Source organism: Vipera berus (assembly GCF_964194415.1).
Source record: "Vipera berus genome assembly, chromosome: 11".
NCBI lineage: Eukaryota > Metazoa > Chordata > Lepidosauria > Squamata > Viperidae > Vipera > Vipera berus.
The window spans coordinates 18,964,215-19,106,143 of NC_138214.1; the positions used below are offsets into that span (position 1 = coordinate 18,964,215).

The window sequence follows — 141,929 nt, forward strand, 5'->3', positions numbered from 1 at the left end:
AAGTCGGTTGTGGTCTACTTTATCAAATGCCTTACTGAAATCTAAATATACTATGTCCACAGCATTTCACTGGTCTACTAGTTTAGTTATTTTATCGAAGAATGAAATAAGATTGGTTTGGCATGATCTGTTTTTAAGAAACCCGTGCTGGCTACTAGTTATGACTTTGTTTGCTTCTAGTTGTTCGCAGATCTATTTTTTGATTATCTTTTCTAGGATTTTCACAGGTATTGATATTAAACTGATTGGTCTGTAATTTCCTGGGTCTGTTTTTTTTTCCTTTCTTGAAGATGGGAACCATATCAGCCCTTTTTCAATCCTCAAGTACTTCCCCGGTGCTCCAGGATTTATGAAAGATGTGGTGCAATGGTTCTGAGATAACACCTGCCAGCTTCTTCAGAACTCTGGGATGTAATCTATCGGGTCCTGGTGATTTATATTTGTCAAGGTTGGATAGGTGTTCTCTTACCATTTTCTTGCTTATTTTAATTTTTGTTTCTAGTATGTCTTTTGCAGTGGTTTTTTGGGTATGTTGGGCTATACTGTAGTTTCTTTTTGTGTGAAGACTGTTGCAAAGTATGCGTTAAGCAGCTCTGCTTTCTCCCTGTTGCCTGTTATTTCCTTGCCATCTTCTCTCTTTAGTGGACCTACAGTTTCATTGACTTTTTTCTTGTGGTTAATATGTTGGAAGACACTTTTTTATTATCCTAGAAACTTTTTTTATTATTAACAAATACAAAATGAAAATAAAAATCAAATTTAGTTTCTATAGATTGAATCACTTTAGTGGTAAATCCTTCAAACGTATCTCTGAACATTTCCATTTCGTTTGATCCTTGAAGGAATGGTCTTTTCACAGCCAAGTTCAATTACACACTATTACATACAAATGCTCAAGAATTGGCACAAGCAAGTCAATAGCAGCCTCTAGTGTCTGCAAACATGAATTGCAGCTGGCAATTCCACTTAAAAAAGGGGGAAAAAATAACAGGGAACTCCTTCAATTATTTCAGCAAAAAGGCTGGTTCCCATCAAGCATCATCCAGGAATTCCAAACTCCAAGTCCACAGCAGCAGATTCGCCAAAAAGTGAATTTCAGTCTATCCACAAAAAAGCTTTCTTGTTTCTTAAAAAAACAGCCAGTAATCCGGCTTTCAGCCCTTTTTGCTAAATGTGCAATTCACAATAGTCACATCCAATTTTTATAACATACTCAAATACCCTTAAACTCCAAAGTGAGTGGAGGTCCCCATGTCTTCACATTTCAATTTGGACACCCCTGCTTGAGCAGAAGTGGCTGGGCCAGAAGACCAGCGAGGTCCCTTCCAACTCTGTCCTTCTATGTCTAGTCCAGTGATGACGAACCTTTTAGAGACCGAGTGCCCAAACTGCAACCCAAAACCCACTTATCTATTGCTGGGTGCCATGTGGGCGTGGCCCACTGGGTGGGCGTGGCTGTGGTGGTCATGGCAGACTGGGTGAATGTGGCCAAGGTGGGCGTGGTCACCTCGATGCTGCTCATGGGGAGGGATGCCTGTGGGGGCCGGGCAGGTTTGGGGGAGATCCAGGAGGTCTCTGGCAGGAGGGGCGGTGTGCTGGTCCTGTGGGGTGAGGCGAGCCTCCTGCACACCGCCCCTCCTGCCAGATAAACAGCTACAGGAACTGGGCATGGCTAGTCCAGTGAAGAGAAGGACCAGGGGAGACATAATAGCAGTGTTCCAGTATTTGAGGGGCTGTCACAGAGAGGAGGGGGTCAACCTATTTTCCAAAGCACCTGAAGGCCAGACAAGGAATAAAATGGATGGAAACTGATCAAGGAGAGATTCAACCTAGAAATAAAGAGAATTTTTCTCACAGTGAGAACACTCAACCAATGGAACAGATCGCCTTCAGAAGTTGTGGGAGCTTCATCACTGGAAGCTTTCAAGAAGAGACTGGACTGCCATTTGTCAGAAATGGTATGTCAGGGTCTCCTGTTTGGATGGAGGGTTGGACTAGATGACCTCCAAGGTCCCTTCCAATTTTGTTATTCTAATCTAATGCTGGTGTGATCAAAACTGAATGAAAAAGTCCGTCCCTCTCAGGAGAAGGGGAAACCTACCTAAATATGGAAATGCAGATCAAATAAAGGAGCCCAATTTTCTAGCTGTTGCAAAGTAGCTCTAATTTGTGTGCTTGCAAATGTCTAACAGAAGAATGTGGACTCTGAGAAGATCCCATGCAAAGGACAGGCACAGAGCAGCCTTCCTCAAAATATGGTCCCAGGATGCCTTGGGGGCCACAAGACATTCTTGGGAGGTCCGTGAAATCAAAATCATTTCTATTTAAAGGTTTAAGTTGTTAGATTTTGTTTCAGTAAATATCAGTAACTATAACCCGTACAAAGAAAAGATCTTTTGGGGTTCTCCATAATTTTTAAAAGTGGTGTTGTGTAGTGAGTTAGTTGTGCAGGAATGAAGACGAAGTGAGTGAGTTCAGCAATGGTCATGTTTATTTGCTTGTAGGATCTGAACTGAGGAACTGAGCTGCAGCCTGAAGCAATTTATAGCCTGGCCCCTAGGCGGCAGCCAATAGGTTTAAAGCAACCCATTGCCGCCTAGAGGCAGCCAATAGCAGCACTGGAGACGGGGTGTCTGAGTTGCTGGGAGCCTAGCTCCAGCTTACCACACTTAAGCCCAATACCTAACACCCCTCCCCTCTTAGAACGAACAACATCATAGCAACAATAAGCATAACAATACAACTTACAAGATTTAACACCAGTATGAATGTGCTCCCATTATCAGTACAATAAGACAATTAACAACATTATAGCTCCATCATTGTTCCAGTACAGTATCAAAGTCATCAATTTAACACAAGTACATACAACATTATAGTTCTTTATTTTACTATGTAATCTGCTAAATAAGCAGGAGGCTTGCGTGCCCTTCTAGAACGCCTCAGGGGTTCAGTCACTTTCTGGTCTACCAGCTTACCCATCGGGCCGGGCAGACCAGTGTCCTTTGATGCACTTGAGCCAGAAGGATTTGGTGCTCTCTGGCTGGCCTCTCCAGGTTGGCCCACCCCAGAGTCAACTTGTTCAGCAGAGTTAGCACAGCAGCTGTGGAAATCAGGTTGGCTTGCTCCGTCAGGGGATCCATGTTGCACTTCCGGACCCCCCTCCTCTATGGCCAACTTCTCATTGCTTGTGCTGTGATAGTCTTCTGAGTCTTTGCAAGGGCCGGCTTGGTTGCCAGTTTGGGGACCTTGGGAGGGACTTATGAAGCAGTCTTGCTTAGTGGCCGTTCTTATTTATTTTATTTTTATTTTAATTCCATTTATATCCCGCCCTTCTCCGAAGACTCAGGGCGGAAATCACTTTCTAAGTTGATCAATGTGGCATCTGACAACTCGCCCACCCTCCAGCCCCACTTCATAACAGAGGGGACCACATGATTTAGTTATTTTTCCAGGAAACCACAGATTCCCATGACCATAGTTCCTAGCCCACACCCCATCACCCACTTGCAGCCCCCTTGGGGGTTTTGGTCAAGAGGCTTCTGCTGCCACTCTACCTGGATGCTGTTGTGACTCAGGGCCAGCCGGTGGGTCCGACAGCCGGGTCCGATGTATCGGAGGACTCAGATGTGGGGGAGGAGGGAAACGAACCGGCTGATGATGATTTGGAGGCTTTGCAGAGTCCTCAGCCGGGGACCTCTTCTCAGCTGTGTGAGCCCGAGAGTGCGGAGGATGATGACCCACAGCTGGCCCTGTTCAAGGACGCCCGACGTAGGAGGCAGACGAGCAGGGACAAACAAAGAAAGACTATGGGACTCCTCGGGAGGAGGCACAGGGAGACCACGCCCTGAGCTCTCTATAAAAGAAGTGTTTGGGGAGGGGCTAGTTGCTGAAAGCAACTTTTTCGTTTGAGAAGACAAGCTCTTGTGTTTTGTTATCTGTGTAATTAAACCTTGGCAGAAGCCTTTTAGCCTTGGACGCTTTCCAGACTCGTCTCTTAATTAGGGGTTGGGAGAAGAGGGCTGGTTCAGAACAGTTTGCTTTCAGCCACCCACCCCTTAATACTACGATGGAGCAGCTTCTTGCCGAGAATGCCCAGCTCAACCAGCAACTCACCTTGCTGGCCACTCAGGTGGCACAACTGCAGGCTCAGGTACATGCTGCCCCCCCACCCAGGAGGAAATGTCAGTTAGCTATGCCGGATAAGTTTGCTGGTAAACCAGAACTGTTTCCTGCCTTCCTGGGACAATGCCAGCTTTATATCAGCGTGAGAGCAGCTGATTTCCCCACTGACCGTGATAAGGTGGGATTCGTGTTGAGCCTTCTGTCGGGAGATGCAGCTCGTTGGGGCACGCCTCTGTTGGCACAGCCTAGCCCTTTGTTGGATAACTTTGGGGGGTTTTGTGACCATATGCGCCTCATGTACGAGGACCCGATTAAGGCGCAGACCGCCACCCGACGTCTGAAAGCTTTGAGGCAGGGTCAGCGCCCCCTACAGGCCTATATCAGCGATTTCCGGCTGCTTAGCCAGGATTCCACCTGGAATGAGGCTGCGCTCGTGGATGCCTTTCAGGATGGCTTGTCAGAGGAGATGTTGGATGAGCTGGCCCGCGTGGACATTCCCTCAGATCTGAATGGGCTGATCCATCTTTGTCTGCGGATCGATGCCCGGCTGCAGCAGCGTAAGAGTCGCCGTGCCACCCCACAGACCCCTGCCGCCCCTGTTGTGCGTGAGCCCCCAGTTCAGAGGGAGGAGCCAATGGAGCTGGGTGCCGCCAGGTCCCGTCTATCGGTGACGGAAATGGACAGACGACGATCGGAGGGGTTGTGTTTTTACTGTGGGGACCCTGGACATTTGGCTGCTTCTTGCCCAAAGAAGCGTCAGCGGGCGTCAGTGACCAAGCCAGCTCCGAGAAAGTCCCCTGCTTTGCTATCGGGAATACGGTCCGAGCCCGATCTAGACGGTGTGAAAGATCGGGCGACCCACAACGATCACGCCGAGCGACGCCGTTCCGACGGTGCCTGTGAACCTCCACGGCATTTGATTTTGGAGGCACGACTGATCCTTCCTGGCAAGCCAGAGGGGATTCCGGTCCATGCCTTAATTGACTCTGGGGCTACCACTAACTTTATGGATTCGGCCTTTGTGGCCAAATGGGCTGTTCCCCAGTGTCCGGTGGATCCGCCCATGCTTGTGGAGACCATCGATGGTCGAGTGCTCCTGTCCGGGCCTATCACGGCCGCCACGCAACCCGTGTGTATGGCCATCAGTACCCATGTGGAGGCCATTCAGTTTTACGTCACTTCGGATCTGCACTTCCCCGTGGTCTTGGGACTGGCGTGGCTCCGGGCGCATGATCCACAGATCTATTGGTCTCAGAACTTGGTCACCTTCCCAAGTTTGCAGTGCGTGGACCACACCCGCCATATCTGTGCCGGCCAGGTGGAGGGTTCCTCAGGGGTTTCCTTGCCTCCCGTACTGTCCGACTTTGCTGACGTGTTCAGCGAGTCAGAGGCGGACCAATTACCCCCGCACAGGCCCTACGACTGCTCCATTGACCTAGTCCCTGATGCGCCTCTCCCAGTGGGGCGTTTGTACTCCATGTCGGAGCCCGAGTTGGCCGCATTGCGGGACTTCCTGACAAAGAACTTGGCTCGTGGATTCATCCGGCCCTCGTCCTCGCCAGTGTCTGCGCCCGTGCTCTTCGTCAAAAAGAAGTCGGGCGAGTTACGGCTTTGCTGTGACTACCGGAAACTCAACGCTATCACGGTGCGTAACCGCTACCCGCTGCCCCTCATCCCCGAGCTCTTGGACCGACTCCGGGAGGCTAAGATCTTCACGAAACTGGACCTGCGTGGAGCTTACAACCTCGTCAGGGTTCGGCCGGGTGATGAGTGGAAGACAGCGTTTGGTACTCGCTATGGACATTTCGAGTACACGGTGATGCCGTTTGGCCTGACCAACGCCCCCGCTGTGTTTCAGCATTTTATGAACGACATCTTTCGGGATCTGTTGGACCAGTTTGTTGTGATTTACCTGGACGACATCCTGATTTACTCCCCGTCGCGTGAAGCGCATCATCAGCATCTCCGTCAGGTCCTGCAGCGCCTCCGGAAACATCGGCTGTTTGCCAAGTTGGAGAAGTGCCAGTTCTACCAGGTGACCATTGATTTCTTGGGCCACCGCATTTCTCCCGAGGGCATCGCCATGGATCCAAGTAAAGTTGAGTCGTTGCAGAGTTGGCAACCCCCGCGTCGCGTGAAGGATGTTCAGCGACTTCTTGGATTTGCCAACTACTATCGGACATTCATCCCTGGCTTTGCTGCCTTGACAGCCCCCCTCACCCGGCTCCTGCAGAAGAAGACTCGGTTCCAGTGGAACGCCCCCGAACAACAGGCGTTCCAAGCTTTGAAGGACGCCTTCATGAAGGAGCCCATTTTGAAGCATCCTGACCCGCAACGGCCGTTTGTCGTGGAGGCGGACGCCTCCGACATTGCCATTGGGGCCGTGTTACTCCAGGCAGCGACGCCCAACGGTACCCTTTTCCCTTGCGCGTATCACTCTCGGAAATTGAATCCCTCGGAGCGCAACTATACCATCTGGGAGAAGGAGCTGCTGGCCATCAAGGCGGCGTTCGAGGCTTGGAGGCATCATCTGGAGGGGGCGCGGCATCAAATCGAGGTCCGGACGGACCACAAGAATCTGGAAAGTCTGCAGACCGCTCGAAATTTGAACCAACGCCAGATCCGGTGGTCCCTCTTCTTTGCGAGGTTTGACTTTCGGGTGCGGTATATACCAAGCGGGCACAACCAGAGAGCGGATGCTCTGTCCAGGAAGCCCGAGTACACCCGAGTGGAAGACAAGCTTCCGCCCAGGACAGTGATCCCCGTCGAGTCTTTTGCTGCAGTACGGGAGCCGGTGGATATACGGGCTCGGATCCGGGAGGCGCAGCAGCAGGAGGCGTGGGTGGCTCAGCGGAAGGAAGAGGTGGGGCCAGATTCGCCTTGGTCGGTCACGGATGGACTCCTGTATTATCGTGACCGGCTCTATGTTCCAGGAGGGCCACTCAGGGGACTCGTCCTCAGCCAATGTCATGATAACCCGGCTGCGGGGCATTTTGGCCTGTTCAAGACTCTGAACCTGGTCTCCCGTACTTTCTGGTGGCCCCGAGTCCGACACGATGTCCAGTCTTATCTCACCTCCTGCGTCCCATGCAGGCAGGCCAAGTCAGCGACAGGGGCCCCGCCTGGTTTACTGCAGCCTTTGCCAACGCCCAAGAGACCCTGGGGGGCTGTGTCCATGGACTTTCTGACGGATCTACCCCCATCCTCCGGCTTCACGACAGTGTTTGTGGTGGTGGACATGTTGACCAAGATGGCGCACTTCATCCCCTGTCACGGCTTACCGTCAGCTCGCGCCACTAGTCGCATGTTCATCCAACAGGTGTTCCGGCTGCACGGCCTTCCCGACAGGGTCGTCTCCGATAGGGGGGCCCAGTTTACAGCCCGCTTCTGGCAGGAGTTGATGCGGGCGTTGGACATTAAGGTTTGCCTCTCGTCCGCGCATCATCCTCAGACCGACGGGGGTACCGAGAAGGTCATCGGCATCTTAGAGCAGTATCTGCGCTGCTATGTTAACCTGCAGCAGGACAACTGGGTGGACTATTTGGCCATAGCCGAGTTTGCCTTTAATAACTCGCAACACACCTCCACGCAGATGACACCGTTCTTGGCCAACGTGGGTTATCACCCCAGGTTCTTCCCTCTTTCTCCCGTGGACTCACCGGAGCCGGCAGCGAACGAATTCATGGCGGAGTTACAGGCGATCCATCGGTTGGTGCGACGGCAGCTGGAGAAGGCCAAGGCCGACTACAAGAGGTTCGCCGATCGGTCGAGAAGGGATACGCCTCCACTATCGGTGGGGGATCGGGTCTGGCTGTCCACCAGGAACCTACCATCCACTCGGCCGGCGAGGAAGCTGGACCACCGTTACCTTGGACCGTTCCCAGTCGAGGCCGTCATCAACCCGGTCGCCTATCGTTTAACTCTGCCACGTTCCCTGCGCGTGCACCCCGTCTTCCATCGGTCCTTGTTGGTCCCTGAACAACCGGCCTGTCCACTTCGCCAAGCGGAACCTCCCCCATCAGGAACTCGTGATGGAGGCAGCACCCCCGAGTACGAGGTCGCCAGCATCAGGGATTCCCGCTGGCTGAAAGGTCGCTTCCAGTACCTGATCGAGTGGAAAGGGTACGGGCCGGAGGACTTCACATGGGAAGACGCGACCGCCGTTCATGCCCCTGCGTTGGTGACTGCTTTTCACGAACAGTTCCCATCCCGACCGCATCCGGATCGGCAGACCCGAGGGAAGGGCCCTGCGGTGCGGGATAGTGTTGTGACTCAGGGCCAGCCGGTGGGTCCGACAGCCGGGTCCGATGTATCGGAGGACTCAGATGTGGGGGAGGAGGGAAACGAACCGGCTGATGATGATTTGGAGGCTTTGCAGAGTCCTCAGCCGGGGACCTCTTCTCAGCTGTGTGAGCCCGAGAGTGCGGAGGATGATGACCCACAGCTGGCCCTGTTCAAGGACGCCCGACGTAGGAGGCAGACGAGCAGGGACAAACAAAGAAAGACTATGGGACTCCTCGGGAGGAGGCACAGGGAGACCACGCCCTGAGCTCTCTATAAAAGAAGTGTTTGGGGAGGGGCTAGTTGCTGAAAGCAACTTTTTCGTTTGAGAAGACAAGCTCTTGTGTTTTGTTATCTGTGTAATTAAACCTTGGCAGAAGCCTTTTAGCCTTGGACGCTTTCCAGACTCGTCTCTTAATTAGGGGTTGGGAGAAGAGGGCTGGTTCAGAACAGATGCAATCTGTCCAGTTTCGTGATCAGGCGTCTCCCCCAATGTAGTTCTGCAGGGCTGTTCCCAGTGGCAGTGCAGGGCGTAGAATGCTGACAAAGTAAAAAATCTGCCAGTATGTGATGCCAGTCTCCAGTTACTATGCATTTAAGTGACTCCTTTGTGGTCCTTACCATACGTTCAGCTTGACCGTTACTGGACGGATGAAAGGGGGCAGACATTGCGTGTCTGATGAGGTTTGCCCTTAGGAAAACCTGAAATTCAGCAGCTGTGAATTGAGCCCCATTGTCTGAAACTAGGACATCTGGCAGCCCATGTGTGGCAAAGCGTTTTCTCAGCACCTGGATGGTCCTAGCAGTAGTCATGTTTGCAACCGGGATTACTTCAAGCCATTTAGAATGGCTGTCTACCACTATGAGGAAGAGCTGTCCCTGAAAGGGCCCAGCGAAAACTATGTGAATTCTAGACCAGGGAGTGTGCGTTTCCTCCCACCTGTGAACTGGAGCATGTGGCATTTCAGGCCTCAATTGCTGGCATGTATAACATCCATGCACCTGTACCTCGATGGCCTTGTCTAGGCCAGGCCACCATAGGTAGCTTCTTGCTAAAGCTTTCATTCGGACAATACCTGGATGGCCTTCATGTAGTGAAATGGGACATATGACCCTGTTCCCCCATAAGATGTAACCCTTGTGAGCTGATAGCTCATGTCTTCTAACAAAGTAACTCTGGAAATCAGAGCCTGGGCTTTTATCTAACCACCCTGTGTGCACCCATGGAAGCACTCTATTAAGTGTTTTATCAGTAGCTGTTTCTGCAGCTATGTCCCCTGCGTGGAGGGGAAATTCTGGCAAATCCTAAATGGACAGGATTCTGGCCGCTGGGGCTGGATCTGGTTCAATTAGTGTCAGTGCGAGTCTGCTCAGGCCATCAGCATGGCCCATTTATTTGCTGGGTTTGTGAACCAGTTTAAAAGTGTAGGCTGATAGAAAAATAGACCATCTCAACATTCTTGGGGAAAATATGTGGGGTGTTTGTTTGTCTGTTGTAAAGAGTCCCAGTAGTGGTTTTTGGTCTGTGAAGACCATGAAGTCCCTGCCGTATAAATAGTCATGGAATTTTTTAATTCCTGCTACAATGGCTAAGGCCTCTTTGTCAATTTAAGCGTAGTTACGCTCAGCAAAGTACAGTGTCCTTGAATAAAATGCAATAGGAACTTGTGTTCCATTCTTCTCTAAATGACTCAAGACTGCCCCCACCCCATAAGGGGATGAATCACATGCTAAACAGACTGGTTTAGACTCCCTAAAATGAGTGACAGTAATTTAACTGACAAAAGTGCCTTTAGGTCTTGGAAACTTTTCTCATGAATGCTGGTCCATTTCCATGAAGCTTTTTTATCTAAGAGCCTGTGAAGTGGCTCTGCCAATGCGGCCTTGTTAGGCAGAAACACATGGTAGAAGTTGAGGAGGCCCAAGAATGCTTGTAGCTCTCCTTTTGATTTAGGGATAGGTGCCAAATGAATGGCCTTCACTTTGGACTCAGCTGGGTGAATGCCATTAGCATCAATGCGAAATCCCAAAAATTCAGTTGAAGAAACGCCAATACTACATTTACTCTTTTTTAATTTGAGGCCTGCTTCACGCAGCCTCTGTAGGACAGCTCTGAGCCTGCTGGCTAACACATCTGTGGATTCCCCTGCAATAAGCACATCATCAAAATAAGGGCAAACACCCTGAATGCCTTTAAGCATGCGTTCCATGATTCCCTGAAAAATGCCTGGTGCAACACTAACCCCAAATTATAAATGCTTCACTTTAAAAGCCCCCGTGAGTCACGATCATCTGAGCAGCGGCTGTGGCCTCATCAACCAGCAGTTGCTGATAGGCCTGTGGCAAATCTAACTGCGAAAATGGTGCCCCCTTGCAAAGATGCCAAGATGTGGTTCACCACTGGGACAGGGTATGCGTGTTGCTTAAGGGCTTTGTTAATTGTGCATTTGTAGTCTGCACATATTCTAATTTCTCCGTTGGCCTTAAGTGGTGTTACTATAGGAGTTTCCCACTCCCCACCATCAACTGGTTGCAAAACGCCCTGTTCTACAAGCTTGTCTATTTCTGTGTCAATTTTATGTTTGAGGGCAAAGGGAACTCTTCAAGGCTTAATCATAATGGGGACCACGTTGGGGTCTAGCTTGAATGATATAGGCGGGCCTGTGTATGTTCCTAGGGTTGGATCAAATATGTCTGCAAAGTCCTTGCAAACTGACGTTAGATTTGCGGCTTGTGTCTGGTTGATACCAATTACTTGGATGCCTAATGCATCAAACCAATCGAGTCCAATTAGACTCGTTCTCTGGCCCCCTACTACTACGACATCCAGGTGCCCAAAAAATCCCTTAAATTTAATGGCCAATGTAGCTTCACCCTTAACTGTGACTTTAGCGTTTTGAAAATCTGTTAAAATTATGTTGGAGGGCCTTAGTGTGGCCCATTTTCTACTGCAACTGAACACGAAATTAAATGTGTCCTCATGGTGGACGGCTTCTTCGTGATGTGTGGTTTTGGCGGGCTGGATTGTTCGGACAGCACCCCCAGCAGCTTCGTCTGCCATGACTTCATCCTGGGCTTCAGCGAACGACAGGTTTGCTCTAGCAAAAAGTTTTTGCTGCAGCTCTCGATTTTGTAGGCCGCAGATGAGCCGGTCTCGAAGTCGCTCTTCAACATTTGAAAATTTACACAGGCGTGCGGCCTGCCTCAAGGCCGCGATGTACTCCGATGTGGTCTCAGCGGGCTGCTGTGTTCGTTGTTCGAAGGCATAGCACCAAGCAGTCACTGACATCTTCAGTTGGAAGTGTTCTCCGAGCTTCTTCTTTAGATCAGCATAGGAGACCGATTCCAGTGGCGTTGGCGCAAACAGGCTTTCAGCCAGATCAAATGTTGCTGGGCCACACACACAGAGCAGCTTGGTGGCCTTCAGTCCATCCTCTGAAACCTGGTTTGCCTGGAGGTAGTTTTTGACCTGGGACAGGTACGATGGCCATCCTTCTGGTCACTTGATGTCAAACTCTCACAGCTGTCCAGCCTTGGGCATTCTTCTGGTCTTCTCGGCTAGTTCCTGCGTCTTCTGATTCTGCTTCTCCGATGCCCAGGGACTGATCCACTGAGCGTGTGGTCACTAGCATGTCTGGCTAGCCGACCGTAGGTGGCGGGGGGAAATGCCTTTCCCACCAGGCGTGCGCTGCCTCTCCCCTAGTGACTTTCAGCTCCTTTGGAGAAGCAGGATCCCACCTTCATTGGCAGTGTTGTGTAGTGAGTTTGTTGCACAGGAATGAAGACGAAGTGAGTGAGTTCAGCAATGGTCATGTTTATTTGCTTGTAGGATCTGAACTGAGGAACTGAGCTGCAGCCTGCAGCAATTTATAGCCTGGCCCCTAGGTGGCAGCCAATAGGTTTAAAGCAACCCATTGCCACCTAGGGGCAGCCAATAGCAGCACCGGAGACGGGGTTTCTGAGTTGCTGGGAGCCGTTAGCTAGCTCCAGCTTACCACATGGTGTTACACTTAAGCCCAGTACATAACAAGTGGGAAGCGGTCCTGAGGGGGGGGAAAGTTAAAGAAACACTGGTGCAGATTTTGTGTTGGATCCTCTGTGTCCTTAGGAGGTTCTTGCAGAACCTAAAGAAGATAAAGAGAAGCTCTGAAACTATTTCCAAGTTGTGTTTTCTCTTTTTCTTGCTGTTGTCTGTGATTATGGGGGAGGATATTAGTCTTCTTTTAAGGGATGGGTTTGATTAGGTATTTAAGGGATTGGAGGTGGCTTATTTTCACTTGGGGGGAGGTTGAAATGCCCTGAGGATGTTTTATTTTATTGTGGAAGGGAAAGAGTAATTTTAGGAGACGGAAGATCAGCCCTGCATCTTTTGTCTCTTAATAAGAAAGTACTTCAGCAACCTCTCTTCTTTTCCCCTCTTGAAACCCAGGTCAGTGGCAAATAAGACTCACCACATGCATGTTCCTTAGTAAAGTATAAATGATCATTTTTGTCATGCTGAGAGCTGGTGAATTCCTTCTGGCCTTAGCCAAGAAATAGCACAAATTAATACCCAGGACTTTGGTAGAGTTTTAAAGGCTTGAATACCAGGTAAAGGTAAAGGTAAAGGTTCCCCCGCACATGCGTGCTAGTTGTTTCCAACTCTAGGGGCCGGTGCTCATCTCCGTTTTAAAGCCGAAGAGCCAGCGCTTGTCCGAGGACGTCTCTGTGGTCATGTGGCCGACATGAATAGACGCCAAAGGCGCACGGAACGCTGTTACCTTCCCATATTTTTCTACTTGCATTTTTACGTGCTTTTGAACTGCTAGGTTGGCAGAAGCTGGGATGAGTAACAGGCGCTCACTCTGTTACGCGGCACTCGGGATTCAACCCGCCAAACTGCTGACCTTCTGATCGACAAGCTCAGCGTCCTAACCCACTAAGCCACCGCGTTACCATGAATACCAGAAGTCACCTTAATTCATCAGGTAATCTGATGCTTTGGCTGTTTTAGGCCAAGGCTTGGGCAATATACCGTATTTTAAAGTGTAAGTGCCATTGTGTTTGGCTATTTGTCTTGTGTAGCATTTTAATATCCCGAGTTGCTTCATAATTGGTTGGATTAACCCAAGTATGGCAGAAATGCCAGTTGTGTGTTTGGGCAATTTATGTCCTTTGAAAATAGAATGGGTCACTGGAGTGTTCCTACACAACAGTGAAACCAAATGCAATAGTGTGCAATCCACTGCCAGTCAGTAATTAGAGCACAGGGCAGAGAGGAGATCCCTTCCCTCCGCGGAGTCTGCAAAGAGGAAATCCAACCATTTCATTTTACAACCTGGCATTTTCAATCACCCTCTGCTTGGGCTGAAGAAGAATTCTGCTCTCCCGACGTGTCCCGCCACCGGTTTGCAGCATAAAAAGATTGTAAAAGAAGCAACAGAAGCAAAACTAAAACAGAAGCCAAGGTTAAGTTCACAAACATTTTTTAAAAAAAACAAAATCCTTCAGGCACGAATAGAACGTAGAATAATAGAATTGGAAGGGACTTTGGAGATCTTCTAGCACCCCCTGCTTGAGCAGGAAACCCTATGGAGATACTTTGGACTACAGATCCCATTAGCCAGCCTTGGAGATGGGGGTGTGTGATGGGGATTGCCTCTCTTGCAACAGATTGCCCTTCTGGTTGGTGGTTGAGAAAAAAAATCCAGGACTGGTTTGTTTTGCTTTGTTTTCTAGGGATTCTGCTAAAATGTTATAGTAGAGTTTCTGGGACATAGTGTCTTGCTCAGTGAAAGAAATTGACTCAAATCTGAAACTATTTCTTCCTTTTTCTATTATTGGAACTCTTTCCTACCCACAGTTAAATGTTTTCAAAAGAGGTCCGATAGATTTATATCCCCATCGTAAGGATTTTAATAACTTTTAATGAGACCCCTCTCAACATTTTCCACCAAGTTGCGCCCTCCAGATAGGGTAGGACAACAACCTGCAGAATTAACCAACCGGCTTTGTTTTTCTTTATTCAGAAAAATATTCCAGCAGTGTTCAACAATCACTGTTAAGAGACAAATACCTTCTTGTTAAGCCATTTTATTTGGATGGGTAGAAGAACATTTTGCTAGTAATTGCAGAGACCACCACATCAAAATATTCTCACAAATTCTGGGTCTTGGCATGAAGGCAACACTTTCTGAATTGGTTCTGACAAGTTCTTGTAGATGATTGGGTGGGCGTGGCTGCGGTGGTAAGAGCAGACTGGGTGGGACTAAAAAGTTCAATCAATCAATTCCAACTCTGCGAGATGTCCCCCCCCCCAGAAGTTGAAATTGATTGATTGAACCTTTTTTTTCCACACAGTGGCGGAGGCCTAAAGCGAAAAGGTTTTATAAAACCTAGCTGAAGGCCATAGGTTCACCACCACAGGATTAGATGAAACCTGGCTTTATAGTATTAACTGCAAGAGGGATTTGGGAATCTAAGTGGACAGTCACTTAAATATGACCCAATGATGTGCAGCAGCAGCCAAAAAACCCAATACAGTCCTAGGTTGCATTAACAGAGGGACAGAATCAAGATCACGTGAACACAGCATCAAGTGCTAGTACTGCTTTATAAAGCATTGAATTTCTACATCACATTGTCTTTTCCCCAATGTTGCCACAACTTCAACCCCCTCTATCACTTCTGCTCTGTTAGTAAGAATTAAGTCCGGTACAGCTGACCCTCTAATTCAGAGGTCCCCAACCTTTTGGGCACCAGGGACCAGTTCCGTGGAGAAAGGTTTTTCTGTGGACTGGAGAGTGTGTGGTTTTGTGTACTTCCTGGTATCCCACGGATGGGGCTATGCTTGTTTGTGCGGACCAGTTGCTGGCATGCCATGGCCTGGTACCGATCCACGGAGGTTGGGGACCCCTGCTCTAGTTCAGAGGTCTCCAAACTTTCTCAGTTGACAGACCAGAGGAAAAGGTAGGGGAAAGCATTTTTTGTGCACGTGGACACACAGACACAAACGGGGCCAAGAGCACGTGTGACGCAAATAGGGCAGTGCTAGAGCCCACGTGACACTCACTAGTGCCACCCCGTTTTTACCACGCAGCACCCCATTTTTGCCTCATGGCATGGGGATGAGTGCGTGCATGTGTGCGCACACTGGCCAGCCTGTTCCACGGTGGCCTGGTAGTGGGCCGTGGCCCACAGGTTGGGGACCCCTGCTCTAGTTCCCTCTTCTATCCTTTGGATGACAAAGTTGTCAGCCAGGCTTGTCAGGAACCTGTTTGATCTCCAACTTGCTCCAGAGTTTGTCTCCCAGTTGATGTCAGGGTAGTCAAAGTCCCCCATTACTGTTGCGGTGTGCTTCCTACATACCGTAGTTAACTGATTAGCAAAAAGTTCAATTTCCTCTGCTTAGTTTGTTAATTAACACTAACTTTCCAAGTGACTTTTTGGGACTAACTTGTTTCTTGCCTATTTCTTGCACAAAGATAACCACACAACAGTTTATTCCCTCCTTTGCAAAGTGGGTCACGGGGAATGAAAAGTTCCAAATTTGTACTTGTATAATGTGTAGCTCTTGGAGGCCTGAGTGCTGGTGCTGGAGGCGATCTGTCTCTCCTTTGCATCAGTCTGAGGGATGGACCGGCTTGAAGTGGGAATTGGAAAACTTGAAATGACTGAAGGTTTCCTTCTGCTGAGGAAGGATGTGCATCAAACAAAACTTTTGCAGTTTGTGGCTCACGGTTTTAAAATTTGGTTTCCTGAACTTTCCTCATGCTTTTCTTGCATTTTAATTATGGTAATTAAGTTTGAGAAATCTAGGCCACTACCAGAGATGAAAAATGCCCCAAATTATGAAAATAGCACAGGGATGTATTCAACAATACAATAAGAACATCCCAAATAAATACATACACAGCACCCAAGATGCTTGGCCAAGTTAGCAATACAGCTGGGGTGTCTGAGTGGTCCCTACTTCCAGTGGTGGGATTCAGATAGGCGAACAACCGGTTCTCTGTGTGGATGCCACTTCCGCAAGTCCATTCCGGGCCTGGGCAACAAAAAACGAGCTACTGCTTCTGCCGAAGGGTTGCGAACCGGCTGTATCCTACCACAGCCTCCTTCTCTCTTTTCAAGAGAGACTGGAGTGACCGTACGGGGAAGTTCGACGCCGAATTGGGAAGAAAATTGGCTGCAATTTCAAGGTTTTGCTTTGTGTCCTCTTGCTAGGCGGTATCCAAGGTAAAGGGCGGTGCAAGCGAGCGCTTTGCTCAGGATGCGGTCGAGCCCGCTTTGCTCTTCGATCCTTTTTGCCGAGTCTTGCGCGGGGAGGCCCCGAGGGGGAGGCGGGGGTCGGCCGGGCGCGGGATTCGCCTCCCTTCTGGGAGACGCGCCTGGCCCCGCCGCCTTCCATCGGGGACGCCGAGAAGGTTTGCCCGGGAATTGTGCAGCTGAGCCGGAGGGAGAGCTTCGGCCGGGGCTGGAAGGGCTCGTCTGCCTGCCGCGAACGCTCAGAGCAGAGGCGGCCGGAGCTATGCCCGCCTGCGCTCGGCCACCGGCCGGGACCGGGCAGGCGGAGCCGGTCGAGCCTGCGGCGAAGAGGCGCTCCCCCTCCGGCCGACCCTCTGCCCTGCGGAGCCTCCCGACGGCTGTCCCGGACCCTCGCGCCCCTCGCCCCCGCTCCGCTGACCCCACAGCCTCGGGCTTCCCCGGCGCCCTCCGCCTCCCCCGAGGGAGCCGTGCGAGCCGGCCGGCCCTCCCTCGCCCCCTGCCGGCCGGGCCGGGCGAGCGGCGGCGGCGGCGGGCAAGTCCGAACACGTCCCGGGCTCGGCGCGGGCGACGGGGCTGCTGGCGCTGGCTGGGCGAGAAGCGGAGCCGAGGCCGCGCGTCGCCTCCCGGCCAGATCCGGCGAAGTCGGCGGGGCTGGGCCGGTGAGTGGCCGTGGGCGGGCGGGGAAAGCGGCGCTGCCGGCTGTCTGGCGGGCACCCCGGACGGGCGCGCGGCTGCCGAGCCGAGCCGGAGCGGGTGCCGGGTCCGTGCAAGGTGCCCCGGGCAGCCCCGGCCCCGATTAGGGTAACGTACACTTTTTCCTCGGGTCGGTCAGGCTTGCTCACTTGGCTTTCGGGGCTCAGTCGGCCGGAGCCGCGTCCTTGTGACGGACGTCGAGGTGCCTTTCTTCAACAGGCTCCAAAGCCCCCCTCCGCGGGGGCGGCTGCATGCCGGCGCTTTTCGGGGGGGCGAGAAAAGGGTGAGCGGGTTTTCCCTCCGCTTCCACCCGGGCGGAAGAGGCAAAGGGGGATTTTGCAGCGCGCCTCCCGCAGTCCCGGAGCCGCTGCGAGCGGCGCGTCCCCGCCTCGATCCGGAGCTGGTAATTGGGAAGGGGAAGCGCGCCTGGGCTCCGCTTGTGGAGAGCCGGCCTCCTCCGCGATGCCCAGGGGGTCTTTCTGCATTTTTCCTGGCTTGATATTTTCTTATTAGTTTATCCAAAAACGAAATATAAAGAAACATGGAAATGGGAAAATAGGGGAGGGAAAAAAAGTGTAAGGTAAAGAGAAAAAGAAGAAGAAAGTATTGACTTCGGATTCCTTTTGGAATCCTTATCTTATCCTTTTAGAATAAGATAATAACAACCTCAACTTTTTAATTTTACATGATACTGTCCTATATATTAGCCTTTTCTATTCCAACAAGCCCATCTAATCGGCAAAACCCAAAAACAAGAGTTTCATTTTTTTCCGCTTCATGCACAAAGTCCAAAAGTGATTTCCAAGTAAAACCAAAATTATTTGTCTTCTTTACTTTAATTAAAACAGACATTTTAGCCATCTCTGCTAACTCCATCAACTTTTCCAGCCATTGATCCGTTGTGGGAATCAAAAAGCATCCTTCCATTTTTGTGCATATTCTTGCTGCTGCCAGCATATATTATCATTAAAATTCTAAAAGAATTTCCAGTTCTTTCTCCATTAAGTCCAAAAGAAAACTCTCTGGGTTTAGCTTTAATTACACTTTCAGAATCTTCTGTATTAAGATGTGAATCCTACTCCAATTATTTCTTTGCTTTATCACATGTCCACCATAAACGGTAAAAAGTTCCTTCTTTATACATTTACATTTCCAACATTCACTAGAAGTACTTTTATACATTCTTGACAATTGGTCCACAGTTAAGATACCAATGGTACATTATCTTATAAAAATTTCTTTTAATTATAATTTAATTTAAATTTTAAATATTTCATCCACATGTTTTCCTATTGTTCAAGCATTATATTTGGCCATGCTTTATATCAGGCATGTCAAACTGCCACAGAAACCGTGCCCACCCCATTGCCAGCAATGGGGGAAAAGTCCCGATACACCATGTGACGTTGCGAGTTTGACATGCCTGCTTTACATGCTCATTCTCCAAGTTCAATTTCAATAGCCATGTATAAACTTTAGCAATAGAATTTCCAATTCATTTCTTACAAAATCAAATTCATAGCTTTTTATCTATTTGAAATCTTTCTTTCAGTTGGTAAACGTGTATTCCAATGACAAACACATCCTTCTAATTCCAACTGCTCTTTAGATTTGAGGATAGGGTCACCATAAATGAAAAATATTATTTGACCATAAGTCCACCTGTCTGGCCTCGCCACTGTTCCTTTTCTTAAAAAAGGTTCCTGGGTTGACACCCAAAGGAGCATCTTTGCAGAGAACCTTACTTTATATTTATTCCAATTCAATAAAAAAGTGGTTGTTGAAATCAACATTTACTTGAACCTTATCGTACAATAAATAGGCATGCCATCTGAATGTTAATTCTTAATCTGAATCTTAAGTAACGTCTTATTTTGGAGAGTCATCCACTCTTAGCCAGACCAAACGACAAGTATCAAAGTGTAATTTCAAATCTGGTGAACCCAAACCTCCCTTTCCTTAGCATCTTGCAATAATTTGTATCTAATTCTTGGGATTTTCCATTGCCATATAAATTTAGAGATGTCCATCTGCCGTTATTTAAATGGGATATTGGTTATAAGTACTGGTAGAGTCTGAAACTGGTAGAGTCTGAAAAAGCATCTTTGGTAAAACATTCATCTTAATTAACTGGCTGGGGAATTCTGGGAGTTAAAGTCCACAAGTTGCCAAGTTTGGAGACCTCTGCTGTAATCTAGTGCAGTATTTCTTAAACTTTTTTTTTCAAAGATCCCTTTCCACTTTTAAAAATTATAGAGGACTCACAAAAGCTTTTGTTTATATGAGATATTTAGCAATATTTTCCATATTAAAAATTACATTTGACCCATTTGTAGAACATTTATTGAAATGTAAAAATAACAATATTAACCTAGTGGATATTAATATAAAAATTCATTAAAAACTATTTTTAACAATAAGAAGATTAGGAAGAGTGACATTTTTGCAAATATTTTCAATATCTAGCATAATAGAAGACAGTTGGATTTAATCTACTGAGAAATGTAGTTTTTGTTGAACTATATAAAGAAAATGCAGCTTCACTCATATATATGTACTTGGAAAAGGGACAAGTACTGTATATGTCGACAGCCTTCTCAGATAATTGTGGATATTCTTCTTTGATACTACACCAAAACTCGACAAGTGGTAGTTTCTCAAGATTAGCTGCAAGTCAATGAACTTTTCCTATTTTGTTTACATTAAAACTTAGTGGTTACACTTTAAATGGATCTTTGCCAGCATGCTTTGATTATTTGGAAAATATTGAGTTTCATGGAGTTTCACTGTAGATCTTCCAAATATTGGCTTATCTTGCAGGAAGCACTGCCACAAAACAGTCTAAAACCCACAAAACCCTTGCCATTCCCAGCCTTCCCTTCAGGCGATCAGGCACCCTGACCAACTCAAAGCAGTCTTGCCAAGTCCCGGGTGCCACAAAGAGGGAAGCAGGGATGAGCAAGGTGGCTGCTGAACCACGGCCATCTCCCTGCCCCCGCCTGCTCCTGCTGCTGCCATCCCCCAAGTCCTCCCTTCAGCCATGGCCGGGTCCCCCACAGATGGATGGCCCAGCCAGCCACCGTCCTGTTTCCAGAGTGGCCGAGTGCCAGCTGGCCACCGGCTGCCTCCCCAGGGACTGGCCAGGCGCTGCCCTGACACCAAAGCCAGCCAGTCTGTGGTCCACCATTCACTGTGCCGTCCCTCCAGGCCCTGCCCAATCAGCCCCGCGTGCTCAGATGGGGCCGGGCAGGCCTCGCGGTTCCTCTGCTGCCGCCCGAGTGTTTGGTGGGATTTTAATGGTGTATTATTTTCAACATAGGCTGGCAAATAATTTCAATTTTATGGACTCCTGAGAGGTCTTGTCTGAAGATCCTCAAATCACACATGGAGAAACAGTGATCTGGTATAATAGACACAATCTCATTAAAATAATATTTAGATTTAGCAGATGTCAGTAGGACACATTCTGCTTGAATGAGCTTAATGCAGATAATCCTGAATTTACAGCCATTCATTTAGTGATGGTTCAAAGTTACAACGGCACTGAAAAAAGAGACTTATACTGTAACTTGGTCCTCGCACTTAAAAGCATCACACCATTTCCCCAGTCACAACATTTGGGCGCTTGACAACCGGTGTGCCTTTACAACGGTTGCCGCTTCCCAGGGTCCCGTGACTGCCATTTGAAACCTTCCGGGGGGCTTCAGACAAGCAAAGTCAGTCACTCAACAGCTGCGTGATTCACTGAACAACTGTAGTGATTTGCTTAACAACCATGGCAAAAAAGTCACAAAATTGAGCATGGCTCACTTAATACCTGCCTTCCTCAGTCAGGTAAATTCTGGTCTCAGTTGTTGTAAGTCAAGGACTACCTGTAACTCAATCCTGAGCAAGGATTATTAACATAATCTCTCTTTGTATCTAAGTTTTGTTTTTAAGCCTCCCACCTTTTTATTAAATATTTGTTTGTTAAATTTATCCGCCACCCATCTCGCTGTCCTATGACCCTGGGCGGATTACTGTCTCCTTTTGCCATCCAGCTGGCTTCGGTATTCACGGGGAAGGTCTCCTCTGAGTCTTTCCTGGGCTGTGTGGCCAAAGAGCTTTGCTGTTGCTGCTGCCTCCTGCCCATTTCAGGTCAGCCTGAAGCCCGAGGATTTCTCCTGTTCCCCCGCAATTCCTCAGCAGGGCTCAGGGGCGTCTGTGACTCTTTCCGGGGAAATGAAACACTGTCTTGAAACTGAAGAGATTTATCCTGTGTGGGAGGAGAAGAAATGGGGCTTTGGGGAGATACCCATGTTTTTATTTCTGTGTAGCTTGTATTCCAGATAGCGACAAACGGAGCAGTTCAACATGGAGAAGGGAGCCGTGCTGCGTCTTACGTTGATCATCATGGCCGAGGTAAGAGTCAGCCTGTGGATAAGACAAGTCACCAACTGAAGCTGCGGAAAAATGGGATCTAGGGCAAACCAAAATGGTGATGCTCCCAGCAACGTTATGCTGCAAATGCCACTGTTGGGACTTGTGTCCCTCTGTCTGATGCAGGCAAGGAAGCCGCAGTCTTTGCGTGTTGATGTGTTACATCCAGGTTGCCCTTGACTTGCCCACAGCGACCTGGGTAAGGGTTGGGGACTGCCTCTGCGTCTAGGTAAAGGTTCCCCTGCACATACGTGCTACTCGTTTCCGACTCTAGGGGCCGGTGCTCATCTCCGTTTCAAAGCCGAAGAGCCAGCGCTTGTCTGAGGACATCTCCGTGGTCATGTGGCCGGCATGACTAGACGCCAAAGGCGCATGGAACGCTGTTACCTTCCCACCGCAGTGGTCCCTATTTTTCTACTTGCATTTTTACGTGCTTTCGAACTGTTAGGTTGGCAGAAGCTGGGACGAGTAACAGGCGCTCACTCTGCTACGCGGCACTCGGGATTCGACCTGCCAAACTGCCGATCTTCTGATCGACAAACTCAGTGTCCTAACCCACTGAGCCACCGCATCCCTTGCCCCTGCGTCTACCTTGCCCCAGTTCAGCACTGCAATGGTGGTGAAACCTCCCTGTTCTGTTCAACTTCAGAGAGACTTGATGCAAATCCTGTTCCTCTTGAAAAGCGCACAATTGTTTGTCAGCAAGCAGAAGTGGGGCTTGAGGGCTGTCTGGATTTTCCTGAGGAAATCATTGCACCAAAATGGTGGCTGTGCTAAGTGATCCTTCGGGTTCAGGTGCCAAGGACTCTCTGTTCTCTGCCCAGGTCTCCTGTGTTGATTTAGACTCTGAGTTCTCCTTCCACCCCCAGGGACCATCTTGTACTTAAAACTGTTTTTAGGGGCAACTACATTTTTTTCCAGAGGGTAGAATTATCTTACTTACGTTGTTCCCTATGATTACCTGAAAGGACCTATCACTCAGAATATTAATTAGTCGATAGAGATTTTTGCAGGGGATAATATGGCGTATTTTGTATAACTGTATAACCTGTCTTTCCAAACTGTCATATGCTGCAATTCGGTCTATGAATGCGGCCGTGGTTTTGAGGCCTTGTTGGAATCGTACTTTCATGTAGCCTGTTAGGCTTAACACATCATCCACACCACTCCGGTCTTGTCGGAAGCCGGCTTATTCCAGGGGCAGATGTTCATCTATTATGGGACCTATCCTGTTTATAATTAATCTTTCCAGGAGTTTAAGTTCCTCTGCCTCTTTGAAATCCTGTCTGTACTTCTGGTAGTTCTTGATCCACATACTGGTGGAGTCTAGCATGTAGGATTTTAAGCATAACTTTACTAGCATGAGAAATGAGTGCAATGGTGCGATAGTTTGAACATTCTTTGACACTGCCTTTCTTTGGAATTGGAATGTAAACTGATCTTTTCCAATCCTGTGGCCACTGTTGAGTTTTCCAACAGTGGAAAAGAGATCAAATTGCCAACATACGCTGGATCATGGAGAAAGCTAGAGAGTTCCAGAAAAACATCTACTTCTGCTTCATTGACTATGCTAAAGCCTTTGATTGTGTGGATCATAACAAACTGTGGCAAGTTCTTAAAGAGATGGGAGTACCAGACCATCTTATTTGTCTCTTGAGAAACCTATATTCCTAGTTATCTGGCTCTGAAGGTGTGTTTCCCACCAGGCTCTGGCGTCCCAGTCCATGGCAGACCCCATGGAATGCCGAGAGAGCGAATACCTGGACAATCACGGCAAATGCAGCCCCTGCAAGGAGTGTGGCCCAGGATTCGAACTCTCCAAGGTAATGTGAAGATGGACTTATTGTGCCTTCTCAGACATTTGCATAGGAAACTCTTTGAGTCTCCCACAGCAGTTTATGTCTGTAGTTTATTTCAAATTAAATCAGCCAGGCATTTCAAAAATTAAACTGTTGCTCCACTTTGTTCTTTTTTCCAAATTGCCATGCACTTTAGAATCAAACGTGTTTTTTCCTGACATTTTTAGTCTGTGGGATAAGCCCCAGTCCTGTCTTTCCATAATCTCTTCCTCCAAAAATATACGTATTGTATTTACCTGAAAAAAGACCATTTCCTCCCACCCCCAAATTCTTTAGCTTTAAAGCTGGCTTAGATGTTGTGTTTGCTGAGAATACAGTAAAAGTGGCAGATGGTCCAGGTGGGCTTCTTTTAGCCAGGTGAAAAGACAGCTGTGAGGAGCGTGCTAGACAGATTGTAATCATGAACATATCTTGTGAGAATGTTGGTGCTAAATTACCCTTATAGGAACAGGTGGAAGTTTGTCACCTCTGAAAGGTGGTTCGTGGCATTTCCTCTATAAAAGCTCCTTCATAGCAATCTGCTCTCTGCCGTGACTTTTCTGTATGCGTAGCCAGAACAACAGCCTCGGGATGCGTCTCTCTTGCAGGAGTGTGGCTATGGGGAAGGAAGAGGGGCCGAGTGCAGTCCATGCCAGCCCAGGAGGTTCAAGGACAGCTGGGGACCACACGGCTGCAAGTCCTGCCTCTCCTGCGCACTGATCAACCGGGCCCAGAAGTCCAACTGCAGCGCAACCTCCGATGCCACCTGTGGAGGCTGCTTCTCCGGGTAAGGCTGTCCAGCTCCACAGCACAGGGGCCTTTGATCAGAACAAGAGCTCAAACGGTAAATGCAGAATTGGGCAGCTATTGAAAGTCCATTTTTGGTTGTGACAGGATGCTTGAGTAAGTTACCCTATAAAATTACTTTTTTAAGAGCATCACTAAGAAAATAAAATCCTATGAGGGAAAGATGGTCTGGGTTCTTTGAGATCTCCCAGCTTATTATACCCCTTGTGTTTAGTGTGATCATGATTGCTGTTCACAATGGTGTCGAATTGCTCCCATTTGTACACAATCTGCCTGGCAGTTGACCGAGAGAGTCCAGACTTTGGAAATCCCTTGGTTAACTTTTTTTAGCTTGATGAGCAGCCAGCAACCAGATTTCCCAGAGGCTTCAATTTAATAATAATGTGAACATGATCATTACTCCAAATTTTCAGTAGTATGTTGAGTACCATCTGATACGAGGGGCCTGACACAATATTGTCAATCACTTTATATTATTTAACCACATGATTTTCTTGGCAAACTTTCCTTGGAGTGGTTTCTCATTGTCTTCTCCCTTGCACTTGAAAATGGGTGCTTGGCAATTGTCAGGTTTGCCTCCAGTGTCTTGCCAGCCCAGTTTCAATCGTCTTCACAACTTGTTGGGAATGGATAGTCATGGCCAGGGGTAGGCAACCTTGGCTCTTTTATGACTGGTGGACTTCAACTCCCAGAATTCCTGAGCCAGCATGGCTCAGCGTGGAAACCTCTCCCTTTCCCCTCAGCATGGCTGGCTCAGGAATTCTGGGAGCTGAAGTCCACCAGTCATAAAAGAGCCAAGGTTGCCTACCCCTGGTCTTGGCTCTCCTGTTGGTGTTCCTCCCTTGTCCCTCACAGGAACCTCCCCTGCCCTGCAGAGCTTGAGGAGTTCATAAATGTAGCACTATAACTACCGTATATACTTGAGTATAAGCCGACTCGAGTATAAGCCGAGACCCCCAATTTCACCCCCAAAAACTGGAAAAAGTTATTGACTCGAGTATAAGCCGATCCGCCGTTCTGCAAGCCTCTGCCGCCAGCAGAGGCTCGATCCGCCATTTTGCAAGCCTGAATACACAGGAATACCCTGTGTGGCCGCGGCTCGTCGGCAGGTCTCCGTTCCTCCTGCCGACCTTTGGGGAGGTTTGGGCGCCTCCCCAAACCTCCCCAAACCTCGGCAGGTCTCCGTTCCTCCTGCCGACCTTTGGGGAGGTTTGGACGCCTCCCCAAACCTCCCCAAACCTCGGCAGGTCTCCGTTCCTCCTGCCGACCTTTGGGGAGGTTTGGGCGCCTCCCCAAACCTCGGCAGGTCTCCGTTCCTCCTGCCGACCTTTGGGGAGGTTTGGGCGCCTCCCCAAACCTCTGCAGGTCTCCGTTCCTCCGCGCAGACCTGCCGACCTTTGGGGAGGTTTGGGCGCCTCCCCAAACCTCGGCAGGTCTCCGTTCCTCCTGCCGACCTTTGGGGAGGTTTGGGCGCCTCCCCAAACCTCCCCAAACCTCGGCAGGTCTCCGTTCCTCCTGCCGACCTTTGGGGAGGTTTGGGCGCCTCCCCAAACCTCCCCAAACCTCGGCAGGTCTCCGTTCCTCCTGCCGACCTTTGGGGAGGTTTGGGCGCCTCCCCAAACCTCCCCAAACCTCGGCAGGTCTCCGTTCCTCCGCGCAGACCTGCCGACCTTTGGGGAGGTTTGGGCGCCTCCCCAAACCTCGGCAGGTCTCCGTTCCTCCTGCCGACCTTTGGGGAGGTTTGGGCGCCTCCCCAAACCTCCCCAAACCTCGGCAGGTCTCCGTTCCTCCTGCCGACCTTTGGGGAGGTTTGGGCGCCTCCCCAAACCTCCCCAAACCTCTGCAGGTCTCCGTTCCTCCGCGCAGACCTGCCGACCTTTGGGGAGGTTTGGGCGCCTCCCCAAACCTCCCCAAACCTCGGCAGGTCTCCGTTCCTCCTGCCGACCTTTGGGGAGGTTTGGGCGCCTCCCCAAACCTCCCCAAACCTCGGCAGGTCTCCGTTCCTCCTGCCGACCTTTGGGGAGGTTTGGGCGCCTCCCCAAACCTCGGCAGGTCTCCGTTCCTCCTGCCGACCTTTGGGGAGGTTTGGGCGCCTCCCCAAACCTCCCCAAACCTCGGCAGGTCTCCGTTCTTCCTGCCGACCTTTGGGGAGGTTTGGGCGCCTCCCCAAACCTCGGCAGGTCTCCGTTCCTCCGCGCAGACCTGCCGACCTTTGGGGAGGTTTGGGCGCCTCCCCAAACCTCCCCAAACCTCGGCAGGTCTCCGTTCCTGTTTGGGGAGGTTTGGGCGCCTCCCCAAACCTCCCCAAACCTCGGCAGGTCTCCGTTCCTCCGCGCAGACCTGCCGAGGTTTGGGGAGGTTTGGGGAGGCGCCCAAACCTCCCCAAAGGTCGGCAGGTCTGCGCGGAGGAACGGAGACCTGCCGAGGTTTGGGGAGGTTTGGGGAGGCGCCCAAACCTCCCCAAACAGGAACGGAGACCTGCCGAGGTTTGGGGAGGTTTGGGGAGGCGCCCAAACCTCCCCAAAGGTCGGCAGGAGGAACGGAGACCTGCCGAGGTTTGGGGAGGCGCCCAAACCTCCCCAAACGTCGGCAGGTCTGCGCGGAGGAACGGAGACCTGCCGAGGTTTGGGGAGGCGCCCAAACCTCCCCAAACGTCGGCAAGTCTCCGTTCCTCCGCGCCCTGCCTGCCTGCTTCTTTCCGCTGCGGAAAGAAGCAGGCAGGCAAGGCGCGGAGTTTGGGGAGGTGCGCGCGCACCTCCCCAAACCTCCCCAAACTTCGGCAGGTCTCGGACGGCGGTGGCTTGGGAGAGGTGCGGGCGATCCCGGAAGCACCAAAGCCTCGGCCGCGCACAAGTCCTCGGTAAGTTTTTTTTGTTGACTGGAGTATAAGCCGAAGTGGAATTTTTCAGCCCAAAAAGTGGGCTGAAAAATTCGGCTTATACTCAAGTATATACGGTATTTTTAATTTTTAAGAGACTAGACTGACTCAGGAGAGACTTAGTTTCGAGTTCAGCCTCAGCCACAGAAACCTCCTGATTGACTTTTCAGTCATTCTCAGCCCAGACAGAAGCAGAACTTGTTTTTTTGTGGGGGGCAAACAAGAGGAAAGGAATATTGCATCCTGAAAGAAAGGTGGGATGTAGATTTGAAGAATGAATAAATACAATCATCACATTTGTGGGGCAGCAGTATCAAATCAGGGAATCCATTCTATGTTCAGAAAGTGGTTAGTTCACTCTGTGGGCTGCTCATAATCCTGCTTTTCCACATGCCTAAGATCCTTGTACCAAGGAGCAACATTTGCGTGCTGAGGACTGGTTGAGCTCAGGAAAAGCTGATGGACATGGGAGCAGGGTTAAAGCCAATTATTCACTTATTTCCTCTGCACCTTGATCTTGGCACCTCCCTGTTAATTCAGTTCACTTTGGGCTGCTCTTTGGTATATTAAATATGAACTGGCTTTATTTAATTGAATTTGTTATGGATTATGAGCTGCTTTCATGATTAGATAGTCAGTGCACTGGAAATGATTTTGGTGTATGAACCAAGTCCTCAGTGCAGCAGGGGAGCAAGGTCCCGGACGTGGCTGTAGTTAACTAAGAGTAATGGGCTTTGCCGACTTTGGGAAGCCTTTGGTGCCCTCTGCCCATGTTCAATTGTTAAATAGCCTTCCACAGCTCTTCCGTATTAAATAATGGCCCGTTTTTCTTCCTCTTTATAGCTTTTACAGTAAAACTCAGATTGGTGGATTCCAGGACCTTGAATGTGTACCCTGCACAAAGCAGACCCCATCCTCTGAACAACAGTGTACGTACTAAGTAGGCTTCTAGGAGCTACTTGTCCGCATTTTGCTTCAGGCCTCATCCTCCTCACGGAGTTCTACACCAGGGTCCCCAAACGTGGCAACTTTAAGACTTGTGGACTTCAACTCCCAGAATTCCATGGCTGGCTGAGGAATTCTGGGAGTTGAAATCCACAAGTCTTATAAGTTGTCAAGTTTGGAGACACCTGTTCTACACTGCAGGAAGATTGAGGCTTTCTGAATATTTGGGCTCCCTGCCTACATGTAGGTCAAGGTCAAGGTTTCCCCTGTCCAGTCTCCATTTCTTAGCCAAGGGAGCCAGCATTGTCCGAAGACACTTCTGTGGTCATGTGGCCAGCATGACTATACGCCGAGGCACACAAAACACTGTTACCTTCCCACCGATAGTAGTACCTATTTATCTACTCGCATTCGCATGCTTTCGAACTGCTAGATGGGCAGGAGCTGGGGCAAGTAACGGGAACTCAACCCCGTCACGTGGCACGTGGGTCTCAAACCTGGACTGTCCGCTTTCAAGCTGACAAGCTCAGCATCTGTAAATGCTGAGCCATCGTGCCCCCAGCCTCCATATATGAAATTGCCTATCTGGGGAGTTTGATTCTGCAAATGATGCATTGGCATCGGGGTAGAGAGCAAATCAATACCACTGGCGTTTATTAGGAGTGCTGCTGGATGCTCAAAGGGCAAATTCTGCTTTATTTTCAATAATACCCTGCTCCTGTCAGCGTTGTGAAATATGTGGAAACCCTGAACCAGTGCTGACTCCTGATCGATAGGAAGAACACCCAACCAAAGCTGCCTGACTTCATTGCCTATACATTTGAGACCCGGTGGCATTTTGAGATGTTCCGGTCAAGAGGGCTAGAAACATCTATTCCTTTGTTTGCAATGGTGATTTCAGGTTCCAAGCACACATTTTCTGTCTGAACGGAATCAGCATTGCCCTGGCAAAATGCTTTCATTTAGTTTTAATTTCCAATATATTCCAGTTCAATTGCAAGGCATGCTAACACTCGCTTTACACAGTCCTCTAATTAGGAAGACTCGAAGTAGTAGTAGCTATGCACTCACAAGAGCAGAGCAGGCCTGCCTGGTCGGCAAGTTAGGAAGTGGTGCAGCAAGGGAACTTCTGCAGTTGGTAATTGCTGCAAAATTGGAACATCCAGTTGGGCTTGTAGCAAAGCTCATTTTGCACTTGGGAGATGGAAATGTCCCATTCTGCATTACGGAGCACACGTCCTGTCCAGCCCAAGACAGGCTCCTAACTGGGATTTGTTGGCCACCAAATAGAAGACAGGAGCTTGTTCCTTCCTGCTTTGAATGGTGTTTTTGATCTTGGTAGGCCTCTCTAGAATTGGCTTAGAAGAAAGTTCCACGGATCCCGTCCAAGACCCGGCTCTGGTGGTGCTCATGAGCAGTGCCCTGGTGCTCCTGGTGCTGGTCCTCCTGACGGTCGCCATTCTCTACTGCCAACAGTTCTGGAAGAGCCAGTGCCAGCATGGTGAGTGGGCCCTGTCTGCCCCTCCTTTCCCTAATCTTGAACTTCACTGGCTTTAAGGGTAACCACAACCACCTTGAACTGCACCTGAAAGCACATTGGAAGCCGCATGTGCCAAAACCCAGTGGCATTAACTGCCTGTACCACCAAATTCTGTACCAGCTGAATCTTCCGGGTGTGTTCAAGGGCAGCCGCATGTAGAGGTCACAAGTTCTCACTATCAGGAAATTTCTCCTTAGTTCCAGGTTGCTTCTCTCCTTGGTCGGTTTCCATCCATTGTTTCTTGTCCTGCCCTCATCTTTGTGGCGGCCCCTCAAATATTGTAACACTGCTATCATGTCACCACTAGTCAGGTCATCCAGTCTAGGTTGAAGCCGTGAAGTTCCAGTGCGATCACCATCTCTACAGTTTTCCTAAAAAGGGATGGTTGGAAGTTGTCCAGAAGAGTGGAGTCTAGCAATGGCCCCTTGACAGAGGGTCTGCTCTTTGAAAGAAGAATTAATCCTAACCCTAACCCAAGCACAAGTCCCTTCCCAGATAGCCCTGAACATCCAGGAAGGAGATGGATCTGATACAGAGATGGTCGAGCTAACAGCGCAAGAATCCTGTCCATTTCCCTCAAGCCAAACGGGATCAAATTCTTCCCAGATAACTGAGCCAGATCTGGTCCCAGCAGCCCTCCAGACCTAGCCAGATTTTGGTATACATCTTTGATGAAGGCAGCCTTGTTATAGACTGACTTGGCATTCTCCAGCAACAGTTAAAAACATTGAAGATCTGGCAATGGTGCCAGAATGTGCCACTGAGGCCATATATCTATGGGGTGTTCCCCAAGAGCAGCTCACCCCGTTTGCTGGCATATCTCTTACGTGGCCTATCCCTGCAGCCCTGAGACTTTCCCCCCGATCCCTCAATCCTGGCCCGTGCACAAATCCTTATGAAAGTGTATCCAACATCATCTACATATAGGCATTCAGTGGACAGATTAAAACAACGAGCATGTTTACAAAACGTGATTCAATTATGAACAATCCCAAAAAGCTGTACAGAATTTTTTGCAAGGTGTGTAAACTCACGTTTCTTCTTCTCTGTGTATGTTTTAAAGTGTTTTTGAGAAGTCAGACCGTCTCTGGTCAGAGAGCAACATTTCGGACGTCTGCTGGGCTGACTGGTTTCCATGAACTGCCGCCGGATGCTTGCTCCTTGGACATCAAGAACTGCAGATCTCCCTACAGACCCACAGAAGGTGACTTTCTCTGGTGGTTTTCGTAGAGTAACAAGATGGAGTCTGTGTCCATTCAGAGCCTCTTTCTTGTGGCTTACCGTGCTGTGAGCTGGAGATGTACCAAATAGCCCAGTGAACCTTGAGGAGATGTTCTGTGAGACTCAACAATGAGTCCTCAAGTGCTTTGCATAGAAGCCCGATGCTCCTTCGCTGGTTGGAAGAGGCGCACGCACATCTTCAGAAGGCGCTTCCCATGTTTGGAATTCAAATGTCAATTCCATAAACGGGGGCGGGAGGGAGGGGAGATAATGCTTTGGTCTGCAGAAGTGGTTCAAAACTGTCATCTGCCCAGACTTACTAGGACATCTGCAGACATGCTGGGATGGAAGACAAGACAAGCATGTTCACATCTTGTGTGCAGAATGTTTTGTATTTTACGATTCAGCTTAATTAGGTGTAAACATAATTCAGTCCTCTTATACATCACAGGGAGTCCTCGACTTACAACAGTTCATTTAGTGACTGTTCAAAGTTACAACGGCACTGAAAAAAGTAATTTATGACCATTTTTCACACTCATGACTGTTGTGGCATCCCCATGGTCAAGGGATCATGATTTGGGCGCTTGGCTACTGACACCTACTTATGACGTTTGTCGTGTCCCGGGGTCCTGTGATCCCCCTTTTGTGACCTTTTGACAATCAAAGTCAATGGGGAAGCCGAATTCACTTAACAACCAGATTACTAACTTATCAACTGCAGTCATTCATTGAACTGTGGAAAGAAAGGTCGTAAAATGGAGCAAAACTTAGTTAACAAATGTCTCACTTAACAACAGAAATGTTGGGCTCAGTTGTGATCGTAAGTCAAGGACCTCCTGTATTACTTGTTAAGGAGGAACAGAGAGTTCAACACTGGTGAGGAACGATGGGCCTCCCGAGGGCTCTCAAGCCTCCTCAGATATTTGGAGGTTTTGCCCCGTTGCAGGTCTGCCTTTGGCTCCCTCTGGCCTTCTGGAAGCCTCTTGGGTGGAATTGGGTCCTTCTGGCCCCGAGAGAAGGAGGGGTCCAGCAGGAGCTGTTCCGGTGGTCTTCTGGCCTGATGAAGTTTTAGTCTGAGGAAAAGGGGGCTTTCCTCCTCCTCTGGGGTGTTTGTTTATTTAATAGGAAAATTATTTGCCACCCATCTCGTATCCAATGGCACTGGGCAGCCTACAACAGGGGGTATTGTGATATCAACAATGAAGGTTATGGAATAAAAAGGAAGAACTTGTTGATTTCAAGCTGCTTTATAATTGCCTGCCCATTGCATTTGTGGTCTTTATTTTCCGTAATGCTTTGTTCTAGGTATCATATCTTTTGATCAATTTCAATTTTCAATTGAAACTGATCATTTTCATTTTTTTGCAAGGCTTAGGGAGTGCAGCACTTTGAACCTGAAGGCAAAAGAGATGCTTGGGGGGGGGGGGGGGGCAGCTGCACCAACCCAGGACAGATGTGGTTTCTTTTTTGTGTTCAAATCTGTCTTTTGTGGCTGTGACCTTCCTTTTCCACGAGTTGAGCAAGCAGCTGTAGGACTTTCCATCTTCATTTGAATGGATTGAAGAAACTGGCAATCTTAACTGCATTTTCCTGATTTCAGGCCCTGTCAGAGCTCTTCAGCTGATCCCAGGAATGGACGTTTCTGGATCTCACCTCCCCCATCCACAGCCTGATACAGATTCGTCCAAACTGATGATAGTCACTTCTAGGAACCCCCCAGCCAGGAGCCCCTTGAAGACGCAGCCCCTAATCGGGGCTTCTGGACTCCAAGGCTACTCCTCCCCTGGGGGCTCTTCCGAGTGCAGAGAGGCCCGCAGCAGAGGCCCTGGGGGCCCAGCCCAGCCCTCTTCCTGCGCCAGGGAATCGCAGCATTGCTGGCCTCACACCCCGGTGGAATGCACTGAGCTGGATCTGCAGGCCTTCTCTGCCTGGGCCGGGAAGGGGACGGCCAAGACAGAAATCCCAGGCGAGCAGACGCCACCACCTGAAGTGCTTCCATCATCTGCCTGTCCAGCAGCCCAGCCTGGGCTCCCTCTGGAAGCAGCTTTGGTCCCGTGTTCCTCCTTCCAAAACCCGGCACCAGAAAGTTGAGAACTCCTGTGAAGTTCCTCTAGCAATGTTTCTCTGGAGGAGCCACCATGTTGAATATTTACAGTTTCACTCTCTCCTCTCTTTCGTACACTTCTGCCCTTGCTCTTCTTCACATCGATGTTGTGGCACTGGCAACACTGGTCAAGCTAAAGAGGCTCCACCTTCCATGTGGATTTTGTGGCTTTGCCAGGCTGTCTTCTCTTTAATGCCATCCAGCCGCACCCCGAACTGAAGAGGTTGGCCCATCTCCGCTGACTGATGCACTGAGCCAGACGTCAAGGTTACGAAAGCTTATCGACTTCCAGGCCAGTTTTGGAAGAACGTCTTCCTGCTGTCTTCTCAGCATAAAGCTCTGCAGAAGATTTAGCATTTTGATGCTTTTTGGCTTTGTGACTAATTTATTGGCACTTCAGCCCATAATGTCCGACTCTGGAATGTTTCTACTCATCCGTGAGAAGACTCGTAACGGCCCATCCAAGTCTGCTGGGAGCCGAGTGGCTTCAGCTGAGCAAGACACTACCCTGTCTCTTGGAGTAAAATCTTAAACGGAGAGCAAAAAGAGTTTACTTATGGATTGGGGTGGGGGGGAATCCAAGGAGAGACCTGGGCTATCATGTGCCTGCTTGATTTCTCCATGAAATTCACCTTCTGATCAGCTTTGCAAGAAGGTTGCAGATCAGAGGAGAGCTCCCATTGGTTATCATTTGGCTGCTTGAACTGCATGGCTGTACTTGAAAACCGTGGAACTTAAGTGGGTTTCTTTGTTCATTGTTTAAAAAGTGGTTTATTTCCAGGGCATGGAGGGAAGTTACAATACTCTAGTAATCCCTGAAAAAATTATCTTACATTGCTGTGGATTTGAGGTGTTCTTTTTCCTCTGGACATTTATAATAATTTCAAGATGGCTGTTTTCAAAGTCTGCCTTGATCATTCTGAGCTTCTGAGCTCTTCAGCAAATGTAAAATACTGCTCCTTCCATCTTTAAGGGACACTTTCAGGAAAGGGTTCTGACCACGCTTCTTTATTTCCCCTTTGAGTAGAATTGTAGCAGAAAAGGTACTGTAGGAAATTGTTGTTGTTTTTTAAATCACAAAACTGGTAGCAAAGGAAGGCCTTGGCAGATTAGGCCCATTTTTAAAAAATCCAGAAGCTCTTGAGTGTTATGTATTTTTCTCTCCACTAGTAGTGAGGCAGTTCATTCAGTGTTCTTTCCTTGCCTTTTTGCATGGTAAAAAGTCCATCTGAAATGCCTGCCTTCCTTCTCAGATATGGCTTTGTTATCTCAGGGATGTATCTGACAATCCATCTTTATGTTGTCAATTCCAGTTCCCTGTATAAACAAAGATAGTCCTCACTTAATAACCCTAATTGGGACTGACAGGTCTGCTGCTAAGCAAAGCAGTTGCTAAATGGAAAATCACACGACCAGGACTGTGCTTTCAGGCTGGGAAGAGACAAAACTACTCAAGTTTCACAGCTTTGGCTTTTGTATGCCTCCTAAACACTCTCTTCTCCTCCCCCCTCCCCCCAGCCGTTGTCATCACCTTTGGAACACTCACAAGTTCCTGCTTTCCGTCTTGTGCACATTGAAAGCAAAGCCATTGCGTTGCAGGGGTGTGTGTGTGTCCTGGGAGCCATGAGGACTACCTGTAGTTAGGAAAACAACTGAAGGAAGGCAGGCCAAGATTGCCTTATTGAGTCAGCCTTAACCAGGCTTCATTGGATCTGGACATTTTTTCCCCTACATGGTTAGTATTTAATTAACTGAGCCTGGAGGCATCCTAGTAGCTCACCATCCTGACTTGGTAATGACATCTCTGTCAAGAATATAAAGATGTATCTGGGGATCTCCTGCCAATCAGAAATGGAAAGGTGTGTTTCTTGTATAATATGCTGAAAGGACTAGTAAGTGTTTTGTGTGGTCATTGTAGGAGGGATCAGGACGGGCTTTGAATTGCCAATTGGGGTAATTGTATTTTGGACCTCACTATTAAGACAATAAGTACTGGGCCAAATGTGTGGCTTTTCTTTCAGCTAATACTGCTGTGACTGTTGCTGGTTGTTGACTTGAACTGCCACAGGGACTTCTTCTGATGAATGCAATTTTACTCTGTAACATTTCAGAGAGTCTCTGGTACAGACCTTTTTTGTAATAGAGCTTCAATAACTCATCTCATTTAATAGATTATAATGACTTTGGGTTAGTTAAATTGCTCTTTCTTACACCATCATTGCCACATTTGCCTGAAATGCAGACACAATTGGTGAATTGGTTGACTGGGTTCTCATAGATTATATGAGACTGCAGTTGGTAACTAAAAATTCAGGCTTCTCTGCAGCCATTAAGCAGATATGTAGCAGATTGTCAAAATTCAGCTGTCCTTATCATTGCATTTGTGTGATCAAGTGTCATGGGAATCTTTGAATAAACACAAATATAAGCCCACCATTTAGGGGTCCTTACAGTGATTTACTTCACTGATCTTACAAAATGTACAAGTTATTTTTAATGATTATTGAATAGGAATTTTCCTTGGCAAATTTTGTTGTGATTATTTTGTGAATGACATTCTGTTGGCTAAAGCAAGTTTAGAAAAGATACATCCTCTATTTTAACCAGAATAACCCTGGTGTGTATCTCTAATTAATTGCTCTTAAAGTCTCACATTTGTATTTTGTATATCATCCTAAGTTTAGGAACCATATCACATGTTCAGGGGTGAGGCCATTCCTTTTAGGAGTTATAGCAGGCATGTCAAACTCACGATGTCATGTGATGTTGTGTGACGTATCGTGACTTTTTCCCCATTGCCGGCAATGGGGTGGGTGCGGTTTTGGCATGACACATCCAGCCCATGGGCCAGCAGTTTGACAAGCCTGAGTTATAGAGACCCCTCAAAGCATTAGATAGTCACTTGGTAGGTTGATTTATATAAGATCTAACCAGAGGCTGAGGCTGCAGAGTGGCCTACAAGCACCATGTAAAATAGGTAATTCCTCCAAACTAGGCTGGGTACTCTTTGTGAGTCAAGAAGACTGATGTGAGGAAGTTGCCATCAGATACCATCTGAAGCCTCTACAAATGATTCCCCTACCCTAAGACTTTTGTCATAAACAGAAATGGATCCCTCAGACCCATGTACAAAAGGAATCTTATTGCTGCACTATTATTACCAGCCCTTGGGTTTCTACTTGGCGTCAGTGTCCTGCAATGTACAAATTTGTGAAGATCTTACCTGTTAGCTGCCCTGCCTGAATAATGTGAAAAACAAGAATAGCATTTCAAAACTACTTTCTGTACTTTTGTTTTATATTGGGTATACTGTAAATGATTAATGTGTAGAAGACTACTGTAGTGATAAATACAGACTCTCTTAAGAAGTGAATGTTTTTTTAAGCAATGAGAATTTGTTTTGCAATTCTACAGTGGAAGAATCACTGCTGAATGTAATCTGTTTTTTCCTGTTTTCAAAATCTCCTGTAAAAGAGGCCACCATTTTTTATCTCATCCTCAATGCTTGTTCTTAACAAAGTAAAATATTGTTGATTTATAGCCTTGGAATAAATAATTTTTGAAAATTCAGTCACAAAACAGCTTAAAAATTTGTGCCTTGTTTGCTTTTCCCAGCCAACAGCACTGGAGAACTGTAGGCAGGCAAAGGATATCAGAGCTCAGGTTTAAAAAGGGTTGTATTTATTTTCACACTATCAAAAATATTCTTACCAGGCTGGAAATAGAAGCATTTTAAAGTATTGGGATTTATTTGTTCTTAGCTTTAGTTTTCATTTTTAATAAACCTCAACTGATGATGGAAACTTATTTTTAAAAGGAAGTTGTTTCCAAAACAGGAAAAAGGTAGGGACATCTTTGGGAAGTCAGAGTTCTTGCTTTTTTGCATTTACCTATTTTGAGGGGAAAGTATTTTTTTTTTGGATGTGAAGTTTCGCATTGATTTTCCTGTCATTTTAAATGCCACTATTTTAATAGTGATTTGGAGAGTCTTTATTTTGAATTTAAACAAGTATCCATGTGAAACATTTTGTAGTTGCGGTGAAAAGAAATAAAAGTATGTCTCCTGTAAACACTTTCCCTGCTGTGTCTCAGTATCACATTAACTACCTTACAGGTAGCTCTCGATTTAAAATCCTTCAGCGACTTAGTCTCTCAGCATTCCCCTGATCAGCTGTGATTCCCAGCTGATCAAGTCAATGGAAGTAGCTGGATTCGCTTAATGGCAGTGTGATTCATTTAACGTGGCGAAAAGGTCGTAAAGTGGGGCAAATCTCAGTATCTGCCTTGCTTAGCAATGAAAATGTTGGCATCGATCGTGGTCGTAAATCGAGGACTACCTGCCCTAGCGAAGCGGGGGAGGGGGGGCTTTCTAGCCTCGTCCTGGGCAGCCGGGATGGCGCCGGACCCTGAGCGGCTGCCCGATTCGCAGCTGGGCCTCCGGGCTGCGCCGCTGTTGCCAGGCCGACTGGGGAGGCCTTTCCGGCGCCCAAACGCGGGGAGTCCCCGGATTCCCCTCGGTTTTGCATGACGTCACGCCCCGCCCCCGGGGCCGCCTCCTGGCCTCGCGTCGTGCGTTTGGAGGAACCCCGCCCATTGACGTCATCTCGGCGACGTCGCGCGGCGACGACGCCGTCTCCACGTCGGCGGTCCACAACCGCGGTTCGAGATGGCGACGGCGGCGGCGGCGGCGGCGGCTGACGGAGACACGGCGGCGGCCGACGGAGCCACGAAGCCGCTGGTAGGAGAAGGGGCGGCGGGGCCCGCGAAGCTGCCGGCCGTTCCGAGCGTGGTCCCGAGCGGCCAGGCGGAGAGCCGGGCCTTGCGGCGCCGTCGCTCCAGGCAGCGCCTGCCGTGCAGCCCCGTCCGAGGCGGCGTCGCCCGAGCCTCCGGAGGCAGCCCCGCTGATTGGGGCTGGAAGCGGCTGGTTGGGAGGCTGAGTTTCCGCCTTCTCTCCCCTCCGCCGTTTTAGGTTCTGTGTGAATAGGGTTGAAAAGGCGGCTTCCTCCTATCTTGGAAATTAGTTGGAGAACAGACTAGCAGCGCACAGAACCTTCTGAATAAAAGACGTTGAGATTCAACGCGTCTTTAATTCTGAGATACTGTAATTCATCTCCCCAAAATCTTCTTTGACCTGTTCATATCCCTCTCTGTAATATGCGGGTGGGAGTGAATATCTGAATTCAGATATGAAAGTAAGAAGTGCATAAAATCATATAGAAATCAAAGCATTCTGATACCACAGTGGCTGTAACGACTCTTGCCATCAGGATTTAGACTTGTTTTAGATCCATTCCAACTGAAATAAAGTCACTTCAGGTCACTTCATGTTTGGGATGCTTAAATGTCAAGATATTCTGCATGCTTCTGGTTATATTTCCCATTATCTGGGATTGATCAGGTACAAAATATTTCCAAATGCAAATACTCCTGTGCTGTTTATTAATTGCTTGGTAGATATAGTTGAGTAAATGTTTTTAAACCTTGTATAAACAGTTTGCAGGTCTTGCAGATGTGTCAATATCAGAAGATATCCCTGTAGAAGGAGAAATTACTGTTCCAGTGGGATCTAATACCCCAGACGAAGACTATTCCACATTAGATGAACCAGTAAAAGAGACAGTCGTAAGTGTCTTGGTGAAGGGAAGAGATTTCCATCAGATTTATCTTGGTGTACTTGGCAATAAAGTGCAAAAATAAGTCATCCAAGGATATAAACATTGGATGATTTTGATAAATCAGTTTATTGTGGTAATATTAATGAAGCCATTAAAAAGAGCTTCAGTTGCTTTGTGCCAGATTACAGTTATCCTGTTTACAGTTATTTTTTTGTACAATTTTTCTCCTACCTGCATTAATTTGCTCTCATAAGCAATATTTTAAGTAGTACAAAAATCATTTTCAAACTCAGTACAATATTCCAAGAAATCTCAAGCTTTCAGAGCTGGGATTAGAATATTGTGTTGAGTTTGAAGATGTATTTGCATATTGTTAATTACTGTAGTTTAAAAGTAATTCATTTGAGGTATCAATCGTACTTTTAATTAATCAGTTAGCAGGATTGAATAAGAAGCTGGGGGAGTGAAATCCCCAGATTTGGGGAAATTGGAATCTCTATGTTTAAATTATTTTTTTTACCAGTACTAGAAGCAAGAAAAGAGAAATTCACTTCAGTCATGGCAATTAGCATTGCTATAATTTATGTAAATGTATCTTATCTAAATTTGTTTTTGACTGAACTTTCATTGAATTTTTCAGATGCGAGATTTAAAAGCAGTTGGAAAGAAATTTGTCCATGTCATGTATCCCAAAAAAAGCAGCGCCCTCCTCAGAGACTGTAGGTGCCAGAATTAATGTTGAAAAGCTTAAACTGTGCTAAATTCTGTGAACGCATATTTGCCTCAAAATAGAGTATAACACAAGAGGGAGGGAGGAACTTTAAAAATAACCATTTGGGGTTATAAATTCTGCATTCCCTTGTAGAAATTATCTGTATGATTTATTTATTTACAGGGGATCTTTGGGGTCCATTAATCCTATGTGTTTTACTTGCACTGTAAGTACTTATATTATTTCCCCTTCCCCCAACTTAATGCTCTAAAATTGTGTTGTTCACTGGCAAAATATAAATGCAATGCAGTAATTTATATTACAAATTCCGAGGGAGCGCCATTCCAAGAACCAAATGTATGGGCTTGATTTAATAAATATGCATATGAATATTGAAATCTCTACATTGCATAAGAGCCTGCACTTCATTCTTCCTGTGCTGAACATTTTAATTACAGATCTTATAACCCATTTTTCTTTTATAAACCCACCAATTTTTAAGCTTCTATGCTAATGGCCTTAGTCCAGGGGATGGGACAATCAAGTGGAGCAGGCTTCTACCACAGTTTTTATTAAATACTTCTGTCCCATATTTTTTGTCTGAGAAGGATACTCAGACTACCATGAAGAGAAATAAAACGTGGCACAATAGTAAATAAAGATTATGCTATTGTCCGACCAGATTGCTAAAACATTCTTAGGTGTCTAGATAACGTATGCCAGGATAATTCAGTTTAGCTGCAGTAGGTTGTCCCAATCCTACCCTATAGGTACTGACACATTTGTAATGGGAAAGAGAAACCCTAATAAATCAGAAAAGAGGTATCTGCTGTTTTGTCCTAATCCATTTCTCTTCTTTAGAATGCTTCAGGGAGGAGCAGCAGATAGTACAGAAGACAGAGGCCCTCAGTTTGCAGAAGTCTTTGTTATCATCTGGTTTGGAGCAGTTGTCATAACACTAAATTCCAAGCTCCTTGGAGGAACCATGTAAGAGACCTGTGGAGCTGTCTTCTGGGGTGGGGGAAGAGTTGGACTACCTTGGTGATTCACCAGATGACCTGTTGCTTTATAATTGAGGGGCAGAAAATTTGTGCTTTAGGATGATAAAATGGCATACCTGACGGGCAATTTCTGGTCTTGGGAAGAAGACTTTTTTTATTCAGAATTTTTGAATTCACTATTTTATTTAAAAGAACAACAATAGATCAGTAGCATGCTCTTGAGAGCAGGGGCTCTGGAGCCCCAAAAGATATAAGTTGGGGCATGCATGTAGCCTAAGGATCCTGCCCTTTTAACCAGGCCCTTTTAAACAGCCTACATCAGTGATGGTGAACCTTTAGCGACCGAGTGCCCAAACTGCAACCCAAAACCCACTTATGTATCATCAGCTGCCAGGTGGGCAGGGCCAATTGGGTGGGTGTTGACCCATTGAGTGGGCGTGGCTGCGGTGGTAACAGCAGACTGGGTGGGACTAAAAAGTTCAATCAATTCCAACTGCGAGATTTTTTTTCCCATGAGAAGTTAGAATTGATTGATTGAACCTTTTTTTTTTGCACATGGCAGCGGCGGCCTAAAGCAAAAAGATTTATAAAACCCAGCTGAAGGCCTAGGACTGGGGCGACGGTACGCATGCCCACAGAGAGGGCTCTGTGTGCCACTTGTGGCACGCATCCCATTGGTTCGCTACCGCAGACTTAGGATTACGTCACCATGAACTCAGAGACCAAATTGGACATTGCCAACAAATTCGGAGTGCTTGGGTATGGTTAGGAGGACACTTACTTTTCTAGGCTGCCCTATCTATGTTTCCTGGTAAAATATATGGGAAAATCCCATTCAAGGAAAATTCTACTTATGTTTAGGGTTAGGTCACCATGAACTCAGTGAGCAAAATGGACATCGCCAACAAATTCGGAATGCTTGGATATGGTTAGGAGGGCACTTAGTTTTCTAGGCTGCCCTATCATCTTTCCTGGTAAAATACATGGGAAAATCCCATTGGAAGAAAGTTCCACTTAGGGTTAAGGTTAGGTCACCATGAACTCATAGAGCAAAATGGACATCGCCAACAAATTCGGAGTGCTTGGGTATGGTTAGGAAGCTGACTTTTCTAGGCTGCCCTATCTATGTTTCCTGGTAAAATATATGGGAAAATCCCATTCAAGGAAAATTCTACTTATGTTTAGGGTTAGGTCACCATGAACTTGGTGAGCAAAATCAACATCGCCAACAAATTTGGAGTGCTTGGGTATGGTTAGGAAGGCACTGACTTTTCTAGCCTGCTGTATCTTATCTTTTCTGGTAAATTACATGGGAAAATCCCATTCAAGCAAAATTCCACTTACATGTTAATTTAAACATCTTAATTTTTAAAACAGCCTTTAAACATTTTAATTTTTAAAATGTTATTTTCCTGCTACTAGCTTGCTCATCAAGGAGAAAGCTAAAACAATTGATTTTGTGAAGCTTTCTAAAATCTTTTAATGACGGGCAGGTGGATAGCAGACAGCTTAGGGCCCATTTTGTCTGGCTGTAGTTGTGTAGTTCTCTACCCCTTTTTCTCTCCCATCTCTGCACATTATCATTTATCAAGACTTCTCTCTTTTTTGTCCAGATCTTTCTTTCAGAGCCTTTGTGTCCTGGGCTACTGCATCCTGCCACTCACCGTGGCTCTTTTAGTGTGCAGGCTTGTACTAATAGCAAACAGTGGGACTGCTGGCTTCATTGTGCGTCTTTTAGTCGTAGTAACAATGTTTGGCTGGTCAACTTTAGGTAAGTTGGAAATGGAAAGCAGCCAGAACTATCTACATACATGAGAACGAGCACCACTGGGTCCTCCCTGAGTTCATATGCATACCATAATCCCAGCACTTGTGTTGATCAGAATTTTGTGGGTTGCATTACACATTTTGTTTAAAAAAAACAGGAGTAGCAGAAAATGAGTTCACTAACTGTAGCATATGCAGTGTAGGAGGAGCGCCGTGTTAGTTTATAATAGCTAGAAATTGGAAAGAACACCTTTCCTGGCTAACGTTATTAAAACGCATAAACTTTTGAGAGCTATAATTCACTTCATAAAATGCATGAAGTAGATGACTAAGATTGGGGTGTGGTAGACATGCAGAAGGGACGTGGCTCAGTGGGTTAGGACGCTGAGCTTGTCGATCAGAAGGTTGGCAGTTTGGTGGGTTGAATCCCGAGTGCCACGTAACAGAGTGAGCGCCTGTTACTCGTCCCAGCTTCTGCCAATCTAGCAGTTCGAAAGCACGTAAAAATGCAAGTAGAAAAATAGGGACCACTATGGTGGGAAGGTAACAGCGTTCCGTGCGCCTTTGGCGTCTAGTCATGCCGGCCACATGACCACGGAGACGTCCTCGGACAAGATCTGGCTCTTTAGCTTTGAAACAGAGATGAGCACCGGCCCCTAGAGTCAGAAACGACTAGCACACATGTGCGGGGGAACCTTTACCTTTAGACATGCAGAACTGAGGGGAAGGTGGTTGGTTATGCAGATTACAGACAAGCAGTGAGGAAGGAAACAATCACAGAACACCAAGAAAGAAACCAGATCCCCACAAAAACTGCCAGGGCAAGCTACTTTATATACTGAGGCAGAGAATCCCACATTTACTTAGTTGAAAAATAAAATGTCTACAAGGAAACGGCCAAGCTCAGAGAATACCAAGAACTCCAGGACAAACTTGGCATAAAAGAATTAATGAACAAAAGTTTGACACGAGGACTCAGGATAAGGATAAAGTAATACCAGAGCATTTGTACCTCCCAAGATAGACTTGAAGTTCTCAGAGCATCCTTTTGGGGGAGGGGGGAAAGATGGTACCAGACACCTGATTTTGAACACTATTGCCCTTGAGGCTTTCTTTCCAAAAAAGATCCTTGTCCTGGGAAGAATTGTTTGCTGGGATCAAGAATTCTATGGACTTTGGGGTTTATTTATATTTCCTGATACGAGCAAATACGTTAATGTTAATTGAATAATAAAAGGAATGAAATGTATACCCTTCTTGCTTTCTATTATTATCAATTAGGTTATCCGGATTATGATTTTGCATACATATTTCCATCCCGTTTGACTTGTTTAATTGTAGAAGCACAATTCCCTTTTTCAGTCTAAAAGAGAGGGGGTGCTACAGATCAGGGACGAACTGCTTTTTCGCTTGAGGTCTGCCTGGATGGCCGAGCTGGGCTGGAGGAGGCACAGAGCCTCTTCTGCATTTCCACTTTGCCTGCTTCATTAGCAGACCCGGTTTTTCTCTTTGCTCTCAGTTTTCAAGCAGGATTGTAAGGAGGAAAGGAGCTGAGTTCAGGCTTTTTCCCAACAACCCCTTGCAGATTGCTGCTTCCAACTGCAATTGGAATAAGTGAACCTGATTTTTTTAAAGTAGAAGTTGAGATTTTTAGTTTAATGAACTGGTAGCTCATTGGTATAAGAACAATCCATATTGTTTTACATATCTTATTCTAAAAACATTTTGTTGTTTTTGCTTTGGGAAGCTTTCCTTAGTTGTTAAACTTCTGAAGGAAACAAAGGTATTTACTGTATATATAATCCTGCCAATTCGGTATGAGTTCAGGGTGGCTTCTACAGGAACCTCGTTTTATTCCTGTAGCCACTCTTGCGAGGCAGGCTGGGCCAAGAGAGGGACTGGCCTAGGTCTCCCTTCGGCTTTCTAAGGCTGAGGGGGCACCTCAATCTGGATCTACTCGGTACTAATCCACCTTTAATCAGTACATCACACTGTTTTTCAAAATTAATTAAAATTACACAAGCATTAATATTCCATTGAAATGCTGAACGGCTATCCAGCTTAATTTACAGCCTTGATATTTGGTTTTTGTAATGATAATGCCAGTTGGTCTCGTGCAGGGCTGGGCATCCTTGGCTCTTTTATGACTCGTGGACTTCAACTCCCAGAATTTCTGATCCAACCCTGCTGGCTCGGGAATTCTGGGAGTTGATCCACAAGTCATAAAAGAGCCAAGGTTGCCCACCCCTGGTCTAGTGGTTAAGGCGCCCGCTAGAGGCGGGAGACTGTGAATTCAGGTCCGGCTGGGTGACCTTGGGCCAGTCCCTCTCTCTCTCAGCCCAAGCCACCTCACAGGGTTGATGTGGGGAAAAGAGGAGGGGGAAGATGTATTAGGTATGTTCGCTGCCTTGATTTATTTATAAAAATAATAAAGGCGGGATGCAAATAAATAACAAAATAAATGATTATTGTTTCCCACATTGGCTCTTGCTAATTCCATGAGGTAGACAGCCTTAGATTTTGGGAAGTCAGGAATCCTCCCAGCCTTTCATCCTTGCTCCCGGGGCTTGTGGAGGGGATGCCTTTCTGCTTGCCCCCTACCCCCCCTCCCCCAGCCAATCTGGGCAAGCTGCGCAAAAAGGCCGGGCAGGCCTCTCCTGGCACAGATCCACCCCACAAAAAGCAAGCATGGTAGTTTGTACTCTCCCTCGGGGAGGGAGGAGGCGAGGGCTGGCAAGGAGACCTGGTTTGGGTGGGTATGGATGTGAGGCTGATTTTATTTGATCTGTTGTATTCCCGGTGCCTGTTTTGCCAACATGAGCTCTTTGTTGTTTCTTTTCCCAGCCTCTACCGCCTTCCTGGCCGACAGCCAACCCCCCAACCGCAAAGCTCTCGTCGTCTACCCCATTTTCCTTTTCTACTTTGTCATCAGTTGGATGATCCTCACCTTTACGCCGTAGCGAAGGTGCTCTCAGCAAAGACGGCAAAACCGAACGAAGGCGTTTTTGTTGCTTTTCAATGAAAACCTTTCTCTGTGGTTGGCCGGCCTGCCTCTTGCTCTGTTTCTGCCAATATTTATAATGGATGTTGTGAAAAGGCTGGCAGGATCCATGTCGGAAACCACAAGCTTCTCTTACTCCTGTTTCTTTGAAGAGCGCTACTGATAGCTCCTTGCTGAGTTTTGTTTTCTGCTGATTCTGTGTCAGGAGAATGGCTGAATGTAACCCTATCTTGGCCATCAAGATTGTTGACGAAAGGAAACACTGACTATCTAGAGTTAACTGATTGATCAGAAGGCCACCCTTCTTTAGCAGAATACTATGTTACAGTTTCAAAACATTTGCTTTCTTGGGAAACGCTATCCAATTTCACTTATTGTCCAAAAACTAAAAGGGAACAAGTGCAGAAAGTCTTTTTCAGTGTTTTCATCCGTTTTTAGTTGTTCAAATCAGTGCCGTCTCTTCACTCCCTGCCCATTGGTTCAAAAGGTCTTGTGGAAGAAGACGAGAAAAAAGCCATTTGGCCCAGATCACCCACAAGAGATCTGGGATCTCTCTCTAATGCAGGAGAAAAAAATAAGTTGCCCCAGACTAGTCAGCAGTTACGTGTAGAGATGCAGAGTGGTTCTGGCACGGGAGGCTTTGATTCTGGAAACATGGAACACGCCGTTCAACGTCTGACCTCCGAGTGGAGCCTGGTCAGCTGCGTCAGATCTGGCACCCCGCCCCGTGTCTCTTATAGAATGACTTCTGAAAAGGGCCGTGGGTTTTCTCTGTGAGTTCTGGCTTTTTGATTGTGAAATGAGGAAACTATTTGTTTAGCAAGCTGAGCTTTTGGGGTTCTGCACGTCCATTGTGAAGGTTCTGGAAGAAGCTCTCGAAATGAAATTCTTTGTTCTTGTCTAGCCAGATGTAGGCGGTAGTTGACAGCTTATACGTGATTTAATTCTCATGGTGTAATTAGTACCTTATTTTGTATTATTACCTATTAAATTAATTTTATTTTGTTGCATACTTGTGGTTTTGAAGAGTAAAAACTGTTCTATCTATGTGTGTTTCTTACTGAACGTATCTGCTGTTTTTTCTTAACTATGAGTTTTACAGGCCCCTTTTTATTTTCTCCTAAAATTCCAGCTATTGGACTTTTGATTCTCTCAGTTAAATAAAGTCTGGGATAAATTGCTTTGTACTCCTTGCTCTGTTTGCCATCAAATGTAAAAAAGGGCAAGTTGATGTGGAATATTATTTCTATGCAAATGTAAAGGTATCTGCAGGGAGACTTAAAAGAACCTCTTTAAGGTTATTTCTGCTTATAACAAACTGAATTTAAATAATCTCTGTGTAAGGAAAGTTCTTTTTAAAATACTTGCTGTTTTTTCCAGAGGAATTTAAGAAAAGGGGCCCTACATATCCATTAAAATTAATTTTCCATGTGAAATTTTATTTCATATATCATTCTAATTGGACACAAATGTCAGCTTTATCCTTCTCTTGACTAATATAATATTGTTCCAGGTTTGGCCTGGAAATAAAACTTTACATGGTAATTTAGAGGTGAGATGGGCAGCATATACATTTAATAGTTTTCATTTGAGTCGGACTTAATTCCATCATTATGTCTGGGTGCTTACAAGGTAATTAAGTAGGTTTGTTGAAAAGGAAATCTCTTGGTCAAAACCAGGGGTAAGGATCCTACTTTCTTTTGACAACAGCAGCTTAAGCCAGTTTGGTTGCTTGAAAATATCTCCGCTCTTCCACATTAGGACAACTGGTATTGGAAAGGGACGCTGCTGTTGGTCTTCTGACTTGAATCTAGCATTCAAATGGCAATCACCCTTAAACTTATATGGCCCTCTCCAAGCAGTCAGCATATTGTCCAGAAAAATCTGGGTCCTCACTTGGCCGACCTCGGAAGGACGGAAGGCTGAGTCAACCTTGAGCCTCCTCAGGATTGGACTCCTAGCCTGCAATCCTGCATTCTAAGCACTGCGCCACCACGGCTCATTTGGAGTTTCATGGCAGAAGAATATCGCTTTGTAACCTCTGGTTGAGTTATGTCTTTAGGTTATTCTATTGAGACAATATGCTGTCTGTAAAAGTAGTCGATTAACCTGGAACAAAATAAGTTATTTGATGTAGTTAGTCCCACCCCTTTTGATAACATGATACATGACATGTAATATGGTGTAACCTTTTACATGCTTGTCACATCCAGTTGTGCTTTTTTCTTATTTTTTTCTAATGTTTCACTAAGAAATTTGCGATGTTGCGTTAACTAATCCTTATTTGCAATATGTTTCAGTTACTGTGGTGAGACCTACAGAGGTTTTTATTTATTTACCTTTTGCTGGTTACATAGCAGCCTGTCTTTTCCCCACTAATGCTTGTTTACAAATAGTAAATTCTCTGCTCTGGTGACTGACTTTGTAATAAGTTTTTTTCCCCTTAATATTGAGATTCAAAAAAATAATAGTTAAGATTATTCTTTTTTTCTCTCTCTTTTGTGACCAACCAAGAAACTGGGGTTGGAAAGTGTCAGTAAATGATCTGATGCTATTCCAGTGAAGCATCTGCAGCTGGCCAAGGCAGACCGAGGCGAAGTCCATAAACACAACATCTAATATGCAGAATGCTGCTGTCATCATCAACATCATTGAAATTTGTAAGACCGCTTAACACCGATGACACAGGGCAGTGTGAAGTAAAAACAATCATACAGTGCAATTTTACAAAATTATAGAATGTGGTTGATTGGTTTGGAGGTGATTGATACAGAAAGGGCAACGTTACGGGGTTCCATACATTTTAGTGATGTTCTTAACCGTCTGCCATGTCTACATATTGTTCATCCTGTGCTGCAGCCAAAGAGGCCAACTGACAATATTGGTGGTGTACACAATATAATTGCTAGTGTTTGTATTGGGGCAGGGCATAATATGTGTAAATTCTTTAATTGTTTTGTAAATGAATATTGACAGGCATATGCAGTATAAATCTATGTAGCTCACAAAGTCTTTCAACTGTCACTTCCAATCCTTAAAATACTACATTTTAAAATGCTATATAAGTAACTAAAACTATGGTATGAGTAGGAACTTTGACTGACTCACAGATTAGAATTGAAAAGTTGCTGGCATTTGAGACTACTTTTTAATAAACTACGAATAGGAATGATGCATTTCTAAGAAATTTTGAAATTGCAGGATGCTATATTTTAGCAGGGAGAGATGCAAGGACAGGTTTTGGATGAAATATATATTTAATAAAGTGTCAATCCTAACATTCTTTCATCATCTTAATATAAAAGGCATCATTTTACATGTTTCTGTATTAGAACTAAAAGAACTAAAACATATCAAGGAAACCCTCAAAAAGTGTGGCTGTCCCAAGTGGACCTTCATCAAATCCCAAAAAAGACCCAGCAGGAGCCCCTCCATAACAGAGGAGAACAATAAACAAAGCAATGTTGTCATTCGATACGTTGCAGGAATATCTGAAAAGCTGAGGAGGATCTTCAGACAACATAACACGTGCACACTTCAAATACACTAAGGCAGAAGCTTGTCCACCCCAAGGATAAAACACCCAGACACAAACTGAGCAACCTGGTATATGTAATACAATGCAGTGAGCCATGTGCAGGTCTGTACATTGGAGAAACAAAACAACCACTTCACAAACGCCTGGCACAACATAGCGGAACAAACCCATCAGGACAAGATTCAGCCGTCCATCTGCATTTAAAAGAGAAAGGCCACTCTTGAAGACAGCAAAGTCCACATTTTGGACAGAGGATACCGCTGGTTTGAAAGGGGCCAAAGAGGCCATCTATGTCAAAACTGAACAGTTCTCCCTCAACAGAGGGGGAGGGATACAACATCACCTATCCCCAGTCTACAACACAGTCCTTTCAGCAGTTCCAAAGAGGCTCCACACCAGAGGTCTTCAAACTCGGCCCTTGAGGAATTCTGGGAGTTGAAGTCCACAAGTCATAAAAGGGCCAGTTTGAAGACTCCTGCTCCACACCCACTTGCACTATTCGGGTGATCCTGAGGACACTAAAAGAATGCAAATGACCAGCTGTCTACAAGGAGTATAAATCCTTCCATTTCCCCCCCCCCCGCCCCCCCATTCAGTCAGAGCTGAAAAAGCTGCTTGGATGAGAAGCGAAACATCTTCAAAGAAAAACAAGTCCAGTTGCATCTTGAAAAAGCACATTTGGGATAACTGTGACCTGGATGACTGAGAATATAGACTTCAAAAGTTCTTGTTTTTTGTTTTGTTTTCTTTTTGACATTTTTTTTAGATAATATCCCTTTGAGAGCCAGCTTGGTGGAGTTTTAAGGCAACAGGTGGAAACTGGGAGAGTGTGTTCTAGTGGCACCTTAGTCACAAAGCCAGCTGGGTGACCTCGGGCCAGTCACTGTCTGCCCTAGGAAGAAGGCAACGGCAAGCCACTTCTGGAAAACTTGACAAGGAAACTGCGGAGACCTAGAATCAAAAACTGTCTCAAGACCCTCCTCCCACCTGGTTGGAGGCTCCTTCCAGGGTTTCTTTCAAAGCTCTGCTATCTGGCATTTTCAGGATGAGCCTTGTTTGTTCACCCAGGAATGCCGCTTATCCTGAAGTAGAAGGGCTTCCAGACAGGAGGCCATTTTGCTTCTGTTCTCCTGTCTGTGAAGAAAGATGAAAAAACAAAAAACCCGTGGGAGGTTATAAATGGAAGCTGATGTCATTTGAGACAGGTCTAGTTTTATGAAATCGGGAGAACCAGATAAAGCATTTTCTTTCTTTGGCAGCTAATAGAAAACATGAAAAGAAGGCTACTTCCTGTGCAAATGCATCTCCTCTTTTCAGTTCTAGTTTTGCACTAGGGAATTTGCCCAGTCACTTCAGTCAAGGCTCCACCACCTGGGATGCAGGAGAAGGCCTCACTTGAGCGGCGCCAGGGAAGGGAAGGGAACTACTGTATATTTGGGGAAATGGCAAAAACATGTCTTTCATTTAGCTTTTAAATGTTGATTTACTGCATTGTAAACAGGAGATAGGCGATATTTACAACACAGTCCTTTCAGCAATCCCGAGAAGATTCTACACAGGCTTGTGCTCTGATTCAGGTGACTTTGAGGATACAGTTAAACTCCCAACTCCTCAACAACTGTCACAGGGCTAATGACCGGCTGACTGCGAAGAAAATCAATCCTTCCATTCCCCACCAGCCAGTTAGAACTGAAGAAGCTTCCTGGATGAGAAGTCAAACATTTTCAAAAGAGAGAAACCAAGAAAGTCCAGTTGTCTTTTTTGGGGGGAAAAGCACCTGTGGGACAACCATGACCTGGATGATTGAGAATCTCCCTAGCCATATCTGTGGGAAGGCTAATTTCTCCCTCATTTGGGGAAATCCCCTCCTTTTAGCTCTTTGTTTCCATGCTTCTGTGAAAAGCTGCATTGGCCAATACTTTCTAGCCAACACCCCACAACCCCCAGCAGAGCCTGGAAACATTTGGACAGTAGTCATCCTTAGTTCATATTTCACTTTTATCATGTGATCACACATGCATATATGTGCACATGTACACGTGCACATACTTGGGGGAGTTGCCCAGGCTGCAAACTCTGTCCCCCATGTGGGGCTCTCCTAATACTGCCTGTTCACCAGGCTGGCTGACTGGCCAGAGCAGGCAGCTTTCTTCTGCCTGGATTCTCATCCCGCACAGCAGCTTTGTGTAAGAGAAGCGTGGCTGACAGCCGGATGTGACCCACTTGGTGCCAGTCAGTTTGTGCCTGGGAAACATTCCTTTCTGGTCCTGGTTTGCTTCCCGCATGGGGAAATGGTTTTTCCAAGTGGGTATTTTTCAAATGGAATTTCTCTGCCTGTCACACAGAGAAAAACAAATGACATGTCTGTGTTGTTTGGAAGACATTTGAACACCAACACTGGGCATCGTTTTATACCCGAATTCTTAAAAAATAGCTGAGTTTGAATCAGTTTATTACAGCCTTAAGGCCAGATGCAATAACACTCATATAAATCTTTCTTTTAAAAATGATTTGAAATTGTCCTTCAGCCATCTTCCTTCAAAGAGAAGTCCAGAAAATGGCATTCAAACACTGCCTCGTCCCATGAGGGCAGCAATTCCCAAAGGATTCCCACCAACCCACTCACATTCTTTCTGCCTCCCCTTCCTAATTTTCAGCGTATTATGCCTTTTGCAAAAAATTATACTGTATGTTTAAATATAAAACTGATCATTTGCTTAGAGGGGACCTATTCAAAGGCAAAAGCATCATTTCTCATTTTGTTTAAAATGTGATGCAATGTCGGCATTTTGGTATTGGACCTTTTTCACAATAGTTCTAATCACCAGCCAGATTTTTGCCTTCATGATCCTTCTCTCCTTTGGGCTATAATTAACAGGATGTTGCTTGCCTGCTTGTTGTTTTTGAGATGATTATGTTGAAGTGGAAATCCCCAGAAGATACATTCTTAATCAAGGTTCTTGAGGTAGAGTCCATAGTAAGACTTTGACCTCAGGAACTAGGAGGCAGAGTGAGGCCAGTTTCCACTAGTGCAGAAACAAGGCCACTTGCAAGTTGAATCTTGCCAAATAAAACCCAGATGAGTGAATGGACCACAAGGGTCCAGAACCATTTTTAAACTGTAATGGAGTCCGACATGTGAGAACAACAGTTAAGACAAGAGCACCACCTCGGTTTTCTACTCTGCCATGAGACTCCAGTTCCTGTGACTGAGAGGCAGCTTTCTCAGGAGTTGTGGATGCCTGTCATTGTGAGGGATCGATTCTTACATTTTGCCCCTCACACAAGAAGGGATTGACATCTACAGGAAGTGCTTGCAGAGTAGCAGGTAGTCCATTAAACTGGTAGCATTACTGACCAGCTTCAGGATAAAACTAATCCTATGTGCAAAGCCCACTATTGATGTTCTAATTCAGCTGGATTTTGTTAACAGAAAATAAGGACGGGAAAGGATTCCCCAATGAAAATGTGCAGTCAAAAGTGATCTGATCCAAGTCAGACTTTTTGCACAGTCAACATCAGAATGCCCCGATGTTCTCTCTTCTCTTCTCCAGAAAAAGCGGAGCAAATAAGGTCCGAAACGGAGATCAGACTGAAAGATGTGCGTCTCCAAGACTGGTGTGTTTGTGCAAACAGGTTGTACACAGACCCATTTGCTGCCCCCTTTCCCTTCCATCTAGCTGCAGCCATCTTCTTGTAGCTGAGTGGGAAGACCAGTTTCTCAGTGCTGAGTGGGAAGACCAGTTTCTGGCAGGAGATCCTACTCCAAGGAATATTCCCTGTTCCTTCCTATTTGGTGGTGGAAAGTGAGGCACCCCATTGATCATTTGGTGCAAAGAGAAAGCAGGACGAGGGGGCAGTCCCACAGGTGCTTTCCTGTTCACTCTTCCAGGAACGGGGCACAGGGAGTAGGGAAGGAGACGGACTCTCTAGGGGAATTCCTGCAAGACTTTGCCGCCCCCTCCCTCCCAACTTCTGCTCTGGGCAAGAACTACATTTTTTCTATGTTTAAACAGCCACATATGTGTGATTCAAAAACTTATCACCACTCATCTGGATTGCTGCTGTCTGCTGTGGGAGAAGTTGCCTTTGAAGTCTACTTGGAAGTTGTAACCGGTGCAGAATTATCACGGTTTGTGTATTCAAGATCAGGGGAATATTTAATTGTCTTCTGAGTGAAGTTCAGAGCGCTGGTTTTCTCATATAAAGCTTTACATGGCTTCGCAGGGCGTTCTTGGCACAGAAGCCACCTGCTGAATTGGTCATGTGTCCATGTTGCCAACACCTTTTAATGGCTCCCAGGCCATTAGGGTGAAGGGATGGGGGGCTTCCACACAAGTTTTTCAGCTGCAGCTTCCTTGAAATGGGACAACCTTCTTCTGGAAATTGGTCTAGAGCAGGGGTAGGCAACCTTGGCTCTTTTATGACTTGTGGACTTCAACTCCCAGAATTCCTGGGAGTTGAAGTCCACGAGTCATAAAAGAGCCAAGGTTGCCCACCCCTGGTCTAGAGATTCCAAAAGCTTCTAAAATCTGAGTTGTTCTGGGAGCACTTCAAGGAATAAATTGTGTGTGTTGTATTATTTTAGAATGACTTTTTAAGCTTTATTCCATCTTTATAACGTTTTGTTTTTATGATGTAAACTTCTGGGAGTTATTTTGGATGTCATCAGTTGACATCAGTTGACATCAATTCGTCCAACGACCGTTCAAAGTTATGCAGCGCTGGAAAAGTGGACGTGCAACGGTCTTCAAAGTTCTGACTATTCCAGCTCCGCATGATGTTGACCATGCCCTGAGTGCCCAGTGCCCGGCTCACAACTGCAATATTGAAGGGGAACTGCAGCCCTGGCAAAGCCATTTGCCACCTTCCCCAATAGCTTCCCACAAGGAAATCGATGGGGGAGCTGGCAGGGAAGGCCACAAGTCCCTCTTGTAAATCTCTCCCACTTTCTCTCCCACCCAGCAGCACCTCCAGCCTGCACTGCCCCTTCCAGTCCCCCATACTTGCGTGTGACCCCATGCTCCTTCCCCGAGAGTCCCCCAATTCCCATTAACCTGTTACAACGGCAATCAGGACTGCCAGTTTGTCATTGTGAAGTGATGCAGTCAGGTGATGTCATGCTTTATAACTGCATCACTTAACGATGGCAGTCCCAATCTCAACTGCCATCATAACCCAGGCACTACATGTACAACAATGCATAAAGGAAGAACTATGTGAGTTGTGGCAGGCCCTGTTTGGAAGAGGGGGGAGATGAGATGCATTGTCTAATATAGTGCATATTTAAACTTTCTAAAATACTTGGCTTTGTTATTCATCAGACCACCTTTTTCAGGGCATGTTTGGGTACCATAAGCCATACTTTCAGTTGGGATGTTCAGCTCCATTCCCTTACAGGTTTACTCAGTTCAATGGGACTTACTCCCAGGTAAATCATAGAAGGCTGGATCCAGTGGTGGGATTCAAATAGGTAAACCACCAGTTCTCTGTGTGGATGCCACTTCCAGAAGTCCATTCTGGGCCTGGGCAACAAAAAATTAGCTATTGGTTCTACCAAACTGGTGTGAACCGGCTGAATCCCACCACTGGCTGGATCTTTAAACATGGCTAAATGTTGGTAGGCAAATAGGATTCTTATCATTTCAGTGTGCGGCTTTTGATTTTATTGGTTGTCATAGGTGCTTTTGGTTTAGAACAGAGGCTTTGGACTTCTCCCAAGCAAGACTCTGTGGAGATGCCTTCCTAGAGTAGGAATACTAAAGTGAAGAAAACCAGGGCCTCTCAGTCCAGGACAGGGGTCCCCAACCTCCATTTGGAAGCAGACTGTGCAAGCGGTGGGCAAGCCACTCACACAAATGGAGCCGTGCACATCTAAGTACTCGCCTGCCACTCACACAGAACCATCCCCTCTCCTTCCCCGCGCCAGGCCATCAAGCCAGAAAGGTTGGGGACCGCTGGTCCAGGAGATAATACAGGTTTCAATAAAGGAGAATATTTGTAACTCACCGAGTTGAAATGAGTGGTCCTTGGTGCTCTCTGAGCGTGGCTGTTTTATTGCAGACATTTCATTACCCAAACTAGGTAACATCATCAGTGCTAGATGTTGTTGTTACCTTGTTTGGATAATTAAACATCTGCAAGAAAACAGCCCTGCTCAGAGAGCACCAAGGAACCCCTCATAGTACCAGTTTTTATAGGGGGTGCCTGCATAGGTGGCTACAACACAACTTCAGAAGTGTATTTTTTTAAACTTGATGAATACTATCCAGTATGTATGTCAAAAGGCAAAGCAACTGCATTGACCACAAGGGGGACTACTCCAAATTCCTTTTTGAGGACAGCTCAAGTTTTCAGAATAATTTATTTGCATCTTGGAGCAAAAAAAGGGGAAAGCAAACATGCCTAGTTAAATCTCGCGTGGGATCCTGCAGAGATGGATTTGGTCAAGTATGGAAGCAGTCTTAGCACCAAGCGTCTTCCTACAGTTTTAGGGACAGAAGAAATAAATAGTTGGTAGTCTAGCTTGTTTCAGAAATGAGAAATCAGATCTGCTTTCCTCCTTTGTAAGATGCAGGGAACCCTGGGTGAGAAAGGGGCATGAATAAGAGGAGACTAATCAACTGGGCACTCTTTCTAAGCGGCTGCCTTGAAAGGCAGGACATAAATTTGATAAATAAAGAAGAAGGGGGGAATAATGGGGGGGAGGGAGGGGGACTAAGGTTATCTTAAGGCAGGATCCTCTTGGCATCCCGTGTGTCAGTTTAGAAGGAAGCCAGCTGGCACATGGGCCCTTCTTGCACCCATGACATAGATCCCTCCTGGCAAACCTTTTTTTCTGCCGTGTCCATCTGAGACTGGCCTCATCACCTCCCAACCTGCACCTGAGTCAAGTTAAAGTCATTCTTGGCTGATCTGGGGTTAAAGAAGTATCTCTTCCTTAGGATGGGGCTGGGGGGAGGCAGGATCCACCAAATCCTTCTTGGCTGTCTTGGCATGGGAGGCCTTTCATCAGGGCTCTCCCTTAACTGCCTGGTTTCTGGAAAAGAGAAGCCCCCGCCGGGTGTGGAAGCCCAGCTAGCAGGAAGAGGGTTACATGGTGCAGCAGCAGAAGGGAGCCGAGTTGGGCAATGCCCCCTGGGCCTTCTTCTCTTCCAGCTGGTCAGGATCTGCCTGGAACCTGATAGGCAGAGGCCACCTCTCTCCTTTCACCTTCCGGCTGTAGTTCTGCAGGTTCAGACCTCTCTCAAAGGGTTGCCAACCAGAGCAGCAGCACTTGGGTTGGGAAGCCCATCTTCCCCTGCCCGGTGGCAGCAGAAACTTTGGGACAGTAGCCTTTCGGACCTGCAGCTGTGCACTCAGGTTAACCGAGTAGCCGGATTTGCAGGCTATCTAGTGGGTACGTTGGAGAAAACTAAAATGATGAATGATATAATTGGGCAGTGCCTGTTGATAGTAGTTAATTTTATGGGGCATGATGGCCTAGCAGTCAGGAACCTGGGTGTTGACTGAAAGGTTGACAGTGACAGGGTGAGCTCCCATTTCTGCCTCAGCTCCTCCTCACCTAGAAGTCTGAAATCATGCAAGATGAAAGTAGATAAATAGGCACCATTTTGGTGGGAAGCTAACCGTGTTCAGTGGCTTGGCGTATAGTGATGCTGGCCACACGATCAAAGAACATGTCTTCGGACAACACTGGCTCTCTTGGCTAAGAAATGGACAGGGGAAACCTTCACCTTTTGGGCAGAAGTGCAAAGAGTTATACATAAATCCCACTTCTTAATTTTCCTGTAACAACCACCTAATATGTTAGGCTGAGCTGAAAGTAAGTGGGATAGGGGGACACAAAGTCAATTTGCCAGAATTGAGAATGGGTGTCAAGGCACAAACTCTGGCCTGAGACCCCTTTATGTGGACACACACAACATCCCAGGCGCAACCCTTCAGAATGTGGAATTCTTGTCTCTCTCCAGAGGTTGTGGCTGCTCCATCACTGGAGGCCCTTCAGAAGGGACTGGACAGCCACTTGTCAGAAATGATACAGGGTCTCCTGCCGGAGCAGGGGGTTGGACTAGAAGACCTCCACGGTCCCTTCCAGCTCTGTTAACCGGGGCAGAGTTGCACAATTGGGACGCTCCTTGCCCCGGGGGACCCGGCCCTCCAGTCCTCTTCCAACCTCTCCACCGCAGCCAAGGCGGAAGGCCCCTTCGGCGCTCAGGAAAGCGGACCGGGGCGCGGGGCGGAGGCGGCCCAGGGAAGAGCCGGTTGGGGCGGGCCGGAGTCGGGCGCCGCGTCCGCCCGCCCTGCGCCTCGCAAGCTCCGCGCGGCTCTCAGCCCGGCCGAGCGCGCAGGGTCGCTGTGGAGGAAGCCGTCGGGCTGCGGGCGGGGCGGGAGGCGGCCTCATCCGGCCGGCCACCTGCGCGCAGAGCCGCTCACTCGCTCGCTCGCTCGGACCAGGGCCGGGAGCGGCACCCGCGGCTGCTCTCGCTGGCTCGCCGGAAAGTGCCCCGCGGCGGGCGGCCCATGCCGGGACGGGGCGGCTGGCAGCGCGCCGGCCTGCTCGGGGGACGACGGCGAGAGCGGGACGCGCCGGGCGAGGAGCTCCGGGGGCCCCACGCGGCCTCGGGGTAAGAGGCGGCGGCGGCGTTTCTCGGCTCCCGCGCGGGGTGGGCGGCTGGGCGCGGGGCCCTCCTCCCCTTCGGGGCAGCCGCGCCTCGGACGCCCTGTCGATGCCCGCTTCCCGGAGGGAGGCCGGCTCTTCCCGGGGCCGGGCGTCGGGGTCCCGGCAGCGGCTGCCGCGGGAGGGTCCGTCCGAGGCGTCGGCTGCAGCTGCTCCCGCGCGGGGCCAAAGCTCGGCCGGCCCCGGGGACGTTTTCCTGCCCTGGGACTCTCGCGGCTCCCTCAGGCCCGCCGGGCGGAGGATCCCGCGCAGCCCCGCTCGGACGCCCCGGCTCTCCCGTTGCCTCGGGCGGGGAGGCGGCCGGCGGAGCGCAGCCCGCCCGGGCAGCTGCAGCCTTGGCGGGTCCCTGGGCGTCCGGAGCTGCCCCAGGGAAGGAGCGGCCGCACCGGAGAGGAGCCCGGTTGCCCAGCCGTCTCAAGCTGAGGTCCGGCTGGGTGAAGCGGCCGCTCTTCCGTCGAGGAGGCCCTTGCACTGCCGCGAACGCCCAGGCTCTCCAGGGGGCTCTTGTGGCCTGGAGTGCCGCAGGCTCTCTGCCCTCAGCCCGGGGCCTCGAGGGGGCCTCGGTCTGCGAGTCTCTCGCCCGGCCTTAGGCCCAGAGGCTCCGCACGGCCCGCTGGAAAGTTTGTGTGCTGCCCGGCTGGTGTGGCTGAGGAGCCGGCCGGGCTCTTTGGTGTCCTGACTGAAAGGCCCCCAAAACGGGAAGGCAAATGAGGGGAGTTCAGGGAAGCCCGTTGCTGCTTGTTGCTGCCTTCCTGAGTGTTGGATCAAGTCTCAATGGCATATTTGGAGAGCGAGCAAGTCTCCCACTCTTAGCTTTATTTAAGCTGTAACTTCCTCAAAGGGAAGATTATCTGTGCGGCTCATCCTTTCTGGTACTTACTTTCAAGGGGAAGATCACCGTTTATTACCTAATGTTGGGCTGCTGCGTGACTAATTTCTCCTTTAATATTAAACCCTTTGATTTGCTGGTGTATCTACGTGGTTAAGGCTGTGCGTGCTACGATGAGTGCACGGGAGAATGTAAGGGCTGTTTTAGAGAGATAAGAATAGGAGAAGTTCTTGGGTGGGCCGTGTCTTGCCGGGTTCCTAAAACAGACGGGTGGCACTCGGGGCTTTTCATTCTCCCAATAGAGCTTGAAGGGAGACTGAGTCGCCCCCGAATGGTCCTTCAGAAGTGCAGCTCACGCTTGGCCGAGCAGCCTGTGCGAAAGCGAAGTAGAAAGAAAGTGAAGTGAAATCCTTGTGGACTCTGGCAACCCTCAGAGCCGGCACTGGCAGATGGGCAGCTGAGACGCTCCTGCACGGACTGCTGGGGGGGGCTCAGTGGCAGAGGCCTGGTGGGGCTGAGCTCAAGCCTCGGTTCCCACTGAGCTGCTTCTCCCCACTGCCAGCTGCCAAGAGACCCACCTGTTGGCACAGCCTCAGCCGTCCCTGGGGGGAACGGCTTTTGTCATAAGCTCTAACAATAGTGAAAGTGTTCTTTATATATTAACCATAAATGTATGCATCAAGGGAATATTACACATCCTTGTCTTACTATGTGCTTGAATCGTATGCTAAGTAATCCATTGATGAATGAAGACAAATCTACGTGTCCCAGGATAATGTTGTAAGATCCAATCTGGGTCGGTCACTGGGACCAGAGGTTTACTCTTCCTAACTCTGCCCAGCCGTGATTTTGTCTGTCTTCTCCTTCCCAATTCTGTCCTACATTTGTTTTCGTATTTGACCCTCACTGCTTTTGCATGTCCCAAGTACCTCAATATGCGTCTTTCAATGCTGTATTTGGTTCATTACTTGTTCAATTCCATTCATACTGGATCCTGTCTCTTTTAGTTTCACCACTCATCTTTCTTAACTCGCCCATTCCCTCTCATTGTACCCAATTTATTTTCCTGCTGCTCTTAATGTGAACCTTATTTCCTTATAACCCAGAGTGCAGAAGGACCCTTTTACAAATAGCCATTTTACAGTTTATAACAAGCATTGATTCCTTGCAACGGATTATATGGTAGCTGCTAGCTTTGTATTATCTTCTTAGCATTTCTCCATGTATTTCCTCATCTTTAGTAAATATTCGTTGAAGATACGCCAATTTATCTACCTGCTTCAGTCTGTCACTATTTATGTATAACTTGTAGTTATTACTTAGAATTAGAATTAGAATAATAGAGTTGGAAGTGACCTTGTAGATCATGTAGTTCAAACCCCTCCCCCACCCCTGCCCAAGCATGAGAGCTCACATCATTTTCCCTGTCAAGTAACCTCTTTTTTATCATTATTGTTTTATTATTCTTTCATTAGCTAACTACAAAAACCAAAGGGGAAAAAATAAACAACATTTCTAAAAGAAGAAAAAAAAGCTTAAAAAAGAAACATAAACATATATATAGCATATACTATATACTCCCAGACATACAAATATAAAGTGGTAGAGTGAATGGAAGGCTTAATTCATTCTCATCCATAAGTAATCTATATTGATAAGTTATTGATTTGTCAATTGTCAGTGTCATGAATTCTACTGACCACTGAATAGTTGGGGCCATATGTTTGTCTTTACAATACTGAACAATAGATCTTATAGCTGGAAGTAAGGTACATAAAATATGCTTTCTTTTTTCATGTAATAGGAATTTACTTGTATGTTTATTGTAGTACCAAGATTGATTATTGCCCCACTTGGCATACATCTTAATACATTGTGATACTTTTCATTTATTTTTTCTGGGATCATACCTAATAAAAATATTTGATTTTAATTTTAATTTGAGTTTCAGAACTTTTTGAATGTTTTGGTGTATTTCTACCACTTCAGAATCTTTTTACATAACCACCAGATAGGTTAAAAGGTTTCTTCTCTGGATGGTATTTCCAACTTTTAGCTTTTCAACCAACAACACAGCATCTTTCTATACAAAAATATGTGTATTTTTATGTCACCAACTAAGACCTCTAACAATAGTGAAAGTGTTCTTTATATATTAACCATAAATGTATGCATCAAGGGAATATTACACATCCTTGTCTTACTATGTGCTTGAATCGTATGCTAAGTAATCCATTGATTTTCACACGTGCTTTATTTTCATCATAAATCCCTCTTACTGCATTCAGCCACCAACTTTCACCCTCTCAGTTATATCAAACATTTGGTGATCCAAGTGCATTTGCTTTATCATTTGGCTTGTGTAAATCAACAGATGTAAACTTTCTTATATCCTCACATTTCTCAGGGACCTTCTAAAGAGGAAACGTAGCCCAGGTTGCTCCAATGTTGCCTGTTTCCCTTCCTCTTTCACCTTCAGGTGGAATTCTTCCAGTGGCCCCTAGGCACAATTCACAGACTCACCTCCCTTCGGCTTTGCATTCACTTTCACTTTGCACAGGGGAACAATCATCCCGCACCAGCGCAATCCTCACACCCTTTTGGCAAATTGCACAGTTATTCCCCAAACAAATCACAAGCATATTTTAGTATATAATTGTCTATACCATCAATACCTGCGGCCTGCCATTTTTCAAAATTCTCAAGTATTTATGATTTTCTTTCTATCACGTTTTCTTGAACGCTAACATTTATAATGTTTGCTTCGTATATCTGCACTTTAATTTTCAATTCAGTCTTCCATGTTGGAGTATTCTTGTTCAGCCCTCTTCACATTTTCAAAACATATTTTAATTTCCATCAATAACTAAGACCATCTGTTGACCTCTCCCTAAGCTTTTCCAGATTTTGTTGGAGCCGGGATGGCTTTCACATTTGCTGTTGGAATTAGGTCGGCTTGTTCCCACTCATTTTGGATTATCTGTTTTATGGGGAGGGGGACCATTTTTTTCGAACTTGCCTTTGTCTTCTTGCCTGGCCAGTTATTGGGAACAGCAGTGATGTTTCAAGGATAGAAAAAGCTGGTCCTTTTCTCCTTCCAGGCTGTGGTCTTTCGTGCCGACTCTGGGAGCCGCTGATCCATGGAAGATGTGGTTTTCCAAAGGCTCCTGGCATTGCAGGAGGAGGAATGGGAGGAGGAAACAATTACTTAATAATCCTCGACCAAGAGTCTGGCCCCAACGCCTGGGGGAAGAGTCGATTCTTCCTACTCTTGGAAATGACCAGTAGGGTTGACGCATGTCTCTGGGGAGGGCGTTCCATAGGGCAGAGGCGGCCTGCTTTCTGGGCCCTCCGCCACACAGGACATCTGCCCACTCTGCCAGATCTAGTGAGATGAACAGAAGCCCCCAGGGAGAGGCAATCCTGTGAGTTACCCAGCCTTGGCATGAAGGGTTTAAAGGTGACAACCAGCACCTTGAATTGTGCTTGGAGCCTCCTGGGAGCCAGCGTGGCTCATGAAGTCTTATGTGGGTATACCAACTAAACCTATTCTCAGTCTTTCCTGATAAAAGCATTGCAGAAGGAATGGCCAGCCAGCATCCCCTTTGCAGCTCTGAAACTAACTGGGGACAAAATTCAGTTTGTATGAGAGGAGGAAGCAAGGAGCCAAGTGGAAGGTTCATGCATCCCTTAAGATGTCCACTGATTCCTTAAAAGCGGAGAAGGGAGAGAGGCTACAGCTGGAGGGGGCCAGTTGCTTCCAGGGATCCTGCCCAGCCCAGGAAGAAGCCCCTGCTTGGGCAGCCCCACCCTCGGGAAGTGGGCCAGGCTCCTTCCTAGGCTGAGCTCCATCCGAATCCCAGCCAGGCTTTGGAGTGCTTTGAGCTGCAGTTATTATTATTATTATTATTTATTTGATTTCTATACCGCCCTTCTCCCCAAGGGACTCAGGGCGGTTCACAGGGCATATATAAATAGCAGTACAAAAATTAAAAGAAAATTAAACCAATGCCCAATTAAAATACAACAATGATAGTTGGCCGTACACTGGTGATCATTTGGTGCTTGAGTGGAATTTTTCTGGTAGGACGTGTGATTTCAAGTTTTATTTAGTCTGCAAATCCTTTATGAATGATCATGCGGAGTGTTGCATTAATTTAAGAGCAATTGTACAAGGATTAGTGGGTGTTGCATTCTAATAGAAACTCCTCTGGTTATACTGACATTAGCCAAGAAATAAAAACAGTCCAAGAAATGAAACATTAAAAGGAAGAAATATTAAAAAGTCTTTCTAGTGTTCTCTTCCCCCCCAAAAAAAAACTTCTTTCTATTAACTTTCTATTAACACCAGCTGCCTGCAATTAGTGAAGGTTCGAGTCCCACCAGGCTCAAGGTTGAATCAGCCTTCCATCCTTCCGAGGTAGGTAAAATGAGGACCCAGATTGTTGGGGGCAATAAGCTGACTTTGTAATAATGCCGCTTGGGGGGGGGGGGCGAAAGCCCTAATAAGCAGGCATATACATAGAATGAAGGCTATTGCTAAGCACATTGATTTGTACTTAAATTGTAAGCCGCCCTGAGTCTTCGGAGAAGGGCGGGATGTAAATGGGATTTTTTAAAAAAACTGCATAAACTTCCCTGCCAAAGTTGAACTGAAGGAAGAGAACCAATCACTCTCTCCATTTCCCAGGGTGTAACTCAAAGATGAGTATAGTTCAGGCTTTGAAGACGGAGGGGAGGGTCCCAATATGTGGCATTAAACCCTGAGAAATGAAACCCAAATTTGCTTTTCCATGGGCTCCTTGGGGGCAGAATCTTTACATGCCTTCTTCCCTTGTCGGTGAGTAGCTCTACAAGTCCTCATACATTTGAGAACAGGTCCCAGGCTGCCCTTTTCTCATATGCTTGGGGGTATTTAATTCTTTTTTAACTTTTGTATTTTTGTATTTTTATATACTTGCCCTGTTCACCGCCCTGAGTCCTTCGGGAGAAGGGCGGTATATAAATAAAATTATTATTATTATTATTATTATTATTATTATTATTATTATTATTATTATTATTATTATTATTATTATTATTATTATTATTATTATTATTATTATTATTATTATTATTATTATTATTTCTTTTGGAGAAGCTCTACACCCCTGGCTCTTTAAGCCTGTTTCCTCCTGCCCGGAGGAAGTGCAAACAGAGGCTGGTGAGCAGGATTTAACCTTCCAGAGAGCAAGGACCTCTTTGGGAATGACTGCTGGAGGACCAAGGCTAGCTCAGAGAAGGAATGCATTAACCTTTGTGCCCGGTCTCGCTGCCTTCTGCAGCAGCTGAATGAAGCCTCGCTACGGAGTTAGACCACATTCCGATCAAGTCAAGGGTCTTCCCTCCCCCAGCCCAGTTAATAATTGAGCCACAATGACCCTCCTTGTGCTGCATCTCCGTCAAAGTCACGGCACATAATTATATTAACTTCTGCAGGCATTTGGGACTCAGAGCTTTAAAGAGACAGGTCCCTTTTAATTTTGGGCAGAGAATATTTCTTCTAAAGTTATCTTGGTTCTGGGTGTTAGAAATCAGAGGCATGTTTCAAAACCTTCCCGTGATACTCATAAAAGCTTTCCAGTGTTTCATTATGCAGAATAGCTGGAAGCAGCTGGAGTTCGGATAGAGCAAGGAACAGCAGGCTGAAATGAAAGAAATGTAGATTTTAGGTTAGCCACGGTGGGAATTCAGCCATGTAATCAACTGTATACTGGAGTTGGGGAATTCCAATCTTGAATGTTCAAGAAAATGATTCAGGATTTCCAGATGATGTAGGGCACCGGAGTAATGCCATGGGAACCTTGCCTTCTTCCTAGAAGTCTTTTTTCTAAAAATATCTGTTTTGATGCTTTCCCTGTTGCCTGCCTCGCCAAGGGGTGCAATAGCAACTGTCCAGAGTGGCTCTCGGCCTGGGGCGTCTGCAGGGCCTTGGCCACGTTTCATAGCCAGTGTTTTTTTTGCCTTTGGCGTTCTCTTCGGGTCACACCATCTACCCTTTTTAAAACTGCTCATTTATTTGATTGTTTATATAGCAATAGTACTTGTATACCCACTCCATAGTGCGTTAAAGCCCTCTCTGAGCGGTTTGCAGATGTCTGCGTATTGCCAACAATCTGGGTCCTCATTTTACTGACCACGGAAGGATGGAAGGCTGAGTCAACCTTGAGCTGGTCAGGATCGAACTCCTGACTTGTGGGCAGAGTTAGCCTGCAATGCTACATTCTAACCACTGCGCTACCACCGCTCATACTTTTATCCCTTCTTTATAATTTTTACAACTAAGTTAGGGCAGTGAATATACTCAACCCATCTTCCTCCTCCTATTTTCCCCACAACAACAATCCTGTGAGGTGGGTTGGGCTGAGAAAGTAGGACTGGCCCAAAGGCATCTAGCGGCTTTTTGTGGTTAAGGTGAAACTTGAACTCAGTTCTCTCCCCCCCTTCTAGCCTGGTGTCTTAACTGCTAAACCAAACTGGCTCCCTTCTTCTTCTTCTTTTTCTTCAGTTGCCTGCTTCTCAGAAGCCAAGTTTTTCTTCCTCTGTAGCTGGGTCAATAAAATCTGCCCCTTTTGATCCTCCTCCTTCCCAGACTGTAAGATTAAAATCTGAAGCAATTGACCTGCAACATTCTCACCAGCTGCCATCAGCCTCTTTGGAACAACTCCAGGGACGATCAGTATGAAAATGGCTGGGCCAATTCCAGAGCTCTTTGGGGCTTAGAACAAGGAGGATGTTTGTCCTGGCTCATGGTTTGTATAGTGGGCATCAGCCACACAAGCCTTAGCATAAACGTCCACTAATCCTGTCACCCTTGTTTTGACATTTCTGTCCCTGGGCTTGGAAAAAATGGCACAGAGTGGGGCTGCAGCCACAAGGAGAAAGCTGTCAAGGGGCTGGAGATTCCCCCCCCCGTCCTCCTAGTCATCTCCCTGTCACTTTGCTGGACTTAACGTGGCAGCTGCTGTGGCAGCTTCTGGTTGGTTGGCACAGAGTGAGGCAGTCCGCCTCTTTGTTTTCCTTGGATGGCAAATCTGTATTTCCTGTTGGTTGCAGGAGCTCAGGAGGAATCGGGACGTTATCCCAAGATATGAATGAAGGAGTTCTGAGCTGGATTGGGGGAAGATTGTGCACCAGGCAGCTCAGAATTTCACCCCATCCACTGCTGCTTTTGGCACGACTGGCAGAGTTTTATCTTCGCTGCCACTCAATAATGATGCATTATTCTCCCAGGCGGCGTGGGGACATTTCCTGGCACTGATTATCCATTTTATCAGCTGCTTATCGGGCCCTGTGCTTGGCATCTGAATAAAGGGAGAGGCAACAGGACCAGCCAAGGCTGGAGGCTGCTTTGGTTAAGCCAACAACGGCTGGTCTGACCTTTTCGAATCCATCATCAGATAGAGCTTCCCGAGGTGTGCATGTTTCACACCTTCTGTTCTCCAGCTTTGTGCCAGTTGAAGCGGCAGAGAAAAGAGCCCAGTTTTTCCTGAGGACTAGTTGGTTGAATAGGTTTGCTGTAAAATAGCTAAGAATGGCACCTCCACGGCCAGAGGCAGTGTATCTCTTTTTTAATGTTTTAAATGAAGATGAAAGTTTAGGTTTAAAACCTTGTATGCAGGCATTCACAGGTTGTGCTGAGGAAAACAGCCAACCAGCCTTGGAACATTCTGCCAAAAGAAACTTGCATCCGACAGCCGGCCCAGCATTCCCAGAGGGCTGACAGCAGCCTCTGCTTCTTACGCAAAACCGGTTTCCTTCTGCTGCTTACTGACATGGCCGTTTCAGAGTCCTTGATGGGGGGGCGGCAGCAAAGAAGCCACCAGGAAGGCCCATCCAGTCCGAACAGCTTCAACGTTTGTTCTCTCCAGAAGTGATGTGAGCAGTGGGGATCCTGACGCAAGGGAGCTGGGACATCTGCCCTGCCCTTCCCCTGAATCGGCCCAGATGCTCAGCCTCTGCTTTCTGGTCAACTGCTTCCTCGGAAAAGGGGCTCTTGCTGCCATCAGTTCTCAGGGCTCTCCTCTCTTCACCTGGAAGCGTGTCCTCGGGACAACGCCGGTCTTCCAGCAACAGGAGCCTCCTGGAAGTGCCGAGGGTTGCAGGGCCTGACTTCAGCATGCACAGAGGGCAGCTGCCGCTTTTCCACAGCGTTGCTCACCTCTCTTGTGCCTTCCAGGTTCTTGCTTCACCTGCTTTCCTTGTGTGGGGGAGAGACTAAATTTTGCAATAGCTAGACGTACACACCAAACATGCAGTTAGACAATCTTAGCGCAGAGACCAAGAATGTGTGTGGAGCAGCGAAACGTCTTCAAAGAAAAAACAAAGTCCAGTTGCCTCCTGAAAAAGCAGCTTTGGGACAACCGTGACCTGGATGACTGAGAATCTCCATAGATAGTTTCAGTCATGTGTTTTGGCACAGACAAAAATACCCGTTTTGGGCTGTGCCAGTCTTCAGTTGCTGTGGATTCCCCTTCTCTGCATCAAGCACTTTGGCTGACACGTCTTCTTCAGAAAAGGCGAACTTCGATGAACTTCAGAGCAGGCTTTTTTCCTGTTTTGGGCTGACCGCCGGAGTTGGGCCAGAGGCAGCTCCCTGACATCGGCAGCTCTGCATGCAGGGTCTTCTCCCCAGCTCAGGGCTGGCCATGTGGTTTCCTGTCATTCATCACAGCAAGAAGCACATGATAGGTGGGTGGGGGGAAACAGGCGCAGCTTGTGACCACCCTGTGCAGTTGCAGCACATTGGGGTTGCTGCCTTGAAGTTCCTTCGCCCCCCCCCCCAGCGTGGCACGTCTGCAATCCGTTGCTCAGTGTGGGAAGCACGGGAACACGCCGGGCTTTGGCGTGCCCAGCCATTAATGTAGCGTGTGCTGTGTGGGCAGCTGGCTCTGCCCTGGACCTGCTCTGGCCTTCGGGGAGCTTTCCTTCGAGTTCAGTCAGAATCTGCTCGGTTACTTACATCCGTTCTCTTGTGCGTGCAGTGGAACGTGAGAGCTTGTGTGCTGTAGGGTGTCCCAAAGACAGGCCCGCTTTGGGGGGCCGCCGAACCCTTTAGGAAAGGGCTTGGCCAGGTCGCGCAGGCTGTGGAGGTGCACTTTTCATTTACAGGTAGTCCTCAACTTACGACCACCATTGAGCCCAAAGTTTATGTTGCTAAGTGAAAAATTTGTTAAGTGAGTTTTGCCCCATTTTATGACTTGTCACATTTGTTAAGTGAGCCACTGCAGTTGTTATGTTAACCACACGGTTGTTAAGGGAATCTGGCTTCCCCCCTTGACTTTGCTCGTCAGAAGGTCGCAAAAGGGGATCAGGTGACCCCGGGACACTACAACCATCACAAGTGTGAGTTATCAAGTATCCAAATGTAAGTGACATGACCTGGAGTTGCTGCAATGGTCATAAGTGTGATAAATGGTCGTAAGTCACTTTTTTCAGTGCCATTGTAACTTCAAACAGTCACTAAGTGAACTGTTGTAAGTTGAGGACTACCTGTACTTATTAAAGTTATGTGCCACCTATCTCACCACCGAGCAACTCTGGCATTCACCCCATCATCCGGCACACCAAAGCCTTCCCTCTCTTCTTCTGCTCCCATGTTGGACTCTTTTCTCCCCAGAAGCAGCTTGAACGTCTTTCCTCTCGACTTGGGGCAAAGAGGAGCAGAGGGTCTCGTAAAACAAAGACAAGAGATCAGCTCTCCATGTTGTGGGAACGCAGAGGAGCAGAGCTGCTCTCCAGCCGGGGCAGGATCTTCACCTGCATTGTGGGAGGAAAAGGGAAATGGCGGCGCCTCCTTCTCTCCTAGCAGAAGAGAAAATGGCTGCAGCGGAAGCGGCTGACTTCTCCTTTATTTCTAGGATCACAAGCGGTTGGTCGCCCAGCCCGTCTTTGAAAATTGCAGCAGAAACATTTTCAGCTTGATTGATTCAACTTGGGAAACCTTATCTCCAGGCGTAGGTCTCCTCCTCTCTTTGGCTTCTAAACGTGTAAGCAGAATGATGGAATAACAGGATTGACTTGGGAGGCCGGTGTGTGGTGTAGTTGGTTCACATGGTGTAGTAAGATGGAGGGTTTGTTGTCACTGTGTGTTGGGGGGTGGGAGCACAAAGGGAGGCTCAGCTAATCTCAATGTATACATAGTTGTACCTTGACAATAAAGATTCATTCATTCATTCATTTGGAAGGGACCTTGGAGGTCTTCTAGTCCAACCCCCTGCACAAGCAGGAGATCCTATTCCAGGGGTCCCCAATCTGTGGGCTGTGGCCCACAAGTGTGCCATAAAGGAATTGCAGCCGAGCTGCGGAAACAGCTGGCAGCTCGCATGGAACCATCCCCTCCCCCCCACCCGCTGGTCCGTAAAGCCGGAAACTGAGAAACTGCCCTATACCATTCCAGACAAATGGTTGTCCAATCTGTTCTTAAAAACCTTGAGCACCCACAACATCTGGAGTTGTTCCATGGATTAATTGTTCTCACTGCCAGGAAATTTCTCCTGAGTTCTAGGTTGCTTCTCTCCTTGGTCAGTTTCCATCCATTGCTTCTTGTCGTTCCTTTGGGTCCTTCAGGGAATAGCTTGACTCCCTCTTCTTTGGAGCAGCCCTTGGAATATTGATATCATGTCACTCCTAGTCCTTTTTTCATTAAACTAGACATCCCTGGTTCCTGCAACCGTTCTTCATGTGTTTTAGTCTCCAGGACCCTAATCGTTTTCGTTGCTCTTTTCTGCACTCTTTCCAGAGTCTCTACATCTTTTTTATAATATGGTGACCAAAACTGAATGCAGTTTTCATGCAAAGAAGCCACTGCATCACAAGGCACTGCCTGGGGCTTCATAAACAGCCTAACCTGAGACCTGGGAGTAAAACCGAGTTTTCAAAGACTTGTGGAATCATGACAGGTTTGGGGGCGATGTGCATCTCTGGTCTTTTGGGCCTTTTGCAGGGAGAATTGTGTGTGTGTGCGTGCACGCGTGCGCATGCATGCATGCATGTGTTTCTCCTTGATCACCTCCCTCTTTCCAACAAACCATGGGTTGACTGACTACAAGAGGCCTAGCTCCATGTGTGGTTTGCATGGCTCTGTCCTCAGCGGATCACGCTGGTCTGTGGCCCTCTTTTTTTAGGAAGTGTGAATGTGAATAATCTGTCGCTGCAGAGTTTTTAGAGAAGAGGGGGAATTTCCACAGAGAGGAAAACCACACAGTTGTCTCCTTCCCCCTGAGCAGAGCATGGATGACTGCCTCCCACCCCCACTGCTTTCCTGGGCTTGGAGTCTGTGTGGGGAGTTGACTCGAAGGAGCAGCAGAGAGAAACCTGTTTTGCTTTCGCTTTGTTGATGACGGCTGCTGCAACAATGGCCCTGGGACACCCACAGCCTGCTTGAGGCGCCTTGGCCTCCAGGCCTGGGAAGAGGCAGCGCTGCCCTTCTCTTCCGCCCATCCGTTCCCCGCTTGGGGCAGGTTCAGCTTTGGGAACGGTTGGTGATTCGTGCACCTCACCAGAAGCCCATCGTTCCAGCTCGGCTTATGTGCAGCTCCAGTCCAAAGGACTCTCTGAGGCTGGACTGCATTTTCTCAGGTGACTTGGCTGCCCTTCTGCCTAGCACTTGCGGGCTTCTCCTTGGCTGCTTCTGCTGGCTTCTTCTCTGTGGCTTCTCCCAGCATTTGTCTCCCAGGTTTCAGCAGTGTTTCCGCCCTTCTTCTTTGGACCCTTGAACTTTGGGAGAGACCTGGTGTTAAAAAAGAAATCCATTCTGCAGGAAGAGCTTTAGCAGCGCCTTGCAGTAAATTATGCCCAATTTATTAACATGTAGGTTAATCTGTACATTAGTTGGAGCGTTTTTAAAAATTTTACTTTATTTGCTACTCTTAATTTTTTAGCTTACCTTAATTCTGTTTCTGCATCTTGACCATCTCATTTTGAATCATTTTGATGCAGGAAGTGTGTGTGCATATTGGAACTTCCTTGGAAATTTCTTGCTCTTTTGAGTTCCATTTCATTAACTAAAATAAAATCACTCATTCAACTTCTTCCCCCCTTCCACTATTTTACCATACCTGATATATTTCCAGGGATGGGCATCCACTAGCAGAACAAGACCAAATTCCTCAACCACAGAGAGGAGACTGATCAGCCACAGCAACTGAGACTTTCAATCAGGAGTCTCCAAACTTAAGGCATCAACTCCCAGAATTCCCCAACCAGCATGGAATTATGGGAGTTGAAGTCCACAAATCTTAAAGTTGCCAAATTTGGAGACCCCTGCTTTTGATTAAAAGCCTCTGCTCACGTCTTTAAAAAGAGAAATCCCTTGATTACATCTAGGAGTCTCTTTAATGCAGTTTCTGTTTAAACATTTCATGGGCTTCTGCTTCTCATCTCTTGGATTTGGGAGGCTGGACATGCCCAAATACCTGGGGTTTCTGAAAACAGGAAGATACATTCAGAGCAATTTTTCCCAAAGGTGATATTCCTCCGATTTAGCATAAGTCTTCAATTCCTCTTTAACCCATTTGGTGAGAGCATAAAAGTAAAAAACTGACATGAATTTTAATTGTAAAGGTGCGGGTGCCATCTTAAGTTGTGACTCTACTAGACTCTTTCAGAAAAGGGGTCACTTATTTCTTTAAAGGCAGCTGATACTCACATTTTCTGGAGAAGCTCCATTAACCGCATACATAGAAGCTGCTAAACATACTTTATTTTATTAAAATTTTACCAAATGAAATCCTTTAAAAAACTTTTCTGGGAATCTATCTTTTCCGCTAGCCATTGAAGTGGTTCTCATACCTATTACTTTGGCAGTGATCACTAGAATAAAAGAATGGCAAGGTAGAGAGTGTATTTCTGATTATTCTGATTTGGCTGGTCTTCATAAATTTGATATTAGTTAATATTATGTGTCTTAATAATCTGCATAGTAGAGGAAAAGGTGACCTGAGATCTGGAATTATGATTGTGAAATGCACAGACGGGTCTGGAGCCAGTAAGGAATTTTGTGCATACCAGTAACATTTTGCCAGTGTTTGCATAACACTATTTATGGTTGTGCAACCCTTTTTACTGTATTCCTATTGTACACAGACAGAAAGAAGTGATTTCCCACTGTAACAGAATAACAAAGTTGGAAGAGATCTTGGAGGTCTTCTAGTCCAACCCCTTGTCCAAGCAGCAAGCCCTATGCCATTTCAGACAAATGACTGTCTGATCTCTTCTTAAAAACCTCCAGTGATGGAGTATCCACAATTTCTGGAGAGAAGCTGTTCCACTGGTTAATTGCTCCAACTGCCAGGAAATTTATCCTTAGTTCTAGATTACCGTACTTATCTCCTTGATTAGTTTCCATCCATTGTTTCTTGTTTTGCCTTTTGGTACTTTGGAGAATAGGTTGACACACACCCCCTCATCATTTTGGCAGCCCCTCAAATACTGGAACTCTGCTATCATGTCACCCCTAGCCCTTCTTTTCAGTAGACTAGCCATACCCCATTCCAGCAACCATTCTTTAAAGGCACTTTCTCGGCAAGAAAGGTAAACTTGGCAGTTATTCCTGTTCATTTTTTCTGAAAGGGAAGATGGGACAGAGAGAGGCTGGAGCTCCTCCTAGTTTGGGCTTCGTCCAGCTGGGCTCTCACATTTCCAGCCGTTTTGCTGGTTCCCTGGATGAAGCAAGGTCTCCTCCATTAAATGGCTGGTGCAGAGTTAACTGTGGTCTTCTTAGAAAGCAGTTTAGCAAAGTTGACTATAATAGATTATAACAGTGGCAGTTGATAGTGACTACAGCCTGACCAGAGACAACTTTTCAGAACCTGGCAAAATCCCTCAAAAGTTCTTGTTACAATCTTTTTTTTCATTATCTCAGAAGGAAAAATGAAAACCGTGCTAGGAAATAACTTCTGATCATTTAGATGTCTATATAATTAAGAATGTTGATGTGTTTCCAATCCTACCTACTCCTTCCAGGCCACCTCATTCGAAGCTAGCTCTGGTTCCTTGACCCCCAGCCAATCTTCTTGGGGTACATTGGAACACGGAAGTTCCATTCTTGATAATGTGGGGCTGCTCGGAAGTGTCTTTGCTTGGGCCGGAATTCTAGAAGAGAATCATTGGCAAGCCTAGATTTTATATCCCCAAAGTATCCTTGAAGGAAATATGCTGAGTAAGAAAGAGAAACATGCAAAACTCTGAGGAAGGAGATTGCATAAGTTCCTTTCACTTCCTGACTAAAGATAAACTAATGATTTATCATTGAGCCACCATTAATTTTCTTCTGAGGTTCTTCGTTCCCCTCCCTTCCTGCAGAAGTGCAAAAGAATCCTTTCTCCCGTGTTGCCTGGAACCACTGAAGGGAATCCTGTTACTGAGGAAAGAGGATGGCGGTGCGTGGTTGGACAATGTCCATCCCGTCCTGAGTAGGCTTCCTAGAGCTCCTGCTGTTCTCCCCTCACCCAGTTGCTGCTGTTGGCTGCCTCCTTCGTCCCAGAAGGGCACATCAGCCCCGCCGTTGACTTTGAGCAGGTTGGCTGCCGGCAATGCCAGCAACTCAGTTCATTAGCTCAAGAGCTGGAACTGGGCCTGCTCCGCTGCTGGGACGATTGTACAGCACTTGATTAGCAGAAGGCTTTAAGCTGATTGTGCTGCTTTTCTGTCCTGCGGGTGCCAGCTGCACTCTAGCAACAAATGGCCCCTTTGTGGAAAACGGTCAGCAGGGATGTGACTGAACAGGTTGCTTGTTCTCGGGGCCAATCCAGCGAATCTCGGCTGCTGGGAGCAAGTCTGTTTCCTTCCCTAGAAGGGCAGGTGGCAAAAATGGGTGGCTTCTTGTTCTTCCAATCTGGATGGAGTTTAGGATTTCTCAGATCCACCCTGTTTTAAGACACATAAGTGCCACTGAGAGTGGGAGGGAAAAGTCACACGTATCCAGAAGGAGATACAAGAATTGAGGCTGTGTTGAAGGTGAGCATTTGGCAGTTGTCAAATTCAATTATCCTTCAAATCCTGTACTTTGATTTTTAAAAAACTGTACCTCTTCATCAAAAAAGTGCACAAAAATATATACCTGAAAGTTATGTAGAAAGAGATATTATGCTAGGGAGAATCATTAGGAAAAGTTAGATATACAGGCACAGTTGCAAAATATTTGGTATTTGGAGACATTTTATAGTAAACATTTCTCTGAACTAACTTGAATCCAAAATGTGCCATTTAACCCAGAATGCTAATATGTATCTGGTAGCCATTTTTAGGTTGTTCTTTGCTTGCCCAGAAAGTTCATTAAAAGGAATTATGATTCTCCTTTTAACCTCCCTTCCTGTTGTGTTGCAAGCAGAAGTTTGTACCAGCAAGTTCTTCTTGGCAGCACGTGAGTGATGGGCAGATTTGCCAGGCAAAATGGGCACCGTCATTGCATCGTCTGGAGAACACCTACGGGTGGATTTTTTCCCTTTTGACTGGTCATCCGTGGCAACTACCATTTTCCTCTAAGGCTGAACTTCTGACTTGCATGCATTTCCATCTCTCCCATGTTCTGTGCTATGGTAGAAATGGGTAATTCTGAAAGGGGGGGATGTAATTGGTGAGATTGCAGAGGAGCAAGGAAAGCCCTTGGCACTGCCAGCAGCTGCAGCAGCATTATTTCCTGCAGAAGAACATAAACTTCCAATGTACTTTTCCAAGGAAAATGTTCTACATGCTCTTTTCTTTTTGAAAACTGAGAAATGATGGGGCAGGAGAAGAAAAAGAAACACTGTGATGCCTTCCAACCTTAGTGCAATTAACTTGTATGTTAAAGTGACGTGTGAATTAATGAAAACATTCCAAGACTACTGAAAAATACTCAGCCAACCAAATGAACAAAATAACCCGCCCTTTGTCAGAGCCCCTGGCCTGCGTGAGCTTTTCGCTCACTGTGGACTGAAAGTTGGTGCCTGTCCACCATCCGACTTGCGATCATTTCCCGGCCCTTTAGCAAGCCTCTCCCGCTTGATTTTCCCCCCGCAGTCACCTGCCCTGCCCTTCCGCACTGATGGCTCCTGATGTTACAGATGTGACTCAACGTGTTTCTCATGGATTCCACTCATATTCTCCTCTTGTCCATCCCGGTCATCATATTTTGCAGTGATCCCATTTCCACATCCGTTTCCTAAGTTCTGTTCCCTTCCACTGCCTTCCACTGCCAAGGCCAGGAGGGACCCTGGATTTCTCTGGCCTGAATGGTCAAATGAACCCAGATGGACTCGCCCCCCCCTTTCAGGTGGGGAGCCAGTGGTTTCTTAGCGGATCTGGAGAGTTCAGTATTTTTCAAGCTATCTGAAAAGAGGTTTTTTAAAATAACATTCTTAATATTTAGCAAACAGCACGTTGTCTGGGTCCATGTATTTAAAAAAACAATAATAATTATCCTAAACTATGTTAATTAATCGCTCAATAGTCTTCTTCTTACTAGTATATATTCATTGTTACATATCACAGTCCTTTCTCTGTAACTCGTTTTTCTAGCCGTTGATAAAAATTATCTCATGTTCTAAAATACACTGAATCTTCTTTATCTTTAAAGTCAATCTATCCATTTCTGCAGTCTAAAGTTTTCTTAATTAGTTCTTCAATTGGTAAGTTTTCATTTTTCCAATATTGGGCAATGCAATGCTTGCTGCAGTTAGTACATGTAAAATTAAATATATACAGACTTTTTCATAATTTGCTCCTATTATTCCTAACAAAAATAATTCTGGCTTAAAGTCTATTTGTTTTTTAGTCACTTTCTCGAATCATAAGTGTATTTTTGACCAAAATCTTTTAGCTTTAGGGCATGTCCACCAGATATAGTAATAGGTACCTAGCTTTTGCTTGCCTTTCCAACACTTGTTTGAAGTATTTTTAAACATTTTTGCTAATCTCACTGTTGTTAAATGCCACCTGTAAAACATTTTACATAAGTTTTCTTTATATGCCACTGCTTTCGTTAATTTATCATTTCTTTCCCACAAACTTTGCCAGTTTTTAAATTCTACATTATGTCCAAAGTTCTTTGTCCACGTTATCATTGTTTCTTTTACTTGTTCCTCTTGGTTGCTAAAAGTGGTTCTACAAGCTAGGTCTTTGGGATTTTTCTTGTATTTAAAAAGTTCCTGTCTTCTGGCTGCACCTTCAGGTTTGAAGCTTCTCCCTCTCTGCTCCCCTGCAGCCTGAGGTTACCTGAGAAGCCAGGTTTTTTCGGCAATGCCTCAACTCAGTCTGGGGACTATTAGCTACAGCGGGCTCAGGAATGCCGCCAGGTCCTGCCCAGCTTCTTTTCTTGTTGCAACTTTATTGTTCCACACTCAGCTCACGTTTAAAACATAAGTAAGGCATCACAGGAATGCGCGCTTCAAGATGTTTATTGCAGCTCCCGGTGTGTTCTTGGAGTGGAAGATGCCCTCTGCCCCCTTGGGCTTCCCTGACATTAAAACAGGAAGTGATTAAAAAAACAGCTCTCCTGGACTTACCTTGGAACTGTTTTAAAGGAAAAATTTTTTTTAAAAAAGCTGCTTATAAACAGGAAATAATTGCTAAAAATATTACTTGCATGATTTCTAAAATCTTAAACACAGCTTTGTTCAGACAGAAGGAGAGCCAGCCGAAAGATTTAAAGTCGGTGGAGCAATCTGTCCTCCACAGATCTCTTCTTTAAAGGCTTCGGCGGTTTCCTAAAAGGCAGCCAAATAAAACTAAAAAAAAATTCCAGAACTGAACTGAAAAGAGCCAGACTCCTCCTCAGAAGGTCCATCCTGGCTGATCCTGCAGGGACCCAGCCCTTTTCCTTCCTGCAGAGGGAAAGGGGGCTGGGAGGTCTTGGGCCTTGCTATGCTGCGGTTGGCTGGCTTGTGGAGAGCAGAGTGGCACATAAAAAGGTCAGGTAAATAAGGAGGTTGGCTCCTGTGCCACCTTCACCCAGTGGGTTCTTGGTAACGTACAGGAGCAATCTCACATATGAGCGGCTGGAGTGGGTTCCTCAGCCGAGCTCCAGTCGCCCTTCTCTGTACATTTGGTGAGTCAGGGATGGACTGATGCCAGTAAGTCCGGCTAGCCCAGATGCCTAAGCCTGCTTTCAGGATGTCAGTTTGGCCATCTGGTCCCCCGCGCATCCTGTTTGGCAAGACTCCTTGCATTCTTGCCAAAGCGACCTTGTCTTTTGATGCCCTCCTGTGCCACAGAGGGAGGAGGCTTCTAGTTTTGGGGCTACGGAAGGAGCTCAAAGAGATGCCTTCCTCCAAACCTTCCACGGTTGCCTCTTCTAGTCTGAAGGGGCCCTCTTGGCAGCCTAACGCCCTGATTAAGAAAAAGAAACCAACTCGGGGGCTCCACGTTTTGGGGAAGCAAGGCAGATTGTGTTCCCATTCTGTGCGCCATGGGAAGAAGATCTCATTCTGAAGCATAAAGTCTGCCTGAGTGTTGATTCCGTAAAAACTGTTTACACCCTTTCATTTGCAAATATGGGCTTTGTTACAGTGTGTTCCTCCTAAGCTTGGAGTCTAGCCCTGGAGTCCTAGAAGAAAAGCTGATGGTAGAAATCATAGAACATAAGAATCATAGGGCTGGCTGGAGTTGGACGTCTGCTACGAGGTGCCCTTACACCATTCTGGACAAATGAACGTCCAATCTTTTCTTGAAGACCTCCAAAGATGGAGCACCCATGGCTCCAGGAAGCAAGCTTTCCCCCCGATTAACTGGTTTCACTGTCAGAAAAGTTCTGGGCATTAACAGGCTTCTACACACAATTCAAAGCGCACTGAAGATGTCTCCCTGAATGGAGATGAAATGTTTGCAGCCAAATCACCATGCTCAGAGATTAAACCAACAGCCCAACTACCAACCCGAGCTACTAATATTCAAACACATCTCAGGCTTCTACCCATTACTTTTTGTCCTGGCCTCTGGTGCTTTGGAGAGTAAGTTGACTCCGTCTTCCCTGTGATATCCTTTCAAGTATGGGAAGATGGCTATCACACCTTCTCTTCTTTGGTCAGGCCAGGGCTCTGCAATCTTGACAACTTTAAAATTTATGGACTATGCTGGCTGAGGAATTCTGGGAGCTGAAGTCCACAAGTCTTAAAGTTGTCAAGGTTGTAGACCCCTGGCCTAGGCATATGTGGTTCCCTTAACCATCATATGGTTTAGCCTCCAGACTCTTTATCTTTGTTGCTCTTCTCTGTACTCTTCTAGGGTCTCGACATCTTTTGTTTATTGTGGTGATCAAAACTGGACATAGTGTTCCCTGTGTGGCCTCATTAGCATGGTATAAAGCAGTATTATATTTCTAGGCTTGTTTAAAGATCCTCTTCTTCTCAGTCAAGCCGCAAAAGCACTTTCCTGTAACTCCTGATTCAAGAAGAGTAGCCTTTGCATCTCGTTGATTAAGTCCCTCTTGTCATAAAAAAAAATCTAAAGAGAGGAAGAGTGCCTTTAGATCTACAAAACTTGCCAAGACATTGGACTAGAAGCCCGCCAAGGTCCCTTCCATTCCTGTTGTTCTGTGTTCTAAGACTTTGCATTTTAGTTAATGTGACATCATTTTGGGAGCACCATCAGGTAGGAGATACAGGAGTATAGCCAGCCGCATCAACAGGCTGAAGAACAGTTTCTATCCATGGGCTGTCAGGCTCCTGAATGGGAAATAACTCCATGTATGACAGACTTGCGGGGCCGGCGCGTTATGCAATTAGTTCACATAGTGTAATAAGATGGTGGGTTTGTTGTCACTGTGAGTTGGGGGGTGTGTGCACGAAAGGAGACTCAGCCAATCTCATTGTACACATGTTGTACTTTGACAATAAAGGTTGATTTGATTTGATTTGATCTTTTTTTGGATTTCCTCGTATGGTTGAGGATTTTGAACCCGGCAGTCTGGTTGCTGGAGGAGCTGAGCCATTGCAAGTACAGAATAGGGTGGGGCTATTCCAGCCAAGAGGCTTCATTGTGATTGTGGGGATATCGCCTTGCCTTTTTTCATTTTCATTCCTACACATCCTACCCTTTGTAGGATTTCAATCACTATGGTCCTCAATGAAATTTAGGTAAAATGCTGCAGTTACCTTTCATGAGCAAGTTGAATTGGTAAACAGATAAAATGCTTATCTGCTTTTTATTATAATAGGCAGATAAATTTCTCTAGTCTCCTTTGCCTACATTTCATACCTAGATTTCCCTTGAGCTAAGATGACACTCTTCATACTTCCATTGCCTAAGGTGACTATTTGTTATGGGTTATTTTTTAAAGAAATTGATCATATTCGTATCTGCATGTCCATAAATGAAAAGTTGTTGAACCAGGGCTGCTTTGTCATTCAACATAGCCAGTCCAATTCTGAGCATGGTTATCATCCCTCTTGGTAGCTCTGCCTCAGATGGAGTGGGCAGAAAGGGATGTTTCTCCAGCAGAAGCTGAAGTCAGCCACGGAGAGGCTCCCAGAGCTGTGGGGTGGTTGCGATGGGAACTCACCTTCACAGTCCTCTGGCTGGCAGCCCCTAAGAGAGGATTGGGTTGGGCTGGCAAGAACAGAGGCTGAAGCCCTCTTCACATGCTGTAATCTCACATGAGCAAGTCACCTTTGCATAGTTGCAAAAAAGTGGGCATTTTTGCCTTCCCACTTTCATTGCTTGAAACAGTCCTCTACATTGCCAGGAGAAGGGAAATGGCCTGAAACTGGATCTCCATGTAGATATTTTATTTGCCAAATGATCTGCAGCTGTGGCTTCACTGAAGGGTGGTCTCTCTGATGTCATTGATCCAGGAATAGGATTAGGTGCAACTGGACAGCTTGGTTATTTGAATAGTTTATGGAATCGGGGGGAGGGGGGAGATATGCTGTGATGTGCAAGTGCGTACGTGTGTTTGCATGGAGCCATAATGTGTCATATACATTCACAAAAGGTTGAAGATGTCTTTGAAAGTATAGAGGAGATGATGTGGAATTCTTTCAATAGAAAATATCTTCTTTAGGACAATTTTAGAGTCTTTTCTCAAGTTGTTTTAGCTCCTAGATCAGGGGTAGGCAACCTTGGCTCTTTTATGACTCGTGGACTTCACCTCCCAGAATTCCTGAGCCAGCATGGCTCAGCTTGGAAACCTCTCCCTTTCCCCTCAGCATGGCTGGCTCAGGAATTCTGGGAGTGGAAGCCCACGAGTCATAAAAAGAGCCAAGGTTGCCTACCCCTGGCCTAGATGGCCCATAGAAGCCAACAAATTCTAGTTTCTGTTTGATGCAGGAATCCAAACTAAAGCATCCCTGACTGATGGATGTACAGCCTCATCTTGAAGAGCCCACCACCCCTGTTATGAATCTGTTCCACTCTTGCACTGTTCTTATAAGGAAGATTTTGTTGACCGTGATGGCATTCCAATATTTTTTTAAAAAAAGAAACACTTGGTTTTGTCCTGAGCTAAATACTCAAAAGAGGTGGGCTTGAACTCTGAATGCATTGCATACTTCTGCTGTCTTAAAAGTGATTCCCACTGCTTATTGTTTCTGAACTGCATATCCTGCACGGATCATTTCAGCAGTTAGGATGTCATCCAGTTGCTGAATGAAGTAAGTGTGAGGCACAGGAAACCAGGAGCCACAATAGAGTTCAAAGGCATTACAGGTTTATTCCATGCAACCTACACACAAGCAGCTAATTTACTAAATTGGCGCCCAATAAAAGTCAATGGACTTCAAGGAGGCGGGGGAGGACTGGACCTGGGTCTCTGATGGGGGTGTAACGATTCCAAGCTGCTGATGCGTTTGACCCCTCCCTTGGACTCGGCTAGGTAATCTTCTGCAGTGACTCCTTTTACTCCAGGAGACACAGTTGCCCCTTTCCCCACCTCTTCCCCTTCTTTGCCTTTGTCCACCTCCTCCGGTAAATAAAGTGGGGCTACAAAGACTGTGGCACGGGGGGAGCCATGGAAGGAACCCAGAGCTATCTCTTCTTCTGCTTGGTAGCTCAGATGCGGTTCCTCTTGGAAAGAAGGCAGCCCCCTCCATGGAAAGAACTTATGGAGCCGAAAGCTCACGCTATGCCGCTCTCTTCCTAGATTTAGAGCATAGATAAGGTAAAGGTAAAGGTTCCCCCGCACACACGTGCTAGTCGTTTCCAACTCTAGGGGCCGGTGCTCATCTTCGTTTCAAAGCCGAAGAGCGAGCGTCTGTCCAAGGATGTCTCCGTGGTCATGTGGCCGGCATGACTAGACGCCAAAGGCGCACGGAACGCTGTTACCTTCCCACCGTAGTGGTCCCTATTTTTCTACTTGCATTTTTACATGCTTTTGAACTGCTTGGTTGGCAGAAGCTGGGATGAGTAACAGGCACTCACTCTGCTACGCGGCACTCGGGATTTGACCTGCCAAACTGCCAACCTTCTGATCAACAAGCTCAGCCTCCTAACCCACTGAGCCACCGCGTTTTACATAACCCTATGATTTAGAGCATAGGGTTATGTAAAAATCTTCCTAAAAGTCAGAATCTAGGAAAATTGATAATCAGAGAGTGGGTGTATTCCTGCTGTGAGTTTGTTTGTGTCTGACTTGATCTGGTCTGGTATCAGCTACCTGTGAAATGCTGGAATTGAGGTTTCTATGTGTTTGTGAAAGGAACCAGGTTCACAATTTGCCTAAGCCTTGAACTGTCTTTCCTTCAAAGCGAAGGAAGTCACCGCAGCCTGTGGCTACATAAACTTGCTGATTGTTCATTCTGCAGGAGAACTTCTTTGGTCAGGGCAGAAGGTTTCTCAAGGCTTCGGAAGCAGATCCAGAGGAAGGAAATAGGGGGAAGAATGGATTCCGCTCTTGCTTTCAAACTTATCCTAACCCAGTTTTTGTCTTCCAGTTCTTGTGAACCTTGACTCTTCTTTGGTCTGTGTGAATGCTTTCGACATCATAGGCTTTTCTCCACTGTTTGTTTCTCAAAGATCCAGCAAAATTTGGTTATCTATACTACATAGAAACTATTGGCAGTAATATCTGTATTATTTTGCTTTAGTAAGCTTTGACAATTCAGCAAATATTTCAGAACATTTCCAGTTTCCAAAAATGTTAAATCCTTATATATCAGCTCATCTCTGTATTTTCAGGATATTAACCACCACCCTCATGACCCCATATGGAGTTTAGTAAGACTTAGAGCAAGTAGAAAGTGATTAAATGTCTGGAGAAATAATAGACTTTTGCCTGCTACAAAAGTGATAGCCAATTAGCCCTCCGGGGAGCTGCATTCACTGAAATAGCTCTTCCCTGGTTCAACCGGACAGCGTTTTCCTTAAGCCCCATTTAAATGCTGAAGAGACTGGCTGATCTCCCACGCCTGTCTGCAGTCGGCCTCTGGAACAGGATTTCCCGGTGCCCAAGTAGGGGCGATACGTCAGCCTTTCCTAGGATGCGTGCATTCTTTGCACTGAACAGAAGAGCATTTATATTACTGAGCTGTAAAATAGCTCGCATTAAACATTGGGAAAGCCGTTTATTTTAGGCCCTGTGAAAGCAACAGCTGGTCCTTAGAAAAGTCTGCCCACATCTGCCCACTCTCCTCTTTCACAGTTTTCCATGATGTCAGATGTAGGCTTTTTTTTAAACACATGACTTGACTGTGTAGCTATTTTAAAGGAGGAATTTAGGATCTTTCAGTTAAAATTCAGAGCCTGGGGGGGGTTGATGCTCTTATAGAGGCGGAGACAGAGTGAGGCTGGCTAGATTGGTTCCTTTCTTTGTTTCTTTGTGGGTAGGTGAAATATAAAACAGTTGGGGTTGAGGGAGGGGTAAAGAAAGTGAACTTGGAATGAAGAAACAGAGTACTTATGGGTATTTGTTGTTAGTTGCGAAGTCGTGTCCGACCCATCGCGACCCCATGGACAATGTTCCTCCAGGCCTTCCTGTCCTCTACCATCTTCTGGAGTCCATTTAAGCTCAGGCCTACTGCTTCAGTGACTCCATCCAGCCACCTCCTTCTCTGTCGCCCCCTTCTTCTCTTGCCCTCAACCTTTCCCAGCATTAGGCTCTTCTCCAGCGAGTCCTTCCTTCTCATTAGGCGGCCAAAGTATTTGAGTTTCAACTTCAGGATCTGGCCTTCTAAAGAGCAGTCAGGGTTGATCTCCTCTAGGACTGACCAGTTTGATCGCCTTGCAGTCCAAGGGACTCGCAGGAGTTCATTAGTCAGTAATGTTCATTAGTGACAGCTAATTAGCAAGCTTAACTTCAAGGAAGAAGCAGAGAAGAACTTTGTCTTGGTCCATCTGTGCAGATGCAGGAGTACCTAAGTTCTTTTGTTTAGAGGACGCTTGTCAAAGTCTCAAATTGCAGTTGTGTGATTGCACAGCATGGCAAGCAGTCATCGGTGTGAGCCGGTGGCCAAGCACCCAAAACATCATGTGACTGCACATTTTATGATAGTTGTGCTCACCATGCTGTAAAATACCGTTTCCGAGGCTGTCGTAACTGAATGGTTGTTAAATGAGTGGTGATGTCAAGAACTTCCTGTATTTGTTCAGGGATGTGTGTATATTTGTGTGTCCATACAGACAAACTGTTTACAATGAAAAAGGGTAGCGTCAGTCCCACACAATGGACTGTGCAGCGTGGGCCGGGCTCGGATCCCTTGGCCCGGGCGAGTGGCTTGGACAGCCTTTGACGCTGGTGTCCAAAAAAGCATATTTTCCCCCATTTGCCCTGCCCCAAATGTCTTTGTTTTTGGCTTCTGCAGGCCGAGGAACTAGTTACAAAAACAAATGTTGTTCCGATAGTCTCAGCCAAAGGCCGGCTCCCTCCTCTTTTCCTGCACTCTTCCCCCCCCTCCCCCCCCCCGGCTCCCATCCAGGGCCCTTGGAAGGCAGGAAGGAAATGCCCCGCCGGAGTTCACATTCCCAGGGCTGATGTGAAGGAGAGTTCAGCAGGATCCCAGGCCGGCCGGCTCACCCGCCCAGCTGCTCGGCGGCTCCGCTGCTCTGGCCGGGTCTGCAGAGAGGCCTTGCTTTGCCCGCTTCCCCCAGTGGGTGCCTGGGGGCAGCAAGCAAGCTCTACTCCAGGCGGGAATCCTGGTTTTCAACCTAGCTTGTGCCTCTGGGAGGCCTGGATGGTGGAGCCGAGACCTGCTGGGCTTCTGATCCGCCTGGAGGCGCTTTTGTCAGCAGCAGCTTCTCCTCCAGAGGGCTGAGGCCCCGTCTCCCCTCCGCTCTGACTTGGGCGCTTATGTCTCTGCTCTGGGAAATTGGTCTTTCACTTGCTGAGAGCTCTGAGGATCTCAGAGTAGTGGGGTTCTTTTGACCGGGTTTTTTGGAATATTTTCTTTTTCAAAAAGTGGATTTTATTTACCCCAAGACCACACAGTGATAGGCCGTCTGCTCTGTTTGCCAGCCAGGAGACTCTCTTGCATGCGGAGCTGGGAAGAGGGCGGAGGTCAGACGCCACCATACGGGTAAACTGTATCCCAGATCCAGAGTGTACGCTCAGGTATTCCTTCTGAAAAATCAATGAGGACTTAGTATTAAATTAATATTTCTGTCTCCAAGCAAATTGTGCAAAAAAAAAGTTGTGAAATAGCTTTCCTTCAGAAACAGATCTGGGCGGCCATGCAGCTATCACGTGCCCTGAGAAGCTACTCCTTGGACTTCAGATTCTGAACCATCAGCCTCTGCGGACTCTGCAATCGGTCCAGTTGGCCTGAGATTCACAAGAGAGCCGCGGCTGGCAAAAGCCCTCCTGGTCTTCCAGAATCGCCTTAAACAGGCAGAGTTGGGAGGCCTTCTTTTGCTCCCTCTTGCCCCAGCTTTCTCTTCTGCCGAACTCTGGCAAGGGCGTGAATTACTTTGCCTTGGTTTGAGTTGCCATGTTGCCTTCGGGTCTTGTTCTAGTGATTCGTCCCAGAGTTATAAATGGTAGGCAGCTCTTGAGCCCAATGGGAGAACTTCACCTAGGAGGCCACGCGAAGGAGGCAGGGCAGCAGATGGCCTCTTGAACACACACACACACACACACACACACACACACACAGAGAGAGAGAGACACACCCAATGTCTCTGAGCTAAGAAGAGCTCCTGCCAGGGCTGGCCCAACAATAATCCAGATTATTGTTTGCACAATCTTTTTGAGGGAATCGTAGACGTATCTTGCCTTGAGAAGGCTGATTAGGACTCGTGTGCGTAAAGATGGGTGTTCTGCTACCACTGCAATGATGCTGGTATTATGGACACAGTGAGGACAGCCGTGGCTCAAAGTGCCGTCCTGGGAAGAGGGGTTCCTGTTTGTGGCCTTTTGAAGCAGCTCCTCTTTCTGGAAACCCAGAACAACTTAAGCAGGTTTCTTTTAAATCCTTGCATTCCGTTAAGCACAGTGACCCCTGGCTGTGAAGTGGGCTTCCGCTTATAAAATGCCACAAAAGCTAACTAGCTCCCCTGTCACCCAAATTCCTCCCACACAGTGAAATGGGAGAAACTGGGTGGTCTAGATCCTGAAGCTGATTCTGCTAATGTTGCCATACTTTGTGCACACACAACTGAAATTGAATCCCGTTGAACCCAGGGAGGATCACTTTTACCAAGATAGAAGCACTGAATCGTATTGTAATGGGTAAATTGCATTTTGGCATTTTATTATTAGCAGGCATAGCAAAGGGCACTGTGGATTCTGGGCGTAGGAATAAGGCTCCTACCCAAACTATGCGGGTTTTACTCTAAGGAAAAAGAAAGATTGCTATTTTCATATTAAGTAGTCCTGAGTTGTGTGGGTCATTAAATGGAGCACTGAGTGCCTCAGGGGTGAGGGAAGCCCAGCACAGACCCAGGACTGCTTACCCTAACCTCCCCCCAGAGACACCTCTTGGTGCACTTCCTGCCCCTCCCTTGGGTCTGCTTGCCCCCCCCCCGCAAGCCTTAGCCCTGATTGTCTCTCTCTCACACACACACACACACACACATATATAGCCCCCTCCCCCTTCCTGACTTTCTTCTGAAGAGCTGGGGGGGGCTCCCGCATCTCTTTGTTCTGCAGCCACACAGAGCAATTGCGGAAACGGCTGCCATGTTCCCAGCTCCTGGAATTCAGTGCTCTTCCAAAGATAAATTGGGTGGGTGGGGCCTGGGGGTAGAAATCAAGCCTGGGGGCACCCAGTGGAGGGGATGGGGGAGATGGCAAGGGGGGTCCATGCAGTCAGACATAAGGGTGAACAACCTCAGGGGCTCTCAGTGGCCATCACGTTGAAACCAGGTGGTAAGTAGCTTTAGGGGGGTGGGGGCTGTCCGTGGCAACTTCGAATGGTCATAAACTGAGGACTGCCTGTAGTCCAGAGGATATTCACCTGACTCTTTCCTCACTGACCTGCAATTAATGCCATTATTTTTGCACTGCTCTCCTTCTGTTGTTTTCTGTGAGATACCCTTGGCAAATGCAAAGAATTGTAAAGAATTTCAGGGCTTTTGCTGCATCGCCCCCTCACCCTCTGTTGGCTTTCTTTCAGACGCCGAGGCTAAGGAAGGTCCTGCATGGCTGCAGCTGCTGGATCCTTTCACTATGCACCACTCTGTGAAGGTAAGAAGCCCTGTGAAGGTAAGAAGCCCGTCTCTGCAGGGCCAACGGGGATCGTGTGTCCCCTGGGAGAGTCAGTGCTTGTCACACAGTGGGCATGCCGGTCATTTTGTAGAAAACAGTCACATCCATCCTTGAAGTAGCCAGATGACCTTTCTTTGCCCCTTAGATCAGGGTTCTCCAAACTTGGCAACTTTAAGACTTGTGGACTTCAACCCCCAGAATTCCTCAGCCAGCATAGCATTCTTTCTCCTCCGCACAGTCCCAGTAAAAACACATCTCCTTTTACTTCCAAAACTTCTATTAATTGTAGAAGTTCGAAGCTGGAATGAAAAAGGAAATACTGTTACGTATGTGAAATGGAGAGTCTTAAGTTCCATTCAGGTCGGTCAACAATTCTTTAAAGTTTTAGAAATACCAATGCATTTAATAATTGTTTCTAATTGATAGTTTTGCTTCAGTGATTTTTATCTATCTCACCACTGCTTTGTTGCTAAATTATATATTATATATAAATTATATATTTCCAGAAATGTGTTGGGATGATTCTAAGGCACGTCTGCTCTGTTCCTGCTTCCCTCTCTTGCTCTGCCTCTTAGGGACATAACTCAGGCACACTTGCTAAGCTGCAGAAAAATCAACCTGCTCCGCAAAACTTCCACTGTTTTTGCCATCGGGGGGGGGGGGGGGGCTGGGCCATCAGGACTCCTTTTAGCCAGTTCCCACCTGTTGCCAAGGTCACAGCGCCAGAGAATGACTTGTTATTACCTTTCAAAACACCTTCAGGCCAGCGGATTGGCTCCTGATGCACTGGGGCATTGGAGTGGGGTTGGAACAATGGGAAATTAGCTTAATGTTTTGCACAGGAACTTCAGATTCTGCCGGGCTTCTCTGCAGTCACTTTCTCTCAGTAAAAGATCCTTTTGGAATAACACTTGTTTCAAGAGTCACGCTTTCCTGAGCAGATAGCTGAGGCAGGACCTTGCAATAAGACAACACTATCCACTCTAGACAATTTCAAACCTCCGGGACCAGATGGGTTATATCCCAGAGTTCTGAAGGAATTGGCAGACATGAACTCAGAACCACTGAACAATATTTTTCAAAAATCCTGGAATAACAGGAAATTATCGGGGGACTGAAAAAGAGCTGATGTCATTCCTGTCTTCAAAAAAAGGGGGAGAAATGGATCCGGGAAACTACAGACCAATCAGCCTGACATTAATACCTGGCAAGATACTGGAAAAGGTAATCAAGCAACAGATCTGCAAACACCTACAAGCAACTAGAAACCAAAATGGGTGTGTCAAATCAAATCAAATCATGTCAAATAAATCTTATTTCATTCTTTGAGAAAGTGTCTAAACTAGTAGACCAGTGAAAGAGACTGGACCCCTCTTTGTCTACAATGGTATAGGATTTCCTTCTTGGGTGGGAGGTTGGACCGGAGAGCCTCAGGGTTCCTTCCAACTCTGTTACTCTGTTCTTCTTTCTATGGTCATGTGTAAGGTCCCTTCCAATCCTATTATTCTGTGTTCTATGTTCCGTCAGCTTCACTGTAGTATCCACAGGAAGACACTCCTTCCTGTTACCCTCTTGTTTTTTTCCTGCTTCCTTTTGGATTATTGGCCTCCTCAAGAAATTCTGTCACCCTGCCCCACTTTGCAGCCCAGAGAGAAAGGGAAGGGGGCCTTGGCTTCTGTTGGAGGAGCTTCACTCCTTGCTCTGAGCCAGACAGTTGCAGCCAAGGGGCAAAATTCAGCACAAAGAAACTACACCATCTGATCGTGGAATTTTACTACTTCTGATCTAGATCCTGTTCTAAGGACAGGACTAATGTCTCTCTTCTTGAGTTTCCTTCTTCTGTTCCTGCCGCTTTGTCATGTTGCTTTTGCTTTCTCTAGACTGTTGCTTTGAAAGTCAAATCAATGTTCTACTTTGCCAAGACCTGCTAATAGTTATATTCTATTAGCATCTGTTTAGGGACAGACGAGGAAAACCTTCTCTCGGTGATCATTTGCCAAAAGGTTTGTGCATATGCAGACATATTTTTCTGGAGGATGTTGGGTGGCTTTAAGAATAAGATAAAAAAGATTGAATCAAAAACTTCAAAGTGCTTTTGAGAGAGTAGTGCATTTGAGTGAAAGTAGCAATGAAATTTGTCAAAGACAAATGTGAACGGTCAAATATAAAGGTGCAGAATCCTGGATTCCCTATCTGGCAATCACATTTCCAGAAAGGATCTTGGAATTGTAGTTGATCACAAGCAGAATGTCAGCAATGCAGTGGGGCTGCAGAGAAGACCAGTGCAGTTGAAGGTTGCCCCAAATATGGGATGTAATTGCTCCACTTTGTTCTGTTTTAACTACTCTCCCTTTTAAGTGCTGAATCCTGTTGGGAGCACCAGACTAACAAAATTCAGAAACTGGAACAGATGCAACAAAAGGTTGCAGGGGTGGTGAGCAAACTAGCAATTTACGTCTTGCAACGGAAGACTGGGGAAAATGGGTATGTGTACCTTGAGGCAATGACGGTCCTGTTTCAGTACCTGAGGAAGTTCTCCAGAGATGAAGGCCAGGTCTAGTTCTGCATCACCCCAAGTGCAGGCAGCATAATGACTTCGGAAAGAGCGGGGGGATTCCCTTGTGGGGGGCAGGACATCCATCTATCTGGGGTGCTTTAGTTTGGACTCGTGCCCTGAGAAGAGAATTGGCTTGGTGAAGGCGCTGTTGAAAGATTGGCAAAGAAAAAGGAACGGGGAAATCGCCCGCGGTTCTCCTGGCTTTCCCTGAAAATTGAAATATGTTCCTGGATATGCTGAGGACTGAAAGATTGCTCAGCCACTTAGCATCAATCTGATGAAAAAGTGTCGTCTGAAGATCAGTCTAAACAAAAATACAGTAACCATGAATAGTACAATAATCTGGTTAAGAAGGAAGACAACGACAATGAATAAAACTGAACATTAATAATATCCCTTTGGTATTCTTCCCTCTCATTAATGTATTAATCTGGCCTAAAACAATTATAGTTCCCCTGGGTGGTATGCGATACAAACTCGGATTGTAAATTTGAGAAGGCCTTAACCTTGGCCAAAGTGAAGCTGAAGAGTGAGGTCAGTTTCCCAGCTCTGGCCCTGCGCCAGGCATGTTGGGGGCCAGAGCGCTAATGTCTTCGCTCTGTTTTTCCAGTACTGTGGACATTCTAGTGGCAGGTTCACAGAAATACTACTGATTTTTAGAATAAATGTTTGCATTTACCGTATGTGCTACTAAAACTCTCACTGTGTTTACCTGTTTGTTTGTACTCTCAAGTTAGCCCAAACAGCAAATTTTGAATTGTATACCTAAAATCCGCTACCTTAAAGAATGGCTTTGCGGTCCACTCAGTCATCCCGAGGTGGCCACAGCGGAGTGTCTTGATTCTGGCCCAGCCTCAGTGCTCCCCCCACTGTTGAGCCTCTCCTTCCTTTTGCAAGCTGACCAGGGAGCTTTCTAGAAAGTTTGGATTAATTTTGACCCCTGAGGAAAATGACGATAATTGGAATGATGCTGGTTGCTTTTCCTGATTCGTTGTTTTCTGCCCGTTGTGCTCCTTTATTGTCCTTTTTCCTTATTCCAGGTTAATGCTGATTTTGATTGGATTTGATTAGAGCAAAAAGCGAGGCCATAGTTTAAAATATAAATCATAAAGGTAAGGCCAGTGGAGCTGGATGCAAAGGGTTTTATCGAGTCCTCAGACTTTTTCTCACGAAAACAGAGGTGGAATCACGGCCTGCGCTCCAAAGGCACCCAGAAATGATGCTTTCAGCTGAGTTGAGTGGCTGGGAAGGAGAGCGACCTTTTCTCACGCGGGGCTTCGAAAGCCTTTGCTGGCACAAGATGAAAAGGCCTGGCAGTGACGCCTCTGAGTGCCTTGAAGCTTCTGGCGCTGGAGGGCGAGAGGCCCACGAGCTGGCATCTGGTGGGGGGAGGGGCATAAGTCCAGCCCACCCCGTGGGGATGAGCCTGCTTCTCTCAAGTGTGTGTGTGTGTGTGTGCGTGATTGTGTGTGTGTAGAGCCTTGCCTGCTTCCTTTATCACCAGCTGTTTGCGTGTCAAGTGACAATGGCCTAAAACAAGGGCTGGTTGTTTTTAAATAGCATGACCAACCTCACGAATGCCGCTGGGGCTGAACAAGCCGACTGAAACGGATCTCTGTTTTGCTTTGCAGGAGGCTCATGACTCTGAACTCGATGAAGCTGGAAGTCCACTTTCAGCAGAAACAGGTAAGATGCAGCCCGGGGCGCAAGATGGGGCTGAGAATGCAGTCCGTGTCCCGGTAAAAGTTGGACCCAGGTCTAGTCCAGAGGGGAGCAGGCTGGCTGATCCTTGCCACCCCCACCCCCTGGCTGCCCCCTCCCCGCATCCTCTCCAGATGCCCTTTGAGCTGACAGGAAAACTTCCCTAGGGTATCCCCCGCGGAGCTCAGCCGGACAGTCCCGGGCCTCAGTTCTTGAGGCCCTGGGAACGAGTCCCGGGGTGGAGAATGGGACGGGCCCTGTGGGGAGCGGTGGGCCTCAGATGCAGAAACTAAAGTTGTACTTACTTAGATAACTTACATCCTGCCTTTTCACTGGCAAATATAGTTCTCTGTGCACATTTTTTACTTAATTTTGCCTGAATCAGCCAGTTTCCTGAACACTGAAACAAACGTGCTGGGGACTGTGACTCAAATCCCCCCTAATTGTTAGTGCTAACCAAGTTTAATATTCAAGTGAATGATTTGGCCTTGTCTTTAACTATCCAGGTTAAGCAGGTTATGTAAATACAACAAGTGTGGCAAACAGTTAATAAAATTGTCAAGTCAAAAGAAGCCAGAAAGCTTGAGCTAACATAAAATTCATCTAGAAACAGGAGTAACCAGTGTGAACAAAACCATCAAAGCAAGAGACAGAAGGGAACAGAACATAGAATAACAGGATTGGAAGGGACCTTGTGGGTTTTTTAGTTTGAAGCACAATCGGGGATCAACCATCTTTCTAGAGACCTCTCCCAATTTGAGGATTGCCAAATTCTCACAAGATTTCTGTATTTTTAATTTGTAGTTTTGTAGTCCCCATGTTGCCAAAAAAGTACATGAACATCCAACATCTGTCTTTCTTCTAAATTATGATCCAGAGCTTTTGAGATCACTTGTATGGAAAGAAAACTAAAGTGGATATAAATAATTAAAATATCTGTCTTTTGCCCTTTCAAAAGCACCACCAATTTAGCTGGACTTTCCGTAATGACCCTGGAGGTTCTCTCGCCCTTCGGCTTTGAGTGAATGGCAAGGGATGGGATGGGCAATCCAATGTAAACTCTTCCGGATTACTTCTTTGAATCAATTGTCCCTCGTCTAGTGGGGGTCGTAAAATGATGCAAAGAGGCCGCAGTTCCTTTAGAACCAGTCTTTCCCCACCCAACTGTCCAATGACTCCGATTTCTGTGCTTGATCTAGAATGAAGACTTGGACGATGAAGACTTCTGCGCTCTTGGCGGACGGTGGGCCTCTCAGAGCAACAGCGAAAGGTGGCCCCAAACTGACTCACAGGAACACCCCGGGGAGAGCTGGCAGAGCGGCTCTGCCATGAGGAAGTTTTCCAGCCAGGAAAGTGTCCTCACAGACCTCAGTGCTGACTTGGAGGCCATTTCACTCCACAGCACCAGCAGCGCCAGTGGGGCCTTCGCTCTTGGGGCCGAGGCGCCCCTTTCGTCCTCCAGTCAGAACTCTCCAACCTTCCCCAACCCGCGTGGAGGCTCGAGTAGCCGTTCACCAGCGGCCCAGTCTTCAGATGGAAACAGCAGGGAAAAACCCAAGAAATGTCAGACACGGAGTTTCCTCAAAAGAATCGAATCTCTGAGAAAGAAGGACAAGGAGAAATTGGACTCCGCTAAAGCTCCAGACGGAGACGGGACTCGCATCGCGCCTAGTTGGAGCTCCCCAAAGGACGCCAAGGCACCTACCTCTGGGACGCAGGTTGCAGGAGGAAACGAAAAGTCGCCTTCTTTCTACAGCACAGGTGTTTGGACTGACCAGGCTCCGGCCTCAGTTAAACACAAGCTGCCGTGTGAGCCTAAATATGGTAGTATTTATTTAGAGGATTATGAAACAAGTCTGAACAAGAAATGGGATGCCAGAACGTGGGATCACCAAATTGAATTTAAAAGAGATTATTTATTCCACATCCCAGGGGATTACAAGCCAGGCACTTTCCCCAGATCTCTCTCCCTCGAAAGCTTGTGTCCTTTGGAGAGCGGCTGTTTGGCAGACTGGAAATCGACCCCCAAAGCCTCAAGTTCTTCGGCAGGTGGCACTGGCGTCAGCAGTGGTGTCCACGGGAGCAACTCTCCTCGTGCCCTGGAACGCCAACCAAGGAGGCCTTCGAGCGCTTTGACAGGTAGCTGCACCAGCCTCTATGATAACGTTCCTGACTTTGGCAGTGGAGATGATCTCTTTGATCTGGACCAGGAAATGATTTATGAAAACCTAGATGACATCCTGCAGCACGTTTGGGGACTCCAGCAGAAAATAGAGCTCTGGTCAAAGGCGGTTAAGTTGGACACGGAAGGTGAAACTATTGGGGTGGGGGAAACGGAGGAAGCAGATTCTGGCGGGGAGCCCACCAATCTGAACGTGGAGAACTGCTCCATCTCTGACATGGGTACTTCCACCAGCGACTTCGAGAGCATGGCCAACTCTCTGAATGAGACGGAGGATCCCGAAATGAGGGAGCGCAGAGACTCTGGCGTGGGGGCATCACTTACAAGGCCTTGCAGGTAAGTCTGGGAAGAGTTTAGAGGCAACTTTTGGGGGGTGATTAGGAATCTCGTGATCCTCTTCTCTCTCCCTAGGAAAGTCCATCTGATTGCTGCTCAGGGTTGTGATGGAGTTGTGTAGCCTGTGCGTTTAATAAAGAGCAATAATAATTTCAGATTTTTGCTCTTCCAGTCCCCCCACCTAAAGGTGGAAATACCGACCGGGTCTACCGGGTCCCTGTTCAGAATTGGGATCGGAGCCCCTCGCTCTCGTTCAGTGGCCATGGATGATGATGCCCCAGTGCCGTCTTTTGGGGGATTCTTCTCTCTCCAAATACTCGCAGGATATACTGTCTGTTCTCAGGACAGAAATTGTAGTCTTGGATACTGTACGAAATTCAACAAATTTCTTTAGGGTGAAGTTGAGATTTGGCAATATGTTTAGTATTGCATGTAAAAAGAAAACTATCTACAGTTCAATGTCATGAAAGATCAGACATAAACTTTAAGAATTTTGTGGGCTTCAAATCATTTTGCAAAATTATTTACAATGATGCTTAATTATTTATTGATGGATTAGAGTTTTGTCCCAATCAGAAGGCAGATTGAATAAATGTCCCTTCTAATTTTATCCCAGCAACATCCCTGTGAGGTAGGCTGTGCCAAGAGAGAGCGATAGTTGCCGTGGCACCAAAGGCACTCGCCAGTCTAGGGCAGCCTTTATTTATTTATTTATTTATTTATTTATTTATTTATTTATTTATTTATTTTATTACATTTATATACCGCCCTTTCCCGAAGGACTCAGGGCGGTTTACAGGGTAATTAAAAACCAAGATACAAAAGTTAAAAACAAGTTTAAAAAGAAATTATATTTGTCCCTGTATAAATAAAACCCCAGTTAAAATAAGATTAATCCTCAGCCTGGGCCAGAGAGCTCAAAGAGCCAGGTCTTCAGGTCCCGGCGGAATGAACGGAGGTTGGGGGCAGTCCTCAGCTCCACTGGCAGCTGGTTCCAAAGGGCAGGCGCCCCCACTGAGAAGGCCCTATCCCTGGGTGTCATCCGCTGGCAATCTCTTACCGGTGGGACCCTGAGAAGACCCTTTACCCTTTACCCACTGCACGACGCCTGGCTTGGCAGCATTTCAGGCTGGAGTCGGGATGCTTGTGGGGACCTAAGACTAGGAAAGGTGAGGCGTTTCTGGATCCAAGACAGAGTCGACTTTGAATGGACTGTCACAGGCTGGTCCAAGACAACTAAACTGAGTATGGTCCCATTTTAATTCAATTAAAACCAAATGAAAATAGTGATAGGATTATTCTTCAAATATTGACTTAAAAACCTGCTCTTTTTTCACTTTAAAAATACAGCTCAGAATCAACTTTGGGATGACTGTGGAGGCTTTGCCACTTAGGGGAAGGGAAGCTGGTGGCTCCAGACATCAGATGGTATTGGGGCTGCAATTTCTGATCACCTTTTCAGATGCAAGAGACACTCAGTACTCAGAACTAAAGAACAAGGCAGCGGCCCTAGCTTCTTCTTTTCAAATGCAAAAGTCACATTGCTTTTTGAAAGAGTCACATTGTTGAAGGAGGAGGGAATGGCTGATTTGCACTTCCACCAGATCCTGATTTATCTCCTCTTCACCTGCAATTAAGACACTCCATTTACGCATAAGGACCTGCCATCCAGAGTGCAGGTGGTTGATCTGATGATCTCCCTTTGATCAAGGGAGGTTGTACGTTCTCAGCTGCAGCGTCTCTCGATGCCTTCAGAGAGGGTCAGCCAGCCATAATCCCCTACCAGGAGTTCTCCATCTAATCCTGTTCAGGAGTAGACCTGTTGAGCAATGGACAATGAACAGCCCAGCTGTTACTAGTCTCTTAGAGGCAGAATACTTCACCTTTCATTTGAGTTAGACTAAAAAAAACAAAATTTAAAACATTTCACAGCTGTTTTCCATCTATAAAAATAATATTTTCCAACTTGTTTTTCTAAACCAAGCTGAAAAAAAATCTGGCAATTTAACAAATGCTTAATTAATCAATAGTTCATAGCAAAGGTACATGTTATGAGACCTTGTGCTTCCAGCTACCCCTATTTCTAGTTTTTTTTTTCTCCTTGTGGCATATTATTCAAGTCTTTGCCCATCTAGAAGGGGTCTTGCCCCTTGCATCCCTGGCCCAGAAGGAAGCCAGATTTGAGTGAGGCTTTCTGGTATGAATGCTTGGCCACATCACCTTCATTCCGTTCTGGTTAATTTTTTGTTGCCTTTGATTTTGAAACAAAAAGGTCTGGTCTTAAATTTGCACTCAGGCGGGATCAGATGTTCAGACATCAGGTCCTGCTTCCTCCCTGGACAGAAAGCTCGGCTCTCGGATCAGAGGCCCCTAGAGAGCCCTGAGTCAGAGGCTGCTTATCCCGAGCAGGTCAGGTTAGGCGCTTTCCATCTCTCTGTCCTGGCTTCTGCTCCAGGACGTTACAGGGGAGGACATTCTTCATTAAGGGCAGAATCAGTTGCTTCCATTGCAGCTGGCAGTGACAAGTCATCCCCCAGATCTGTGAATTACCTAATTTACTCATGATGTCGCTCACCCCACGGGCCAGGCAACACGAGTTCCCAGCTCCACCCAGCCTTGCGTAGGCCAGCCTATGGGATTGGGCAAGCACCTCCTTATGGCTAGCCACAAATTGCACAGACCACAGAGTTCTCTTGAGGAGCCCTTCTGCTCTTATGTCCACCCACAGAAAGAAATGATCTGAAAGACGTGGAACTGCATCTGCGTGGAGGGGAGCACGGAGTGGGTTCCCTCAAGGTTCTGTCTTAGGTCCAGTAGTCCTCAACATCTTCATCAATGATTTAAATGGGAGGTAGAAGGAATACTCATTAAACCTGCAGACAGTGTCAAGCTGGTGGGAAATAGAAGGATCTTGACAGACTTGAGCATTGAATCCTAACCAAAAAAATGCAGTTCAGTGGTGAGAAAAGAGAGGTTTGATACTTAGGCAGGAAAAGCCAAATGCACAGGTACGGAATAGGTGGTACCTGGCTCAACAGCAGTAACTGGGAGGGATCTTGGTGTCCTAGTAGACCATCATTTGAGCCAGCAGTGTATTGCAGCTGTGAAAAAGGCAGCAAAGTCCTAGGTTGCATCAAGATCACAGGAAGTGATAGTACTAGTGTTTTATACCAGGGCTTTTCAACCTTCTCACCCATTGTACCACTTTTAGGATATGGCCATTTCCGAGTACCACCAGTCACCTAGCAAGGTGTCAAAAACTTGATGACCAAAAAAAAAAAAGGAAAAAAGTGATAAAGTACAGGTAGTCCTTCACTTACAGCAGTTCCCTTAGTGACTGTTCAAAGTTACAATGACACTGAAAAAAGTGACCTATGACCATTTTTCACACTTATGACCGTTGCCGCATCCCCAGGGTCATGTGATTTACATTCGGATGCTTGGCAACTGATTCATATTTATGATGGTCACATTGTGCCTTTTGGAACCTTCTGACAAGCAAAGTCAGTGGGGAAGCCAGATTCACTTAACAACCATGTTACTAATTTAACAACTGCAGTGACTCACTTAACAACTGTGGCAAGAAAAGTCATAAAATGGGGCAAAACTCATTTAAAAAATTTCTCACCCCTCCCCCTTTTATATCCTCTCTTCTCTCCCCCTCTTTTATATCCAGCAGTTCAGCAGTTCGATCCTGACCGGCTCAAGGTTGACTCAGCCTTCCAGCCTCCCAAGGTCCATAAAATGAGCCAGATTATTGGGGGCAAGATGCTGACTCTGCAATCTCTTAGAGAGGGCGTTAAAGCACTGTGAAGCAGAATATAAGAATACGTGGTCCTGCTAAGCAAATATAACAGCTCATTAGATAAACAAACAACGGCTTTTCTCCTCCTTGTCCCACCTCAGGAAACTCCGCTGGCACAGTTTCCAGAACTCCCACCGGCCCAGCTTAAATTCGGCCTCCTTGGAGATCAGCCGCCAGTCAGCAGCTCAGCTCAGCCTTCTCCAGAAGTGCTCCCTTCTCCGCCTCACAGCCATCGTGGAGAAGTTCTCCGTTCCCCACAAGCAGTCCTGGGCCTGGTAAGTCCGTGAGGACAGGAGGGCCTCTCCTGAGGCGCTGAGGGGCTTGAAGAAGAGCAGGGCCTCAGTGGCCTTGACACGTCCTCCCTCTGGGGGTGCTTCTGTTCCATACGTTTTGGGCTCTCCTTTCCGTGTGAGGCTGCGTGTGGTTCAAGGTGGCTCCTAGAATTGCCAAGTTAGAAGGCACCTCAGAGGTTTTGTGATCTGACTCCTTCCTTGAAACGGGACTTGCTGAACAATTTTAGACAGATCCAGCTTTGATTTGAAGCCCTCCATCTCATGAGATAACCTCCTGAGACAACCTCATGATGTTTATTGTTAATATATTCCTCATAATATGTAAATCTACTTCTCTATAGTGTCAACTATTGGTTCTCTGGGCAAATACAGTAAATTCACTCCTTATTCTAAAGATTCTCCTCTCAGTTATCTATCTGTAGACTAAACAGACCCAGATCTTTTTAACGACTCCTGGTAGAATGCGGTTTCCACTTTGGCAGCCCTTCTCTGAACTGGTTCCAGTTGGTAACTGTTCTTTTTAGAGCAGAGCACAGAATATTCCAGTTGTTGCACAGAAGTCATTTGACTCTTTCATATTTTGACCCAGAGAATTGCTGAACTCTGTTCGCATGGTGCATGAGGGGCTGGTGTGTCACGTGGGCATGGAAACCCTAACAACAAAAGGCTAGGAAAGGGGCATTTTAACCCCACACAGCCCCAGAATTGTTTGAGACCCAATTGCGCTCTTTTGGTTAGAGATGATCATTTTTCTATTTCACCAGCTGGACATGGAGAAACTTGTGTGGCCCTGTCAAAGCAGGACTTCTCCAGGACTCATTTCCTTAAGTGAGATGGGTGGTGTAGAAATTTGATGAAAAAATAAATAAAGGAGGAATGAGTTAAAAATTTTCCAAGCCAATGTGAAGGAATGATTAACATTTATCACAAATGTTTAGTGTCCGAAAGCAAAGGTTCACATACTTTTGCAACATACAAATATGTAGCTTTGGATAATTTCCAATAAAGAAATGGACACATTTTGTTTTTGACCAATTTATTTAACTGGGTTCTACATCTTTCATTTTAAAACATGTGGAAAGATCATATTTTGGGTCATATTTATGCAGAAATGGGGCAATAGCTGGGTGGGCAATAAATTTAAAAAGATAAATAACATTTAAAATGTTTTAAGCACTAGAGCAAGGGTGTCCAACCTTGGCAATTTTAAGAACTGGACTTCAGCTCTCAGAATTCCCCAGCCAGGCCTTGCCTTCTACTAAGTCCCACATCTTCTCTGACAGGACTGTTCCCAAGTTCATGAAGAGGAGCAAGCCCCCAAACTACAAGGGCAAGATGGTCTTTGGAGTCCCCTTGATCGTCAGTGTCCAAAGGACGGGGCAGCCGCTGCCCCAGAGCATCCAGCAGGCCATGCGCTATATCCGAAGCCGGTGCCTGGACCAGGTGAGGAAAAATTCTCACACACATACACACACCCTCATTTCTCACTGGGCCTAAGACAACCCAGCTGGGAAGGAAAACATAAGGAAACAGTTGTTGTTAGCTGCGAAGTCGTGTCCGACCCATCACGACCCTATGGACAACGTTCCTCCAGGCCTTCCTGTCCTCTACCATCTTCTGGAGTCCATTTAAGCTCACGCCTACTGCTTCAGTGACTCCATCCAGCCACCTCATTCTCTGTCATCCCCTTCTTCTCTTGCCCTCAATCTTTCCCAGCATTAGGCTCTTCTCCAGTGAGTCTCATTAGGTGGCCAAAGTATTGAGTTTTAGCTTTAGGATCTGGCCTTCTAGAGAGCAGTCAGGGTTGATCTCCTCTAGGACTGACCGGTTTGATCGCCTTGCAGTCCAAGGGACTCGCAGGAGTCTTCTCCAGCACCATAGTTCAAAGGCCTCAATTCTTTGGCTCTCAGCCTTTCTCATGGTCCAACTTTCACAGCCATACATTGCAACTGGGAAGACCATAGCCTTGACTATACTCACTTTTGTTGACAGGGTGATGTCTCTGCTTTTTAATGTGCTGTCTAGATTTGCCATGGCTTTCCTCCCGAGGAGTAAGCGTCTTTTAATTTCTTGGCTACAGTCCCCATCTGCGGTGATCTTGGAGCCCAGGAAAATAAAATCTGTCACTACCTCCATTTCTTCCCCATCTATTTGCCAGGAATTGAGAGGGCCGGATGCCATGATCTTGGTTTTTTTAATGTTAAGTTTCAACCCAAGTTTTGCACTGTCCTTCTTCACCTGCAACAAGAGGCTCTTTAGAAACAGAGGAAGGCCTAATCCTGAGATAATGGGGCACAGGCTCCCACACCGTAGAGGAGAAGAGGCGGGTGGGAGAGCCAAGCCGAGACTTGCTGCTGATGCGTGGTCTGGATCAACCAAGATTTGTAGGTGATCCTGTCTGTAAACTAATTGTGCTAGCATTGGTTTTTTTTGTTTTTTTATTGAAAAGTTTTACAATACATTTTTGAATACAAAAAACCCCCTCCTCCCCCTCCCCTCTCCCCCCCTCCCCTCCCCTCCCCCCTCCCCGACTTCCCAGAGCTGAATACAGGGTATAATAATACAAACAAGCATAATCTAAAATATGCTAACAACAATAATAAAACATTAAATTCTATCACACTTTAACTCTCCATATTCAAAATATTAATAAAATAACTACTAACTAATTATACGTCATAAAAATCTGCTTCTTATTCAAATGCTAAATGATACTTTTTAGTCCCATATTTAGTGCTAGCATTGTTAAATGGGGGGATGGAAAGAGAACAGAAGGCAGAAGAAATACAGCTCTTTGTAGTTGTTGATATACGTGTGATTCCCCCGCCCCGATGGGACTTATTTCTAATTTCCTAATTTTCTTTTTCCGTAAGGCCTTTCTTTTTAGCCGGTGCTAAATGGCCCTGTGATCACAGCTGAGACCAAGATTTTTGTCGCAAAGTGAGACAGCTGCTAGGTGGCTTTTGCCCCGTTTTGCGACCTTTCTTGTCACCATTGTTGGGTTGGTGATGCAGTTGTTGAGTGGCTTCCCCTTGACTTTGCCGGTCAGAGGGTCGCAAGGGGGGATCGGCTGGTCGTGGGTGTGAGGACCAGTCATGAGTCACTGCTCCAAAGCAGTGATAGCCTCGTTCATATATTTTGAAGGAGGAATTCCAGAGTTCCTGCCCGCAGCCACGTTGACTAATGTTTGCTGCAGTCCAAGAGGGGTGAGGGACATCAGGTTGTAAGTTGGGAAGTATTTCTCTGTGAAAAAAAGCTGTTTAAGTTTGTGCCCTACAGAAGTTTGGTCCCCTTCTCTGCCTGTGGGGATGACTGACCCATTCAGGATGAGCAGAGATGCCTAAATGTTTGCAGGTACCTCTGTGTTCCTCCTTCACATATAGCTCAAGCTATCACTTTCTCTTGACCTGACTAATATATTTTCTCTGTCTAGAGTTTCACATGGTTTCCTACTGCTTGGTTCTGCTTAAGATGTCTGAAACATATGAGACTAGAATAAAAATGGCAGCTGGGAGCTTCAGTTGGCCTTGGAAGACCTATGCAGGCATATAAAGGATCTGCTCTAGTGCTAGACCAGACCAGACCTCAGCAGAACAGAATAACAGAGTTGGAAGGGACCTTGGAGGTTGTACACCTACTTGATATCTCTTTCCTGCACAGGTTGGGATTTTTCGCAAATCTGGTGTAAAGTCCCGGATCCAGGTCCTCAGACAAATGAGCGAAGCCTCTCCTGATTATGTGAATTATGAAGGGCAATCAGCCTATGATGTGGCTGACCTTTTGAAGCAGTACCTCCGTGATCTCCCAGAGCCTGTCTTCACCAGCAAGCTGACAGATACATTTCTGCAGATATACCAGTGTGAGTAATGGGGTGGTGGTGGAGGAGGAGGAGGAGAAGACCCATGGTTTTGGAACTTTAGCTGACCACCTATTGGGCTAGAGTCAGTATGTCTATGGACAAATAAGCTTGGCTAAAAGGTTGCTCCATATCTTGTAGGGACTGTCCACAGCAGTAGCTTGTCCTATGTATTTTTCACAGCTAGGACTCTGATTCATAGAACTATATTGCTGCTTTCTTCCCCCCATAGATATCCGATGATGGTACTTGACCAGGACTGTTTCTGTTTGTGCAAATGCCCATGACAGCCTTTGACAATCCACACGTTAGTAACTTCGTATAGTTTTAAGAGACCGCTTGTGCAGCCCACTGCAAGTGCTGTATCTCTCCAGCAAATAGACATTGGGAATCTCCTTATCAACTGCTTAGTGGTTGCAGACCGTCAGGTGCAAAGAATCGGGACCATTCAGCAGGTTGCAGCCTAGAAGATTTCTTCAAGCCTATACAGGAGAGTCTAGTCAACTGAAGTTCAGCACTGAAGTTCTGTGCCAGATAAGGGTCAATGGAATTCAGGAGGGGTTGGACTTGGAGTGGGAATGCAAGGACTGTGAACTAAAGATGATTTAACTCCACCCCTCCCCAGCTCTTCTCCTACACAGACAAAGATGTCTCCTTGAACAGTTTTCTCCACTTCCCAGGAAGCTTCTAGATCAGTGGTCCCAATCTTTCTGGCTCCATGGGCTGCCGGCGGCCGTGGGGAAAGTGGCTGCAGTGTGTGTTGGACGGGGGCGAGTTTGAGCATGCAACCTAAATCCCATGCGTGCGCAAGTGAAGCTTTGTGCTTGCCCACTGCTTGCCCAGCCCAGTTCCCAATAGGCCGTGGACCAGGGGTTGTTCCACCTGTTCGAGATGACTGGTGTTTTCTTCCACAGTTGTCAGACTCCAGCCCTGTTGACCTTGTCACTGCAAGCTCACTTCATTTTCAGGGACTTCATATGTGTGTTTGGTATTATGAAGGGGGAGTGGGCATACTTCTATGGGCACACACACCTCACACCTAGATATATGCAGCTGGACCACTATTGTTAATCCTAGGGCCAAAAGGCAGGCTGGGCTCTGGCTTGTGTATCCTCTCTTTCCTCCAGAGAGTCCTGTTCTGCAGTTCTGGTACTGCTTGTTTTACTGCACCAGCAGCTGGGGAAAGCATGGACATCCCACAGACAGGTTAGGGGATGGGTTTTGCCCACCTGGTTGGTTTGTTGGTTGAATATCAAAATGTGTTAAGAATTGGTTGAATTGTATTTTATTTCTATTTTATTTTAAATTGTATTTTAACCAGTTCCATTTTAAATTGTTTTTACTGCATTTTAGTATAACGTGTTTGGAACTCTGCGCCTTGATATGGCCCAAGGGCTAATCAATAAAGTAATTAATTAATATTAAGAATTGGAAAGAGCTTTTTTATTTTCAAGCTATACTCAGTAGGATGAAAGATCTGCCAGTAAGCTGGGCACAGTCTCAGAAACCAGAGGCAGGAGGAGAAATGGAACGTCTTCTCATAGGGAGGGATGGGAAGTCCTGATCTGAAGAGAAGAGCAGGGCTGAGTAGGGCCGGGCCTCTGTTTCACCAGCAAAGCTTACACAGGGAGCAGAGGCCAATGGGATGCTAGCAGGTTCCTGCTGCTGTTAGTATTTAGTCCCCCACAGCTCAGACACTGACTTTTGTTCCTCGAACTTTCCAGTTGTGCCCAAAGACCAGAGGCTGCAAGCTGTCCAGGCCACCATCATGTTAATGCCGGATGAGAACCGGGAGGTTTTGCAGACGCTGCTCTATTTTCTCAGCGATGTTGCCTCTTCCGAGGAGAACCAGATGACAGTGGGAAACCTGGCTGTGTGCTTAGCTCCCTCCATTTTTCACCTCAATGTCTCCAAGAAAGAGAGCACTTCTCCAAGGTGAGGTGATATGTCCCAGCTGCAGGTCAGATCTCTTGGCTCTTTGTTACCTGGTGCTCAAACCCCAGGTTGATGGCCCTTTCGAGATGGCAGAGTCACTCCTTCAGAACTGCAGCAAGGCTTCAGTCTTTTTTTTAAAGTAGATTTTTATCAAAGTTTTAGAAGGAAGGAAGGAAGGAAGCTTTCCATTTCCTTTGCAGCAAATATGAGTACATTTACAATTCTCTCTTACTCTATGATTTTAAAATAAACCCTCACTTTCTACTATTATCCACCTAGCACTAGTCTTTGGAGGCTGTATGATCAAAAGAAACAGTTTATAAAGAGAATAAGTAAAATTCATGCTATTGGATGCCATTTTCCACAGAATGGGATAAGCCATTGCGGCCATAACTCACCCTGGGACAATTCCACGCAGGATAACTCAATGTGATAAATATTATCCACCACTGTTTCTTCTATATTATTTCTATTGACAAAAATGGAAATAATGTCAAAGGAACACTGGCGGATAACATTTATTGTGTTGAGTTATCCCATGTGGATTTCCCACAGCAAGTCATCCCACCCTAAGTTGATCGAGGCCAGATGGCCATAGTGAAATGGCTGTGGAAAGTTGTCCTAGACCTCATTCTCCATTGTTGCAGAGCCCTTTTCTGTTTGGAAAGGAGTGTGATTTTGCATTGTCTACCTGTACAGTGTGTGTGTGTGTGTGTGTATATATATATATATATATATATATATATATATATATATATATATATATATATATATATATATGTATGTATGTATGTATGTATGTATGTATGTATGTATGTATGTATGTATGTATATATGTATACGTATACGTATACGTATACGTATACGTATACGTATACGTATATACATGTTAAATGTTTGTTAAGCATTCAGAATACACTTGCTTGGTCCCAGACACGGGACAAATCTTATTTCCTGTTTCAGCCTAGCCCAAGGCCATCTACAGGCAGTAGACACAGCAGTGGCAGCTCATATTTGTGTAAATTTTTTGGCTAGCTAACAAAGAATAAAGGGAGACCGATATGATCATTTCAAACTTATTTGTTCTCATCAGTCAGCCATACCCTTCTGAGATCCGAACCTGGGCCAACTGCATCTTAAGCAGTTGTTTTAACCCCTAGGCCACCAAGCAAGTGTATTCTGAATGCTTAACAAACATTTAACACATATCTCCCTTGCTTCTCAGCTAACAAAGAGAGAGAGAGAGAGAGAGAGCCTGTGGCCTAGGGGTTAAAACAACTGCTTAAGATGCAGTCGGCCCAGGTTCAAATCTCAGAAGGGTATGGCTGACTGATGAGAACAAATAAGTTTGAAATGATCATATAGGTCTCCCTTTATTCTTTGTTAGCAAGCCAAAAAATTTACACACACACACACACACACACACACACACACACACACACATATGAGAGAAAAAGAGGTATATTATTTGAGAGTCTTACGTTGAAAGGCCACCTGAATATCAAATAATTTTTGATATGAATTAAAATCAGAAATCCATAACTGTACCAGCTTAATGAGGCCAACTGACATTTATCATAGTTATAAGTTAATGGGGGTTATCAGAATTTTTCTTAGGTAAAACACTTAGAATCCTGAAGAATAAGATTCAAACGTGGCGGTAGGCATTGACACAGCTCCCATCTGCTTGTGACGCTGGTGGAGGTTTCATCCTCGCCTTGTCAGGCCTCGGGGCCAAATCCGGGAGAAGAGAGCTTCCCCTGAGCGGCCCTCTCGGCTGCCTGTGGCTAGAAGGGCCGGAGCAGGAGCGCAGACGATGCTGACTTCTCTTTGTCCACCTGACAGGTCAGCTCACAGGAGGGGCACTGTGGGGAAACCAGAGCAGAAAGACCTGAACGAAAACATGGCTGCCACCCAAGGCCTCTCCCACATGATTGCCCACTGCAAGAAGCTGTTCCAGGTACCAATGGCTTTCGTTGCTCTTCACTCCAAAGGGTTGCCTGGCGCTCCCAGAATTCCAGCCATTCGCAGCGGGCTTGACCTTGCGGGGCAAGAGGAAGAGCCCCTGCCAAAAGAGTGGCCAGATAAAGAGGACTGAGCTTGCCCCGAGTTCTCACAAAGATAAAGGGAGGGAGGGGTGAGTGCTTTCCTGCTTGAAAGATTCTGTTACTAAAGCTATACACTAAAAGTAGTATTGATCTATATCAGTGATGGCGAACCTTCTAGAGACCGAGTGCCCCCAAACCACCCCACCCCGCTCCCCCACAGGGTCACCCACCACCTCTAAGGCCCACTGCAGCAGCATCTGTGCACGACAGGGCACTGCCCAGCTGCCATGTCCTTGGCTGCGCTGCCCCCCGTGGGCCACGCCTGGGGGTGACTTTCCTCCAAGGGGACTGATGGTTAGGAGGGAACCGTGGGGGGAGGCCGGGCTGGGGCATGCGTGCCCACAGAGTGGGCTCTGAGTGCCGCCTCTGGCACACGGGCCATAGGTTCGCCACCACCGATCTATATGATTGGTTGGATTTCTTCTCTGCTCTGCGTTAAAGGGCTGATATAAGTAGGGCCCGAAAGGAGTTCTGGATGTTGCAAGGAGGGCTCCAGATCGCCTCAGGTGATTTTTAGGTTATTACTATTTCAAGTAGACTTTTCTACTTCTTTCAACTTCAGTTTGTAGAATGGTTTACAGTAAAATTAAAAAAATGAAAAACCCAGAACCATACAAAATAAGAGTATAATTAAGATAGCAAATCAACATAAAGAACTTTATGTAATCAAACACATTCTATCGTTGTCATCTCTTAACAATCACAAATGTGTATTTTCTCCAAAACGATCTATCCCTAGCTTGGTCCTTCAAGTCTTCCAAGGGGGCCCCCAATGCCAACATAACAGAATCCCGCCATCTTGCTGCTGATCGTCCTCTTCTCTTTCCTTCCACTTTTCCCAGCATCCACCATCCCCGTCCTCTAGCAGAAATAGGGAGCGCGGAAGAGCCTGTCTGGGCAGGGAGAGCTTTGCTGGTGGGTGCACGCAGAGGTTCGTCCTCAGTTGCAGAGTCCCTCAAAGGATCCTCTTCCTTTCTCCAGATTCCCCAGGATATGATACTGCAGCTCAGCAACTCCTACCTGTTGGCTGATGCTCAGCCACTCTCCTTAGCAGAGCTGAGGAAGCAAATCCAGGATTCCCACCCAGTCTTGGAGGCCAGCATTCGAGGCCTGCTGCGGGAGTCATCCGAACGCTTCAAAGGCTGGATCAGTATGCTCGGCCCCCAACACACGGAGCTCTCGTGCAAGAAGGTAGGAGGGTGCCAAGGGAGGCCTTCGGAACTTCTGACTATGTTTCAAGGTAGCCCATCCAGAATAACCGTGTGTCTGTCTTAGAACGATTTCCTGTTATTTCATCATTCACTGGTAGGCAAAAATGCATCTTTCGGTAACTCTTAATGCCAAGGCCAACATCTTCTTTGGCTCTGGGTTTCTACCGCAGTGGGAAATTCCTTCTTCACCATCCCCTTCCTCATTGCCGTTGTAAAAGAGAAGAAAGAGGGGTTTCTCTGCACCCTGACGGAAGTGGGGCTGGGGGACGGCAGACAACGCAACCCGGGCCGAAAGGGAAGAAAGAGGCACCCGGCAGCAGCTGAGGCTGAGTCCGCACACTGACCCAGGGCTGCCAGTGCCGCCTTCTCCTCCAAATCACTCTCAAAGTGCCAGTCTTCACACTGCAGGAAGTGGCACCACCAAATAGTCTGGCCCAGGGCAGCCTGCGTCTTCTGACTCTTCACACAGGCTGACTATCCGCCTTTGTCCTGTCCCGGGCCATAAACACACACGAGAGGCGATTGAAACCTTGGCTGTTGGTCTTTTTGAGACAAGTTCTCAGTGATGGGGGGAGCATCAGCACAACCTGCAACACCCAAGAGGGAAACAGGTCCTCACTAGCCGGCCTTACCAGAGACCTCGGATCTCCCAGTCCGAAGCAGCAGCCAAAGAGGGGCCGGGGGAGGTCTGAGGGTCACCACAGCCCAGAAGCTTCGTTGGCTTGTCTGGCAGTGAAAGCGCAGGCTTCAGAAGCCAGGATTCGAGGCCCGCAGAGTCCGGGTTAGCGCATGGCTCTTTCCGGCAGAGAGGCTTAGCTTTGCCCCTCTGCTGAAGGAGAGGCAGGACCAGCGTTGCTCCGAGGAGGAGGAGGAGGGCTCTTTCTCAGGAGGAGCCCGGCAGAGCCCTTCGCTCTGCTCTCTTCTCTGTGCAGCCAGCCCTCATGCTGGGGGAGGCAGCAGCTTGGACTCCCCCTCTTCTGAGGCTGACAGCAGCTCCTCCTCTGGAGGACAGGCCCCCAACTGTCCTCAGGCAGTCACTCTAGAGCCAGCTGCTCACGGTGGGCCTCCCTGTCTGAGCTGAGCCCAGCCTGCTGGACTCGAAAGGCTGTATGGTGGAAGGACTGTAAATCGGGACGCTCCGCCTTCACCCACAGGTGCTCCATCCCGGTCCAGGTGGAGTCAGGAAGGTGAAGTAACTTGTGCCAGGAGGCTCTCTTTGCCCCGGCTGCCTAGAACCTGCAGGAAGGGCTCCTGGGGCACACACAGGCCCTTGCTGGGATGGTGGGGGCTTGGTGAAGGGGGTAGGCATGGGCAGTCTCTGTTTGTGGTTCCCAATTAAGAGGAACCCAGTTCCTGGAGTAAGTCAGTGCAGAGATTGGCTGGGTAGGTGCCTGATGTGGGCATATATGTATTCATTTATTTCCAAACTTGATACCTTATCTAAGAGACCCTCAGTGTGTGACAAGAAAAGATGGACCAAAAGGTTTCTTATTTCTGGAATGGTAGAGAAATGCAGAGACAATGAAAGTTCCCTCTTTCTAATCAGGAGCTGGAGATTGTATCAAGTCTAGAAATCTTTTATGTGTCTTTCTTTCTTTCTTTCTTTCTTTCTTTCTTTCTTTCTTTCTTTCTTTCTTTCTTTCTTTCTTTCTTTCTTTCTTTCTTTCTTTCTTTCTTTCTTTCTTTCTTTCTTTCTTTCTTTCTTTCTTTCTTTCTTTCTCTGCCCATTTCACCTAAGTGACTGGGTGGTTTACAACAACATAATAAAAATATAAAATGATAATTAAAGACGAGAAGTTAAAGCTTACAAGGTAAAACGGAAATTCAGAGTTAAAAATGCTGAAAGGGTGACAAGGCAGAGGAGACCCTCAAGCCCCCAGCCGCCCCCTGCTCATTGGCAGAGCCAGTCTTAACGCACTTCTAGAAGGCTGAAGGTGGGGGCTACCTCACCTCAGGGGCCAGATGTTACAAAGGTTGGGGCAATGGTAGAGAAGGCACAAAGGATGATGGCCTTCAGGGAACGGATGGATGATGGGGAGACTGCCCCCTGGGCACGACCTGGCCCGAAGCAATAATGCCTTTGTGATATCCAGGTGGAGGATGGACACCCCCTGCGGCTCTGGAAGGTCTCCACCCAGGTGGCCGCCCCCCCTCACCTGGTGCTCAAGCGGATTCTCAGGGAGCGGCACTTTTGGGACGAGGACCTGCTGCAGGGCCACGTGGTGGAGGCTCTGGACAAGAACACCGAAGTGTACCATTATGTGACCGACAGCATGGCTCCGCACCCACGGCGGGACTTTGTGGTTCTGAGGTGAGGAACTCTAGGGAGGAAATCTCCATAAACAAACACGGTGCCCCATCTCCGGCTCTCTGATCCCATCGCTTCTGCACTAATCCTTTGCCTAGATCTTTTTAGCTGGAGTTGAGGACGCCATTTTGCTCAAGCCCTCAGTGTGTGGGAAGCAGCTCCGTCTTGTAGCCTTCCTTTGCTGCCTCATGCAACATTTCCTGCATGCCATTTATCTCGATTTTGGACTGTAGCGATCAGAAGTGGCTGTGAGATACAGTCCTAGGCTTCTGCTCCTTTCTCTGGCAGCTCCACATAATTTGGGCTCATCACAGGGTGTCCCAGTTCTCATCTGCCCGCTTAGTTTTTTAATTTGCTCCTTAAGTCTGTTTCTCTCTGGAAACAAAGCCCTTCTTCTCCCCCCCATCAGTTCAGAATTGCACCCAGCAATAAGTAGTGACCATGCTGTAGCCAGGTTGATATTCAGCCTAGGTTGGTTGAAAGTTAGAATCAGAGCTTCAGTGTCAGTTGGAAAGGTGACTCTAATATCCAGATTGGAGCAAAGACTCCTAACATTGTACTTGACTTTCAAATAAATTTAGTGCTTGCAATAATTCTAGCCTTCTCGGGTTCTGTCTGTCTTCTGAGTCTAGAGCCAGCCACCTGGCTTCTACCCAGGGCCTGATCTTGCCCCTGAGGATCCCAACAGAGCTTCCATCAGTTGCTTGATTAGGTAGCCTCTGGAGACGGGAAGGAGCAGATGACTTTAGACATACCTGAGCCAAGATCACCTTTTCTAGGTCATGGCAGACAGACTTACCCCGTGGGAGTTGCCTCCTGGTCTCCTTCTCTTTGGAGCATCAGAAGTTGCCACTGGAATTTGGAGTCAGGGCCACGGTGCTCACCTCCCAGTACCTGATGGATCCTTGCAGAACAGGACACTCCAAGGTGACCCACATCTGCCAAATTGATCTCCGGTAAGAATTCAAGCCAGCTGTCCTACGTGTAAGGGCAGGGAGGTGGGCATCCCTTTGACCTCTACCCCCATAAAAGGGGTTGGCCTTCAGCAACACAACAAGCCAAGACCATTCCAATTTCCTTAGCTGTGACAAGAGAATTTCTCAGTCCAAAGGGTGACAATATCATCATAGGTCTAACAGGACTTCTCCAGGCTGCTGCTATCCAGATGTGCTGGTTACAGTGCCGTAATTCCTACACTGGCTAGCTATTATTGAAGTTGGGCGTTGAGAGCAACAGACTGAGGAATATTGTTTCCACCACAGAGAGAAAATTCCTTCAGCTAAACCTGTTGCTTTTCAATCAAATCTTGAAATATGTGAAAATCTTGCTGCGCACAAATATTTCCCTAAGATAACCTATCCTATTCAAAGCAAAGCCAGGATTTTGCAAGTTAATTGAATTGTGGTAAGCTTGGATTTCCTCTTTCAGTATTTTGTTTCTGTTTCTGCGGTAAAGGATAAAACCCAACCTTGCCTCCCCCCGCCCCAGATTGCTTCTGAGGTTCCAGATGATTGAGTTTGTTTGGATTCTGGATTCCATTTACGGTTGCACAAAGGGAGCTCTTGGCCTGTTGAGACTCTAGAGAGAGTGCAGAGAAAAGCAACAAAGATGATTAGAGGGCTAGAGGCTAAAACATGAAGATCAGTTGCAGGAATTGGGTAGGTCTAGTCTAGTGAAAAGAAGGACGAGACAGAATAGCTCAGGGGTTGCCACGAGGAAGAGGGAGCCGAGCTGTTCTCCAAAGCACCAGAAGAAGTAACGGATGGCAACTAATCAAGGAGAGAAGCAAACTAGAATTAAGGAGAAATTTCCTCACAGTTAGAAAAAATAAATCAGTGGAATGGCTTGCTTTCAAACCTTGTGTGTGCTCCATCACTGGAAGCTTTTAAGAAGAGATTGGACAGCCATTTGTCTGAAATGGTATAAGGTCTCCTGCTTGACATGGGGTTGTACTAGAAGACCTGCAAGACCTTTTCCATCTCTGTTATTCTGTTGCTAATTCCCTGCTTTTTGCACTTCTAGAGGGAGGTCTCCAGAGTGGTACAACAAGGTCTTTGGCCATCTCTGTGCTATGGAGCTGGCCAGGATTCGCGATTCTTTCCCAGCGTTCAATCCCTGTGGACCAGAAACCAAGATCTGAAGGATGCCACCAGATGGGTAGACTTCAAGTTGGAATCCTTTTGGAGCAGAATGTTGGAACTGAGCCTTTGCTTCCTGGAATGAACCCTCCACCCTTTAATTTCCATTTGCTTCTTCGTTTCAAGGAATATGAGATCCAAGTCTTCCTAACATTTCTGTTTTATGATTCAGCAACATGATCCAGAGGTTAAGCGTTATGCTAGTGGTGACTTCTCCATAAATTATCTCCAGGGTTAGAAGAATTCTTTGAACACTGTTTACTAAAAGACAATTATGCTCCTGAGCTTTGAGGTTCTCAGTTTGTCTCTGGTTATTGTGAGAACAAAACGTTAGATAATCTGGTCTGATCCTGTAAAACTTCTCATGATCATCTGAGAAGTCTATCCATCCACCTAAGTCAGGGAAAGCCAATTTTGAAACCCCTTTAAAGGATTAGACTGCTTTGTTGAGGGCTGTCCTCAGATGTAGCAGACATGGTGCTTATTGAACCAGGTTTCAGGTTCAGGAACTACCATCCCAAATCTAGACTAAGGAGTGGATTTGTCCAAGCCACTTTCCTGCAACCTTTGAAAGACATCCCAATCTGGTTTGAGAGGATTGGGAATTGGGGAAGCAGTATTAGGGCCCACCTCAGCACAAAATATCTCCTTGCGGCTTTTTAATTGCAACCACTATTTCCTTAGCAGGTAGGTGTACCTGCACAGGGCAATCCCTGGGAAGAACCAGGGAGTAGCAGAGGTGTGGGTGGAATGGAGTCAAATATAGCAAGCTGTTTTCATGTTTAAACAGGAAGTGGTCTTGGAGAAAGGAAAGGAGAGCTGTGTGTGTCAGAGGTACTTCAGTGGGTGAGAGGTTTTTACTACATGCACTTGTCAGGCATGGAGCATGTGTGAAAAAGAGCCAGAGTTTGCATCTAGGTCACATTGCCCACAACATGCTCTTAGCCTCTTTTCATCCCGGCTTCCGTCTCTTCAGCGGTAGAAGGCCAAAAGGGACTGAAATTATTCCAGACCTTGTAGGTGGAGAGAACACTCTTTTTTCCAGGAGTTTAATATTTCAGGGAATAAGAATTCCCCAGTAGTTATAAGATTAAAAATCAAGACAATGGAGGAAAAGTTTGGAATTCCAAGACTTCACACTTCTTTTTCCTTCAGCATAATTTCAGTCTAAGTATCTGAATCAGGGCTTGCAGATTGTTAAACCACATGAAATCTTTGGGTCTTAAAGTCATCTCAGGGAATTGAGGGGAATCTCTACTGTTTTGTAGATCACATTTCATTTGATGCTCATTGTTTTGGGGGATGGAAGTCAGCCTTTAATGCTGCGGCTGGCAAAGAGAAGGATTAGGCAAGCTAGCATGTCTGTCTATCATCTTATTCATCTCGAATGTTTTGGGACCTCCATCCTTCTGATGGGAAGTAGGAAAAGGGAAAGGGATGGCCCTGGAGCTGCAGAATTCTCTGGGCTATGAGGCTGGCCACTCCACGCTTCCCAGCCTCAGCACGGGTGTCGTGTTAAACTCACCCTGAGGAGGAGCATAAGTACAAGCCTCATTTGGAGAATTACACCACGAAGGAGATGAAAGCCAAGTCAAGCCAATAATTAAAGTAATTACTTTGGAAATGACCACTGAAGAAGGAAGTGTCTGAGAAATAACCAGAGAGCATTCAGATTTGTTCTAGTCCTAGTTGCCACAAAATATTGGAGGGAATACAAAGGATCATCACTTCCTTCCCTTTCAGTGGCCAGTTTGCTAGGGATCTGACACATTGGGAAGCAGTCATCCATCTGCTAAGCAAGCTTCTAACCCATCGTCCCACGCATAGACGTCTCTTGTGGCCCAGTTCACTAAGGCTTAAAAGAATCTTGTCTTATCCTTCAAATGCTTGTTTGTCAGGATCCAAATCAGAGTCACTGTCAGAGGAGGGGACTGTACTGGTTCTGGAGGGGTGGGGGACACTAATGGAGGAAACGCTACTTTTTAACAGTAAATGTGTTCCCTGCAAATAATTCAGCAGAGAACGCTGGCCAGGCCAGTTAATCAATCTGTAGATCCCCTCTGGTCCCCTGAGTGAAATGGCAGCTGGGGGCTCCAAATTCTCAGAAACAGACCAGTAAAAGAAAAGGCTGACCACAACCTGCCCTTCTTCATCCGTCCACCACACATCCAAGGTCATCCTCAAAATTGGATGAAGCTGCTGATCTTGAAGCCAGAAGGAGGAGGAGTCCCCAAACGCTCAGAAGCTCATAGGTGGTCTGGAAGGGGAAGGAAGGGCCGTCAACCTCAGAAGGCTACACAAGCAGAACTGAAGCAGGCTAAGATCTCCCAAACGTGGCTCACCATAGCAGAAGAGCCACAGGGAGCTGAATCCTCCTCTTACGCCTCCTATCTCCAGGCTGTCCTCAGAGTTATGTAGAGGACTGACGCTTGATGCCCAGAATTCTCCAACATCATTTTGATCCTCTAATTGTTCCAAATGTACAGTTTGACTTTGGTTAATACTGGCCTGCAAGCATGTCAGTTTGTTCTTTAACCAGGGACCCAGTTGATCAGACAGCCTTCCAACTGGAAGCAAGAAAACCTAATCTGTTAGACAGGTAGATGGGTGTTTTACAGCTGATTCAGTGATTCTTGCCAGATTCCTTATGGTAAGAAGGTGTGTGGTTTATGCAATTATTTATGGGACTATTATTTTTTAATCACCATGAATAATATTTTTCCTAACTGTAAATATTGTATAGTTGAAATATTAATTTAATATATAAAGAATGTGAGAGCATGTGAAATGGATGTACTCTCAGTAAAAGCTGTTTTATATTTAATGAACATTTTCTACAATTCCGCAAACTTTTGACTGGAGAGAGGTTCCTCCTCTATTTGTATGACAAATAAAGACTAACAATACCCAACAATTGGTTGGGAAACCATCTACCAAAATAAAATCCTGAAGTGAGACGCTTTGTTTTTCATCTGACAATAAAGGGACACTTTGGGTTTGAATTCTATTTGGGGTTGAGTTCTTCAGCATCAGAACTGTGAAAACCAAAATTTTCAATTTTTCCAAAATTTGCTAATTATTATTAAATTAATCAAGACAAATTCTGAATGAGTCCTGAAGGCCATGACAGCAGAGTCAACAAAATTGACCGAAGTGTGTGTCAAAATGCTTTGAGTCTATTAAAGCTACTCTAAGGTACAGAGATCTCAGATCTCTTTCGGTGCCTAAAGAAATGTCTGTGTTTGAAAGACCATTTCAAACTTGATTTATCAGTCAAATATTTTGGAATAATTGCACATAGCACTTTGATTTTAAAATAGCTTTTATATGGTAAGAGGTGCAGAGCAGTGGATCAGCAGTTAAGACACTGGGCTTGTCGGGTGAAAAACCAGCAGCCTGAGTTTGAGACCCGAGTTCCATGTGACGGGGTGAGTTCCCATCCTCACCTCAGCTCCTGCCCACTTAGCAATTCAAAAGCATGCAAATGCAAGTAGATAAATAGGTACCACTTCAGTGGGAAGGTAACAGTGCTCTGTGACATCATGCTGGCCACATGACCATGGAAATGTCTTCCAGGGTTTCACTGAAGTGAGGTTTGGAAATCTCTAATAAATAAGAAGCAACTTTGAAGGAGGGACAATGCAGCAACCTTCCAACATCAAGAGCTGCTACAGTGATTCCAGGACTCCTACTTGTACAGTATAATAACAGAATCTGAAAAACCTGTGCAATTTTATTTCTCTACTAAATAAAATCCCAAAGGGATCATTTTCACACTTCCTTGCCTCTGGACAGTGTAATGGATGGTCTTCTCATTGTCCTCTGAGTGACATACTACCACCCCTCCTCCTCCAGGGCTCTATGTTTCCTAATACAGGTAGTCTGGATTCCCAGAAAGGAGAGGACCAGGAGACAGTGAAGTTTAGATAGTTTGGTTGGGAGGAAGGTCAAGAGAGATCCTCCTGGAAGCTCTCAGGCTACATCTTTAATGATGCAAGGTTTCTGTCTATAGGTGAGGAACAATAAAGGAAACTACTCAGAAGTAACTCTATGTGTCTCTCTTTGTTTGAGCTTGGCACGTGTACACTTTCTGATTTAGATTCTTGGTTGTAAGATTCATGTGGGCTGCTAGCTTGATCTAATGGTACAATGTCCTCACTGGCTTGTAGTGAGCAAATTTTCATTCTCCCAGAATCCTCTGATGGTACGCAAACGCTCCCAACGAGGCAGTCCCCGGGCTACTAACTTGATTTAGAACATTGAATAATAGGGATGGAAGGGAACTTGGAGGCCTTATAGTCCAACCCCCTACTTAAGAAGTAGATCCTACACAATTCTGAACAATCTCTTCTTAAAAACCTCCAGTGATGGAGCACACATAACGTCTGGAGGGAAGCTATCCCACTGTTAAGAAATCCAAGAAAAAAAAGCATGGTTGCACAAAGAACTCTGATAAACTGAAAGACAAAAAAGAATAAATATAAAAAAATGGAAAGAGGCGAATGTAACTAAGAGGGAATACCAGCGTATAGCCCGAATCTTCAAAGATGAAGTCAGGGTAGTTAAGGCTCAGAATGAACTAAGACTTGCAACAAATGTCAAAAATAATTTTAAAGTTCTTTCAACATGTAAAACACAAGAAAAATTCAAAGAAACAATCAGTCCATTAAAATGGGAGATGGCAAGGAAGTGACAGGTAGCAGGGAGAAAGCAGAACTGCTAATTCTTTCTTTGCATCCGTCTTCACACAAGATTTAAAAATAGCCCAACCTACCAAAAACAGTATCGTAAAAGACAGACTGGGAATTCAAGTTAAAATAGGCAGGAAAATGGTAAGAAAACAGCTGTCCACTTTAAGATGAGTTCAAAACAGCAGGACCTGATGGATTCTATCCCAGAATTCTGAAGGAGCTGGCAGATCTGAACCATATCTTTCCAAGATCCTGGAGCACCCGAGAACTACCAGAAGACTGGAAAAGAGCTGATGTAGTTCCTAACTTCAAAAAAGGGAAAAAGTTCCAGTAAACTACAAACCAATCAACCTGACATCAATACCTGGGAGTTCCTGCAAAAGATAATCAAGCAAATTAAATTAGTGGACCAATGGAATGCTATGGACATAGTATGCTTGGATTTCAGTAAGGCATTTGACAAAGTAGATCACAACCTACTTCTTGGTAAGCTAGAAAACTGTGGGACAGACAGCATCACCACCAGATGGATTTTTAAGTGGCTGACAAACTGTACTTGTGGGTACCACATCTACATGGAGGGAAGTAAGCAGTGGGGTACCCCAAGGTTCTATTTTAGACCCAGTACTTTTCAATATCTTTATAAGTGGTTTAGATGAAGGAATAGAAGGGGAACTCATCAAATTTGCAGATGACACCAATACATACTGCAACAGCTTGCTCTATATGCTGATGATATGATCCTATTATCGTATTTGCAAGTAGGATTACATAGGCTATTAAGAAGGTTTAACTCCTATTGCCAGGACAACTCCCCAACCATCAGTAAAACTAAATAAAAAATCATGGTGTTTGGAAAACATCATGAGAGACATACAGTAGATGGCAATTAGATGGTGAACAGGTTAACACCTTTGTATAAGGGATAATGTTTTCCAAGACTGGATCTTGGGCTTGCCATCATCAACGGAGCACACTTAGAGCAAAGTCTCGTTTGAATCTACTGCTTAAATTAAAGAATCATAGTTATCCAGGGTCCCTTGTTCCATTAATCAGAATATATAAAGCTAAGATTATTCCTATGTTTTTTTTATTAAAGAGTTTTACAAAAACAAAATTTTACAATATATCCCCAAATCCCCCCCACCCCAAACCCGCCCACTTCCCCCCCACTTCCCAGAGCTAAATACAGGATTATAGTTATAATAATCATATTCTAAATAAAAATTATGCATAATATACAATTAACCAAATTCATAATGTGCTTTAACTCCCCTTTAACATAACTACCTACAAAGTACCAATAACAATATCCCACTAAAATCTACTCATAAGCTAAATGGAACTTTTTAGTCCCATATTTGTTCTGAATATAATCTATCCATCTCCTCCAAACTGAAATATATCTTTCCTGTGAATGATCCTTCAGATAAGCAGAAATCTTAGACATTTCTGCAAGATTCGAAACTTTAAACACCCATTCTTCTATAGTAGGCAAACTATCCTTCTTCCAATATTGTCCCACCAGTAACCGTGCTGCTATTATCATATTCAACATCAAATTAGTTTCTTTAACATCACAATCTACAACAATACCCAATAAAAACAATTGCGGAGAAAACTTTATCTTTCTCTTAAAAATCTTTTGAATGTTCCACCAAATTTTAATCCAAAAAGCTTTTATATTTCTACAAGTCCACCACATATGAAAATAGGTGGCTTCTAAACTACCACATCTCCAACATTTAGACTGTAAATTAGGATACATGTTAGACAACTTCTTGGGATCCAGATGCCATCTATAAAACATTTTATAAAAAATTTCTCTTAAGTTTTGAGCCTGAGTAAATTTAACATTTCTGACCCAAATTATCTCCCAAGTGTCCAACGAAATTGGTTCCTGAATATTTTGTGCCCACTTTATCATACAATCTTTAACTAATTCCGTTTCCGAATCCAATTCAATTAGAGCATTATATATCCTCTTTATATGTGCACAATTTAAATCTCTAATTTGTTTTACTAAATTTTGATATGTAATTGTGATGCCAACCTTTTGGTCTAACTTCCACCTAGCTTTCAATTGGGTATATTGAAACAAAGAGTAACTTATGTTTTCTTGTCTTAACTCATCTAATGATTTAAGTTGCCAATCATCCCCTTGCAATCTAAGTAGTTCCTTATAAGAAACCATATCCAAACTCACTCCCATAGATACGCCCTCTATCGCGTGTCCAGGAATTCCCCAAATCGGTATTTTATAATTTAACTTATAATAATACTTTTTCCAGACACGCAATAAAGCACTTCTAAGAATATGGGATTTAAAAGCCCTGTCCACCTTCTTATCGTAAAGCAAATATGCATGCCATCCATATACCAAATCCCATTCCTATGTTTTTGTATGGAGCAGAAGTTTGGGGTATTTACCCAATTACAACACTAGAACAAACGCAGTCCCAGCACCTGAGATGTATTTTGGGCGTAGATCCAAGAACATCTGCTGCAGCAGTTAGAGCTGAACTGTGAATTCATACAATTCATGCTCTATCCAAAATTAGAACATATAAATTACTGGCATAAAATTAATGAAATGGGGAGTGATAGACTCCCCAAGTTATGCCTACTAGAACAGATAAAATTACAATCACAAACTTCCTGGTTCACTAAATTGACAAATTTTGTAAGAAGCTGTGGCCTTCCTGTCTCTTACAGATCGTAACAGATCTAAAAAAAGAGCTGCCTGAAGAATTAAGGATATTGAAGCACAAAATGACATAGCCATCCTTAGTAAGGTGGGTAACTTGAAATGGCTGAGCAAATACAAGCGCACTTTTCAAGTAGACAGCTATTTGAAGTTACAACTACCAAAACATCTTAGGGAAATATTCACGCGAGCGAGATTTGAACAGCTTGCCACAATGGTCAGATATGGGAGATTCCACTCTATACCTATAATGAACGTCTCTGCATCTGCAGAGGGGCAGAGGTTGAGGACCTGGCTCACATCCTATTTCACTGCTTCCTGTATAAGAGGGTGAGAGACAGGTACCTTGGCCTATACCAGGAGTAGGCAACCTTGGCTCTTTTATGACTTGTGGACTTCAACTCCCAGAATTCCTGAGCCAGCATGGCTGACTCAGGAATTCTGGAAGTCCACAAGTCATAAATGAGCCAAGGTTGCCTACCCCTGGCCTATACACTAAACCAGACATGTCAAACTCACAATGTCACATGACGTCACGCAACATATCAGGACGGTTTTGCCATTGCCGGCAATGGGATGGGTGCGGCTTCCGGATGACACGTCCGGCCCGCGGGTCGGCAGTTTGACACCCCTGTACTAAACTAATGACCCCTTGGGACCCCCTTATCAAAATAACTTACCTTATGTGCAGTCAGAATTTGAAAATTTCATTTAACACAGCACAGTACCTGAGTAAAATGGTTCGGCTGAGATTGGCATATGTGAGACTGATTGGGGTAGATTGTAGGGATGATTAAAGTAGGGAATCTGTTAAGACTTAGAAAAGAGAGTGCTTTGCCAAATTATGCTTTATATACAGCTGGATTCATTTTGGAAGCTAGAACAATTAACCAGTGGAACGACTAGCCCTCAGAAGTCGGAAGTGCTCCAACACGGGAGGTTTTTAAGAAGAGACTGGACACCATTTATTTGAAATGGTACAGGGCACGGGTCGGCAACCCGCGGCTCCGGAGCCGCATGCGGCTCTTTGAGCCGTCTCCTGCGGCTCCCAGCCGCCCGGTGCGCGCGTACCTCTTCGAACGGGCAGTGGTGCGCGCGCACCTCTCCAAATGGAGAGTGGCACCGCCCGTTTGGAGAGGTGCGTGCGCACCTCCCCGAATGGGCGGAGCTGCGCGCGCACCTCCCCAAACCTTTGGAGAGGTGCGCGCGTACCTCCGCGCGAACGGGCCGCGGCGTCGCTCTTTGAGGACGCTGCCGCGGCCCATCTGCAAAGCTGCCGAAAGCGGCAGCTTTGCAGACGGGCCGTTGCCGTCGGGCAACCGGGAACCGGTTCCATCTCACTTTTAAAAAAATGGCAACCGTGTGCGTCCGCGCATGCGCAAAAAACTGTTTTGCGCATGCGCAAAACGGTTTTTTGCGCATGCGCGTGCATGGCCACATGCGCGCGGCTCCCAGTTTTTTTAATTTGTGATGGAACCGGTTCCCGGTGGCTCTTTTCCTTTTTTAGGTTGCCGACCCCTGGTATAGGGTTTCCTGCCTGAGCACGGGGTTGGACTAGAAGACCTCCAAGGTCCCTTCCAACTGTGTTATTCTTCTGTCAAAGAGCCCTGGTGGCGCAGTGGTTAGAATGCAGTACTGCAGGCTAATTCTGCTGACTGCCAATTGTCAGCAATTCGGCAGTTCGATCCTGACCGGCTCAAGGTTCACTCAGCCTCCCATCCTTCTGGGGTCGGTACAATGAGGACCCAGATTGTTGGCAATGGTCATATGCTGATGTTTGCAAACTGCTCAGGGAGGGCTGTAAAACATTGTGAAGCGGTATACAAGTCTTCTATTGCTTTTGTGGGAAGGGGAAGCAAACCAGGAAGATAATGGATGTGGGGATACCAGAGGATGGTAGACTAAAAGCAAAGAATTGGAGAAGATCACAAAGAATCAAGATATGGAAACTGAAGTTGAAAGATTATGGCATAAACCAGCAGTGGTGATTCCGGTGGTTATCAGCACAGTGGGTGCCATACCCCAAAATCCTGCACATTGACAAAATTTCCATTGGCCAATTACAAAAGGTCAGACTGCATATATACAATGTTGATACATTACAACATCCTTGGTTCTTGGGAAGAACCCGGTATTTATGAAGACCAATGCAAGCTGAAGAATTGGCAGCTATAACTTCACATTGTTGTGGTATATAATAATAGGTGGATAAAAACGCCAGACCGAGTCTGAACATCTGTTTGTCTATGTGAAGAACCATATAAATGGAATTTATATATTGCCCTACTCACAGTGACTCTGAATTCAGAATTGGCACCCAGACAGGGTTCCTGTTCTAGATCCAATTCTGATAAGTAAAAATCATATGAGAAGATTAAAAACAAATTAGAGCCTTTTTTGCACAATTGAACTGATGAAACAGCAAAGGATCTGCAGAGTTTTTTGCTTTATTTAGGAAAAGTTACCAGATTTAGTAGCAAAAGTCACGGTCACAGTGTAAGTTCTCTGAATGAAATTTGTGCCATGAGAAGAGACCCCAAAGGATCCAGTTCTGCTCAGACCCAGAGGAATGTGGGGCATCGCCCTGGTGGACTGAAGCAATATCTCTTCAGACCAAAGTTCTCAGCCTCTGTTTCATCCGCTTTTAGCCAGGCCAGCATGAAGGGCTTCTGCACCATCAGCAACGTTGAGACAACACAACTGTTAATGGGAGGGTCAGCCTTTCACACCTGATGTCACCATGGCTTTGTGTTCCTTTGTGAGCTATCCAGGCTTCTCAAAGCCGTCCATCTTGGCTGAAGAGGTGGACACATTCTGATCCAGAGATATCCTTCTGACCAGCAGCACAACGATTAGGCCGTCTTCCTTGGAAGGGAGGCTGTCTGCTTTCACAGTATAGAAACAGCATGTTTCTAGCCCTCTGTTCCCACAAAGTTCTATTCTTTGGGAAGGATCCTGGTGCACTTTAAGGCTCTTCATTTTCCTTCCCCAGCAATCTTTTGCTCTAATCCAGTCTCATCTCTGGGGATTCGGGAAACTAACATCTTCAGCCATATAAGAAATGGCAGAAGGCAAAAGAGGGGGGTTTCCTTTGTTACACTTAAAATTCTGATTGGTGAGCACATAGTCCCAATCCAGAACAAGACCCTCTCAATTAGGGCTCTCCGCTCGGTGTGGTAAAAATATTCAAGATGGCGACCATGTTGGTGTGATCAATTCTCTGCCCATGTTTTTATGGGTGTTGCATATGTGATGCACTTAAAAACCAGGTGGAGCTTTGAGTGCACTATTGTGGTTGCCATCTTGAATTTTTGACTATCCACGCCCCTGCCCCCCAGACCATGAATAAAACAAGTTTTAGGAGGAGATATTAGTAAGAGAAAAACACAGAAGCAAGGTGTGCTGATGGAGGCAACCTTGAAGTGCTTGGTTTTCAGTTTGCTTTATCAAAATTGCCATGGCAACTTAATTGCTGTTTTTTTTTATTGCGACAAAACCTCTTTCTTGAGGATTATAATGGTAGAAGGGTGGAGAAGTAACTTGAGCTTTGCTAATTATGAATATCGATGCTTACATTACTTATTGTCTATGCGTATGTATGACTATATCATTTTCTCCTCTTTTCCTGAAATGTATAAATATGATTGCATCCTTTTGTCTGCAGCAGTCCTTCCCATTGTTTTCTCAAGGGAATTCCTCCAGGGCACACTGAGTAAATAAGTTCTGCAGTGACCTTTGATTATTGGTTTTTGGGGTCGCCCTGTTCCTGTGGCTCCTTTGCTTTTGCAAAAGCACCACCAAGTTTAAGTATCGCATCATAATTGCTATCATTTTGAGGCTGAAATCACTGCTCTAGACACACCAAGTGGTTGAAAAATCTCAGCCTTGCCCCAGGAATTATGGGGTGCTGCTGCTTTTATCTCCTTCTCCTGCCACTGAGAGTTTCCTAAAAATAATTAAGTGCATTCCCAGACCTTCATGCCTCAAAGCTATTTCCACCCCTGTTGAGGCCTGTGAAGCTTCCCAGACTGATTTATTTTAGCTGCAAATGGGTGTTCAAATGGGGTTCCCTTTAGGCAAAGATTAGAGAAATCTCCCTCTTCTTCTACCCAATAATAATCTACACTGTTTTTTTGTCTGCAAGTTATTTTCTTTCAAAATAATGACTTATTAAAACCAGTATTTCTCCACTTTGGCCACTTTAAGATACGTGGCTGGAGAAATTCTGGGAGTTGAAGTCCACATATCGCCAAGTGGCCAGGCTTGAGAAGCGCTGCATTAAACCCTCGGGTTGGGCTCCAGCTTCAGACAGTGAAGGATTCGACCCCGACACCAAGGCTTTTGGACTGCAGTTTTTTCCATCACTCATGGAAAGCAGCAACCTAAAGTGATGTCCACTCATATAATGCTGATGTGGTAAGTTCTTGTCAGAAAGCACGCAGTGTGGATGTTGCAAAGGCCTGGACAGTAGATGACCCAACTACAAAACTGTTACTAAACCAGAGTGAGGCTGCTTCATTCCACATTCAAGTCTCCTCCTCGCTGCCTGTTGTGATCAGATCGACAACAGAGATGTCTGTCTGGGCAGTTCCTGTGAGACGACTCCCTGGCCTGCCGAGTGGGGGCCTCTTGCTCGCAGCAATAATTGCCATCCCAGGTGAGTCTCAAATCGGCCGATATGCACTGCAAGGACTGATTGCTGGAGGCAGCCTTCTTACGGCACATTCCCAGCAGGGCCCTGAGTTCTGTGCGGAAGCCTTCATTGAGCCAACAGTACATGAAGGGGTTGTAGCAGGTGCTGCTCATGGCCATCCAATGGAAAGCAAAGTAAAGGGTGTTGCTGTTACTGATGGCCTGGTTGGACATGAGGATCAAGTAGCAATTCAGGGGGAACCAGCAGACACCAAACACCAACACGACCACCAGCAACATCTTCAGGGTCATCTTCTTTTTCCGCTGATGGGCATAGTACTGATCCACGGTCACATCGCCAATGGTGTTCCTCATCCAGAGTTTCTTGGCCACTGATATGTAAGTGATGGAGATCACTGACAAAGGCAGAACATACAGAAGCACAAAAGTGGCCAAGTCCAAGTACTTCCAGTAGAGATCTGTCGGAGGAGGGAAACTGGAAAGGCACACCATCCGGATGGTCCTATTTCTGGAAGACAGAAGAAGAGAAAGCACGCTTTAGTGGAAGAAGCTGCACCTTGGAAAGTCCGTTCCTGCACAAAGGTGGAGGTGATTGAGTCTTCTGTGTATCTTCTCTCATTTGACAGAGGACGGACAATACTCTACAGCTCATCTTTTGTCAGCTCACCAGTCAGACTAATCAGACAAGTCACTCAGAGTAACTTTAGGTGCCACTGCAAAAATATTGTTTTGTAAGGATTTTGGCCAAAATTATTTGATGGAGGAAGTTAATAGAGACACATGCAATTTGTTAAAACAAGGATACTAGTACTTAGATGAACTTATTTTTTAAATTGTCAGTCATACCTTCTTTCATGAGTCAAACGGTTAATTGTATTGCCTGATTTTTTAAACAATTTTTTGCTGACTGGATCTCAGCTTGGAATCTGTCAGGATAAAAGGAGAGCTATCCATGCTTTTTAGAGTATTTGGAAGAAATGCTTTTTGATCTTGCATGAACACAACAGGAGCCTGGGAGAAAAAGCTACCCTGAAAGAATCTTTTGTGACTAAATTCCTTAAAGCAGGATCATCTTCTTTCAGGTTTGTGTAAAAGCTGGAAAAAAGGGGACAAGCAATTGCGTTACCTCTTTAGAAATAGGGGATGGGCAATTGTGTTCACTTCCAAATTATTTTGAAATATACACTTACCAAATATGAAGCAATAAAGAGTGAATAGTAATGCAGGCTTTGCTTTTATTTTTCCACCATTAGTATGTTAATTTTTAAAACATTATTGGGTTTAATTTTGACTATTAAATACTTCAAGATGTTTTATGGAAAATTAAATATATAAATATATACACATACTGTGTATGTGTTTGTGCCTTTGAGTCAGCCTTGACTCTTAGGAAAGACCTGGACTCATCTCTGAAGTTTTCTTCAAAAGATTTTCACGAATGGTTTGCCCATTGCCTTCTTCTCGGGGCTGAGAGAGTGACCGGCCCAAAGTCACCCAGCTGGCTTCGTGCCTAAAGCAGGACCAGAACTCAGGGTCTCCTGGTTTCTTGCCTGGTGCTTAATCTCTACACCAAAGTGGTTCTCATCTACACATGTAGTACATGCACACTAGGAAATACCAAACACAACACAGACTCATACACAAGACAGCCATGTCAGAAGGGTGTGTGTCAAAATCTGCACAAAGGGCAGTGCAGTATCACAGCGCAAGCCTCTCCCCTGTGGAATGTGCAGGTGCATGGCATACAGAAGGGAGGAGGTTTCAATCATGAGCGAGATTTCGATCCCTCCCCAATCCTTGTGGCATTGCTCGGTCACCGTGTCTGATGTTCGGAGTGATGGAGGCCTTTTTTTTCCCCCTTGGCGATCCTTGGTGATCTTGATCCACCTTACCCGTAAGGCAGCCTCTCGAGCTTCTGGTAGATGGCGTAGGGCAGGGAGAAGCAAGTGGCCATCATCCAGATGATCAGGATGCACAGCGCGCCTTTCACCAGAGACATCCGGGGCTTCAAGGGATGCATTATTACCTAAAAAGAGTCAAAGTTAAGCAGGCTGAAGCCTCCTCAAGCACCCAGCCAGTCAAGATGGCACAAAAGGGGTGTCTACGGCTCACAGTAGTGTGTATGACCTTTTTGATGGCCTCTGGATGCCCCTGGGAACCCTGATGGTCAATGCTTCAGGGCAAGTTCACTTCAATCTTGGTGATTGACTTCCACTAATAATCAGCCTCTCCCGGTATCTGATGTGGGATGCCTTCCCTTTATCCCAGCTGCAGAAGAGGAGTTTGAGTGCTGGACCAATAAAGAGGCAAGATCAGCAAATATGATTCTGCTTGGCCTCGGTTCAAAAAGGGTTTAAAACGGTTTAAAATCACCAAAAAATTGACGACAGTCATTCTAGGTCCTTCCTTCCTTCCTCCCTCCCTCCCTTCCTCCCTCCCTCCCTCCCTCCCTCCCTCCCTTCCTTCCTTCCTTCCTTCCTTCCTTCCTTCCTTCCTTCCTCCTTTATATATCGTGCTGATGCATCATTCAAATGTTTTAATTTTTAGTTCTAGCACAGAACTTTTTTAAAAAATCTGGCAGAGGTTTTCTTTTTAAATTCCGTTCTGGTTTTCCGGTACGTAGTCTAATAGAGTCATTTCTTTTCTTTTTTTTCTTTCTCTAATATAAATAACACATATGAAAAATAGAGAGAGTATGTACCTATTCTAAGCTACGTTTTTTAATTGTACAATAATAATATAGGTACATTATTGCACTGCTGCTTAATTTTTACATTAGAGATATTTTTTGAAGCAGAGGGCCCCAACCTTTCCGGCACCAGGGACCGGTTCCACGGAGAGAGGTTCTTCTGCAGACCGGGGGGGCTGGGTTTCACATGCTGAAAATTGGGGCTTTGCTTGTTTGCGCAGACCGGTTTCTGGCATGCTGGCCCACGGACCGGGGGTTGGGGACCCCTGTTTTAAAGGATGTATTATAAGTGGTTTTTGACTTACAATCATAATTGAGCCCAACATTTCTGTTGCTAAGCAAGACAGTTGTTAAGTGAGTTTTGCCTCATTTTATGACCTTTCTTGCTACAGTTGTTAAGTGAATCACTGCAGTTGATAAGTTAGTAACCCTGTTGTTAAGTGAATCTGCTTTCCACATTGACTTTGTTCATCAAAAGTTCGCAAAAGGGAATCACGTGACCTCCCAGGGGACACTGCAGTCGTCATAAATATGAGCCACTTGCAAAGCATCCAAACTTTGATCACGTAACCACGGGGAGGCTGCAATGGTCATAAGTGTGAAAAACAGCTGCAAGTTGCTTTTTTCAGTGCTGTTGTAAATTTGAAAGTCACCCAAAGAATGGTTGTATGTTGAGGCTTATCTGTATGATGAGGTTTTTGAAAAATTGAAACAAATATAATAGAGATTTTTAAAATAGTTCCCAGAAGAGAATCTACAGGGGCCCTTACCTGGTGGCGGTCCAGAGCAATGGCAGCAAAGGTCAGTGCGGACATGTGGACGGAGCAATACTGGACAAAGCGACTTACATGGCACATCGGTTTTCCAAAAAGCCAGGTACTGCTGACAAATCGCGCCTGGAAGAGAAAGTTAGGCAGAGCCTAGAATCCGGCCTAATGCAGGCTCAGATCAGGCTTATTCCATGTCTCTCCTTCAACAGAAGCCAGGCGGTGGACACACCTTCCCTTGATGCTACAGCGGCCTTCCCCAAACTTTCTGGCTATGCGGACCAGCGGGGTGGGGGGAGGAGAGGGGACGGTTCCACGCAAGGAGCAGGTGCACATGTAGTTCCATTTGAGCAAGTGGCAGGCATGCGCATCAGCTGCTCGCCGTCTGTCATTTGCACAAATGGAGCTGTGCACGCATGTGTGCTCACCCACTGCTCGCACAAATGCAGCTGCGTGCACAGACAGGCTTGCCCGCCGCTTCTGTGGCCAGTTCCAAATGGGCCACAGAGAGGTACTGGGGCACTGCCCAGGGGTGGGGCACCCCCATGTTACAATCTTCTCACAACAGACTTATTGGATATGTTAGGTTGGGAGAGAGCAGCTGAACTTCTAAAATCAACCACTCGCTGAAGTAACTAGACTCAGCTAAAATGGGTAGCTTGTAATATTTACTGAACATTGACTGATCACAGGTGACATGGCTCAGATCTTAGTGAAGAATGCATTGCCTGTGAGCAAAGCAAGTTGTATTGTGCACCTGGGTGTTGGGTGTGAACCCAACCACCCAGACTTCATAGGCTGTTGTTACAGCTATTCAAGCAACAAACTCAAAACATCTAGAACAGGGGTGTCAAACTCACAACATCACCTGACGTGTCACAAAGTATCACGACTTTTTTTCCATTGCTGGCAACAGGGTAGGTGCGGTTTCGCCATCACGCATCCGGCCTGTGGACCAGCACTTTGACATCCCTGAAGGAAAGGCTCATGACTTGTTTTGGATGCCATGTCAAATTGCAGTGCTGAGATGGGTCCAGGCAAAGGTCACCAATCTTACTCAAGTTGCCATGAAAGCCCTCGCAAGAAGGAGCAAGACAGCACCCCAAGCTGCTGCGGAATTTTTGATGGGGGGCGGGAATGGAAGGAGAATTCCATGGGGGGGTGTTTCTGGAATGGCTTCAGCATGGCACAATGTCTGCAAAGAACATGCCTGGAACATGTTCTTACACAGCCTTATGATTTCCAAGTGTAGAGGGTCAGGGTTAGGTCACCATGAACTCATAGAGCATAATGGACAATGCCAACAAATTCGTAGTGCTTTGGTATGGTCAGGAGGGCACTTACTTTTCTAGGCTGCCCTATGTTTTCTAGTAAATTACATGGGAAAATCCCATTGGAGGAAAATTCCATATGATCTTAAGCCCCATCATTCTCCTCAAGAAAACACATCACAGGTTCAACCTTGAAGGACCACCTTCCTTCAAACTCTTTCTCATCGATTCCTCTCTGTTCCTTGAATACTTGGGGGTACAATAAGATGGACTGGATCAAGGACCTGAACAAAGCAAAACAAGGCAAATCCAGGAGGTGACCATTCAACAATTTCTGAAGAAATTGCATGTACAGGGTGGATTTGATTTAAATCAAGTCAATTTAAATCATGATTTAAATCACTAGTAAAAAGGTTTGATTTAAATCAACTCGATTTAGATCATAATTTTTAAAGAACAACTGTCATCTCTGTCCCGCAGTGGCTCCTCCTCTGACCCACTGTTGACTCATTCACTTTAATGGGACAGCTGGTGATGCGGCCATGACACAACAAGGTGAGGGACGTGGCGGGCAGAAGGTGAGTGGATGCCCGCTAACAGGTGCTGCCATGATGGATCTGAAATGACAGGTGCTTTTTAAAAGTAAGGACTTATTTTTGCTGGTAGTTAGAATCTTTAATATTATTATTTGCAAACAAATTGAACATTTCCTATTTAGAATAATGAGATGTCAGGTTAGTAAAACAATATCAGAATCGATTTTAAGTTAATAGGTTAATCACACATACCATATTTCACCCAAAATTAGACCTATCCCTAAAATAAGACCTAACCTGATTTTTGGGGGTGGGCCTAATATAAGCCCTAACCCCAAAATAAGCCCTAGTTAGGACACTGCCCCCTTGGTCCCACCTCGCTGCCACGATGGGGCAGGAGAGCATGTGTTGCACTGCTGCCACAATGAAGCAAGGCAGGTGGGGGAGAGGGGAGCTGCCCCATGCGCTCCACACCCGCTTACTTCAGAGCCCCTCCCCCAGCCAGGTAATTCCTTGCTCAATGACCTTCCCTTTCACTCCCCTTCCGAGCCAGACTACCATGCTACAGAGGATGGGCGGGGTAGGCCTGGTCCCCCTCCGCCATATCGGAGCCAGGGAGGAGTGACAGTGAAAGGCTCCATTGCGCTGTGCACCGCTAGAGGGGCTTTCTTTGCGCTTCACCCCACCGATCACCTGCCCAGTGGCAGCTGCCTCTAACTCCACCAATTCTCCCATGGCTTGCACCGTGACCGGGCAGTGCAAGCCTCTCCTGCCACCTCCCTCCACCAGCACTCCATTGCCATCACTGGAGAGAACGGAGAACAGGGAGGGAAGCGGCTCTGCGCAGTGATGCAGAGCAGGTAAGAGCACTTGCTTGCCACCCTGCATCCCCCGTGTCTCCTTTCTCTGTTCTGGATAACGGCACCCCCGTTTCTTGCCGCTTCTCCTCCTGGCACTGCTATAGAGTTTGGTGCACCACCGCGCAGCTCCTCTCTCTTCCCAAAAGTATTTCTTCACTAACCTGCTTTCCAGCTCTGGCGCATTTCTCTCCTGCTGCAGGGAAACGGAGTTTGTGGGGCTAAAAAAAGTTCAGTCAGACATTCCAACTTCTCGCGAGTGGCAGGGGAGGCTTGCGCTGCCCAGTCACGGTGCAAGCCGCAGGAGAGTTGGTGGAGGAGAAGGTGGCAGCTGCCGCTGGGCAGATGATCTATGGGGCACAGTGCAAAGAAAGCCCCTCCAACGGCGCACAGTGGGAGCAGAACATTTCGCCGTCACTCCCACTCTGAAACAGTGGAGGGGGACCAGGGCTACCCTGCCCATCCTCCATAACATGGCAGTCCGGCTCAGGAAGGGAGTGAAGGGGAAGGATGCCAAGCAAGGAATGGCCTGGCTGGGGGGGGGGGCTGAAGTAAGTAGGTGCAGGGCACATGGGGCAGCTCCACCCCTCCCCCACCTGCCTCGCCTCTTTGTGGCAGCAGTGCAAGGTGCCATGTGGACTCCCGCCGTGAGTGGCCGGAGCAGAAGTGGGCCGATAGCTACAGGGGCACCTGCTGGCTCGGGCTGTTGGTGCTACCCCCGCGAGGCGAGGCAGGTGTCAGAAAAAACATAAGACCCCCCCCCAAAAAAAATAAGATCTAATGCCTCTTTTGGAGGCAAAAATAATATAAGACCGGGTCTTACTTTCAGGGAAACACAATAGTTGGAGAACTACTCAAATTGTTTTATTTAATTAAAACACTCAGAGCCTGGTGCAGATGCATTTTTCTTCAAACAATCACACAGTTTGTAGTGTACATAGATTTGCAAAACAATGGTATAAAATAATATTTCTGAACTTTGTTTTATTATTTATCTCACGCAGGGCTTATTTTCTCATAGAACGCTCAGAACGGCGTTCCGGCACCTTTTTTTACACACACGCATGCGCACGTGCACACGCACATACATGCACACACACACACAGCTTTTGCACAAGCTATGCTACTCCGTCCAAACTCATGCGTCCTACTTTCCTTGCTCGTCTTCCAAAACTCCAAACTAGGACATGCGAGTTTGGAGTTGGAGAAGGCGAGCGAGAAAAGTAGGACACGTGAATTTGGAGTTTGGGAAGGCGGGCATCTGATGGCAACTGCCGGTTCGGCACTGTCAGCAAGAGTTTGCATGGGAGCAGGCCGGTGAGGAGCACATGGCAAGGCTACTGCTCCCTCTGCTATCGGCCAGCCCTTAGCAGGCGCTGAGCAGAGAGCAAACTTGCAACATGACAAACCCCCAGGGCCTCAACAAGGTGCTGAAGATTTCTCTGCAGAGGAAGACCAAGGTTCATTGAGCAGCTGGTTTGCGTGTGTGTGCGTGTGTGTGTGCGCGCGTGCATGCATTCTGTGTTTCACAGCCTACTTCCCTCGCTTGCCTTCTCCGAACTCCAAACTTGGAAGACGAGCGTAGGACACGCGAGTTTGGAGTTGGAGAAGGCAAGCGAGGGAAGTAGGACGCGCAAGTTTAGAGTTTGGGAAGGTGAGGAGATTTGGAATTTCTCTCAGGCTAGTTTAGCTGTTGGAATTGCTCACAAGATTGGAAGCGCTCTCTCTCTCTCTCTCTCTCTCTCTCTCTTGTGTGTGTGTGTGTGTGTGTGTTTCCTTTCTGTGTTTCACAGCCTCATGAGTTTAATGAGATTTATTTCTAGATATACAGTAGATGTGCAGGACTGGCGTCTTAAAAATAGCTATCCTCTCAGTGCACACATATTTGAAATGTTGGGTAGCGTTGGATAGATTAGATTTTTCCTTGTTGTTAAGGATGGCTTCAAGCAGGAATGAGGCAAGGAGCCCAATAATCTTCCCTCCTTTCTCTATTTTTGAAAGCAGAACCAGCCTTTTATGTTAAGGCCCTGCTCACTTTCCCAAATTCCAAACTCGCGCGCTCTAGGGCTGCAGAGTGATTTCACTTCCCCCCCCCCCCGCCGATCTGAGCAGCACAAGCATTTTTGAAACTTTTGGAGCTCACATCCATGGCCATGAGGTGATTTTATGATGCTCCAGCAGCCCGATCCTGCAAAATGCCTCTGCTGCCCAGATCTAGGGCTGCAGAGCAGTTTCGCTTCCCCCCCCCATGGCTGATTTGGGCAGCAGAACCATTTTGCAGGCCTCCGACGCCTGGATCGGGCCGCTGGAGCATCGCCAAATCGCCCCACGGCCATCGATGCGAGCTCCAGAGGCTTCAAAAATGCTTCTGCTGCCCAGATCGGCTGGGGGGGGGAGCGAAATTGCTCTGCAGCTGTAGATCTGGGCGGCAGAGAGAAAGAGAGATTGAGCCAGTAGGGAAGCAAAAGTGTGGGGAAAGGAAAGCATTGCAAAGTAAGCAAACTTACAAAAAGAAAATCTCTCTTTCTCTCTCACACTGTCTTCCCCCACCCCCTTTAATATCATGTCTTCCCCCACCCCCTTTAATATCAGTGAGGCTCCTCCAATGGACCATGACCCAGCGTTTGCCTCAGTCCCATCCCCCCTCTGCCAGAGACCCTCAGATTTGCCCCAGTCCTGCCCAGCTCTGAACAAGTGCCCCTGAGGCAAGTGATGTTGAGCTGGCCACGCCCACACGCCCATGCTATATCTTGCATTTGTTAGGAAAAACTGCTTATAGTATGAAAAGTGCCCATTGCAGAAAGAGCTCAAATTCGAAAAACAAACACATATTCCTGTTCCCCTGCCTCCCCGAAGACCAAAAAACCATGACTTTTGCAGATGTGAAGTTTCCTTGCGGAGATAGCCCATGCTATATCTTGCATTTGTTAGGAAAAACTGCTTAGAGCATGAAAAGTGCCCATTGCAGAAAGAGCTCAAATTCGAAAAACAAACACGTATTCATGTTCCCCCGGCTCACTGAACACCAAAAAACCATGACTTTTGCAGATCTGAAGTTTCCTTGCGGAGATAGCCCATGTTATATCTTGCATTTGTTAGGAAAAACTGCTTATAGCATGAAAAGTGCCCATTGCAGAAAGAGCTCAAATTCGAAAAACAAACACGTATTCATGTTCCCCCAGCTCACTGAACACCAAAAAACCATGACTTTTGCAGATGTGAAGTTTCCTTGCGGAGATAGCCCATGCTATAACTTGCATTTGTTAGGAAAAATTGCTTAGAGCATGAAAAGTGCCCATTGCAGAAAGAGCTCAAATTCGAAAAACAAACACGTATTCATGTTCCCCCAGCTCACTGAACACCAAAAAACCATGAGTTTTGCAGATCGGATGTCTCCTTGCGGAGATAGCCCATGTTGTATCTTGCATTTGTTAGGAAAAACTGCTTATAGCATGAAAAGTGCGCATTGCAGATAGAGCTCAAATTCGCAAAACAAACACATATTCCTGTTCCCCTGCCTCCCCGAAGATCAAAAAACCATGACTTTTGCAGATCTGAAGTTTCCTTGCAGAGATAGCCCATGCTATATCTTGCATTTGTTAGGAAAAACTGCTTATAGTATGAAAAGTGCCCATTGCACAAAGAGCTCAAATTCAAAAAACAAACACATATTCATGTTCCCCTGCCTCCCCGAAGACCAAAAAACCATGACTTTTGCAGATCTGAAGTTTCCTTGCGGAGATAGCCCATGTTATATCTTGCATTTGTTAGGAAAAACTGCTTATAGCATGAAAAGTGCCCATTGCAGAAAGAGCTCAAATTCGAAAAACAAACACGTATTCATGTTCCCCCAGCTCACTGAACACCAAAAAACCATGACTTTTGCAGATGTGAAGTTTCCTTGCGGAGATAGCCCATGCTATAACTTGCATTTGTTAGGAAAAACTGCTTAGAGCATGAAAAGTGCCCATTGCAGAAAGAGCTCAAATTCGAAAAACAAACACGTATTCATGTTCCCCCAGCTCACTGAACACCAAAAAACCATGAGTTTTGCAGATCGGATGTCTCCTTGCGGAGATAGCCCATGTTGTATCTTGCATTTGTTAGGAAAAACTGCTTATAGCATGAAAAGTGCGCATTGCAGATAGAGCTCAAATTCGCAAAACAAACACATATTCCTGTTCCCCTGCCTCCCCGAAGACCAAAAAACCATGACTTTTGCAGATCTGAAGTTTCCTTGCGGAGATAGCCCATGCTATATCTTGCATTTGTTAGGAAAAACTGCTTATAGTATGAAAAGTGCCCATTGCAGAAAGAGCTCAAATTCGAAAAACAAACACATATTCCTGTTCCCCTGCCTCCCCGAAGACCAAAAAACCATGACTTTTGCAGATGTGAAGTTTCCTTGCGGAGATTGCCCATGCTATATCTTGCATTTGTTAGGAAAAACTGCTTAGAGCATGAAAAGTGCCCATTGCAGAAAGAGCTCAAATTCGAAAAACAAACACGTATTCATGTTCCCCCGGCTCACTGAACACCAAAAAACCATGACTTTTGCAGATCTGAAGTTTCCTTGCGGAGATAGCCCATGTTATATCTTGCATTTGTTAGGAAAAACTGCTTATAGTATGAAAAGTGCCCATTGCACAAAGAGCTCAAATTCAAAAAACAAACACATATTCATGTTCCCCTGCCTCCCCGAAGACCAAAAAAACCATGACTTTTGCAGATCTGAAGTTTCCTTGCGGAGATAGCCCATGTTATATCTTGCATTTGTTAGGAAAAACTGCTTATAGCATGAAAAGTGCCCATTGTAGATAGAGCTCAAATTCGCAAAACAAACACATATTCCTGTTCCCCTGCCTCCCCGAAGACCAAAAAACCATGACTTTTGCAGATCTGAAGTTTCCTTGCGGAGATAGCCCATGCTATAACTTGCATTTGTTAGGAAAAACTGCTTAGAGCATGAAAAGTGCCCATTGCAGAAAGAGCTCAAATTCGAAAAACAAACACGTATTCATGTTCCCCCAGCTCACTGAACACCAAAAAACCATGAGTTTTGCAGATCGGATGTCTCCTTGCGGAGATAGCCCATGTTGTATCTTGCATTTGTTAGGAAAAACTGCTTATAGCATGAAAAGTGCGCATTGCAGATAGAGCTCAAATTCGCAAAACAAACACATATTCCTGTTCCCCTGCCTCCCCGAAGACCAAAAAACCATGACTTTTGCAGATCTGAAGTTTCATTGCGGAGATAGCCCATGCTATATCTTGCATTTGTTAGGAAAAACTGCTTAGAGCATGAAAAGTGCCCATTGCAGAAAGAGCTCAAATTCGAAAAACAAACACGTATTCATGTTCCCCCGGCTCACTGAACACCAAAAAACCATGACTTTTGCAGATCTGAAGTTTCCTTGCGGAGATAGCCCATGTTATATCTTGCATTTGTTAGGAAAAACTGCTTATAGTATGAAAAGTGCCCATTGCAGAAAGAGCTCAAATTCGAAAAACAAACACATATTCCTGTTCCCCTGCCTCCCCGAAGATCAAAAAACCATGACTTTTGCAGATCTGAAGTTTCCTTGCAGAGATAGCCCATGCTATATCTTGCATTTGTTAGGAAAAACTGCTTATAGTATGAAAAGTGCCCATTGCACAAAGAGCTCAAATTCAAAAAACAAACACATATTCATGTTCCCCTGCCTCCCCGAAGACCAAAAAACCATGACTTTTGCAGATCTGAAGTTTCCTTGCGGAGATAGCCCATGTTATATCTTGCATTTGTTAGGAAAAACTGCTTATAGCATGAAAAGTGCCCATTGCAGAAAGAGCTCAAATTCGAAAAACAAACACGTATTCATGTTCCCCCAGCTCACTGAACACCAAAAAACCATGACTTTTGCAGATGTGAAGTTTCCTTGCGGAGATAGCCCATGCTATAACTTGCATTTGTTAGGAAAAACTGCTTAGAGCATGAAAAGTGCCCATTGCAGAAAGAGCTCAAATTCGAAAAACAAACACGTATTCATGTTCCCCCAGCTCACTGAACACCAAAAAACCATGAGTTTTGCAGATCGGATGTCTCCTTGCGGAGATAGCCCATGTTGTATCTTGCATTTGTTAGGAAAAACTGCTTATAGCATGAAAAATGTGCATTGCAGATAGAGCTCAAATTCGCAAAACAAACACATATTCCTGTTCCCCTGCCTCCCCGAAGACCAAAAAACCATGACTTTTGCAGATCTGAAGTTTCCTTGCGGAGATAGCCCATGCTATATCTTGCATTTGTTAGGAAAAACTGCTTATAGTATGAAAAGTGCCCATTGCAGAAAGAGCTCAAATTCGAAAAACAAACACATATTCCTGTTCCCCTGCCTCCCCGAAGACCAAAAAAACCATGACTTTTGCAGATCTGAAGTTTCCTTGCGGAGATAGCCCATGTTATATCTTGCATTTGTTAGGAAAAACTGCTTATAGCATGAAAAGTGCCCATTGTAGATAGAGCTCAAATTCGCAAAACAAACACATATTCCTGTTCCCCTGCCTCCCCGAAGACCAAAAAACCATGACTTTTGCAGATCTGAAGTTTCCTTGCGGAGATAGCCCATGCTATAACTTGCATTTGTTAGGAAAAACTGCTTAGAGCATGAAAAGTGCCCATTGCAGAAAGAGCTCAAATTCGAAAAACAAACACGTATTCATGTTCCCCCAGCTCACTAAACACCAAAAAACCATGACTTTTGCAGATCGGATGTCTCCTTGCGGAGATAGCCCATGTTGTATCTTGCATTTGTTAGGAAAAACTGCTTATAGCATGAAAAGTGCGCATTGCAGATAGAGCTCAAATTCGCAAAACAAACACATATTCCTGTTCCCCTGCCTCCCCGAAGACCAAAAAACCATGACTTTTGCAGATCTGAAGTTTCCTTGCGGATGTTCTGAACCAGCCCTCTTCTCCCAACCCCTAATTAAGAGACGAGTCTGGAAAGCGTCCAAGGCTAAAAGGCTTCTGCCAAGGTTTAATTACGCAGATAACAAAACACAAGAGCTTGTCTTCTCAAACGAAAAAGTTGCTTTCAGCAACTAGCCCCTCCCCAAACACTTCTTTTATAGAGAGCTCAGGGCGTGGTCTCCCTGTGCCTCCTCCCGAGGAGTCCCATAGTCTTTCTTTGTTTGTCCCTGCTCGTCTGCCTCCTACGTCGGGCGTCCTTGAACAGGGCCAGCTGTGGGTCATCATCCTCCGCACTCTCGGGCTCACACAGCTGAGAAGAGGTCCCCGGCTGAGGACTCTGCAAAGCCTCCAAATCATCATCAGCCGGTTCGTTTCCCTCCTCCCCCACATCTGAGTCCTCCGATACATCGGACCCGGCTGTCGGACCCACCGGCTGGCCCTGAGTCACAACAGCGGAGATAGCCCATGCTATATCTTGCATTTGTTAGGAAAAACTGCTTAGAGCATGAAAAGTGCCCATTGCAGAAAGAGCTCAAATTCGAAAAACAAACACGTATTCATGTTCCCCCAGCTCACTGAACACCAAAAAACCATGAGTTTTGCAGATCGGATGTCTCCTTGCGGAGATAGCCCATGTTGTATCTTGCATTTGTTAGGAAAAACTGCTTATAGCATGAAAAGTGCGCATTGCAGATAGAGCTCAAATTCGCAAAACAAACACATATTCCTGTTCCCCTGCCTCCCCGAAGACCAAAAAACCATGACTTTTGCAGATCTGAAGTTTCCTTGCGGAGATAGCCCATGCTATATCTTGCATTTGTTAGGAAAAACTGCTTATAGTATGAAAAGTGCCCATTGCAGAAAGAGCTCAAATTCGAAAAACAAACACATATTCCTGTTCCCCTGCCTCCCCGAAGACCAAAAAACCATGACTTTTGCAGATCTGATGTTTCCTTGCGGAGATAGCCCATGCTATATCTTGCATTTGTTAGGAAAAACTGCTTAGAGCATGAAAAGTGCCCATTGCAGAAAGAGCTCAAATTCGAAAAACAAACACGTATTCATGTTCCCCCGGCTCACTGAACACCAAAAAACCATGACTTTTGCAGATCTGAAGTTTCCTTGCGGAGATAGCCCATGTTGTATCTTGCATTTGTTAGGAAAAACTGCTTATAGCATGAAAAGTGCGCATTGCAGATAGAGCTCAAATTCGCAAAACAAACACATATTCCTGTTCCCCTGCCTCCCCGAAGACCAAAAAACCATGACTTTTGCAGATCTGAAGTTTCCTTGCGGAGATAGCCCATGCTATATCTTGCATTTGTTAGGAAAAACTGCTTATAGTATGAAAAGTGCCCATTGCAGAAAGAGCTCAAATTCGAAAAACAAACACATATTCCTGTTCCCCTGCCTCCCCGAAGACCAAAAAACCATGACTTTTGCAGATGTGAAGTTTCCTTGCGGAGATAGCCCATGCTATATCTTGCATTTGTTAGGAAAAACTGCTTAGAGCATGAAAAGTGCCCATTGCAGAAAGAGCTCAAATTCGAAAAACAAACACGTATTCATGTTCCCCCGGCTCACTGAACACCAAAAAACCATGACTTTTGCAGATCTGAAGTTTCCTTGCGGAGATAGCCCATGTTATATCTTGCATTTGTTAGGAAAAACTGCTTATAGTATGAAAAGTGCCCATTGCACAAAGAGCTCAAATTCAAAAAACAAACACATATTCATGTTCCCCTGCCTCCCCGAAGACCAAAAAACCATGACTTTTGCAGATCTGAAGTTTCCTTGCGGAGATAGCCCATGTTATATCTTGCATTTGTTAGGAAAAACTGCTTATAGCATGAAAAGTGCCCATTGTAGATAGAGCTCAAATTCGCAAAACAAACACATATTCCTGTTCCCCTGCCTCCCCGAAGACCAAAAAACCATGACTTTTGCAGATCTGAAGTTTCCTTGCGGAGATAGCCCATGCTATATCTTGCATTTGTTAGGAAAAACTGCTTATAGCATGAAAAGTGCCCATTGCAGATAGAGCTCAAATTCGCAAAACAAACACATATTCCTGTTCCCCTGCCTCCCCGAAGACGAAAAACCATGACTTTTGCAGATCTGAAGTTTCCTTGCGGAGTTAGCCCATGCTATATCTTGCATTTGTTAGGAAAAACTGCTTATAGTATGAAAAGTGCCCATTGCAGAAAGAGCTCAAATTCGAAAAACAAACACATATTCCTGTTCCCCTGCCTCCCCGAAGACCAAAAAACCATGACTTTTGCAGATGTGAAGTTTCCTTGCGGAGATAGCCCTGTTGTGACTCAGGGTCAGCCTGTGGGTTCGGCACCCGGCTCAGAGGTATCGGATGACTCAGATGAGGGGGAGGAGGTGTGTGTGGGTGACGAACCGGCTGATGATGGCTTGCAGGCTTGGCAGAGCTCCCAGCCGGGGACCTCCTCTCAGCTGCGTGAGCCCGATAGTGCGGAGGATGATGACCCACAGCTGGCCCTGTTCAAGGACGCCCGACGCAGGAGGCAATCGAGCAGGACTAAGCAGAAAAAGGCTGCGGGTCTCCTCGGGAGGAGGCACAGGGAGACCACGCCCTGAGCTCTCAATAAAAGGAGTGTTTGGGGAGGGGCTGGTTGCTGAAAGCAACCCTTCTGCTTGAGGATTCAAGTTCCGGAGTTTTGGTTTCTTGTTTTGTTAATTGACTATTAAATCTTGGCAAACGCTTTTCAGCCTTGGACGCTCTCCAGTCTCTTCTTTCTGAATAGGGGTTTGCCTTATTACAAGGCCAGAAGGGGCTGGTTCAGAACAGTTTGCTTTCAGCCTCCCACCCCTTATTACTACGATGGAGCAGCTTCTTGCCGAGAATGCTCAGCTCACCCAGCAACTCACTTTGCTGGCAGCTCAGGTGGCTCAACTGCAAGCTCAGGTACATGCTGCACCCCCACCCAGGAGGAAATGTCAGATAGCTATGCCGGATAAATTTGCTGGCAATCCAGAACTGTTTCCTGCCTTCCTGGGACAATGCCAGCTTTTTATCAGCGTGAGAGCAGCTGATTTCCCCACTGACCGAGATAAGGTGGGATTCGTGTTGAGCCTTCTGTCGGGAGATGCAGCTCGTTGGGGCACGCCTCTGCTGGCACAGCCTAGCCCTTTGTTGGATAACTTTGGGGGGTTTTGTGACCATATGCGCCTCATGTACGAGGACCCGATTAAGGCGCAGACTGCCACCCGACGCCTGAAAGCTTTGAGGCAGGGTCAGCGCCCCCTGCAGGCCTACATCAGCGATTTCCGGCTGCTTAGCCAGGATTCCGCCTGGAATGAGGCTGCGCTCGTGGATGCCTTCCAGGATGGCTTGTCGGAGGAGATGTTGGATGAGCTGCCCCGCGTGGACATTCCCTCAGACCTGAATGGGCTGATCCATCTTTGTCTGTGGATCGATGCCCGGCTGTAGCAGCGAAAGAGTCGCCGTGCCACCCCACAGACCCCTGCCGCTCCTGTTGAGCGTGTGCCCCCAGTCCAGAGGGAGGAGCCAATGGAGCTGGGTGCCGCCCGGTCCCATCTATCGGTGACGGAAATGGACAGACGACGATCGGGGGGGTTGTGTTTTTACTGTGGGGACCCTGGACATTTGGCTGCTTCTTGCCCAAAGAAGCGTCAGCGGGCATCAGTGACCAAGCCGGCCCCGAGAAAGTCCCCTGCTTTGCTGTCGGGAAACGGCCCGAGCCCGATCTAGACGGTGTGATAGATCGGGCGACCCACCACGACCACGCCGAGCGACGCCATTCCGACGGTGCCTGTGAACCTCCACGGCATTTGATTTTGGAGGCACGTCTGATCCTTCCTGGCAAGCCAGAGGGGATTCCGGTCCATGCCTTAATTGACTCTGGGGCTACCACTAACTTTATGGACTCGGCCTTCGTGGCCAAATGGGCTGTTCCCCAGTGTCCGGTGGATCCGCCCATGCTAGTGGAGACTATTGATGGTCGAGTGCTCCTGTCCGGGCCTATTACGGCCGCCACGCAACCAGTGTGTATGGCCATCAGTTCCCATGTGGAGGCCATTCAGTTCTACATCACTTCGGATCTGCACTTCCCCGTGGTCTTGGGACTGGCGTGGCTCCGGGCGCATGATCCACAGATCTATTGGTCTCAGAACTTGGTCACCTTCCCAAGTTTGCAGTGCGTGGACCACACCCGCCATATCTGTGCCGGCCAGGTGGAGGGTTCCTCAGGGGTTTCCTTGCCTCCCGAACTGTCCGACTTTGCTGATGTGTTCAGCGAGTCAGAGGCGGACCAATTGCCCCCGCACAGGCCCTACGACTGCTCCATTGATCTAGTCCCTGATGCGCCTCTCCCAGTGGGGCGTTTGTACTCCATGTCGGAGCCCGAGTTGGCTGCATTGCGGGACTTCCTGACAAAGAATTTGGCTCGTGGTTTCATCCGGCCCTCGTCCTCGCCTGTGTCTGCGCCCGTGCTCTTTGTCAAAAAGAAGTCGGGCGAGTTACGGCTTTGCTGTGACTACCGGAAACTCAATGCCATCACGGTGCGTAACCGCTACCCGCTGCCCCTCATCCCCGAGCTCTTGGACCGACTCCGGGAGGCTAAGATCTTCACGAAACTGGACCTGCGTGGAGCTTACAACCTCGTCAGGGTTCGGCCGGGTGATGAGTGGAAGACGGCGTTTGGTACTCGCTATGGACATTTCGAGTACACGGTGATGCCGTTTGGCCTGACCAACGCCCCCGCTGTGTTTCAGCATTTTATGAACGACATCTTTCGAGATCTGTTGGACCAGTTTGTCGTGATTTACCTGGACGACATCCTGATTTACTCCCCGTCGCGTGAAGCGCATCATCAGCATCTCCGTCAGGTCCTGCAGCGCCTCCGGGAACATCGGCTGTTTGCCAAGTTGGAGAAGTGCCAGTTCTACCAGGTGACCATCGATTTCCTGGGTCACCGCATTTCTCCTGAGGGCATCGCCATGGAGCCGAGTAAAGTCGAGTCGTTGCAGAGTTGGCAACCCCCGCGTCGCGTGAAGGATGTTCAGCGACTTCTTGGATTTGCCAACTACTATCGGACATTCATCCCTGGCTTTGCTGCCTTGACAGCCCCCCTCACCCGGCTCCTGCAGAAGAAGACTCGGTTCCAGTGGAACGCCCCCGAACAACAGGCGTTCCAAGCTTTGAAGGACGCCTTCATGAAGGAGCCCATCTTGAAGCATCCTGACCCGCAACGGCCGTTTGTCGTGGAGGCGGACGCCTCCGACATTGCCATTGGGGCCGTGTTACTCCAGGCAGCGACGCCCAGCGGTACCCTTTTCCCTTGTGCGTATCACTCCCGGAAATTGAATCCCTCGGAGCGCAACTATACCATCTGGGAGAAGGAGCTGCTGGCCATCAAGGCGGCGTTCGAGGCTTGGAGGCATCATCTGGAGGGGGCGCGGCATCAAATCGAGGTCCGGATGGACCACAAGAATCTGGAAAGCCTGCAGACCGCTCGGAATCTGAACCAACGCCAGATCCGGTGGTCCCTCTTCTTTGCGAGGTTTGACTTCCGGGTGCGGTACATACCCAGCGGGCACAACCAGAGAGCGGATGCTCTGTCCAGGAAGCCCGAGTACACCCAAGTGGAGGACAAGCTTCCGCCCAGGACAGTGATCCCCGTCGAGTCTTTTGCTGCGGTGCGGGAGCCGGTGGATATACGGGCTCGGATCAGGGAGGCGCAGCAGCAGGAGGCGTGGGTGGCTCAGCGGAAGGAAGAGGTGGGGCCAGATTCGCCTTGGTCGGTCGCGGATGGACTCCTGTATTATCGTGACCGGCTCTATGTTCCGGGAGGGCCACTCAGGGGACTCGTCCTCAGCCAGTGTCATGATAACCCGGCTGCGGGGCATTTTGGCCTGTTCAAGACTCTGAACCTGGTCTCCCGTACCTTCTGGTGGCCCCGAGTCCGACACGACGTCCAGTCTTATGTCACCTCCTGCGTCCCATGCAGGCAGGCCAAGTCAGCGACAGGGGCCCTGCCTGGTTTACTGCAGCCTTTGCCAACACCCAAGAGACCCTGGGCTGTGTCCATGGACTTTCTGACGGATCTACCCCCATCCTCCGGCTTCACGACAGTGTTTGTGGTGGTGGACATGCTGACCAAGATGGCGCACTTCATCCCCTGTCGCGGCTTACCGTCAGCTCGCGCCACTAGTCGCATGTTCATCCAACAGGTGTTCCGGCTGCACGGCCTCCCCGATAGAGTCGTCTCCGATAGGGGGGCCCAGTTTACAGCCCGCTTCTGGCAGGAGTTGATGCGGGCGTTGGACATTAAGGTTTGCCTCTCGTCCGCGCATCATCCTCAGACCGACGGGGGTACCGAGAAGGTCATCGGCATCTTAGAGCAGTATCTGCGCTGCTACGTTAACCTGCAGCAGGACAATTGGGTGGACTATTTGGCCATAGCCGAGTTTGCCTTTAACAACTCGCAGCACACCTCCACGCAGATGACACCGTTCTTGGCCAACGTGGGTTATCACCCCCGGTTTTTC

At 46.6% G+C, this 141,929-nt stretch overlaps 4 protein-coding genes across 8 annotated transcripts; 3 read left to right on the plus strand and 1 right to left on the minus strand.

Moving 5' to 3' along the window:
• Positions 1-17,169: 17,169 nt before the first annotated feature.
• EDA2R (ectodysplasin A2 receptor) lies at positions 17,170-33,992 on the plus strand. The gene is made up of 8 exons (XM_081336442.1): positions 17,170-17,312; positions 21,663-21,747; positions 23,472-23,588; positions 24,212-24,390; positions 28,132-28,217; positions 29,576-29,734; positions 30,837-30,977; positions 32,598-33,992. The coding sequence occupies exons 2-8, from the start codon at positions 21,700-21,702 to the stop codon at positions 33,086-33,088; spliced, it is 1,221 nt and encodes a 406-aa protein (XP_081192568.1). The 5' UTR covers positions 17,170-17,312; positions 21,663-21,699; the 3' UTR covers positions 33,089-33,992.
• Positions 33,993-37,721: 3,729 nt separating this feature from the next.
• On the plus strand, positions 37,722-49,364 carry YIPF6 (Yip1 domain family member 6). 3 transcript variants are annotated; one of them, XR_014027589.1, is made up of 8 exons: positions 37,722-37,839; positions 38,595-38,723; positions 39,357-39,435; positions 39,612-39,654; positions 40,290-40,415; positions 42,043-42,200; positions 45,041-45,970; positions 47,712-49,364. XR_014027589.1 is itself a non-coding variant. In XM_081336636.1 (8 exons), exons 1-7 carry the CDS (start codon positions 37,768-37,770, stop codon positions 45,154-45,156), a joined length of 723 nt encoding a protein of 240 aa, XP_081192762.1. In that variant the 5' UTR covers positions 37,722-37,767; the 3' UTR covers positions 45,157-45,161; positions 47,712-49,364. The 3 variants fall into 3 exon arrangements, 2 of the variants coding, with proteins under 2 accessions (XP_081192762.1, XP_081192761.1); XM_081336636.1 differs by having other exon boundaries at positions 45,041-45,161; XM_081336635.1 differs by lacking the exon at positions 47,712-49,364 and having other exon boundaries at positions 45,041-46,209.
• A 7,789-nt stretch (positions 49,365-57,153) lies between these two features.
• On the plus strand, positions 57,154-113,221 carry STARD8 (StAR related lipid transfer domain containing 8). Of its 3 annotated transcripts, XM_081336851.1 has the most exons (13): positions 57,154-57,362; positions 85,745-85,815; positions 90,025-90,079; positions 91,294-92,612; positions 96,519-96,692; positions 97,994-98,153; positions 100,371-100,569; positions 102,291-102,501; positions 104,347-104,461; positions 105,591-105,800; positions 107,914-108,131; positions 108,908-109,084; positions 110,151-113,221. In XM_081336851.1, the coding sequence occupies exons 3-13, from the start codon at positions 90,032-90,034 to the stop codon at positions 110,266-110,268; spliced, it is 2,949 nt and encodes a 982-aa protein (XP_081192977.1). In that variant the 5' UTR covers positions 57,154-57,362; positions 85,745-85,815; positions 90,025-90,031; the 3' UTR covers positions 110,269-113,221. The 3 variants fall into 3 exon arrangements, with proteins under 3 accessions (XP_081192977.1, XP_081192979.1, XP_081192978.1); XM_081336853.1 differs by lacking the exons at positions 57,154-57,362; positions 85,745-85,815 and adding an exon at positions 87,024-87,060; XM_081336852.1 differs by lacking the exons at positions 57,154-57,362; positions 85,745-85,815 and adding an exon at positions 89,114-89,505.
• Positions 113,222-122,179: 8,958 nt separating this feature from the next.
• GPR83 (G protein-coupled receptor 83) lies at positions 122,180-128,468 on the minus strand (the record flags this gene model as incomplete). The annotated part of the gene is made up of 4 exons (XM_081336443.1): positions 122,180-122,825; positions 124,210-124,343; positions 125,777-125,902; positions 128,139-128,468. The coding sequence occupies 4 exons, from the start codon at positions 128,466-128,468 to the stop codon at positions 122,180-122,182; spliced, it is 1,236 nt and encodes a 411-aa protein (XP_081192569.1).
• Positions 128,469-141,929: the final 13,461 nt, after the last annotated feature.

Bases quoted from the DNA above. Each gene is read 5' to 3' on its own strand.
- EDA2R (XM_081336442.1), top strand. From the start codon at position 21,700: ATGGAGAAGGGAGCCGTGCTGCGTCTTACGTTGATCATCATGGCCGAG. The intron at 21,748-23,471 runs GTAAGAGTCAGC...GTTTCCCACCAG, and splicing joins CGTTGATCATCATGGCCGAG to GCTCTGGCGTCCCAGTCCAT. The intron at 30,978-32,597 runs GTGACTTTCTCT...TCCTGATTTCAG, and splicing joins TCCCTACAGACCCACAGAAG to GCCCTGTCAGAGCTCTTCAG.
- YIPF6 (XM_081336636.1), top strand. From the start codon at position 37,768: ATGGCGACGGCGGCGGCGGCGGCGGCGGCTGACGGAGACACGGCGGCG. The intron at 37,840-38,594 runs GTAGGAGAAGGG...TTGTATAAACAG, and splicing joins ACGGAGCCACGAAGCCGCTG to TTTGCAGGTCTTGCAGATGT. The intron at 42,201-45,040 runs GTAAGTTGGAAA...TTCTTTTCCCAG, and splicing joins GTTTGGCTGGTCAACTTTAG to CCTCTACCGCCTTCCTGGCC.
- STARD8 (XM_081336851.1), top strand. From the start codon at position 90,032: ATGACTCTGAACTCGATGAAGCTGGAAGTCCACTTTCAGCAGAAACAG. The intron at 102,502-104,346 runs GTGAGGTGATAT...TCCACCTGACAG, and splicing joins AAAGAGAGCACTTCTCCAAG to GTCAGCTCACAGGAGGGGCA. The intron at 104,462-105,590 runs GTACCAATGGCT...TCCTTTCTCCAG, and splicing joins ACTGCAAGAAGCTGTTCCAG to ATTCCCCAGGATATGATACT.